The sequence below is a fragment of the Lemur catta genome, chromosome 3, assembly GCF_020740605.2.
Source record: "Lemur catta isolate mLemCat1 chromosome 3, mLemCat1.pri, whole genome shotgun sequence".
Taxonomy (NCBI): domain Eukaryota; kingdom Metazoa; phylum Chordata; class Mammalia; order Primates; family Lemuridae; genus Lemur; species Lemur catta.
Window position 1 is genome coordinate 80,915,947 of NC_059130.1, and position 121,896 is coordinate 81,037,842.

General features: G+C 38.3%; 1 protein-coding gene across 1 annotated transcript; it reads left to right on the forward strand.

The window, feature by feature from the left end:
• The first annotated feature begins 46,786 nt into the window (after window positions 1–46,786).
• C3H1orf87 (chromosome 3 C1orf87 homolog) lies at window positions 46,787–119,502 on the forward strand. The gene is made up of 12 exons (XM_045546429.1): window positions 46,787–46,942; window positions 47,934–48,066; window positions 62,903–63,122; window positions 76,269–76,403; window positions 77,077–77,340; window positions 79,609–79,730; window positions 84,039–84,204; window positions 90,986–91,083; window positions 104,074–104,138; window positions 110,952–111,031; window positions 114,394–114,601; window positions 119,062–119,502. The coding sequence occupies exons 2-12, from the start codon at window positions 47,960–47,962 to the stop codon at window positions 119,220–119,222; spliced, it is 1,626 nt and encodes a 541-aa protein (XP_045402385.1). The 5' UTR covers window positions 46,787–46,942; window positions 47,934–47,959; the 3' UTR covers window positions 119,223–119,502.
• The last annotated feature ends 2,394 nt before the right edge of the window (window positions 119,503–121,896 follow it).

Here is a 121,896-nt window from a genome sequence, read left to right on the forward strand (position 1 = left end):
AAAGAAATAAAAGGCACCCAAATTACAAAGGAAGAAGTTAAACTGTTCCTGTTTACAGATGACATGATCTTATATAGAGAAAACCCTAAAGACTCCTCCAAAAAAGTGTTAGAATAAACACATTCAGTAAAGTTGTATGATATAAAATCAACATATAAAACTCAGTAGCATTTCTATACTAATAACAAACTATGTGAAAAATATGTCAAGAAAATAATCCTATTTACAATAGCTACAAAAAAACTAGTAATAAATTTAACCAAGGAGATGAAAGATCTCTACACTATATAAAACACTGATGAAAGAAATTGAAGATGACACAAATAAATGAAAAGACATCCCATGTTCAGGGATTGGAAAAACCGATATTGTTAAAATGTCCATACTATCCAAAGTGAGCTACAGATTCAGTGCAATCCCTATCAAAATACCAATGTCATTCTTCATGGAAATAGAAAGAACAATCTTAAAATTTGTATGGAACCACAAAAGACCCTGAATAGCCAAAGTGATCTTGAGCAAAGAGAACAAAGTTGGTGGCATCACACTTCCTCATTTCAAAATATACTACAAAGATATAGTAACCAAAGGAGCATGGTACTGGAATAAAAATAGACACACAGACCAATGGAACAGAGTAAACAGCCCGAAAATAAATTCACACATTTACAGCCAACTGATTTTTGACAAAAGTGCCAAGAACACACAATGGAAAAAAGTCTCTTCAAAAAATTCTGTTGGGAAAACATGGATATCCACATGGAGAAGAATGAAATTAGACCCTTATCTCACACGATACATAAAAATCAACTCAAATCTATTAAAGACTTAAATATAAGACCTGAAACTATGAAACTCCAGAAGAAAACATAGGGGGAAAGCTCCATGACATGGTTCTGGGTAATGATTTTCTTAGATACGACCTCAAAGGCATAGGCAACAAAAGCAAAAATAGACAAATGGGATTACATAAAACTAAAAGCCTTTTGCACAGCAAAGGAAATAAGCAACAGAGCGAAGAGAAAACCTACAGAATGGGAGAAAATATTTGCAAACTATCCATCTGATAAGGAGTTAATATCTAAAATATATAATGAATTCAACTCAATAGCAAGAAAATAAATAACTCAAGTGTCACACAGGCACAAAAAGACAAATACCACATGATCTCATCCAAATGTGGAATCTAAAAAAGTTGAACTCATAGAAATAGAGAGTAGAATAGAATTACCAGAGGCTGAGGCAGTTGGGTTGAGTGTTGGGGAGATGCTGGTCAAAGGATTTATAATTAGTTAGATAGGAGGAATAAGTTCATGAGATCTATTCTATAGCATAGTGACTATAGCTAATGATGATATATTGTATTCTTGAAAAATGCTAAGAGAGGGATGTTAAGTGTTCTCATCACAAAAATGATAACTATGTGAGGTTATACATATGTTAACGGCTGAGATTTAACCATTCTACAATGTATACATACTTTACAACATCATGTTGTATACAATAAATACATATACAAGTTTAAAAAAAAAAAAAAAGAAAGAAAGCAAGGAAATATAAGAAGCGATGCAATGCATTAGATCCCACCTGCCACCTTTCCCCATGCATTTTATATTCCCTGGTGGCATTAAATGTGAGACATAGAGGAAGCTAGGAAGACACATATTAGCTTGTTGTCAGATGTGTCTGATTAGCCTTTGGGACTTCTTTGAAAGATTTACGATGAAAATTTTCACCTCATAGGAATCCACAAAAAGATAAATAACATGGAATTATCTATCTCCCTTCAGTCTTCCAGTTGTCATTGCTGTTGGTTTGCCCTGTTGCACTAGATCCACAGTAAATACAAGCTACAACATCCTCTTTGCAAAACTATTTAACCTTGAGAATGCCCAAATGTTTGGAAGCCATCTAAAACAGTAAGAGAGCATGATATAAAATAGACAGGCATGGCAACTGACCCTTACCTCCAATATTGTAGGTGATATTCTATGGAAAACATTTGGGAAGAAATAACCAATGGGACCAGAAGCAATAGAGTACTCTTGGGAATTTTTTTCTGATTATCTTGAAAATATGTTTAGATATCCATGATTATTTTCAAAATCAAGAAAGAAAAATCACAGCATATTTTAGAGCATTCTACCCTAAAAACAAATGAATGGCAATGACATGAAAATCAACACAAAAGTCAAAAAATATTATTTACTTAAATAGTTTTCTTTCTTCATTTTACCTTTAAAACAAAACAAGCACTTGATGGAAGGCACAGGCAAAGGGACAATGTAGGGAGTAAGCACTCTTGACTGGCTTCTGGGCCTATATTGAGATTGTTACATTTTTACCTAAAAGATGACCCAAAAAGCATACAGTTCCCTCATGGATATGTACTTCTATACTTTTGCTGCAATATTACCTAAAGCCACTGGATTGTGTATTCTTAAGAGCATGGACTGTACGTTTTAGTCACCAATGAATATACTGTATCAAACTTGGTAAGCTTTCAATTACTATTTATTGAATGATACAATTAGTCAATCAATCAATCTACAAAAAGCCTCAGATACTTTTCCATGTCTCCTTTCTAATTTCTCATTTCACCTCATTTGAAGTCTTGATTCTACATCAAACACAGATTATATTTATTAAACCATATTTGAAGGGGTCTTCCCAATCTTTCTCATGGCTCTTCTTTATTGCAGTAAATATAAACATTGAAAATTATCTAAATCTGTGGCTAAAAGATGAGACTTCTAAATGCTAAGAGTTTAGGGCACAGGTTGATCATAGCTGAATTTTATTCAGACTACCTTTAAAACATCCATAATGTTGTATCATGTCACTGTTTATAGAGTACCAAGGGAAATTTGTTTTGCTTGTAAATGAATAAAAGGACAAACACCACATTGCTTTTTTGTAGGCTTATTTGACAAATTATTCACATTGGATTCATATTTTACATACTGTAGGGCAAATTTCCCTATAGATAGCATTTTTTTCTTGCCACCATCCTATTTAATATGCTTCAGTCTATAGTTAATATCCATAAAAAAGTAAGCTTAAACTTTGAATTCCACCATGGTCTGCAGTCCATTGGATTGATTCTGTATATCCTGGCATAGAACTGGAAATGAACAGATAACTGGTATGGGCTTAAAATAATGAAAGTATACTAAGAATCCTATACCAAGATTCAACATGTTTAATATAAGTTGATTTGTCTACCCCAACCAATTGAACATAGATTGTTAGAGTTGATTGTTGGAAGAGTGAGTGGTCAGGAACATTCTCAGAGAACTCCCTGGGAATGAAAAATGGCAATAAAGATATGAAAAGAAACAATATGTTACTATCAATGAAAGAAATTAAGTGCCTCTCATCTCTGGTGACATAAGACAAAAAGTCATAATATTTGTGCCTCAGGTAGGAAGTGATGCTAAACAAACAACAGCTAGTGGGGCTGTGGGTAAGGTTTTTGGTAAACAAGGTGTGACAGGGTCACAACTTGAGTAACCTCAGTGGGACCAGGTCTGGTTAAGTGGAAACATGGTAGTTAAAGTGAAACACAGCTGAATTTTCTTGCTTTAGGCAAAGCTAAATGTATGTAGGGGAGTCTTGGGAAAGCTAGGAGTCTGGACACAGAATTCTCTTAAGTTTTCCATGTCTGCTCAAGAAAAGAAATAAGTAATCCCTTGTTTGAGTTGGTTGAATGGCTCTTAAAGACTGGAGTTGTCCAACAATTATCAGAGCCAGATTCCATTTATGTATTTCTCATTGAATCTAGTATGCTAAAGTTATGATCTGCTGATTAAAATTCTTAACGTATCTTTTAAGTAAGAACATTTGCCCATATAGTAGATAGTCTCAGAGGTAAATATTGCTTCTTCCCACACTCCACGAAGCTAACCACCTAGGGATGTCACAGAAGATTGCATAGGCTCAACTCCCTCTTTTGTAGTGTAGACAGGCAAGAATGTTTTAGCAGCATTTCTTTCTCCCCCACTTTTCCTCCAACTGAATTTTTAACACTGTATTTTCCCTCATATTATTAGATAAGTGATCAATATTCTTTCTCCCATGGAATGAGTAATATTCAGGGCCCCTCAGACTGCTGGTCTCCTTGTCTATGCCTCTGAGAGCTAGCACGATGTAACTATAAGGATCATAGGATCACCAAGTAGTACTAATCACCACTAACCCATGGTGTGACCTGGAACAAATCACTTTCCTTTTCTAGGTCACAGTTTTCTTATCTGTCAAATGAGGAGCTTCAATGAAGAATTTGTAAGCTCAATTTATAGCATAAAGGCCCTGTTCAAATTTAAAGAGTAATTTGGAGTCTAGATTTCCCTGATACATTTAGGCACTTCATTTACTTCAACAAAGATTGGGCTTTCTGGATATACAAATATGGTTAATGCCATGGTGAAGAAAGTAATTGTTAACTTTGTTGGAATTTGTGAACTCTTCCAAGTTTACTTTGGGTGACTTTGAGGAACTCTGAAAGAACTCATTTGCATATCCAATCTGATATTGGCCTGAGCGATTGGAAACGTGTCTCTCAGGTGGACAGATCACTTCATTCTCATAAATGGGTCAGTCCCTGTTGCTCCTCTTTGGGAATAGCCTTTCTGCTTAAGAATATTTTAAGAAGGAAATAGGAACTATTCAATGCCTTGTATCTTTCATACTCTGTCTCCCAGGTCCAATGGACCTTTAGCAATTGCCCAATCTGAGAGAGAATCAGGGGGTTACTCAGGCATTTTGCAAATGAGTATACATTTTGATTCAGAAATTAATGCTTCTCAATCTTTTATTATCCTCACTGTGACTGGTTGAATGTGAATTCTTCATATGTACAGTTACCCAATGGTTTTTCTCCTTTTTTTTTCGTAGACTCTAATGTATAAAACATAGAAAGATATGAAAGGGTCCCTCAGGCAGTTTAATTCTTCATATATTGGCAAAAAATGCTTCAAAGTTGGCAAAAGGTCAACTTCTAGAGCCCTTTAGAATATTACTTAAAGGGGAGAGTTTATTTGATAGCATAAGCTGCAAACTCTTAGCTCACATCAAGAGAGTATGTTTTCAATAAACGTTTTCTCTTGCTGTTATTATTATTTTTTTCAGGAGCAATATGAATACCAGGATTGGCATTCTACTTTATGCAACTCTTTTCCCCAGACCACATCTTCACTGGAGTTCTAAGGGTTGAACTTAACACACATGATATGATGGATGCTGTTTCTCCTCCACAATCACTCTCCACCCTTCTGCATCATGTGATCCAGGAGGCTGGCCTGCATGAACTCTGTCTCCAGTTTTGGTGTGGCATGCCTTTCCTGCCAGGACTCTGCCAAAACATATTGTCTCTGGGTATTAACTCCACGAGGACAGAGCTCTCTGTTCTGCATTATTAGTTGCTGTATCCCCAGCACCTAGAACAAGGCCTCGCCTATATTAGGTGCTTAAGAAATATTTGTTGAATGAAAGACCATTTTCTAAATATGGCTTTAGCAAAGGTTTTACGTGGCCCACAGCATTTACAATTTTAGAGGCTGTCTTTAAGAAGAAGAATATACAAATATCTTACTGTTACAAAGTTCACAAAATATAGGACATTTTTTCTAAGGCCCCACGCAAATGAATCTCATGCAAATGAAGAGCTCTGAAAAGAACCGCCTCTTCTGAATCTCAGCTCAGGGTTTCAAGGAATTTGTCAGTTGCACTCATAGAAGTGTCATGCAAAAAGTGTAGAATTGAGAGTCTGATACACATGGGTAGGAATTCCCCTCCTCTGCCTATTAGCCACGAACTTGAATAAGAAAGTGAACCTCCAAGAGCCTCGGTCTATTTCCTCTATAATAGAGGACTAGGAAGTCTTTCCTCAGAGCACTGTTGTGAGGATTACCCTAGATAACTATAGAAAAGGCCTGGCATTCAATAGGTGCGTGGTGATTGTTCAGTCTTGCCATGGTGAATGACAGGCCTGCCTCCTTCGTGTTAGGATCTATGACTTTCCTGGTGAGTCCTCTGAGAACCAGTCTAAGTAGCTGTTACATCAGGATCCGACTGTGGCCTTGTTCACACCAAGTCCTGCAGTCAATATTTGAACAGCGGACAGTCCAGCATCTAGTACAGTTTGCCTGCTGCCAAACACCCAGCCCTGTTTGCCGGGGATTCCTTTATGTCATCACCCATAACTCAGCCACATCTCTCAGGTGCCATTTAGATGCTCCAAGTGAAGCTTTTCATTGCTTTCTCAGAGGAAAATTTTTCCCCATATTTCATTTTCTACATGATCCTCAAAGACATGTCAGTGGCCTTCTACATAAACATTTTATCATGAGGTTGAGCAAGCCACATTTTAAAGCCTGGGTTATTTTTTTGTGTGCTCTGTTATTAATGTTCCCTCTTCCAGTTACTCAAATATGAATTACACCCAAATTTTTGCTTAAACAATGCAAACTCCATGAGGATAGGAATATTTGCTTTATTCATCATTACACTCTCAGAGCATAGTGCCTGGCGTGTAAGAGGCATAAACATTTTTGAGATAATAAATGAATAACTGAGTACCACATGCAGAATGAAATATCAGGGAATGATCTGGAGGAGATGAATTACAAGGATAAACTAAGAAATCAAATAGAGGAAATGTTTTATAACACATATCTACAAGGGTTAAACATCTTGTGAGTGAGTGAGTTCTTCATGATTAGAGGTATTATACTAAAGTAGAAACTGGTGAGCACTTATCAGGAGTTTTACAGAGAAGAATCTTGCATTGAATCAAATGTAGAAGTCAGTTACCTTTTATTTCAATTCCAACCTGAGAATATATGATTTCATAAATTCATCCTGCCTGTTAAGCAGTGGCTTGTGGCAGCGCGGGCACCTAATTGACCTTGGAGCTGACGTCAGTTCCACTATGCTAGCTTTGGTACCTTTACCACATTAACTTCTCTGAGCTGCAGTTTCTGCATCTATGCAGTGAGCATAATCCTGATTTTACAGCATTATTGTAGATTAAATGAGACAATAAATTTAGGAGCCTTCAAGCACCACTCTAAGTATTTATTAACTGTTCAACAAATATTAAATTTCTTCTCTAGCCCCACACCTCAAATTCACGCTCCTACTGATAAAGCCAGAATATTTGAGAAATTCTCAAGAGTGGAATGTAAGAAAGAGGCTGGGACTACAATTTGGAAGACCTGGCCTCTCAGTCTGTCGCTGGCCCTAAGCCCCTTTGTGACGTGCAGCAAGTCGGATGCCATCTTTAGCCTCCTATGATTCAGCTATAATACAAAGGCCCTAGATTAAATAGTTCTTTAGATTTTCCCAGGTCTTGAAGATTTGATATTTCTTCAGAAAGCTCAATTCACCCACATTTTGGCACTCCTTAAATACTCCGAGTAACATTAGACAGGAAAACCTGCATTTCCCTGTTGGGTTTTCTGACCACTGTAGGCAGGATCCTAGCATGTGGCTGAATCTGACGTGGTCTCGTGAGTGCATTATTGTGTGCCTTGTGCCCTGTGAAATGCAATAAGCCACATGTAATTCATTAGCCATAATCAAGCTATCTTTGCAGATATCCTCTCAGAGGGAGACCTCTTCCACAATAACTTCATTTTTTCCTTGAATGAGACTAAAAGAATTAACGCATTGCAGCTATTAGGATGATATTCAAATTTTTCAAAAGGAAATATTCTTACCATGGGCCTGGTATCCCTCCTGTGGCTACACAATGGGGCCCTCCACCTCCTTTTCTGAGCCCTCCCTCAAAAGCCCAGAAAACTCTTTCTCTGCTAAACATGTATTTCCTTAGCCATAGGGGGGAACAGGTCATTTTAGCCTCCTGCCCAGAAACCCTCCAGTGCATTGGTGTGTCTTCCTAAAATCCGATTCGTTCTTCAAATAAAGAGCCTAATACCTTATCATTATATTTCCTCCCCCTGGGAATAATTTTCAGTACTAATACTAATATGAATAATAAAGCATAACATTAAAATGGGGGTGAGCTATTCAGTGGAGATAAAGAGCAAGGGTCAAGAAAAGACTCTTTTGCCTCTAACTGGGAAATTAAACTGCCCTCTCAGTTTTGGTTATGAAGGGAAGAAAAAGATTTCACTCAACTGTGAAGGCAAAAGATTTGATTGATAGAGCTGTTATCCTTGGTTAGCTTTATAATGACTTCATTTGGATGGGTCGATGTTAAGAAAAATTGATTTCAAAAATATGCCTCTGCCTCCATGTCTGTATTTAAGCTACAACTTCCCTCCCTTCACCCCCATAGCACTTTTGCACAGCACTTTCATCACTAACGAGTCGTGTTTGGGTTCCGGATGATTTCAGGCCTCAATCCATAGATACACTGACAGATCCTGGTTGCATTAAAATGTTCTTACCCAGAGGTTTCAATGAGAAACACATGTTTCTGCCACTTGCTTTAACTCCAGTGACTCACAGGGTCTGCTATGCTGGCACTTTCCAGGAACTCTCTACACACCCAAGTGACCCCAGCCCAAAGGATCCATTTGGATGCCACTGGAGCTTCAATCCAAAAGGCACAGGGATACTGTGGACTAAAAGAAAGGACAGAGAGAGGACCATAATAGCGACACTATCCTTCAAAATGAGCTTCTGAAAAACAACCCCACACCAGAAATCAGAGTGCTTGAGTTTTGGAATCAACAAATGCTGACTAAGCACCCACTGTAAGCCGGAACTGTTTCATATTATTTCAACATCAAATCTATATTTTAAGGCAGTCATTATTAATTCCATTTTATAATGAGGGGACTGACTCTTAGAAAGGTTACATGACTTTCTTAAGGTCCCAAAACTGTTTCAGAGTTGAAATTTGAATTTATATCACCTGACTCAGTTTTCTGTCCTATTTACCATATTATTGCATTTCCCCAATGAGGCCAGAATCCTGGGTCTCTACTCAGCAGCTGTGTGTTCCTGGTAAAGTCATTTACTCTTTCTCAGTCTTTTTCATAAAACAGTGAGGGTAGACCAGAGAACTGTTCTAGTCTCATGATGCACCTAACAGGAAGAATCCCCTGCCCATCTGGAATGAAAAGAATTGTTACTAACCGCCTCTCAGATGTAAAGAAACAGCATTAAAACTGCTCTTTGATCAAGATCAAAACCACTAATCACTACGTGAAAAGTGCCTTGCGATCACTAAGATCCAATTTTTCCAAAGATCATGGCTACCCATAGCTTTCAGTATAAAATTCAAACTTCTTACTTTAGCCCACAAGGTCCTTCATCACTTACTTTCTTCCTACTTCTCTGCCCTCCCTTCTCCTTAATCCCCAAGAGTGTGTCTCTAAGGCACTGGCCCCCATCCCAGCCAATAATTGCGATTTCTGAGTACACATGCCGCTCCCCTGCCTAAAGGGCTATCTCCCCTTTGTTCAGTCAGTTAATTCAAACGTGTCTGTAAAACTCAGCTCCATGGTCTCCTCTTCTGGGAAGCCTACCTTGACTCCAGGTTAATCCAGATGCCTCTCTTTGTGTCCCCGCAAGCACCCTGGAGACCTTGCTCACAGCAATGTTTCATAATGGCTAATTGACTGATTTTGCCCTTTCACCAGATCCAGAACTCCCTAAGGACAGAACTATTCTGAATTTATTTTGTATCTTCAGCATCTATCATAGTAACTGTTACCACACCAACGGAGGGTTTTGTTAGCTTTGCAGACATCAAGTCAAGGGACACAGTCAAGTCCGTTACAGTAAGGAGCTTTTTATTACTTGGCACAAGTAAGGAACACATTGGGGATAGTTTCCAAAGGAACATGTCTTTAAGCAAACAAAAATAGTGTGTCCCTGAACAAGGCAGTCGGGCTGGTTTTACAGTCATTTTCTGATAGGATCTTGCAGTGGGGTCATGCCAGGAAATGTACGCTGACTGGATGCTGCCATGGGGTGACAGGTGCCAGGGCTCAATCTGATTGGATACTGGATCTTGCCATGGGACATCCGCTTCTTAATTCAGTCCCTGCTCCTCTATCAGAGCACTTAGGTTCTGCCCATGGTTGCACACTTGGTTCACCTGGGCGTGATCATGTGATGTGACCTTCAACCTGGGGGTCCATGGCAACCGAAAAACAACTCACAACTTTGTTACACAAAAGTTGAGCCAGAGTCAGACTGGGAACAGTGGCTGACTGCTGTAATCCCAGCACTTTGGGAGGCCGAGGGAGAGGGATCACTTGAGGCCATGAGTTTAAGACCAACCTGGGTAAGATAGTGAGACCCCCCCCCATCTCTACTAAAAATAAAAAATACAAAAATTAGCTGTGCATGGTGGCATGTTCCTGTAGTTCCAGCTACTTGGAAGTTTGAAGCAGGATTGAGCCTAGGTATTAGAGGTTACAGTGAGCTATGATGATGCCACTGCACCTCAGCCTGGGAGACAGAGCAAGTCCCTGTCTCAAAAAAAAAGAGAAAAAAGAAAGTTGAACCAGATTGGTCTGGTGCAGTTACATAACGGAAGCATCAATGATTCTGAGTGAGTAAATGATTAAGACAAGATCAAAAAGGAAATGATCAGAACAAATGGGAAACAATTTCTATTTCTGAGAAGCAAAATTTTTTCAGCCACAGTAGGATTTTACCTACCTGTACAATCTTGAATATTGCTCCCTGTTGCCCTTTCTCCCACCTCGCATCTTATAATAGAAGGAATATTATCTAAATGCACTTCATGATTACTTTTGATATGTTAAAGTTTAGCATTATGTTCTTAACTTTCACTGACAAATGCTACGAAAAATTACCCTAAAAACTCACTACTGCTTCTTATGAATTCCCACACTAGGAATTTCTTATAAAATTTAGCCCTAGGAAAGCTTTATTCCCTCCTAATAAATTGGTATCCTTTCTCCTCTTTGACAATGTAAGCTACGTAACTGAGTATAATTCCATTTTCACTTTAGCTTCTAGGAACTCCAGAGTCAAATTTCTTGTCTAATCATACAATTATATAAGTGCTCTGATTTGCATATTTTAATTTTTGTTTTTCCAGCCTGCCCAATTCAGCCAACATTTATTGAGACCTTCTTTTGTGCACAGAACTCTTCTAGAGACTCGGTATACATCAACTAACAAAACAGAATAAAATTCTACTCTCCTGGAACATAGTTTGTAGGTATAATTTTTATGTACATCATACAAATCAATTCCAGAATTAATGCAGTACATATGATCTAAACTGGATGCTTATAGTCATTAAATACCTGGTTTCTTCTTTTATAATGCATTCATTACAAATATATCTCTCCTATAAATTTTATAAATGCTGACTTTCACAGATTTGAAACTGATAAGAAAAACATAAAATGTTCATGGAGTTAGAATCAACTCATTTCTGACTTTCTTAAATAATGGTAATAGAAAGTTTATAGGCAGCTTCAGTAATCCCTAATCAGCATTTTGTAACACATTAGCAGTTGGTGTCTGGAGTTTGACATTCACTGTGAATGAGTGCCTGACAGCTTTTGTTGTAAGTTTGGGCTGCTTTTGCTTAGTAATCTGTTCCCTGCTGTCTGGGGGGAGGGAACTTTACTTTCTAAGATGCCCTACACAGAGTCGATGTCACTCTCCCAACCTGTCCCAGAGCCCACCTCTCAGTAATTACCCTGAAAGTTTCCTAGTTTTCCTAGCTATAGGTCAGATATGACATGCTGTGATTGTGATGGTGCACTTTTCATTCTTCAGAAAGTTCTAGATTCTTTTTTTTTTTTTTTTCTTAGTCAGGATCTTATAAAGATAACAAAAGTATAAGTTGGCAGCTGAACCTATGTCATGGACCAAGAAAATACAGTTTGTGATATGGCTAACAAAAGCATAATATATTTTCAATTGTATGTACTATACAATGGGAACCTGATATTCATGTTCTTGTCAACTTCCCCAAAGCGTTAGCAGAAACCTTGAGAGTGAAATGGCTAAGTGAATGAGATCAGTTCTGTCTATTCTCTTCTCTGTCATGGTATAAGCTCTTCTCTGTTCATCCAGGCCTCACACTGCTCTTATCCCACACGGCCTCTTCTGTCAGAGGATCTGATCAACGGGAGCCTGAGCCAAAAACTATCCCTCATTATGGAGAAAAGTAGAAATCCATTCATTAAATCCGACCCCGCCTACCCCATCTCTGTTTAGCTGTCTCACTCTCATTACCTTATAGGCTACACATACAACAATACTATCTGATCCAGCCTAATTTACTGAGCAAGAATTTAATGAATTATTCCTGGATGTGGAAAATAGGTACAAAGCGAAGATACAATATGGGCAGAAATAATGGCAAAGAGTTGGATCTGGTACTAGGTCACCCCTGATTGTTTGATTGAAGGTCACATTTTAAACCACAAGAGTTCAGTTTGTTTTTGTTTTGTTCTTTACATAGTGATGGAAAAAGTGTGGTTTTTATACTACAGCAAAGTAAGTAGTAGCCTTCCCACTTCATCACTTATGTCTGGTTCCATTTTCTTTTGATAAATACACCACATTCCCAACAGCTTATTTTCTTTTCCTTTCAGGCAGCTGGTGGGAAAATGTGCTCCCAAGCTATTGATAAAAGATACAGCATCAACAAATCGCAAATACATTTACAAGGTGAAAAGAAGCCAGTTTCAAAAGACTGTATACTGTGTGAATACATATTTAGAATATTTAGGAAAAGGCAAAACTATAAGGATGGAGAACAAATCAATGGTTGCCAGGGTTGGAGGAGGAGGAGCAGACTTGCCTACAAAGAAACAGTATAAGGGAATTTTGAAAGGGGGAGGGATCATCATTCAGTATCATCATTTTAGGAGTGTTTGCATAGGCCCATGTATTAATATTTATAAAAACTCACTGAATTATATACAACCAAGAATTATGTAAAACAATAAAAAAATAAATGTTAAAGTCCATGTGATTTGTTTGCATGGTGTTATGAGAAAAACTTTGGTTAGGTATCTAATAATTATGAATTTGCTACACTACTTAAGATACCATTTTTAGTTATTAGCCTTTGGATTTGCAGTGTTAAAGGCAATACTAGAATTTTGCTAAGATAGGGTCAAGTATTTAAATAACATACAATCATAGAATCTATGAGTTAAAAGAGATCTTGAGAGTAATTTATCATATGAACATTAAGAAAAATCATCTCAATAGATTCAGAAAAATTTTATATTTGAATTATCTAATATCCAACTCTGATTTTTAAAAAACTAGGTATAAAAGGGAATATCCTCAATTTGGTGAAAGGCATCTACAAAAATCCTAAAGCTAATATCACATGTAATGGTAAAAGATTAAATGCTTTCCTTTAAAATGCAGAACAAGGATGTCTATTCTCACTACTTCTATTCAACTTCCTGCTGGAGGTTCTAGCCAGAGACACAAGGAAATTTTTAGGAGTGACAGATATTTCATTATCTGGATTCTGATGACTTTTTTCATGGCTGTATACATACATCTGGACATATCAGATTATACACTTCAATATGTATAGTTTACTTATGTTAGTTATGCACCAATAAAGCTTAAAAAATATGCCATTTAAGCCCCTCCACCTGCTAGTAAGCAAAGCCTAACCAAGTTCTTGGGCTCTCCAGAGTCTGATAATTTTTTTTCTTGGAAATAGCCAGGAAGTCATTGGGTAGAGATAGGCCTGGTGTTGGAGAGGCAGCTACACATTCCCTTCTGACAAATAGAGCAAAACAAATCAGACTTCCAGAAAGCCTGTTTACCAGGAGCAGAGACAAACTACGGGTTCCAATTTCACTGAAAAGTAGGAAAGTATAACACAAAAGACAAAGGTTTTAAAATCATACAAATTTGAAATCAAATTCTAAATTCACTAATTCTTGTTTACATAACTTAAATATATATATTACACTTTCTGAGCTTCTGTTCCTGTCTGCCAAATGAGGGCAATAATACTTTTTTTTCTAAAGGATGCTATGAGGGACAAATAATCTACTTATGTGCCATATACATATATATATATATACATATATATATGTGTGTGTGTGTGTGTATATATATATGTGTGTATATATAGCATCGAATAAATATTGGGCAGGTTCCCCTTCCCTTCTCCTAAGTCTTTTATGATTTCATTTTTTGTCTCTTAAAAGCCTTGCAAATAATTGTTTACCCAATTACTTATCAAGTGTGTTGTCTGTATCAACCCCAGGGCCAGGCAGTGGGTATTATGTTAATAGAAGAATCAGGCATGCCTCTTATCTAGGAATAGCTTATCTAGTAGTGAAGAGCAAAACATAAACAAAAGCTATATGGCCATTCTACTGTCAAAGTCTGTGCTAGAGAAAGTAGTAGAACCACACAGGTAGAGTGACTAATTTTGCTTAGCTGGTTCAGGCAAGACTTTTCAGAGAAGCAAAAAGCAGGTCTTGAAAGATGGTTGAGAGTTAACCGTGTTTCTGTGGCTTTGATTATGGGGAGGGACATTCCAAACTGAAAAAACTAAAGCTATACATTGTATTCATAGTTATAACTAAAAAAGTACTTCTTATAGCTCATACTTCATGATGTAATTCTGAATCCACATGCATTGACACCAACTTCAGGGACTCCTAGAGCAATTGTTTAACTGCATAGCAATATGCCCAAGAATTTCCTGGCCCATTCAAAGAGGCCTGATCATTCTAAATGGCATTTACAGCACTTGATCTTGCCTAGGCTTTTGGAAAGGATGTAGAAGAGGCCCAGTCCCTCAATGATCTAATTCTAGAAAGGGATCATCCCCTGTAGAAATAAGTTCCATACTGAGTTTGTGTTTATCACATCATTTAAAGGCATCATTAGAGAAGTTGCAGGATCTTCAAACATGTCAGATATGGAGATAAAGTTTGAACGTTCCTTTTTCTAAACAATTTTCAGAGTGAATGAAACAAATTATCTGCCTCTAAGGAAATGCTGAGCACCTTAGAGAAAGGTACCACATAATTATACCACAACCAGAAAATCTGAAACATCTGGAGTCAGATATTTTTGGAATACACATCAGAAGCTATATATTGAATTGATCAAGGGAATATCCTTCTCCTAAGCTAAACAAGTTAATGTGATTTAAAGCCATAGACAGAAAACTGTTTCATTTCCATTCCCATCTCATGCATCTTTTTCTTGAAGAATGTTGTATTATAATATGCTGGTCTGATTTGAAGTTGCCTGGATGTGAGATGCATCTATGAAAACCTATAAGTATCAGATTCTTCATTTCAAGATTGTGCTTGTTTCATTGCAACATGCTGCTTCTGAGAGGATGAGGATGCCATTTTCCCCAACCCCATCATATCTTTTAGCAGGAGCCAGAGTACACAGAACCCAGGATTTCTAAATTTTGGTGGGAGAAGGGGAAAGTTTAGAGATTAGGAACATGAGTCCAATAATCAAACTTTCTACAAAGAAGAAGTCTAATAACTCAGAGCTAAAAAAGCAAAAGAAAAAGGGGATCTAATTACATGTTTGGTACTGTGCTAATTACTTAATCAAAGCTAGTGACAGCTATTAATATCTCCATTATAAAGATAAACAAACTGAAGCTTAGAGTAGTAAAGGGTCTAGTCAAAGGATATTATCAATATTAATAAGGGGCAGAGTAGAAATTGGAATTAAAATCAATCTGACTCCAAAGAAAATGGTCTTAACCACTCTTCTGTTCGGAATAAAAGCAGGAAACCAAATTGATCAGTATACAGTATACTTCATAGTATGAAATATACTCTATATATTATACAGCGACCAACCAGCCCACAGCTAAGAACAAGCTCCTCGACAGAGACCACCTTCCCTTCAAAGTCATAAAGTCACTCAAACCTGCTCCTCCAACCACCTGGACAAACTGTTAAGTGTGAAGTGAAGGAGGCATTTTGAACATCTTGGCATTTAAACCAGTTGTGGTTGTGTAATGCACAAGACTCCATGCTGGCAGCAACTGATACGTTATAATGAGCCAGATTAAAGTGGAGTTTTCCTGCTAAGCCATCAGGGTGGTTCCTACTTGGTACAATCAGATCCATTACTGAAAATGTAGTAACTACATTTTGTTTTACATCTGACTGTAGTGTGAGGACACAACTCACTGAGCATGACTGGCACTGGGATAGATACAGCGAAGTTAACACACAGGGACCACACAGTGTCTTACGGAGAAACCCTAGCTAATTTGTGGGCTCAGGTAAGGCTGAGGAGGTGATGTATGAGTTAAAATCAGAAGAAGGAGTAAAAGATAACTCAGGAACTGAGTTAGGGGAGCACTCAGGCACCAGGCAAAATAGCAGCCCATACACAACAGCCAGCAGAGGTAGGAAGAAGCAACGGGAAAGGCCTGAGCAAGACCTTGTCACCATTTACAGCTACCCATCACAGCCAAAAGTGCTCTAAAGAAATTGACTGAATAAAACTAAAATAAAATTGTCTCTGGACCTTTAATCAGCCAATTGGCTAAAAGCTCTCTGTTCAATTTTGTCTATATTCAGTCCTACAGAGTGACCTGACTTCATGTCCCAACACTAATTCATTGTCCAGCAAAATCTGCTTAGCCGAATTTCCATCTAACCTTCATTCTGATTATTTTTATGTTCCAACATAGCTGGAAGTTGCAAAGTTTCATTTGAGTTCTGTCTGTATGTCCTCCATTACTGTAGACATAAAAAGGCCACTTGGTAGGGAGACTGCATACTAAAAAGGCCATTGTGATACAGGAGCATAAGGCCATGGTGCTATAGGAGCATATTACTAAGACATGACAAATTACTATTAATATCTTTAATCTGTTCACTCTTCCTTTTTGAGTTGCAGTCTTGTATCCCCTTTAAAAGAAGGGCTTAAAGTCAGGTATGGTGGTGCATGCCTGTAGTCCCAGCTACAAGGGAGGCTGTGGCAGGAACATTGCTTGAGCTCATGAGTTTGAGCCCAGCCTGGGCAACATACACCCCATCTCTTAAAAAAGAAGAAAAAAATAAGAAGAAGGCTTAAAGACTATCATGAAGCCATCAGCCTTTTTCAGTTACAATTAACCTTGTCTGGATAGCTCTTGGTAATATACAATATGTTGTTAAATTCATTCTTTTGTTTGCTCCTCCCACTTTTAACTATGTGAAAAGAATAGGACATATACTATTCTAATTCTATTTTATACATGCTCATACTGGGGCTCAGAGTTTTAAGTATTTCATTTAATTTATTGCTAAAAATACTATCTCAAAACTTAGTTGCTTTAAACAAAACCCGTTTTATTTTATCTCATGACTTTTCAGTTAAGTATTTGAGCAGGGCTCAGCTGAATGATTCTTCTGTTCCATTTGTAGAATTATGATCTCTCAGTAGTATTCACCTGGCAGATGGGCTGGTTTGGAAGATTGAGGACAGCTTCACTGATACGTCTGGTACCTTGGATGGGATGGTTGGAAGCCTGGACTCAGCTGGGACTTTTGACCAGAGCACCATCAGATGGCCTCTCCAGAATGGTGGTGCCAGGTTAGTTCCAAAAGTTAGTGTTCCAGCACACTGGACAGTGTTCCAGTTCATTCCAAAAGATAGTGTCCCAGCATGGCATTTATGATCTAACCTTGAAAATCACATAGTAATTCTCCCATATTCTATTAGTCAAAGCAGTCACAAGCTCACACAGATTCAAGGGGAGAAATCAAAAACTCCATCTTTAGATAGGAGGAAATGACAAAGAAACTGTGATTATGTTTTAAGGCTGTCATAGGTACATAGGAAATGTTGATACTGTGATTTAAAGCCAGGACTTGGACCCCAAATTGCATTCCCTTAATCCACTGTCTGAGGAAGTCACCAATAATCCACATACCTACAGGGCCACACAGGGACATGAAGAAAGAGGCTGACAGGGAACTGTGGCAAACCAGAAAGCAAAGACTCAAGGATTGACCAAGAATCTGTGGTCAGTTGTGTCAATTTACCATGAAAATCTAGAAATCCAGATCACTGTGTCAAATCCCTCAATTTTTAATTATTTATTATAATTATTTAATTAAATAATTAATATTAAATATTTTAAGTATTTAATTGGTGAATAATTTAAAATTTTAATTCATAGTTTACAATCTCTACCTTATGTCACACAATTTGAACTTTTCTGTTTTGTTTTTGTGTCTGGAGGAAAATGAGAATTATTTGTTCACTTTAAAGCACGAAGCATAGATTATAAGTTCACACTGAGAGTCAGGCGGCCTCAGATTCCAATCCTGGTTTTGTCACTTGCTAACTCTGTGCCTGATGCTAAGTCACTTATGCTCTCTGAATCTGCATACTCATCTGTAAAGTGGAGATAATAATAATAATAATAACCTTATAGGACTGCTGTGAAAACGAAATGAGGCAATGCATGCAAGAAACCTGGCATAGTTCATGGCACACAGTAGGTGCTCAGTCAGGTATACTTATTATTATGGAGAGAAAAATATCCTACCATGCCATGACATAAAACAGTGTGAAGAATTTTTACCAGGAATCAAAAGAACTGAGTTTTATTCTGGGCCTCATCTCTGGCTGACATTCTGATTTTGTCATTTCAGAAGTTTAATTACCTCATCTATACAATTGGCATGGTAATATCAGCCCTACCTACCCCAACATGCTGGGGGATCAACAAACTATATGTGTGGAAGAGCATCATAAATTGCTACCAATATTTAAGTCACAACTGAAATACCACCATAGGTCATTAGACATTCTGACCCCTAATCAGATGTCAGAATCGGAAAAGAGCACATGGTCAGGAATGAGTCTAGACTATGAATCAGCAATCAGGAAGGCTAGAAGTTGGCTTACAGTTCTGGAGGCTGAGAAGTCCAAGTTTAAGACACTGGCATCTGCTGAGGACTTTCATTATATGACAGAAGGTGGAAGGGCAAATAGAGGGTGAGAGGGGACCAAACTCACCCCTTTATAAAAGCACCAATCCCACCCATGAGGGTGGAGTCCTCATAGCCTAATCACCTCTTAAAGGTCCCACCTCTTAATACTATTAAAATGGCAATTAAATTTCAACATGAGTGTTGGAGGGGACAAACATTCAAACTATAGCAATAATGTACCTGAAAACAGAAGTCATGGTCTATACAGAGGCTAAAGGACCAGGTGAACAGCATGGTAAATACTCGATTTGGAGTCAGGCCATTACCTGAATGACCTTGGGAATGTAATTTAATTTCTCTGAAGCTTGCTTAATTCCTCATGGATAATATTAATAATGTAATCTCATCTTGAAAGGGTTAATGCGCAGATCAACTGTTCAAGCTCATGTGAATTAGCAGACAATGTCTCTACATTCTCTAAATGAATATTTATTGAATCTGACTCTGAGCCATTCTGAAGTCAAGCAGAAGACTGAATATTTTTCCCCTTTGAAACTCAAGAGGACACACACATATACATATACAAATCAATGAATCAAAACTAATAAAACTTGAATAAGCTTTGTGGATTATACCAATGGGAAAACTAGATGAAAGGTCTACAAGGGTCCTCTCTGTACTTGTGTGTGTGTGTGTGTGTGTGTGTGTGTGTGTGTGTGTGTGTGTGTGTGACTTCCTATGAATCCGTAATTCTTTCAAAATAAAAAGTTTTAAAAAGTCAGGGAAACAGTGGAATGTAAACCAGAGAAAGAGAGAAATCAGCAAGACATTAAAATCAGAGAACAATGCAAAGAAGAGAATCAAAAAATCAGGAAGGTGGTGGGGGAAGAGGAAATGCACAGATATCAAAAAAAGAGAAAAAAAAAAAAAACCTGTAGGGAAAGGAATAGCTATGGAGGACTTCCTTTACAGCCTAAAAACTTCATGTCTGGTTACTGCTCTGTTACTAAAAAAAAAAAAAAAAAAAAAAAAAAAACAATCTAAGGTCCAATCAGACCAATGGCTGTAGACAGAAATAGAGAAATGGGAACACATGACTAGAAAGAGAGGGTATACTATTGAATGGGGGAGGAGAATAGGAGAGAATAGAGGTGGCCAGGAAAAATACAAAAAGTGGATCATTCTTCACACTGTGTGTGGTTTTTATGTGAGTCCTGGAGCTTGCTTGGAGGCATAGTCTTGAATGGTACATTTGGCTTTCTTGCAGATTGGTGACCAGATCATTTTCTTGTTTATTCAATCCACAGAAAGGTTAATTATGCTAGTGACTGTGGATGGGAAACAATTCTTGGAAAATGCTTTGGTAACAACAGGTTGACAGTGTATGGAAACCATCTGCTTCCTACAAATGTTAAGGTAAACTTTCAAACTTGTGGGGTTAGCAATTACAGATTGTATAATAGTTTAGTAGAGTGAAAATACATTCTGTGTTGATGTAGACTTTCTGGATCTTCTTGACACCCAGCCTAAAAGGAACACCATGATGTAAGAAAGATGGTCTTTGGGCATATCAAAACTTTGAGTAAGTCATCTTTGTTTGCATGTATTAAGGCTCACAGAGCAAGAACATCACACAAGGGAATATAGTATTTATACTGAATGTCTCCTAAGTAAATTAAGCCTCTCTGGTTTGCTCTTGCCTTGACCCACTAATAGGAACAGGATCATAGATGGAAGATTTGTTTCTTGTAAAAATATTCAGTTTATTCTACAAAGGAACATAAAATGCTGCTCCTCTGACCCTGTGGTGTGAGCTGCTCTCAAGGGCTGTGATTGTTGTGGTTCCAGCTGCTTTGTCATAGAGCTGTCCATTCCCTGCTTCTCCGGACTGCAAAGCTCTTTGGCTCCCCTCCTCCACTCTGGAGGAGAGAAATGGAAATGGCTAATATGCTCCCAGCTTAGCACACGCTGTCAGGACTGCTAATCCATCACTCTAAGGGTACCTCTCAAAGAAACAGATTCTTGTTAAAATCATTCAGCTGAAGTGAGAGGGAACATTTTAAGTAGAGTGGAATTCAAAATTATGAATGGCAGCAGGGAGTGGACACAAATCATATTTGCTAATGGAAGTGAAAAATCTAATTGGTCCTGTGTGGTTTCAGCTTGCACAGCAACACCTTATAATGCCTAGGCCCTAGGTGGCTTCTGTCCATTACTTATTGAGGAATGGCCATAAAGATATATGAATTGAAATTGTAGGCAATGTTAAATCTATAGGTGAATAATGTTCTCTGCACAGCATTCTCACCCTGAATGACCATTCATGTTGCCTCTGTTAAAGTCTGTAAAGGCAGGGGAAAGAATGAGTTGTCTACTTCAATTGTATGTGTGAGCATCTTATAGGTTAGAAAAAAGGAAACTTACATCCCAGTCAGAAGACTATAGGGAATAAGTAAGAGCTCAAAATTTGGAATCAGAGAATATTTGTTTGAATATAAACTCTACCATTACATACTTAACCTTGTGCTGAGTATTCAAACTCTCCATATCATAGAATCTTCATAATTAAAACTAGATGGATAACCATAATATGTCTCACAAAGGATTGCTGTATATGACAGACAGCTATCTCCCTTTGTGACAGATAGCTATTATTCCTTCCCTCTTTGTTAAGCAAGACCCAATTTTGCTTAGGTATTTGTATTTTCCCTGGCTATGTGCTCAGAGAAACAGCCCCTCCCCAGGCCAAAGTGGATTGTTTTGACCGGTCTAAGCCAAGCATAGTCATTCCATTTCCCAGAATCTGGTTTAGGCATTGGTATGTGACAAAATCCTAGACAAAGAGACATAGGAGAGGAAGGCTTTGGGGGAAGGAAGCCACTAGAATAGATTATTCACTCTTCCATGATGCCCCTATAAAGATAAACTTTACTTTCCTATCTCAGGATACTGTCAGATACATGTGACACCTGAAACTGCAGCAGCCATATAAGGACCATGAGAATGAAGCCAGGAAAATTTCAGAGAAGTTAAGCTAGATCAGTGACTCAGTGATAGGATGAGTCTATGAATTAACAGCCAAAGAACCACCCTATCTCTGGATGATAAATGTATTATGTTTAATCTTCATTTTTTTAACTTGCAACAAAGGAATTCTATCTGATATACTTTAAGATTCAAATAAATAATGCCCCTGGAGAGCTATACTCTATGGATACAGAAGGAACCAGAAGCAAACAGAATTTTATAACAGTTGCAACTCAGATTCAAGTCACCTCAGTCCTTGACTGTATTAAAGTGATCTGTACTCTACTTATCATACTGAGGATATAGTAAAGTCACTCTGGAAGAAAATTGCATCACTTAGAGATTCTATAGATTCCCAGGCACAATGTCTGGCATTCATTTAAACATATCAGGCATATGAACAAGAAAGACTAAGATAATAATAATAAAAAAAAAACAGACAATAGAAAAAGAACCAGAGATGACCTGGGTTTTAGAGTCATCAGACATGATTTTAAAATAACTGTGAGTAATATATTTTAAATAAATAAATGATAATATGGAGAATATAATCAGAGAACAGGAATTATAAAAATTAAATAAAAAATTTAACAACTAAGAGATATAATAAAATGAATTAAGAATTCAATATGAACATAACAGTGATCCAGGAATTAGGTTAATAGAAGCTATTCAAGCTAAAGAAAGGAAAACAAAAAAGATGGAAAATTTAGAAAATATCATGAGAGACAGAGAAATGATTAAATGATCTTATACACACACACACACACACACACACACACACACACACATATAATTGGAGTCACATAAAGGGAGAAGAGAGAGAAAGGGCCAAAGGCAATATTTGAAAGTTAACAGCTGAAAATTGTTAAAAAATGACAAAATATTTCAAGTCAAAGATTATAGCGGGACATACACACCTAGGCATATGGTAGTAAAACTACTAAAATCCCAAACCAAAACATTTTAAAAGCAGCTAGAGGAAAAAACACATTTACCATTAAAGGATTTATAAGACTGATGGTGGATTTGCAACAGAAACTATAAAAGCTATAGAACTATAGAAAAGCTATCTTGAAAGTACTGAAAGGATATAACTACCAATCCCCAAATCTAAAAAATATTCGGGAACGATGAAAACTATCCCTGGTACCCAAAAGAAATTACTACTTATATTCTATCAAAAAACATACAAGGCTGTTCATTGCAGATTTAATTTTAATAGCCAAAAATTGGAAAAACAACCAGGATCTATCAATAATGCAATGAATACATAAATTATGGTATATTCATACAATGGGATACCTCATGGCAATAAAGAAAAATAAACTACCACTACTCATAAAATATGGGTAAATACAACAGACCTAATGTTGACTAAAAGAAGTCAGAAACAGAAGTACATATATTGTATGGTTCCATTTATATGAATTTCAAGAACAGATAAAAGGGACCCATGGTTGGAAACCACAGAATACTAGCTTCTTCTGTGGGAATGATGTTGTCTGGTAGGAAGTATAGAGGAGATTTTTGGGGTACCGTATATGTTCAAAACCTTGACCCAGGTAGTATACATGTAAAAATTCATCAAGCTGAATACTTAAAATTTGTGTTCTTGAACACAGTTATTTCCTCAATATTATCTACATAAAGAAGAAGAAAAAAAGCAAAAAGGAGAGTAAATAAAAATATTTTATACAAACTCTTAGAAAATATGTTGTCAACAGAACCACATTAAGAAATGCTAAAGGTAGTTAGTTCTTCAGATAGCAGGAAAATCATCCCAGACAATGAAATGAAAATGTAGGAAATAATTAACAACAATGGAAAAAGGCACATAAATAGATAAGCCTAAGTGAATATTGTCTGTACAAAATAAATTTCTGTGTAATAATGTTCTATGAAATCTATAATATATACATTATATTGTTTAACATTGATTAAAAGCATAAAGAAGAGAGCAAACAGGATATAAATGTTCTAAATTCTAACAATGTTTGGGAAATGGTAAAAGAGCTAATTTATCTTAGATTGTAATTAGTTAAAGATGCTGTTGTCATTTCTAGGATATCCACTAAAAATATGGTAAAATAATGTACAACTAATTAGTTAATAGAGGCAAAATGATAGACATAGTAGAGAAAACAGAATGCACAAAATATACCAGTAAATACATTAAATATAAGTGGACTAAATATTTTAATTAAAAACGAAGATTATCAGACTGGATAAAACAAAACACAACAACATGCTCCTTGTAAGAGATACTCTTTGAGTATAAAGACAGAGACAGACAACAAGTCAAAGAATGGCTTAGGCTGGATTTCCAGGGAAACAGACAATAACACAAAATTTGGACTGCAAATAATAAAGTATTAGGTGATGCTAGGATCATATGGAGGGAAGTGGGAAAATATTAGTAAGACAGGGAAAAGAAGGAATACAGGATGCATTAATGAATAGTTTAATTCTTGGGGCAACTGTAACTGAATCTTGCTATGGACCTCTGAGAGGTGGTATAAAATATATATCACAGTTATCTCAACTGAGGGGTGAGAAAGCTGGGGTATTTATCCCTAAACTCCCATACATCAGTGGTAGAAGACTGCACCTGGAGGACTACTAACTCCTCCACACTTCCTGCCTGGTCCACAAGTCAATTAAAATAAAACTATGAAAGATGCCTTCATAGGAACTCAGTAGGATGCTTTGGTATCTCCTGAAAGAGTGTGGAGTAGCTTCTGCCACAATTAAAAATGTATATACCATGCAAACACTAATTAAAAAAATAAAAAATATATATAAACATGCTAATATCAGACAATGTAGGCTTTAAGACAAGACAGACACATTGATAGAAATTTAAAAAAGAATGTTTCATAGGATAAAAGAAATATTTTGCACTTACCAATATGAATGCAATTACATAGCTTCAAAATATATATAAATTGACATAAGAAAAAGGAGAAATAAATCTAAAATCATAGTTGGAAATACTAACATGTCTTTCTCAATAATTAATATGTTGCCTGACAAAAATATCAAGAAGAAAAGAGAAGATTTGAATAATGCAAATCACATACCAGAACAGAGTGACAAATATAGAACACCACAAGTGAAAGCAATAGTAACAGAACATACATTTTCTTCAAGTGTACATGGGACATTTATCAAAATTGGCCATAAAACAAGTGTCAGCAACTCACAAATGTTGAAATTCATACAGAATATGCACTCTGACATCACTGGTTTACAGCTAGAAATCAAAAACAAAAAGATGATATAGAAAAATCTCTACAACTAGAGAGTATGCAAAATATTTCTAAATGGCTCTTGATTCCAAGAATAAATCACAATTGAAATTAGAAAATATTTTGTATTAAATTATAATAAAAACATAACATGCAAAACTTGGAGACTACTGCTGAAGTAGGCTTAGAGGAAAATGTGTAGCCTTAAATGCACATATTAGAAAAGAAATTTTAAAAGGCCCAAACTCAATATTCTAAGTAATAAACTCAAAAAATAGAAGAAAGATAAAAAATAGAGCAGAAAATAATGAAATAGAAAAAAATACAATAGACAAAATAAAGCAAAAGTGATTATTAGACAACAAAATGAATAAACTCCTGGCAAGATTGATTGGGAAGGATAATCAAGTATGAAAAAAAGCATACCACAACATAGCCTACAGATTTTTTTTAAAAGAAAGATAATGAGAAGATGTTAGGAATAACTTTAAGCCAATAAATTAAAAAAATTAAATTAAATTGCCAAATGTCTAAAAATATTTCTAAACTGACAAAAGAGTAAGTAGAAAATCTGAATGATCTATATTTATTTAAAAAGTTAAATTTCTAATTTAAAACATTCCACCAAAGCAATCTCCAGGCTCAGGCAGCCTCACTGGTTAATTCTTTTACATATGTAAGGAGGAAATGTCATCAATCTTCCACAGATTTTTCCAGATATGGAAAAGAGGAGCTAACATGATGAGGCCAAGTAGAGTTTATTCCAGTTCAATCCACCTGATTCAGCATATCAACAAAATAAAGAATAAAATCATATGCTAATCTCAATAGATGAAAGCATTTGACAAAATTCAACACCTTTTATTCTAAAAATTCCCAGAAAACTTGGACTAAAGCAAACTTTCTTAATTCAATAAATAATATTTAAAAAAAACATATTAGATATCATATTTAAGAATAAAATATTGAGACTTCCTCTCTGAAATTGGGAATGAAACACAAATGCTTGATACTACCATTTCTGTTCAACATTGTACAGAGGGCTTGGCTAATACAATAATGCAAGATAAAAATTAAAAGGATAAGAATGGCTGTGGAAGAAATTAAAATGTCCTTATTCACAGATAACATGATTATATGCAATGGGCAATCTAGTAGAATATACAATTAGAACTAATTAGTAAGATTAATATTAAAAATTAATTGTATTTTTATGTAGCAATAGCAAATAGAAAATAAAATTTAAAAAATATATATTATTTGCAATACCATTGATGACATAAAATACTTAGGAAAAAATTTAATGAAAGATGCACATGACCTCTACACTCAAAACTATGAAACATCACTGAAAGAAATTGAAGAAAATAAAAATAAGTGGAGGGATATACCATGCTCATAGATTTAAAAACTCATGCTATAAAAATATCAGTTCCCTCCAGAATTGTTCTGTTGATTCAGTGCTATCTCATTCAACATCCCCACCAGAATTAACTTGTTTGTTTTTTTGTGAAAAATTACCAGCTGATTCTAAAATTTGTGTGGAAATGTAAAAGGCTAAAAATAACCAAGACAATCATGAATAAGGCAATACTGGGAGATCTATCTATGAAATATCAAGACCTGTTTAAACCTACATTAATTAAGACATTGTAGTGTTGGTGCACTAATAGACAAATATATCATTAGAAGAGAAGGGAGAGTTCAAAAACATACCTATACGTATATGGTCACTTGATTTTAACAGTTATTTCTTTGTAGTGCAGTTGAGAAATAATGGCCTTTGCAAGAAATGATACTGAGTCAATTGGAAGTTATTATGGAAAAAAGTGAGTCTTGATCATTTCCTAACAACAAACAACAAAAACTAATTCTCAGTGAAATGAAGATCTAAATGAAATGCAGAATGTTAAAGATTTGAGGAGAAACAGAAGAAAATATCTTTATGATTGTAAAGAAGCAACATAGACTTATTAAACAGAACACAAAATCAATAACATAAAATTATAAATTATATTATAAAGATAACTCATATACGATAAAACAACATTTAAAGAGTGAAAAGTCAAAGCACAGAGTAGGAAATATATTTTCCATACATACATGCACTAAAGAATCCATATCAAAAAAATTTTTTAATAAAAAAGAAGGCTACAATCAAGAAGAAAAAGACAGAAAACCTAGATAGGCATTTCACAAAAGAAGATATCCAAATGGCCAATAGCATATAAAAAGGTACTCAACTTTGCATTATAGAAATGCAAATTAAAATTAAGAAAACAATATCACTACACACCCAGCAGAATGAATATAAATATAAATTCTGACAATACTAATCTTTGGTGAGTACGTGGAGCTACCAGAACTTCCATTCTCTGCTAGTGAAAAGTAAATTCTTTGAATTACTCTGGAAAACCTTTAGACAGTATCTAATAAGGCTAAAGATACACGGACTCGATTACCCAGCAATTCGGCTCCTAGGTATATAGCCAACAGAAACGTGTTTCTGTTTTTACCTGTATATCAAAAGACAAACACAATAATTCATAGATCCCCCAACTGTAAACAACCCAAACACCTTTGAATGTTAGAATGTATCAAAAAAATTACTATACAACAACAATAAAGAACAAATTGTTGCTATATGCAACAACATGGATGAATCTCACAAACCTGAGTAAAATAAACCTTACATAAAAGAATATAAAATATATGATTCCATTTAATAAAATTCAAAAACAGACAAAACTAATCCAAGCCAGGACTCAGAATAGCAGTTACCTTTGACTAGGAAGAGGCACTAAGGGATGCAGGAAATAGTCTTTTTTATTGATCTTGCTGCTGGTTACGTAGGTGCTTTTCAAAAATTCATTGATCACTTGTGATTTTCTTTTCTGTGTATATGTCACATGTAAATAAAATATATTAAAATAAAACAAAATAAATATATAGCAATATACTTTATAAAATGAAAAATATGTAAAAAAATGAATGTGAAAGTACTTTGTAAGCAAGTTTTGATTGCTCAGCTGTAGGAACATGGTAGATGCTCAAAATATGTTTTGTAAAGACAAAAAGAAATACGTGAGGTGGACTGAAAAATAGGTGGGAAAGAAAGAAGAGAAGGAAATAGAGGCAGATACTGCCAATACAACCAGGGATGTATACATCGTGAGCAAGCTCTACCATGCTAGCTGTTTCATTCACTGACATTGACCTGCACTTGCACACAAAATATACAACTGCAGCAGTCCAGTGATTCTTAAGTAGCAGGCTCTGGGCTTTTCTTCAATCCTACCAGGTATGTTTTTTAATACCCATTACATAGATGAGTATAACAAGTCTAAGAGAGGTTAGATAACTGCAAAATCACAGCACTAGGGAAGACTGAAGCAAGGATTTCAGTTATACCTCTATGACTTCCAGACCATATTCTCAACTTTCACCCTCTACTGCTAACAGAATAGTCAGTAGTTACCTATTTAGATACATGTCATGAAAGACCAAATAAACAACAAGACCTTAGGCTCTCCCACTTCCAAGATCTTTCCCTAATATTTGTCTTCCTTTATTTTCAATAAACAGTGAATATGTCACTCAGGAAAGGAAAAGGGATAAGACATAGCACTTGATTTCCTACAGGGCACTCTGCAAATTGGGTCACTGGAAGTGTTTGCAGGGTTTGCACTTGCAGGTGAAGACAGCAGGGCTCTAAAAGGGTGTTTGCACATGTGCCGAGAGCTACTCACCAAAGAAAAATATCCCTTTGCTCTCAGAGCAAATCTTATTTCTTTCTGTCATTCAGAAAGACCTCCTTATTCTCAACCTGGCATTGGCCTCAGCTGATCTGACACCTGTGGTATCCAGAGCACACTGAAAACCTTCTCTGTGACATCTTCATTCCCCATGCACTTCTTTCACGGAGGCAGCGTTCAAGATTTCACTACTTTTTAACACTTTTTTATTCAATTTTCTGCTCTTTTTTTGTTGTTCACCTACTGGATGATTTTTATGGCCTTATTTCAATTATCCTCATCACACACCTACGGGGTAGCTTATTGGATTCTCATTTTGCAAAAGAGAAAGAGTAGGTCGAGAGATGTGAAAGGGTGTTAAAAGTCACACAAATGTTAAGAGACAGAGCCAGAATCCGTTGGATACCAGAGACCTGTCTTTCCTGTCTACGCACTGCCTAAGTCAGGCCCACATTGTAAGCTGGTATGAACACCAGGAATCTGGAAAAAGAAAGAGAAATATGAGAAACTCTAAAAAGCAGACCAAAACACAAAGTGCTTAGCACTCTGGGGCTAAATGAAGGGGCAATTTTTCATACTTCAGTAGCCTCTGAAACATTAGTAATTGAATCACATTATAATTATTCAGGCTTATATTTATAATTATTCAGGCCCACTTATACATGCATTTATTAAACAGACCTTTAGTTAACATCTATTGGATGCTATGTACTGGAATAAGAATTGGGAATTCAAAAGAGATGATGATCATGATGGGTTTTTTGACAGCATGCTAAGCTATCTACTCTCATGGACTTTACAATCTAGAGGGAAAGGTAACGAATTAAATTACCAACATGATAAAGTGTATTGTCTGTTATTACAGGGGAAATTATAAGCCAGGTCATCAAATAGAAAGTACAATCACTATCAGAGTTCTGTTGTTAAGAAGGCATGAAAGTGTAAAATATATTTTAGATTTACAAGATAATATTAAAATAAGCATGGAAGTCTTATATGAATGTACCTTGGTAACTAGAAAAATATTTGGTAAGAGATTATTCCAAATGATTGATTACTTTTGTTTTACAGTAAAATCAAAGCTCATTAGCATGAGCTTTTAGGACTGATTCCACCTTCTGTATCTAGCAGTGTATTTTGTAAAAAAACAAGGTCTTTGGAGGCACAAACACTGAGTATGAATAAATATATCAAGCGTGGCCCTAGATTTTCTAGTTATTTTATTTCTATTGGAAAAAGCAATGACAAGAATATCGGGCACAAAATTGTTGTAAGAACTGAGGAACATCACATATATAAACGTCCTTTGTCATGTATTATGTCAATCAGAAACTTTTTGTTTGCAAGTGCCAAAAACCTAACTAAAATTAGCTTTAAGAATGCTATTTACTGACTCCGATAACTGGGAAGGGTGGGGCAGATCCCACTGCACAAGTTGCTGGGGCTTACAGGAGGCAGTCTGAATGCTCTCCAGCTCTTGCCTTTGGTACTGTGCGAGCTTGTTTCTTTCCTACTCTGAACAGTCTTCTTGAAGCTTTTAACTAATTCTGGCTACCAGTCCTATAGCAGAGAGCAAGTCTCTCTTCTGTGTATATATATCCCACAGATTCTGATTGGACAGGCTTCGATTCCTATACCCACCCCTGAATCAATTAATGGGACTAGAATGAGAGAATTAACGAGACTGGCTAGGCCTGGCCATGTGCCTACCCTGTGGTCAGGTAAAAGGTATGTGGAATTAGCAGCCCTATCAGAATACCGTGGCACATGCGCTGGCAGAGGGGTGATTTTCCAAAGAAGAGGGGATAGAGGAGAGTCAAAGTCATGACTACATAATCCTCTATACTCAGTGTACCTAAAGTTAAGAATTATGGCTTTTGACAGATACCTCCCTAAACTCTAGCTGTGTGATTTGGCCTGAATATTTCACTGCTCTGAGCTTCATTTTCCTCATCTATAAAATAAAGCATTTCATAGAGTCATTGTAAGCATTAAATGACATAATAAACCAAAGATACTTTGTACCTTGGATGTAGATTTGCTCTGTAAGTAGCCATTATTAATAATATCAATCTGCGTCTCAAAGACGTGGGAACAAAGGCCCAGAGAGGTTGTAACTTGCTCTTGGCCACATCCACGGAGCTCCCCAATGGAGAGCTCATAACAAGTGAAAGAGCCTGGAGCCCTGCAGTCATCCTTCACACTCTGGGAATTGCACAAATGATTTATCGATGATGACTTCGGGTCCTGAGAGAGATAGAGGCTCACATTTAGCTGTGCTTAAGGACAATCGTATAATAATCATAATATCTTGTGCTGCATGGTGCTTTTATTTTTCTAAGTGTTTCCCATCAATTACATCATTTTACTCTTAAATACCCCTATGAGTCAGGGGAAGACATTATCGCCATTAGTTGTTGTTCTTATTATTGATTTTTTTTAATGCTCTGCTTGTTACAGAGCAAATACAGCCATTCCCTTTTTTAAAACTGTTTCTAATATATTTTTTCAACGTATTCTGGGGCTTGCCTTATTCTGACTTGAGTTGTTGTCTCCAAATCGAAAATGGCAAATTTCCTTGACAAATACACTGCAAAACGGCTTAGGAAGAGAATCACGGAGGTGCGTGAGAGCAGGAAAATGCATTTGTATATACAAACAAATGGATTACAAAACCTGTATTTCCCAGTCCTGTACTTCTGCAGCAGCTCAAGTCAGGAGCACCCACGGTTCTGTGAACTAGCTGACACCACAAGTTAGCAGCTGTTCACATGGATCCCAGGCAGTTGCCGAATACATGCGTCTCTCAGTGTAAACAGAACCAATGGAAAGTCTGGGTCTCACAAAACCTTGAAATCTGTCAAGTTACTCCAACTGCATGAAAATGAGTTCTTACCTTCTTTTCTCATTAGATAGAGTAGAAGGTATGATACAGAAAGGGAACTCTCATGTACGTAAAAGCCAGAATTCTCAGGCTCAACCTCTCAGCTCTGCCACTGCCCCACCCGAGACTCATTCACTTCCTGAGAGCAGAAACACCATGAACTCCTGAGGAAGACGGGTCTGGGTGTGAATCCAGCTTTTGTACATTCTCGTTGTATGACAAGCTATTTAGTTTCCTGAACTCTAATTACATCATTTGAATTGCTTATATTTGTAGATTAAATAACACCAATCTTTAAAAGTACCTAATACAGTGCTTGACATATAGCAGGGGATCAAGAATTATTAGTAGAGCAAAATAAGCAATAGAGTCTACATATACCTGATAGGTACATATATTATATATATAATTATAATACATAGGTATATATAATTGCAGTGATATTTCTTAAAGATAAAAGCTTTTAGTTATTTTAAATGGTTATAAATATGATATATAATGTACAATATTCATTAAACATGTTATACTCTGTATTATTTAGAATTCTTGAATAAATATTCCCTCTTCAAAAAGAGGGACCATCGTGTAAAAGGAAGAGGTAGAATCACTCTTTCATACAATAATTATTTAAGGATCTCCTATGTGCCAGGCGCTTTTGTGCACACACTACTAACAAAGCAGATGCGGTCTCTGCCTTGTACATAAAGGACATTCAGCCAATTATAACAAAAGACTGCTCCTCCCTGGGGGAAGTACCTGGGGAGAGTATTTGGGGAATACATAAAGGGGCCACCAAACTCAGCCTCAACAGAATTTGGCCAGGTGAACACAGAAGGCGGAGGATTTTAGGTAGAGCACGAGACACAAATGTACCATCTTCGAGAAAGAAGATGAAGGAGATTTCCTCAGAAAGAAAAAATCCATGGGACCTGATCAGCAAGAGGTAAGATCCTTATCTAATAATATAAGAAGCCACCTCATGATGAAGTCCAATCTTTCCAAGGAGGTTTTATCTAAAAGGATCAGTGTGCACATTTACATAGACAAAGCAGAGAGGAGCTTAGCTGCTCAACATGCTTCGGTAGCCAAACATTCTTGAATGGGTCCCTAAAGGTAACCAATTCCACAGCCCACCCTGTGCCTTATGGGAAATCTGGGTACACAGTCGGGCTAGGCCTCTCACCAGTCACATGCTTTTGGGCAAGTCACTTAACACCTAGGCCTCAGTTTCCCCATTGTTAAATATTGATGATCATAAACCATTGCAGTCTTCTTTTCAACCAACTACATGAAACCAACATTTTGATAAAAGGCATGTTTTGACGTCACCTCCTGCCCTCAGATTTTATGCATTTATCATAAAGTCTGATTTTATCATTAGCTTATAAAAAATGGAAACTCTTGTGGGAATAGTAAGGGAATTGGAACCCACAAAAATCAAGTAGCAAAATGATTTCGCTGTTGGTTAACTCCAGCCTGAGCTGTGCTTTGCCTGGGAAATGAGCTCAGCCTTGCATGCGGCAACTTCTGCTTGTTTGGGTCGTACTTCTAATCGAGGCATATACGTATATTTTCCCTCAATCACAGGAAAACAAATTGGCAGTGGCATATTGCTTTGATATTTCAACCATTTGCTGGATTTCCATTCCTCCAAAATGTCTTAAACAGAAGCATGAAGCATGAATAGGCCAAACGAGAGAAACCAGTATTTATGAGCCTATTCGAACCTTGTAAAGATTTGATCAGCAAATATGCCAATTGATATACCATTATGTTTTACAACTGCAGTTGTCTTGGTCTATAAAACTTATTATAATTCTGAAGGGATTTCTGCTTTCTTTGCAGACATTTCTGTTTTACTGCCACCGAGTGGTCTAGATTAAAATTGGCAGTTTTGTTACTGGAGTTTCAATAGGCAGAAGAAAGAAGGGTGTTTTCATTTGTAAGTACAAGATGCAAATAAATGATCCTGATAAAGGCCTGTTCCTCTCTTGCCTAATTCATGCTACTTTCTCCGTCCAAAGACCTTCTCCAGTACATGCATGCACACACAGATACACAGGCACAAACACACATATATACACACAATATTCCAGCCAACATCTGTAAGACCCTAGTATGGATTATAGCCTATAATATCAATGGGCCATTCTACCTGTGAGATCGTGAATAATTCATTCTTCCTTTGTGGGCTTCAGTTCTCTTTGGTGAAACACTGTAAGGTTCCTTTTAATACTGAGGATTCCTCCCCATCAACTCCCTAGGTGGTATTTCTGATGTTTTAACATCATATCATTTGCTATGGGCTGAATTGTGCCCTACAAAAATTTATATATTGAAACCTTAATCCCTAGTACCTTAAAATGTGACTATATTTGGAGAAATGGCCTTAAAAAAGATGATGAGGTTAACATGAAGCCATTAGGATGGGCCTAAATCCAATCTGGCGCGTGTCCCTACAGGAAGAGAAAAGTTGGACACACAAACACACCAAAGATGCAAGCACACAAGGGAGATGGTGTAAGGTTGCAGCAAGAAGGCAGCCATCTGCACGACAAAGAGGGCTCAGAAGAAACCAACCCTGCTGACACCTTGATCTTCGACTTCCAGCCTCCAGAACTGTGAGAAACTAAATTTCTGCTGTTTAAACCACCCAGTGTGTAGTAAGTTGTTATGGCAGCCCTAGAAAACTAATACACCATCTGAAGCAAAGTTATCAAATAATACATAATGTATGTACTCTGAAGCAAGCACCTGGTGTCTTATTAAAGAGTCTACTGCATGAAACCGCCTGAATCCCAAATCTTAAGAGGCCTCAACTGCAGATGACTGAAAGCTAGAAGTTCCATATGTGTAACTATATATACATACATAGACATGTATATTCATATATGTAAATATATTTACATATATAGATATATATTTATATATGTGTATATATGTACATACACATGTATATAAGCTATATATACACACACAGCTTTGAGAGTGGGGCAAACTTAGGTTCAAAGCAAGGCTCTGTCTATCACTTATTAGCTGAGTAACCTAGACAAGATACTTATATTAATAGTCTATGACTGTTTTATATTGATAAAATGGGAAGATGATAAGGTGTAATGGTATAATGAAGTAATACCTAAAGTATTAAAGGGAATTATTCTTTTTCTCTTTAATCCATACTTATACCTCAGACCACGGGAAAAAGAATTTCCACTCCTCTCTACCCCTTACTCAGGGCCCCCCAGGGGAGGTGCAGTTAATGCTAATCATGAAACCTGACATGTATCCAACAAGCCCCTGGCTGAGTATCTGTACTCAGAGTCTGCTCTGCAGATTCAGCTGCATCCACAGGCAGCACCTAATGTTAATTTGGGGGAACCATGATCTTTAATATCTACGGGGCTATAAATAAAAATGACATTTCGACTCCCAATTTGTCTTCTTGTCCTAAAATTTCTACTAGTTGGAATCCAATGAATAGAATCTCCCAGTTTTCTGACAATAGGGACCAAGAAGTTGGTGGTATTGAGGCACAAAGATTGGTTCCTCAGGAGAATACTGAGTTGACCTTGGCAGAGACTCAATGCCCTGGACAAGTACACTGGGATGCCAAGGACAGCTTCTTTCTAGGAGATTCCAAGAGCACTAAGCAAAGGAAGCAAGAGGAAACTCCAGTCATGTTGTACTGAGCATATAGAGGAGGAAGAGTCCCATCTACAGAGGCTCCATTGGTTCCTATAGAAATACTACTGGTTCTAAGGCAAACAGCAATGTTGAATCCCATTAGATCAATGATTTTCAACCCAAGAGAGTAGTATCCTTGCAATGAATATTTGAAATGAGGGGATGTGTCTTGATTGCCACAATGAATGGAGTGCACTCCTAGCATATAGCTCACAGGGGCTAGGATTGCTAAATGTCCTGCAGTAACCTGGACAGTCCTGCAAAATGGAGAATGCCCCATTCAGTATCGCAATACTGCCTCCAGTATTGGAGAAACACAACCTTAACTTGAGGATTGGCACAATTATCCATTCTTTCTCTCATACCTTAACATAGAATTTTCTGAGCTCCTTCATACTAGAGCCTGAGTTAGAATCGATAGATCTGATATTGACAACACAGCCTCCCATAAATTTCAAAGCAACCCAGTGGATAGCTCATGCATTCTCACCAACACACCAATGCTGTACATTTGTGGATTTTGTTCCTCCCTTGAGAATATCAAGGAAGCCACTTGAGCATAGCGCTGTGAGGGCTTCTCCAGGAGGATATCAATTACTTGCCAAGGATGCTGTGGCCCAGAGTGCTCAAAGCATCAAACCCTCAAGACACTGCAGCAGAATTGCATTCCTTATGATCTCGTAATGTTGAGGCCTCACTGGGCTTCATGCCAAAGAATGGGAAATACACTCACTTTCCCTTTTGTGTAACTCTTTGTCACCTAGTCACCAAACAAGTGCTTCTTATGTGCCTGTGTCTCTGAGTCTCCCCACATCACCTCCTTTATCATCTACTGCTAGCTATGTATAGATGGGTACATAAGCAGAATACCTGTATTTATATAAACACTCTAATGCTCATCCTATTTCAGGCTCTTCCCTGTATACCCACATAAAACCAGTTTATTCTTGTCCTTCAGCAACCCTTTCCTACCCCTGAAAAGAGCCTTTACAGAAATCCACTCTCTAAGGCCTTACCCACCAATTCAGTTTATTGGATACATCTCAATCCTAGTTTTGACTCAAACTGAAATACCTCCTTCCGCTACATACAAACTAAATCAGCTATACTTTCTTATACATGATGATTGATATAAATTATAGATAGATAAGAGAAGAAAGGAAGGAAGGAAAGATGGATGCTTGGCACACACTAGGCTCTCAATTAATTTTAATTATTATCATTAATACATTTTACAACAACTCTGTTGTCACCTATGTTATTTTAAAAATGAAGAAACTGAGGCTCAAAGTCACCAGGCAATTCTATGGCATTAGGGTTGTAACTCATCTCATTCTGACTCCAAAGCTTAGGCACTTTTGATTAAACTGTACTAGCTCTACATTCTACCCTATGTAAAAGTGAGACATTTTAAAGTCATTAACAACATATCACATATAGAAGACTGTGCGTATACCCATATGTTTATGTGCTTCATTCTCTAAGCATGGGTTTCTCTCTCATCACAAACCTAACAAGGAGGTTAGACTATCATGGCTAGACTGCAGCTTGCAGCTGAAGCCAAATGCAGTGTCAGCTGTGTGCCGGCAAAGCCTACATCACAAGCAATGTCCACCAATTTGTGCAATGCTAGAGATAATAACAGGCAGATTACACAAATAAGTAGGTATCTTTCTTTCATTGTGTGCTGTGGGCGGATATACCATAAACAACATTTCCTTCATTTGAAAGTGGGAAATGCAACAGATGGGAAAATTTCTGTTAATAACATATTAGCGATCTTACATATCTACATTTTGTTTATAAATACAAACTTGTTCTGAATCATAGTGGATTTTCTGCAAGTGTGGGTGTGGAAGACATTACTAGGGCTCATTATCCACTTCTGTCTTTCCAGGGACATGGAGACTGTACTTCCCAACCCCCTGTTTTATTTGGTAGGGCTGAATCACTCATTCAGGCCAGTGGTCTGTAAGCAGCAACAGTGTGTGTGTCGCTTCTAGGACAAAACACTTTGTTCCAGGTGGGTAATTTTCCAGCATTTTCTTCTCTTGCCACAGACATCATGAAAGCATGTGTTGAGAGGGAGGTGCTGTAGGGTCCACATACACCAGACTGTTGAGCCAACACATGGAGGATAATTGTCCTGGAGAATTGCCCAAATCCACAGCGGGATTTGTGTGAACGAAAGCTAGACTTTTGTTTTCTTGCACCACTAAGATTTAGGTGTTGTCTGTTAGCCCAACATAATCTGGCCTTTCCTGACTAACACTGTGGGTGAAGTAATTTCATTCATATTGTAAAATATTAATAACATACACATCTCTCTGTCTTATTCAAAAATAATGTATGCATTTCAATCTGATACTCAAGGTCTTCTACAATCTGGCCCAAACATACCTTCCCAATTTCATTTCCCACCATTCTCCAAAGGAAACTTGACCACATCCCACAATACCTTTATTTCTGTGTCTTTACTTATGTTGTTCCCCTGCTTAGCATGATATCTCCCCTTTCCCCATGTCAACTACGACCTGTCCTCTAAATGACCAGTGTGCATATCGACTCCTCGGTGAAATATTCCCTAATTCCACTATTCTGAAGTAATTTCTCTTTCCTTCGAATCTTCTTATTTATTTTTTGTTACTCCTCCTTACTTTATATCCTGTAAAGGGATTATTTATGAGCATGTTTTATCTCTCCTGTGGGTAATCTTGAGAGGGGCATTTAAATCTGATTCATCATCGTATCCTCAACAACCCACCAAGCTGCCTTAAAATTATGCTCAATAAACATTTGACAGGTATAGATAGACCCATGATATGAATTTAGTACATTTATCATAAAATCCATTTAGGCCACTTGGATGCTATCAAGAAGCATTCCTTTTCTCAATCACTATTTTACTTCCCCTAAAAAGGGGGGGGGTTTATCCAATCAGGCTACGTTTATTAGTGGGTGGGGATGTTAACCATTGAAAAGTCCTGCATATACACAATACTCATCCTTTAGGCCATGAAGCACTATCAGGAAATAGAGCAGCCTTTTCTCTTGTCCCACAAGTATTCAGGAACCGGGGAGTTTATGGCTCTCGGGCTTGGGGGCTGGTAGTAAGAAAATTGGAACCAAGAGGAGAGTAGCAGGAGAAGCATCAATAGTTACTGGGAATGTAGGATGTGCCAACACCTGTGCTCTATATATGTTATATCACTTGCTCTTCCCAAGAACAGCAGGGAGATGGCATCACGTGGTGGGTAACACATAAGCTCTGTAGCCAGACCGCTGTGTTTAAATCCCAACCCCGTCACTAACTGCAGTCCCAGACAAGGTACTTAATTTCTCTCTGCCTCAGTTTCCTTAAGTGAAAATAATACTTCCTATTATTATGATGATGTTCAAAAATACAGAACATTTAGAAGAGTGCCTTTGCATGATAAGTGAATAATAAATATTTCTTTTTTTAAAAAAAAAAAAAGAATGATACAAATGTTATTATTCTCCCTTTACAGATTAAGATACTATTGCATAAATGCTAAGCCCATTGCCCAAGGACATGAATGTAATAAACGGCAGAGTTGAGATTTGAATCCAAACCTTCTGGCCTCAGAATTAGTGCTCTTAATTCCTCTACCATACAGCCCCTTTCAGGCTTTCAGAATCACTGGGCTAGAATGTTACGAAGAATATCTATGTTCTACCTGCCTGGGAGGAGGAATGGTCAGACCAGATAACTTGTGAGGTTCCTTTTGGGCTTGAGGTTCTGTATGTCTTAGTCCATTCAGGCTACTATAACAAAAATATCATAGTCTGGGTGGCTTATAAACAACAGAAATTTATTGCTCACAGTCCAAGAGACTGGGAATTCCAAGATTAAGGTACTAGCAGATTCAGTGTCTGGTGAGGGCCTGTTTGCTGGTTCATAGACATCTGGTTGGGTTTTCACATGGTGGAAGTGGAGACAGAGCCTCCTGGAGTATCTTTTACAAGGACACTAATCCCATGTGTGAGGAATCTGCTCTCGTGACTTAACATCCTTCCAAAGGCCCTGCCTCCCAATACCATCACCTTGGGGGTTAGGATTTCAACATTTGAATTTGGAGGGGGGCACATTCAGTGTACAGTGCTGTGATTCTATTTATAGATGTTAAAACTTAAAAGCAGGTAAGGTTCTTAACAGTCCAGGGCACCGTAAGCTAGTGGCAGAGGTGGCCACCTGGTCCTTCTGCTCTGCAGTCGTTCTCTAGAACTTTTTATTACAACCACATTTTTCCAGGCCTCTATTATTGTGCTATAGAGTTTAAAAACATAATACTCCAAGGAGAAAATACAATGCTTTAGAGTCATACAAATGTAAATTTGAATCATTGCTCTACCACTTCTTTGTTGCAAGACTTGGGCAAGCTGTTCAACGTCCTATCAGGTTAACCTCTATCAGGTTCCTGCACCTTATGACCTCCTGGGGGCTGTCTCTTCCCCACAGCTAAGGGCTCCTACTAACAACTTTGTGTATGACTCTGCCACCACACCACTACCCCAGTGCCACTTCCCCCATTGCAACAACTGATTGGTTCAGATGTCTCCTGACCCAAGCTGAGCCAACCGTGATTTCTTCCCTGGCAAATGCGACTAAGAAATTCTAGATTTTGCTGGTTCCTTGAGTGGAAATGAAGCTCATGAATTGTGATTGGTGACCTGTCTCATGATCTGGGGGATCAGAAAATACCACTGTGTACCAGAGAGAAGAAGAAATCAGGCTGAGGCACAGAGGAGCAGAGATCAGAATCAGAAAAAGAAAGTTCCCCTCATAGTCTCCGACTATTCCAGAAGCCTAAGTTCACGTTTGTACTTGGGTTTCATGAGAAACTCCCCTTTTGCTAGAGTTGATGCTAGCGGAGTTTCTGCTATTTACAACCAAGGTCTAGGACAATCCAAAGAAAGTAATACTATATCCCTTATAGGATCATACTGAACTGAAATGAGGTACCACACATAAAGTGCCTCACCCAGTGACTAGCACATAGTAATCACCCTTAAATAAATAGTAGCTGCTATCCTTCATTACACTGTGATTACTTATCATAACCAGTATCATACTACCTCAAATCATCCATCATATGTATATTTTCTTTCATGCATGTAATATACATTTATGATCACATACTATGGGCCAGCACTGTGCTTAGAAGCAGCAATGTGGTGAATAAGACATAGTATTTACCACCAACCAGAGCAATTGAGAAGGGGAGAAAGATATTCAACCAGTAATTACAATCAAAATAGCAAATTCAGTAAAACAGCTGGTTTACTGAAGAGAGTGGACCATCAGACTGGGAACATTGAGAACACACAGCTTCAGGTAACATCAACCTGGTCTTAAAAGTTAGAAACTGAGCTACAAGGGAAACTTTCCAGTCAAGAAACAACAACCAAAAGACAGTGCAGAGGCATGTCGGGATGAAATTCCCAGGAAGGTCTGAGGAACTGCAGGTGATGGCGGGTAACTGCAGTTGCAGTTAATTAGGTGGGGGTAGAAAGAGGGGCAGTGAGATTGGAGAAGTGAGCAAGAGCCAGACCAGAGAGGTCATAATAGAATGTGTATTCTAGTGTCCTTAGCACTGCAGGCTGACTATAGTTAATACTTTATTCTATATTTTCAAATAACTGGAAGAGAGGATTTTGGATGTTCCTAACACAAAGAAACAATAAATGTTTGAGGTGATGGATATGCTAATTACCCTTATTTGATCATTATGCATTGTAAATAAATATTGAAATATCACACCATATCCCATAAATATGTACAATTATGTGCCAATTAAAAATAAAGAATTTTAAAAGAACATGTATATAATTCTAAGGAGGTAATGCTTACAGCAGTAAACTCTTCCATGTACGAAACACTATTCTAAACATCTGGTAAGTCATTTTATCTTTGCATAACAGAACATAGTGGTCGTAACCCACGAAGAAATAAGTCACAGGAAGGCTTGCCTGAAATAACATCATACTAAGTGCAAGCCAGGCTTTGGATCCTGAAATTGAATTGTGTGCCCCTCAAATTCATATGTTGACATCCTAACCCTAACCGCCAGTATCTCACAATGTGACTTTATACATAAATAGGGTGGTTGCAGAGGTAATTCATTAAGATGAGTTCACACTGGAGTAGGGTGGGTCCCTAATCCAATATCACTTGTGTCCATAGAAAAAGAAGACATTTGAACACAGACACACACAGGGAGAACACCAAGTGAACACAAAGACAGAGATCTATGAGCCAAGCAATGCCAAAGGTCACCAGCAGACCCTGAAGCTAGGGGAAAGACATGGAACAGACTCTCACTCACCATCTCTGAAGGAACCAGCCCTGACAATACCTTGACCTCAGACTTCTAGCCTGCAGAACTATGAGACAATAAATTTCTATTATTTAATGCACCCATTTTGTGGTACTTTGTTATGGCAGCCCTAGAAAACTACCACAGAGCCCAAAGTCGGTCCATCTAATCAGTATGCTACACAGTCTTGTTTTTCCAGAGCCAGGAGAGCATTTTAAGGAGGAAAGAAACTTGATCACATTTGCATTCTGGTCTATAATAAAATCAGCCTGCTCTTGCCTGTCTGTTCACCGAAACGCCCCCATTAGTCATGAAGATTGGTGGCTTGGGTCTTATCTGTTTCTTGGAGAAAAAAACAAGTATAATACCCCCATATTCTTTGTAATACAACTCCGTTTGACATCAGTATTTGCTTCTTATCTATTGGGACAGGAACTTCCCCGCAAAATGCCTCATTTTTATAGATCTATGATTAAACTGTTCGAAAGAGCAGTTCTTTATTGCTTCCTGTTTATAAACTCATTCTACTTTGACTTATATAGGCAAAACCAAAACATTGGTGACCATTTTCTTTCTCCTCCTTACTCTGCTTGACATTAAATGTAAAATCATGAAGTTTTAGGAGGGGGCATTCTTTGGTCCCCTTATTACAGTTATTCATCTTTCTTTGGAAGAAAAGAGAGAGCACTGACTCTATTGGCTGGAGATGTTTCTGTGGAATCTTTCTCCGGTGACTCGTAATCTAAAGCTGTTGAATCCAAGGCAGGCAGTTTTAACCACAGCATTTAATCTTATAGAGGCATTTATTGCATAGCTTTTTGTTTTGCCTTGTTTAATATAAACCACTGGGGAGATGTTTCCTGGTTATGTCATTTCATAAAGCAGAGTGTGAAGTAAAAAATCCCAGATAAGAAAAGGCCACACCTCCTTAAGAATTCTGTCACAGAATCTGCATTGTGTAAGGGACCTAGAACCTCCAAACAACAGCAATAAAAACATTAACTTTAATGATAATTATAATAACCATGGCTAGCAGCCACAGAGGAAGTATGGAGTATGGGCTATAAAGGCTACTTCTGGAGTCAGACACACCTGGATTTTTTTATTGCAGTTCTGACTCTTCCTAGCTACATTCCCTTGAGCAAGTTATTTATCTTCTATAAGCCTCAAGTTCCTCATCTCTAATATGGGGATATTAATAGTCCTTATTTCATAAAGTTGTTATGAAGATTAAATGGGATGGCGAATGAAAAGCTCTTAGCTCAGCATCTGGCACATAATAAATATTCACTAAATGTTAGCTGCTATTGTTATAAATAAGAATATAATTTATTGTATGCCTATTACATATCAGGGGCCTCCAGGTACATTATCTCTAATCCTGATAACAATCTTACAGGGTAATTATTGCTGTCTCCACCTTACAAATAAAAGAGATAAATTACTTGTTCAAGGTCACTTGCCTAGGAAGTAGCAAAGCAGAGGTTCCCTTGAGTATGAAAAAATATATCAAATTTCATCTGAATATCATCAAATTCATGGAAGAGCTGCCCAATAGAAAGCCTCCCTGCAATGCCATTATATTTCAAGGTGGCATTTGTAAAACCTATAAAGTCATGATAAGGTCAAAGGATAGTCTTTAGTAGAATAACTGATTTAATCAAAATCCACTTACTCCTTCAAGCTTTACCTCAAAATTTACAGGGAAACTCAAAATGCCATCTAATCAATTAACTGTTCCCCATAAATAAACTTTAACATCCTTAAGTTTAAGAGTCTCTGTATTAGTCAGGATTCCTTGAGTAAAGATTAATGAAGCCCATCTCAAAACATCTTAAGCAAGAGGGAAATTTATTACTCCTGTGTTTGAGAATTCTAAAATCTAATTTCAGGCATAGCTGCATCCAGGTTCTTTGCTTTCCTCTCCTTCCCCACACTGGCTCTATTTTCAGCTCTGCTTTCCTCTCTTGGCTGGCTTCCCCCCTTCTCTGAAAAATTGCAGTATATGTTGATATAGATATTTGCCAAAAGTCTCAACGCTTTATCCTCATAGTCTAGTAACCCCAGTAGAAAGAAGAACTTTTATTCCTCCAACATCTGTATACAGTAGATCCTTGAACAACATGGGTTTGAAATGTGTGGGGCCACTTACATGTAGATTTTCTTCTGTATCTTCTACCCCTGAGACAGCAAGACCAACCCCTGCTCCTCCATTTCTTCCTCCTCAGCCTACTCAACATGAGAATGGACACCTTCATGACGATCCACTTCCACTTAACGAATACTAAATGTATTTTCTTTACCTTGTGACTTTCTTAGTAACATTTTGTTTTCTCTAGCTTCCTTTATTGTAAGAACACTGTGTATAATAAATCTAACATACAAAATATATGTTAATCAACTGTTTATGTTATCAGTAAGGCTTTTGCTCAACAGTAGGCTAATAGTAGTTAAGTGTTGGGTGAGCGAAAAATTACGCCTGGATTTTTGACTCTGTAGGGGGTCATCATCCCTAACCCCTCCAAGGTCAACTGTATTGGTCATTGATAAGAACTCTGGCCTATTTATGCCATAGAGTATGATCAATTCTATGAAGAAGTGAGATGGAAGCAGCACTTTGAGAGCCCCCACAGGGACTCCTTGGAATGAGAAAAGAGGTTCCCAAAGAAAGAATTCTATTCACAGAAAGGAAGGGAAAGTTTAATAAGTATATAAAACTCCAATAAGTAACATGTTCACTAGAGTCTTTTGCAGAAAGAAATTTTAATGCTCAATTTTTGTTCTATTCTCCTCCATTCATTTAGTCAAAAAAAATGTACAACACTTACTATAGACATTGTTCTGGGTATTTAGAAAATACAGAGAACAAAAAGGAGAGTCCTTCAATAGCATTGCATTATTTTTTCCTATGGCTGCTGTAATAAATTACCACATATTTGATGGTTTATAACAAACACAAAGTTATTATCTTATAGGTTTAAAACCAAGATGACCAAAATCAGTCTCATTGAGCTAAAACCAAGGGGTCATTAGGACCAGTTCTTTCGGAGGCTGGAGAGAAGAATCACTTTCCTTGTCTTTTCTAGCTTCTTTCTGGGGTCATGGCCCCTTTCTCAAATCACTGAACACTCTTTGTCACATCTGCTTCCTCTTCTGCAGTCAAGTCTCCCTCTGCTTCCCTCTTTTAAGGACACTTACGATTACATGTAGGGCCCACCTGAATAATCCAGATAATCTCCCCCTCTCAAGATCTCAAGATCCGTAATCACACCCACAAAGTTCTTTTTGCTGTGGAAGGTGGCATGTACAGGTTGTGGGGATTAGAACACAGACCTCTTGGTGGGGCATTATTCAGCCTTCCACAAGCCTAGTCCAGGAAGGTATGACAGACGATCAAAGCAAACAAATAGCCATACTCTCAGGCAAAGAAAGTATATTTTCTAAAAGATAAATCGCAAATTATGCATAGAATGAAGAAGTCACTTTCAGCTTCTGAGATCTAGTTTGGCTTCTTGACAAATAATAGCAAACATTTATATTGCTTATCATATATCAGATATTGTTCTAAGTACTTTTCTTCTATGACTCATTTATCTTCACAAAAAAGTCATCCTCATTGGATAGAAGAAGAAACTAAGGCACAAAGATATTAAATGACTTGCCCAAGATCACATTAAACTAGCAGGGCTAGGGTTTGCACTGAAGATGTCTTGGTTCTTGACCATTTGGGATGGAACTTCAAGAATGGATAAGCAGGCAAACCCAGTGAGAAATGGAAGGGTATTACAGACAGAGGAACAGAATGAACAAAGGCACAGAGGCAAATAAATGAAAGGCCAGTGAGAAGACTGGGTTGGGTAGCAAGCCTAGGAGAAGTAATGGGAGATCAACCTAGATATCTAGCTCAAGGTCAAAGCAAGGAAGACCTTGAAACTATGGATATCTCCCATAATTGATGAGATCTTTCAGCAGTTGAGTACAGGGAGCTTGTAAAAGCTGGGCCTCAAGAAGACCGATCTGGCAGCAATGTGAAGGCCAGGCTGGAAGAGTGAGAAGGGAGCTGCCCCCTCTCCTCAGCTCCCTGGGCACTTTGTACATCATAGAATTTGTCTCACCCACTAGAGAGAGGGCAGCTGAGCGTGTGAGCCATCTCTTGCTGCAGGTGCCAGTAGATGCTACATTTAACTACAAAACACTACAGCGGGAGGGCAGGAGGAGGGTAGGTGTGGATGCTGTTACTGCTGATGCAAATAATACCATCTTGGAGTCAACTTAAAAATGCCTTTACCCACATTTGCTGAAGGTTTTTAGCATAATAAAGTGTCTGGAAATTCAGGATATGCAGATCTATAGTCTCATCTTAGCTCTGCCACTTGCCTTTGTGAGATTTGGGGCAATTTCTCAACACCCCAAGCCTTGTTTTCTTGCTCTTTAATAGAAATAAAATTATTTCATTGGTCGTTGTTAACTTGTAAGGTAATAGTTATTCAGTTCAAATAAGGGCTCTAACATATGGATGGCACTCAAAATTATTGTTATGATTATATTATATTCATACTCAATTTCGTCACCAACTCAGCATTAGGTCCGTGTAACTATTTTGGCCCATTTTACAGACAAGAAAACAGAGTCTCAGGGAGAAGAAGGGATCTATCCAAAGCCATACAGTAGAGAAGTCTGGATTTGAACCTATGGTGGTGGAATCCCAACTACGTGCACATCTCACAAAGGGAAATGAAGCCTAAGGGAAGGGGAAGGACAAGTGTGACCACACAGGTGAGCGAGATGGGCTTCTAGAAAGACGGAGCCCGCAGACGTTGGAGGAAGCGGGAGGGCAGAGATTTGGAAACGGCCAGTCTCCGCACCTGTCCTCAGCCACACTCTGGGCCCGGGAGGAGGGCGCGCCGCCTCCGGAGCTGCTTGAAAACTTGGTCCCGCCCATACAACAGCGTCCTTAGCGACCAGGGCGCGGGCAGCCTCCGCCCAAGAGCGGGGCCCTGAGACGGCCGATTCCTGGGCCCCGGTCCCCACGCCCCACCCGCACCCCGGTCTCCGCGCCGCGGCTTCCCGGGAGACAAGCACGGAGCGCGCCCCTCTGGGCCGCCAGGGTGGGAACACCGCCCCCGCGGTAAGGCCGTCCCCTCTGTTCTCTCCTGGGGGAGGTCTCAGGGCTGAGGTGCAGCTGCTGGGCAGGGAGGAGACTGGACAATCACAAATTCTGGGCCTGGAACTTTCCAGACAGGTTCAAAGAAGTGGCAGGTCCCCTTGGATGGGTGGCTGCCCACTTTAGCGCCGTCCACCCACTAAGAGAAACTGGGGTCTTGGGAAGAATCTTGGTCTCGATATCAGACTGGCGGACTGGAAACAGCTCTGCCCTCATTCTCTCTGTGACCACGGTCAAATAACACACCCTCCCCGGGGCCCGGGTTTTCCAATCTGGAAAGGAGCATTTTTACCTGTGGCCAGGTTTACTGAATTTCTGAGCTTCCTTTGGTGCGAGACCTGTTTAAACACCCAGTGCTTATCTCATGCAAGATCTCAATTTCAGATACATTGTATTGTTGCAGAGACAGATCAGTCAGTGACAGCAAAAAGCCCTCTGTCCTGTGTATGGTCTTTCTTCAGCCGCATTATCTCATGGAATCCACCGCAAGTCCCTGAGAGCAGAACTGGAATTATGCCGATTTCATAAATGGGGAAACTGAGCATGAGAGCTGAATATGGATTCTTCAAATATCCCACTAAAGCCCTCGTTTCCTCTCTGACCTCACAAGAATCCCATCTGACGTCTGGTAGTATAGGAAGGTAGAGTCACCTAATATCTCAGTAGGTCTGCTTTGCAGATCTCTTTAAGTGACATTCCCAACTCTGCTCATTACTGGCTATGTGATGTTGAGTGAGTTGTCTAGCTACATGACGTCCGTTCCCTCCACTGTAAAACAAGAATGATAATAGTAATTAAAAGTATCTCACTCATGCCTTTGTTAGGAGTATTAAGTAAGATAATACAGGTAAAGCATCTCTTCTTGGTATTATTATTGCTATTGTTATTGACAAGGATGCTGCAGTTCCCTAGAGGAAAATCAAGAGGAATTGATTTATCTATTTTCGCCCCCAAGGATTTGAAGGGATTTTAAGAAGGATCATGTCTGCAGTTTGGAAGACTCCCCGTGGGTCAGCTGCAATGCCTGAGATCATGGTGAAAATCGTTGGAAGTAAACACTTTCGATACCTTGTGGAAAAGCCAAAGACGTAAGACTACTTTTTGAAAAATATCTATGTTGCTTGGATAATAATGAAGTTTCATTGTTTTTTTTTTTTTTTTGAACTCAGAAATTTAAATTTAAAAATGCCATCCATGGCAAATTAAGTCATTAAGATGTAACAGTGGAAGTACAATAGTGTTGATAACTTCCATGCACACTGTTTTCCTGATATTTTTCATCTTTATAATTCCCCATAATCCTTAATTACTCAGGCTGATTTTCCGTGTAGATGGGAAATGTGAGCATTGCGACATTTATAAACATTAATGGAGTATTGCTGCTTTTTCTCATCGGGTTTGTAATCTACCACATATAGTAATTTTTTTTTCGGTGGGTTGTGGAGAGGTTTGTTAGTCAATTGATTGTGAATTAAAGGAGTGGGATTAATAATGAATCATAAATTATAAGGTTTTCACTTACTTTTGTTTGCATTTGATACTCTTCTAATCAGGGGCTTCTCAGAGCATAGCTAAGATGTCTTTCTTGCCTTTCAAACCCATCATAGTCACATTTGAGAGAGGACACTCATATATCTCGAAAATTCACTAGATGTTGGGTACAGAAGGGTATGACTAGCTCTTTCTTACAGAGCAAGTGGCTCACAAAATAAAAGAAGGTACTAGACCTGCCTTTCTTATAGTAGGCATTCCATAAATAGTATCCTTTCTCTTCTAAGATTATTTTCTTAGCTCGCTCTTCTATTTCAGAAACTCACAGACTGAACAAATAAGCAAACAAAAAAGACATGGCATCATTGAATATAGGTACCAAAAGTGATGGTTACTAAACCTAGCATCATCAGAATCACCTGGAGAGTCCTTAAAAATAAAGATTCAGGAACCACCTGAGGACCTACTGAGTCAGAATCTCTGAATGCAGGTCACCAGTACCACTCTTAAGAAGTATAGGCTTTATAAATGCTTTAGAAAGGCAAATTGATTTTTTCTTCCCACCTTCATTATTGTTAGCCCGGAGAAATTCCAAAGTGAGTGCTATAATCAGCAATGTCTGCCGTGGTACAGGAAGTAAGCTTCGCAGCACACAATGAATACATTTGAGATCCCTACAGAGCTGAGATATGTGAGTTTGAAGCCTACCTCTGTTTCTTCCTTTCCTTTTAACATTGGGGAAGTGAATTAGCATCTCTGGCCTCAGAATCTACATCTATAAAGTAGAAATAAAACAACACCTGTTTAGTAGTAGAGTTGTGAGGATTAAATGAGAATAAGTATGAAAAGCACCTTTCCAGTGTCTACCAACATTAACATGTTTAATAAATGGTTCTGCTACTTCTTTTGAAGCAGGTCTTTCCATGGATAGAAAACATTTAATGGAAAATCAAATTCCTTTCTGTGAAATGCTTGCCATCTCTTTTATATGCTATGCCTAGGAGGCGGGTCATCTCTATTTTGTAGATGAGGAAACTAAGACACTGTGATAAGATAAGTGATTATTTTAAGATCTGTTAAATCCCTGTCACTGTCAAATAAAGTTAATAGAATTAGTTTGGACACCTAACTCAGATCTCCATTTACCTGGAAGACTACGTTACTACTAATTCCATTCCTTTCTTTGGTTGTTTGGTTAGTCTCATTCTCTCCCAGGCCCCTTGCTTTTTCTGGGGGTATGAAGTTTAATATGTTTAAAAGGAAAGTGAAAGAGGAGTCCTTGTCCTTTTAAAATAGGAAACAATTCCTTCATCTTATAAAAAGATGCCTTTCCCTCTCCTTCTTTCAAAAAAACTTGAGAAACCAGGAAATAAAAGAGTACATTAAATCAGTTACATTAATAAAACCCACAGTTCTTTCTTTCCTATGACACTATAAAAATCAGCATTTTTAGTATTAAGACAGGTAGCTTGTGTTTCTGACAGACTTCATGCTATTGCTGGGATGAGAGAGGACAATTAACATGCTTTACTAAAATACTGTTGTATGGCTCAAAAATAAATAATTCTCAAAAGGCTTCTTGTTACTCAGGTAAGAAAAGCCCTACCACTCTCATGTCATGCGTAACCTAGAATCTGTGTCCCCTACAGTGTTTATACCCATAAGCCAGGGCCTCAAGAGGGTGTTTCCTTTGAGTTGAATCAGCTGAACCCATTAGTGAGGATCCATATAAGAAGTACAAATAAATGCCAAAAATAAAACTCATCTCCAAAAGGAAAATCTGAATTAAAAGAATCTCATGAATTAATAATGGATGGAAAAACAGAAATCTTCCATTATATCCCCATTTAGTTCAGATTTCCTATAGGACGTGTGTTGAAAATGTCTTAGTATGTCAAACCTGAAAGTGACTTTTAGTATACAGACTTGCTAGGGCTGCTGTAATAATCTACCACAACCTGGGTGGCTTAGAACAAAAGTTTATTGTCTCACAGTTCTGGAGGCTAGAGGTTCAAGGTCAAGGTATCCACAGAGCCTTGATCCCTCTGAAGGTGCTAGGAAAAAATCTGTCTGTCTCAGGTAGTTCCTTGGTTTGTGGACAATTGTTCACAGATGAAAGGAAAATACTCAATACCTATTTAGTATCATATTTTTCATAAAGAAGATCAAAGAATGAAACAAGTGTCACCTAGTTTGTGCTATCATCATTTTCCTCCTAGATCACGATGACAGCCTTCTAATCCAGCTGTCTGATTCTAATCTTCTAGTTCTCTTATCTGCTTTCTAAAGTCTCATTCCTCAATGTGTAGTCCACGGACCAATGTGTAGTCCACAGACCAGCATCAACCTCACCTGGGCCTTTGTTAGAAACAGAACCTCAGGCCCCTCTCCTGATGTGCTGAGTCAGAGTCTGACTTTAAGGCAGATTCCCAGATGATTCTTATGCACGTTCCAGTTTGAGAAGCCCCATCCTCAAATATGGCCAGCATGATCTTTCTAAAGTGTAGATCTGATCCTATGCTGCCACCACCAGCCCCATATTTGCCTGCCTCACTTGGGGGCTCCTGTAACACACTTAGGAAGTATTGCACACTGACAACTTCCTATGCATTTCTGTCTTCCCCATTTATGTATAAAGTGTATGTGTACAACTCTATCTTCAGCACAGAGGATAAAGTCTTGTACGTGGTGAAAGCCTATTAAATATATTAGAGCAACATGGTTGCCAAGAAAAGTAAATATCTAGAAAGACAATACTTAGTTGCTTCAAATAAATCCAAGTCTAAAGGCCCATGCTGTTAAAATAGCATGCAAATATTACTATAGAACCCTGAGGAGTGATGTGCCAGGTGACAGGAGACAAATATTCTCATTTTGAAAAAGGAGATGAGAGTGGGCAATAAAAACAGAGCCTGAGACCTGTGGACAATCCCTGGCAAAACTGTTGTCCAAATAACTAAGTATATTAGTTGTGAAAACAAAACACAAAAGTAATGATCACCAAGGGTTGGTATGTGTCAACTAAAAACAGATTATGCCAAACTGTCCCATTCCCTTTATCAACAATATTACTGCAGCCCAAATGAAGGCAATGATAAAGAAATAGTATTTGTTGATTTCAGTGTGTCATTAGGTGCATCTTTCTCACCAAGTCCTGAAACAAGGCAGAGAATTTTAGACTTAAATTCTAGGCAATGTACCTAGGCGAAGATAGGTGATATGCCACCGTGGTAGTGACTGAACAATTAATATGAATGCAACCTGCTGGAGGTGTAGAGGATTTGTGTGTGACCTTGTTCTTATGCAACATTTTCTAATCCACAATCAAAGGAAGATAGACAAATCATTTCAGTAAACACATAGGTTGCAGAATGCTGGAAAGGCTTGGCAGGGAAATGAGCTAAAACCAACAAGATCAAATAAGCAGAAAAATATGCAAAGACTTTCTTTAGATAAGTGTACATATAAATGGTTGTGTGGAATAAATGTTTGGGTTTTGTCTGTGCTCTAGCTTAGCAGGAGGCAAGGGTATTGAGACAGAGGGATGTGGAGGCCCACTGGACTCAGTACCCAGTGCAGTACTGTACTTCATTCTAGATGACACATTTTAGGAGGGGCCTGAACACTAAAGGTGGGGCAGCAAAGGGCATTAAGGGAGAGCCAGGGCATGAAATGTGTCCTAGGGGAACATTTAGAGAATCTGGGGATTGAATTATTAAATAGAAGAGGCATTGGGTCCATTTCAAGAAATTCCTGTGAGTAGAAAGGCTTCCCATGAATAAAGTTGACCATGATAGTTTATTCCAACGTCAAGACTCAGTGACCCAAAGCACTTCCTCATCCCACAGACACATCACTGTGGGTATAGCATTGTTAGGCACAGGGGAAGCTGACTGCAAGTTTCTGTGGGGAAGGGTAGGAAATATTTGTAATACAGGCATGCCTTGTTTTATTGTGCTTTACTTTGTTGCTCTTCCCAGATAGCGCATTTTTTTACAAATCGAAGGGTTGTGGCAACCTTGCAACAAGCAAGTCCATGTGCACATTTTTTCAACAGCACGTGCTCACTTCATATCTCTATGTCACATTTTGGTAATTCTCACAACATTTCAAACTTTTTCCTTATTACTGTACCTGTTATGGTCATCTGTGATCAGTGATCTTTGATGTTACTATTCTAATTATTTCAAGGTGCCACAAATGGTGCCCATGTAAGATGCTGAACTTAATCAATAAATGTTATGTGTGACGTGACTGCTCCACCAACCATCCATTTCCCCATTTCTTTCCTTCTCTTTGGTCCTCCCTATTCCCTGGGATAAAATATTGAACTTAAGCCAGTTAATAACCCTACAATGACGTCTAAGTGTTCGAGTGAAAGGAAGAGTTGTGTATCTCTCACTTTAACTCAAACGCTAGAAATGATTAAGCTTAGTGAGGAAGGCATGTCGAAAGCTAAGATGGGCAAAAAGGTAAGCTTCTTGTTCCAGATAGTTAAACAAGTTGCTAATGCAAAGGAAAAGTTCTTGAAGGAAATTAAAAGTGCTACTCCAATGAACACATAAATGATAAAAAAGCTAAATAGCCTTATTGCAGATATGGAGAAAGTTTTATTGGTCTGGATAAAAGATCAAACTGGTCACAACATTCCTTTAAGCCAAAGATGAATTCAGAGCAAGACCCTATCTTTTTTAATTCTGTGAAGACTAAGAGAGGTGAGGAAGCTGCCAAAGAAAAATTTGAAGCTAGCAGAGGTTGGTTCATAAGGTTTAAGGAAAGAAGCCAATTCAATGACATAAACATGCAAGGTGAAGCAGCAAGTGCTGACGTAGAAGCTGCAGCAAGTTATCCAGAAAATCTAGCTAAAACAGTGCTGAAGGTGGCTACACTAAACGACAGATTTTCTATGTAGATGAAACAGTCTTCTATTGGAAGAAGATGCCATGTGGGACTTTCATAGCTAGAGAGGAGAAGTCAATGCCTGGCTTTAAAGCTTCAAAGGATAGTCTGCCTCTCATGTTAGAGGCTAATGCAGCTCTTGACTTTAAGTTGAAACCAATCCTGATTTACCATTCCAAAAGTCCTGGGGCCCTTAAGAATTATGCTAAATCTACTCTGCCTGTGCTTTAGAAATGGAATAACAAAGCCTGGATGACAGCATATGTGTTTACAGCATGGTTTACAGAATACTTTAAGCATACTGTTGAGACCAAATGCTCAAAAAAATTCCTTTCAAAATATTACTGGTTATTGACAATGTACCTATGCAGTCCATGGACCAAGGAGTAATTTAGACTTTCAAGTCTTATTATTTAAGAAATTATTTCATAAGGCTATAGCTGCCATACCTAGTGATTCCTCTGATGGATCTAGGCGAAGTAAATTGAAAACCTGGAAAGGATTCACCATTCTAGATGCCATTAAGAATTTTCATGATTCATGGGAGGAGGTCAAAACAACAACATTAACAGGAGTTTGGAAGAAGTTGATTGCAACCCTCATGCTTGACTGTAAAGGATTCAAGAATTCAGTGGAGTAAGGAGCTGCAGATGTGGTGGAAATAGCAAGAGAATTAGAATTAGAAGTGAAGTCTGAAGATGGGACTGAATTGCTGCAATCTCATGATAAAACTTGAATGGATGAGGAGTTGCTTCTTATGGATGAGCAAAGAAAGTGGTTTCTTGAGATGTAATCTATTTCTGATGAAGATACTGTAAACATTGTTGCAATTATAACAAATTGATTTAGACTATTACATAAACTAAGTTGATAAAGCAATGACAGAGTCTGAGAGGATTGGCTCCATTTTTGAAAGTTCTACTGTGGGCAAAATGCTATCAAACAGAATCACATGCTACAGAGAACTTTTTCATGAAAGGAACAGTCAATTGATGCAGCAAACTTCACTGTTGTCTTATTTTAAGAAATTGCCACAGCTACTTCAACCTCAAGCAACCACGACTCTGATCAGTCAGCAGCCATCAATATCAAGGCGAGAACCTCCACCAGCAAAAGATTACTTCTCACTGAAGGTACAGAGATGATCAGTAGCACTTTTTAGCAATGAAGTGTTTTTAATCAACATTGTTTTCTTAGACATATTGCTATTGCACACTTAATAGACCACAGTGTAGTATAAACATAACTTGTATATGCACTGGGAAACCAAAAAAAATGATGTGAGCTGCTTTATTATGATATTCACTTTATTGTGGTGGTCTGGAAGCAAACCCACAATATCTCTAAGGAATGCCTATAATTTACATTGATATTGATAGCCAAGAAATGCAAAGCTCTGGTATTTTCCCATGTGACTCTCTTGGAGCCCATATTCTGTCATTTCTGAATCCTCCAAAGCCCTTCATAATAATACATTCTTCATGACTTGTCTTAATTTTTTTAAGCGTTAATATTAACAGTTTTAGAAATTAATGCATGTGTGGAATTCCAGCAACACCCTTTTCACAAATATTAATTGACCACCTGGTAGGTACCAAACCTTGGGTATATGGCAGTGTACCTGAAGTTCTAGTGACAGAATGTACACAACAGACAGATAAACAATGATCATTCAAGAGGGGACAGTGCAAATGAAGAAAATAGAAGGTCACAAGGGTATATCAAGTCATAAAGGGTGTTTCCAGAAGTTCCCTCTGAGCAAGTGACATTTGAACTGAGACTGTGTGGAGTGAGCAGACAGGCAGCCAGAATCATCCAAAGAGATTGGCCCAGCCTTCATCCCAGTAGGCATGACTCTACCAGATTCCAACTATCCATAAACCTAATCATTTCTTCTTCCCTCCCCTGCCCCAGAAAAAGAGTATGCAACTTTCCACAGGTCCCAAGTTCTCCGGACATTGGATATCTGGCTTTCCCAGAAACTGTTACAAACAGATGGCACCTAGGTTGAATGCCTGGAGCCCAAGCACACTTTTTTGATACGTGGTTGCCTTACGCTTGCCTTATAGAAAGTAGAACAGCATCCCTTACTGGGAGTACAGTGTACAGGATCAGGAAACCCATGTAGCTGCCACTTTCCTGCCCCTGAAGTCCAGCATGACCCAAGGGACACTGCAGGTGTCCACCTCCATCCTCATGACTCCACAGACATATAGAGAAAGCAAATCATGCAAATATCTGAATGAAGAGCATTCTGGGCAGACAGAACCCCCCAAATAAGGCCTCTTATTGTGTTGAAGGGGGAGCAGGAAAGCCAATGTTTGTGCAGCACAGTGTGGAAAGGAGAGAGGGACAGGAATGAGGTCAGAGAGGCCAGCAGGGCTCAGATCATAACTTGTGTGGGCCATGGTAGAACTCTAGATTTTATTCTATGCAGCATGGGAAACCATTGGAAAATTGAAAGCAGTGGAGCACATATTGTATTTATGTTTTCCAAAGGATGGTTCTGGCTGCTGAGTGGTAGATAAACTGGAAGAGACACAAGTGAAAAGAGAGAGACCATTTAGGGTGTCATTATGGTAATCCAGGCAAGAGATGATAGCAGTGCCCAATTATAGTTCCTACATAAACCCTGGATAAATTGTATGATTTGAAAATCCAAGTACTCTACGTATTTTTTTAGAAACAACTGATAAGAAAAAAAAAAACCTTATCTTTGTTTATTGTTTTTCCCACCATATAATCTATGTAAATAACTTAATAGCCATGAATTCACTCTCTCCTTAAAACTGACCAATAATATCACAGAGGACACTATTATCTCCATTTTCACAAGTTCAAGATGAAGTAATATGTTAAAAGCATACTTCTTTTAAGCCCTTTCCACTGAATGAAATTGCTTCTTTATTAATCTCTTACAATGATTTTTGTTTGCTTGCTTTCTGTTTGTTTTTTATTTTTGTTTTTATGTGTTTATTCTAGGCACCGTTAGAAGTATAAAGAAGCATGATGTACTGTTTTTCTGGACATATTCCTGTAGCATAAGACATAGGCATGTCTCTTTAAGTAAGAGTACATGGCATTATGTGACTGAATGTCAAATAAATGCTTTGGAAAATAGGTGCCCATTGATCCCAAATATTGAAACTTTGATGTAATGGTTGTTATTTTACCACTTGAAATTCTATATTTCAAAAAATAAAATAAAAAGTCAAAACCAAAACACTATTTATAACAAATATGACGGCAAAAAAATTAACCCTCTTACTGCATAAAGAGCTCTTAAAATCAACAGGAAAAAGATGAGCAGTCCAATCTCAATCAATAATTGGCCATAAACCTAGACAAGCAATTCACAAAAGAAGAAATTAAAATGAACAATACATATGTGGGGAAAAAATTCAACCCACATGATAATGATAATAAAAGAAATTTAAACAGCAATGAGATATTATTTACAAAGCAGATTAACGATGTTTTTATAATTGTAATCCCCAGGGTTGACAAGAGTTTAGAGAAAAACAATACTGATGTGCTACTGGTTTATTTACAGTATAGTCATCAAAAGTCTTAAAAATGTATGTACTTTGGCATAAAATCTGTATCCATGTATCAAGCCTGTGAAAACAATTATGGACGGGCGTAATGGTTTAGTTTCAAGATTTACATAAGAAAGTATAAATCTGGGTCCCAGTAGGAAACAGATTACACACTCAAATTAGGATGATTCAAGAAAGATTTAGCTACAAAGGGACTAATTACAAAGACGCAGGCTGAGATGAAGAGAACTGCATGGTACAGAGCAGGCCTCCTGGGTTGGCAGCTGCAAGGTTGGTACAAGCACCAGAGCTGATGGGATGAGAAGAGAATATTACTGAAACATAATGCAGGAAGCATCTAGCTTCTTGTAGCTCAGTCCATCTTGAGAAAAGTACCAGCCTTTGGTCAAGAGACGCAAGTAGCCTAAGTCAACCTTGCAGGAAAGAAACCACCTCCTGCTGAAGCTGCACATTGGCCAGAACCAACCAGAACTGGAGGACATGGGAGCCATTGATAGAGTCCACCCAGGTCAGCTTCCTGGGGTGGAGAAGGATAGTGAGAATCGAGGCGCAAAAAGAACATCTCCAGCATAGCAGCAATATTTAGATGGATAAAAAGTTGGAAACCAAGTTAACATTCAACAATATAGGACAAGTTAAATTAACTCTTGTATATCCGTATAAGAAATACTATTCAGACATGTAAAATGTTGTTGCAGAGTCACAAGTGTTGACCAGTAAATATATCCACATTATATTGTCAACTGGAAAAATTTTTTTAAAGATTACAAAGCTGTATAATCTACCTTCGGTTTAAAAGAAAAAACAAAAGTTCATGTGTATATATATATATATATATATATGGAAACTTTATGTAAGGAGATAATATACTACCTGGCCACGTTTAGTTTCACCAGTTAAAATTTTGAGATAGCACAGATTTATATTTGTAGAGTACACTTTCTAAAATCTGTGATCTCTTTAGATTTCCCTGATTGAGCTCAACCCAATTAAACAACATAACATAGCAATAATTATTGCCCCCCCATTCTCATAGACTGTGGGGATGCATCCAGGGGGATGATAAAGAGAGAGAACTGTTTATGCTGCAGCCTCTCAGAGTACAGATAGAAGACCTGGCTCAGAAACTGTGCCCTACAGCACAGAGATAATTGGTGAAGAGGCCAGACCATTATACAATCATTTTGCTTAGACTTGCAAAAGCAAAACAGGAGAGAATGCAAGTGCAAAAGACATTAAATTTCATGCCGATAAAGGTTGGCTCCAAGATTTAGAAGCTGCACAGTCTGTAAAGCCCCTGGGAATAATCTACCTGAGGACATGATGATGCAACAGTGTTTCAGGTTTTTCTTACCCCTGAAACGAGGGAATGTGATTCAGAAGAATCCTGCTTTATCAGAACAGATTTTTAATGCTAATTAATATTTGTTTTTTTAAAGTAGGTGATTTCTTGAACTTGTATTTACTATGACTGGTAAATAGATGATATTATCTCTTTTTATCTATTTAAATAGATTTCCCTGAGTTGCTACATATTACAAAAACTTGACCTTATGAACTCTAGTTTTGTCTATCAATAAAGAAAATTTTGGAGTCCAGAGGAAAGAGCATCCCTTTGCACCTGGGTGATGAGGGAGTTTATAAAGGAGCTAACACTTTAACTTATGACTAACATAAAATTATCATTTGTTAAGGACTGATTGAGCACCAGGCTAGGTGCTCAATATTTTACGCATCTTATCTGGATCAGGATTATTTTTCTCATCTTACAAATGAGAACTTGAAAATCAGAGATGTGAAGTAACTTGCCCAAAGTCACACAACATGGAAGAACGTATATGAATATATGTGTGATGGCTGATGCATGAAAGCATTTAGAACATATTAGCTAATATCATTACAATGATGAAGAAATGATTTAGGCATAGGTTTGGGAGTTGAATGAAAATACTTTTAAGATCTTTTTGAAGAAGAAATTTCTATGATAATAATACATGTTATGGCTCCATGGCATAAAAAAAAAGAGAAAAACGAAAAAAAAAAAAGCCTTCACACTTCAACACAATAACATTTGCTACATTAGCACAGGCTTCACATTTCAGCTTCCCTGTGGAGTTTGGTGAGATTTTCAGCTGTACTCCCCTCCGCTTTACTATTTTATTTTTTATTGTCTTTTTAAAAAGAGAAAAGTCTGGTTGTGTTGATTATCTCTTATTACTCCCAAATAAGAACACGCTTTCATTTACTGAAATTAGATCCCCATTCACTGTGTTGGCACACTCTAGGCTGTCTTCTCCAGAGGGTTTAGGGCCTGTTCGATGGTGCACAGTTGGAAATTGGTGGCATTGAGTCGCTGCCAAGGCTGGCAGACCTTTAAGATGGCATCTGGTGACCTTTTGCTGAGCCCCCTGGGTCCTCCATTTGAGATTTTATGTTCTCAGCAGGGGTGTAATCCAAATCAAATGTGAGATCTGGTGAGCCGGAGCTACACGGAGGTGGGGCCGATGGGGATCCCTACATTGCTTTGGGCGGAGGATGCTACCAGACACCCTTGCAGTGTTTCTTTATAACCCTGAGATGCTGAGCTCTAGAGGAGGCTGTTTCTAAAGGGCTGGTTTGCAGGAAGAGCCCACTGCGAGAGAGGGAACAATTGGACAGTTTTCTCCTCATTTATTTATCATCCAGCAACACAGTAATCCTCCTTAATTGCTCTCCTTCCTGGATGACACTAAACTCTTCGTGGCACCCTGGGAGCAGCAGCTGAGGTCAGAAGTACATAGGCAGAAGCTGGCTGTGTCTCACTTCCAAGACAGTATTGATGGCATTTTTTTTTCTTCCTTTGAAATGGCAAATTTCTATTTTCAGTAATGTAGGTAGATAGCAGACAAGCCCAGAAGAAAGAACTGTGAGTTTGTGAACAACATAACGACCAACGTGTGTTGACGAGTAATTGTTTGTGCTAACCATAGACACATATCGTTTCTCAGCTGGAGAGTCATTTTCATGATAATTTTTAAAGTGCTATGTATTTTTTTTGGAAAAAAAAAACAGCTTTTACTTGAAACAGATTTAACAGTTATTTTTGGTTTTATATCTACTGTGGCTGTTTTACAAGACAGGCAGATACATGTCACATTTCTTGAGCAATTCTGTCCTGAGACTGGCTGCGAAAGGATTTTGAAGATGATTAAAGCAAAGATAATATATCACCCACGCCTTCATCCAGAAGAGTTATCTCTGACCCGTGACCATTTTTGCCTTCACAACCTGCATTTCCTACTTTGGTTGCCTGCTCCTCTACTTTCTGTCCCTCACATAATCCCAAACTTCCATGGATCCTCCCTTAACTCTACTGGCAATAGGTTTAAATCCTGGCTCCAATAATGAAAAACTATGTAGAATTGGGCAAATCACATAAACTTTCCAAACTTTATTTTCTTCATCCTAAACTGAGAATAAGATGAGCACCTGCTTATAGGGTTGATTTGAGGAATAAATAAACTAACATACGTAAATAAATACTGTGTGGCTGTCATGTAGTTAAATGTTCAGCAATACTATTATTTTTGTAATCATCGCAGACCATAGTTACTTCTCTTTCTTATGAACTCCAAATAGTACTGATTCTTTGTGACATTCATTTGGTATTTATTTATATATGGATTAGGTATGTTTCCTAGTATTTATGTAAATTTTATACCAATTTAACACTTTATAGAAATATATTTACATTTACATAAAAGTGCACATGTCATAAGTCTACCACTCACTGAATTTTCACAAACATGATATACCCACGCGCCAAACACCTAGATCAAGAAACAGAAGGGCCCAGTATCCTAGAAGTCTCTTCATGCTTCCTTCTGGACTATATAGCTCCCTGCAAAGGTAAGAACTATCCTGACTTCTAGAATCAAGTTTTACCAGTTGTTAACTTTATTGTTTATGTTATTTTTGGACAACCAAATGAAATAAGTTTCTTAAAGTCAGGGAAGAGATAGTATATCTCTTCTCTCATTGCAAAAACTATTTGTCAAACATAAAATCTCCTTCTAGTATGTCCATCTTGCACTATTATCACTTGACTACATTCGTCTGGCAAAGCCCCAGTCCTGGTATACCCCCCTGTCTGCCTTCTTTGCATCTGCATGAGGATTACTGGGTGCAGTGCCATCCACCCCCTCAGACTTACGCCACACAAATCCATCGTCTCCAACCCTAGGTGGCCACTCAATGGGCCCAGCCAACCCGTCTTGTTTTTCTGATCAACTCCCTCTAAATGTAGGTTTCCATCAGAGTTCTTTCCTAGGCCTTCTTTTCTTCTTGTGCTACCACTACTACCAAGAGGATGACTATAAAATTAAGGTTTGGCCTATTCAAATCAACAAGTATTGGAGTAATTGTTTTATGTTCGGATAACATGACATGCTTTAAAATAGATCTTTTCCCCTGTATCAATAATAATAGTTAGAATTTATATAATAGATGTCTTCTAGGTGCAAGGCATAGCTACTTTGAAATTTATTTTTTATTATAAAGTAACATTTTCTCATGTAGAAAATTTAGAACAATAATATTATAAGATAGAATATGATATAATGTATTGGAGTGTAATGTAATACCCTGAGTTCTACCACCCAGAGATATTTACTGTGAACTTCTAGCATATTTTTTTCTAGATTTAATATACACACACATTATACGTATGCATTTTACATATTTGAGATAGTCATGCTTTCCACTTATTTTTATAACTGGACATTTATGTGTGCCATTAAAATTATTCACAGCTATCTTAATGGCTTCATACATTCCATCATATGAACACAGAATGAAATATTAAATATATCTACCTATCATTAATTATTTATAGATTCCAAATTTTTTCTTTTGCATTTTTTCAAATACACAGTCTTAAAAATTGATCTATGTCAAAATGTTTTTTTTTTTTTTTTTTTTTTTTTTTTTTGAGACAGAGTCTCACTTTGTTGCCCGGGCTAGAGTGAGTGCCGTGGCATCAGCCTAGCTCACAGCAACCTCAGACTCCTGGGCTTAAGCGATCCTACTGCCTCAGCCTCCCGAGTAGCTGGGACTACAGGCATGAGCCACCATGCCCGGCTAATTTTTTTGTATATATATTTTTAGTTGGCCAGATAATTTCTTTCTATTTTTAGTAGAGACGGGGTCTCACTCTTGCTCAGGCTGGTCTCGAACTCCTGACCTCGAGCGATCCACCCGCCTCGGCCTCCCAGAGCTAGGATTACAGGCGTGAGCCACCGCGCCCGGCCGATCTATGTCAAAATGTTTCAACTTCCTGGCTTATAATATGTTTTCTCAGGTATCCCACTATGAGAATTATATCTGTTTTCTATGTTTAAAAATGGTGCCTTGTTAGTGTTTGATTAGTAAGTCTTTAGTTATAAACAAGATTGAACAATTTTTAAATTTTGTTTTTTATTTGCACTTCTTTGAATTATTCCTACAGTTTTTTTTCTTTCGTTTCTCTGCTTGCTATTAAACTTAACTGGAAGACTACTAAGAGAAAAAGAAGTCTCAAGGTGGGGCAACAGAGGAGAAACATGGAGCAGAATTGGAGCTGGAAAACTGTTTTGACTTTCTTCCATTTCTGATGCTGAAAGTACCTGTTAGATTTATAAGTAAGAAATGTGATAACCTCTAGGGTTCATTTTTCACACTGCTCATTACTTACAATAAGGGTTTTGGAGCAGATGGATAGATTATCTTTACGAGTATGAGGAAGAGGGCAAGGGAAAAGACAAAGCCTGAAAAGACAAAAACATGGCCTTTCTATGGTAAATGATCCACAAACAAATAACCAGTGTTTTCTTCTACGTTCCACCGTATTGAGTTACCACTGTTCACACCACCAAACTAACACCTTCCATTCTTATACCAGCCTAGCACATGAAGAGGCTGCCTGTGAGTAACAAAGTGCAAAACTGTTTCTTCACAGCAAGGAGAATGAGAACATGAAAACAGAAACTCAAACAGTGCTCCAGAAACCCACAACTGGTAATGCAAGCCTCCCAGCTCCTACTAACCTCACGGATGAGCAAACCAATTATAACCCAGATGGTGGGGAAGAGAGCAAGCACCCAGAGAACATTCAGAAACCAGAGAACAACCAGAAACTTCTAAAAGGAGCAAACAATAGCAGATTCCTGGATGGCAAAGTGAGTAACAAGAAAGACCCAAGTTTTCCTGGTAGTTTATTAGGAAAACACAGATAAAAACACAGGTTCATACAAACATATACTTGTACAAATGGTAATTAATATATTTTGCATGAGATAGAAAATAGAACCAGTTTTTTTTCAATATGAAAATGAATTTCAAGGTTATTTTGTACACTGCATCTTTGTTCACGATCAGTTGAGTTGGTCATCCTACTCTGCCTGTGGCTAACTCAGTGATACTCAGCGACACAGTGATAAGTATCATTATATATGCAAAGCTGGGGCACGTTGGAGGGGAAGGGTCTGTCTGCTTTCATATTACTGGAAGAGATAATTTACTTTTAAAATCCAGTGCAACCATGTCTAGATATCAAAAAATTACAGGCCCCAAACTGTCTTGATAGAAATATATATCACTGCATTCTGTTCACAATCAACCAAACAATCCATAACAAACTAACTTGATAATGATGAATCTGAATGATTAGTAATTTGTAATTAAAAAGCAAGTATAGCAGCAATTGAAAACTGGATCTAAACCAAGACAAAACTAATGATTCATTGATAACAAAGTACTATTTCCAAAATTGCTGAAATTGCAATTAAATGGATACACAGAGTAGGAGTTTTACAATGCAGCCAAGCATTAAGCCACAGCCAGATATTTTAATAGAATACTGAATTAGAGTCTGCAGTAAACTCTAACATAACTATTTTTAGTTTGTGATTTTAATAGCCTTTTCTAAATCGCTGAGATGCTAGCTCATCTGTAGCAGAGGGGGAAAATGAATGCCTATGGATTTGTGATCTTTTGCTAAGAACCATACAAAGGATTACAATTTTGGAGTGGTTAGCAGACCATCTATGGACCTCAGACTGCACTCTGCAAGGTCTAATTGGACACTGAAGTCCAGAAACAAAAATGATTTGCCCAAAATATTAGTGGCACAATCTGAGCTGGAACTCAGGCCTCCCAGTCCTCGGTTGATGTGTTCTTTTGCCTTTCCCATGGTGAATCCTTGAATTTAGGGCCTTGTTAGAGCAGGAGATATTGCATGTGGAGGTGAAATAATCTATTATGAATTTAAAGACCTCTGAGTTTTTACCCTAATTTTGACTCTGTCATTAATATATTTGTTGTTGTTTTTGCTCCCCAAGAATGACCTTGGTAATAATATTATAGTTATAAAACACTTTATTGCTGACTGGCTGCTTTCAGGTAAATTTTATTATTTACTCTTTGGAATTAATGCTGTGAGGTAGATGCCACTGTTATTTCTGTCACGGTAGCATAGATGATAAAACTGAGACCCAGAAAGTTAAAGTGACTCAAGTGTGCTGATAGGATGTTTGCCCAGGTTTTCTTTCTTTTTTCCCCTTTACTTACATTTTTATTGGTATTTCTAATTATAAAATATTACATAATCAGGTAGATATTTTGGAAAAACAGGAGAATATAAATAAGAAGAAAATAAAACTCAACCAAAGAAAACTAGTGGTTTTCTTTCCCTTTCGTCCCCTTCTTTCCTCCATGCACAGATATATAATGAGAATCATTATGTCCATACTCTCTGTTATTCCACTTGATTCACTTCACATCAAGAATTCTCCCCTTGGCATGAAAAAAAATTTATCCTACACATGATCTTTAATGGCTGCATGTGAGCTACACTCAGAACTAACACTTAGATAGCATTTACTATGTGCCAGGCACTATTCTGAGCTCGTTGCTTATATTAACTAATTTACTATTCCCAAGCACCCTATAAGGTAGGAACTTTTATTATTTTCAGTGCGTGGATGAGGAAACTGAGAAACAGAGAGGTCAAGTGCCCTTCTGAAGTCATAAAGCCAAGAAGTTGCAGAGCCACAATTCAAGCCTAGGTTCTAGGTCCTTAATCACCAAACTCTATCCATTTCTTTATACAGACATAACATGGTTCATTTAACAAATCCTTTAAGGGCATTTAAGCCATTTCTAGTTTTTCTCTTATACATGGAAGTCTGTTTCTTGACACTCCTCCTAACACATCAAGCTGCCCATTCCTGCCATGGACTTTGCATTTGCCATTAGAAATGGTAGAATGTTCATTGGGTAAACTGTTCTGGAACTTCCATGATCTGGATTATTTGCCAGCTCTGTGGTCCCAGAGGGAGATGATTTTCCCCTCCCCTCCCAGGACTCCACAGGGTTTCTCGGGGGAGGCTCAGCGGGGCTAACACACAGCCACCAAACATAGGCAGGCCTTGTGGGAGGTGCGGGGACCGGCTAATTGGTTCTGTCTGCTGGGCGGGCATGTGGTGCTGGCCCGCCAGATGGCAGACACAGTTTCCTGGTACAGAGACCCTCATTACCACCTTGACTAAGTGGTAAGTGGAATCCTGCCGCAATTACAGAAGCGCACCAATCAGAACTCCTTCTAGATCCTTATCACTCACACATAGATGAAAATAAGCTTTCCTGCCTGGGATGTAACAAGCAATCTGGACTGGCTGAATTGGCTCCAAAAGAGAAGTTGCTGATACAGGCTGAGCTAACATGGGTGAGGATGGGCAAGTATGAAACTCTTTCCCAAATTACGGAGTAAGTTTGAAAAGTATTATTGGTAGGAGGGAAGGGAAGCTGAAAATGTTAAGAGAATCCATGATTATATATATATATATATATATATATATATATATATATATATATATATATATATATATGTATATATGAATAGTAAGATACCTTAGAAATCAACAAATACAAAGCTTCCTTTCATAAAGAGAGACCCAGAGAACTGAAATGGTTTGTCCAAGGTCTTACAAGAAAAGAGCCTGGCTCTTCGACAGCTAGCCCAAGGATCTTTTTGCCTCCAAATTCCACTCCTTATGGGTAAGTTTTTGAAAAAAATACATATTGTTTATATTGTTTCTCAGAAGCATTAGTTCTGCCTTCTCTCAGAAGAATAAAAAAGAATGTGTGACTAGCAACAAACTCAGTAGTGCAGTTTCAAAAATAAAATTAGAGTGGTTTTCTTTCTTTCTTTCTTTTTTGCATCTGGCACCATGAAAATGAAAGTGTTAGTGCTTTTATTTTAATAATCATCACAGTTGATTTGGAGGGTATGCTTTTCAAAGCTCTTTCACAGGTTTTGTCTTGTTCTTTCTTCACAATAGCCCTGTGAGGTAGGTAGAGGCACATTATGTTATCCTCATAATTTTATGGATGAATAGACAGATATCAAGGATGTTTCCACTTGGTTGTGCATTTGTAGCTCTGATTCAGCATGTCCAAGGCAGAACCTTTGCTCCCGCTCTTCTTCCTGTGTTCTGTGCCTCACAGAATGGTCCCACTATTCTCCCAGTCACACCAGCAAGAAACCTAGGCATACTTTCCTCCTCTCCCTCCCTGACACTCTGATATCCAACCAATCACTGAGTCCTTTAATTCTACCTCCTTCATGTCTCTCCAAATGTCCTCTTCCTTTTGTTTCCTCTGTCATCACTCTAGTCAGACCACCATTCTGTCTCACCAGGGAGATTTTAATTATCTTCCAACTGACTTTCCTGTCTTTCAACTTCCTTTTTTGTATTGGTCGGCTATTGCAATAAATACTTCCGTGTAATCAATCACCCCACTCCTCAGTGGTTTATAACAATAATCATTTATGGGTACATCTACAGATGTGAGCTAAGGCAGCTTTTATTTTTCTCAGTTGGGCTTGTCTGGGCTTGGCTCCAAACTGTGGATTTGGTTCAGGTATGCTCTGTGCTTTTCTTATTATTCTGAATCCACTGAGCTCCTCAAAGCATGTTCTTCTCATGGTGATGGAAACTATTCAAGAGGACAAAGTCAACCACAAAAGCACATTTTAAGTCTGCGCTCATGTCATATCCACTAACATCCCATTAGTCAAAGCAAACTACGTAGCAAAGCGTAACACCACTAAAAGAGCAGAGATATATGTGCTACACCTCTGTTAGGAGAAATTTCAAAATCACTGAACAAGTGTTGCCTCTGCTTAAAGCACGTAAAAATTATTGTTAAATCCCCATTGCCCTAGCATAAAATGCAAACTCTTTGACTTACCATTCTACCTCAACTCTGTCTGTTCTCTATTTCTCTCTCATCCCCACCTTTCACTAAACTGAAATTATCTTCCACAAATAGAGTTCTGTTCCCTTTGACCTCCCATCCTTTGCCCATGCTATTCCTTTTGGGTAAATTCTCTTCCCTCCATCTTCATTTGATTAATTTCTAATCACATGAAGATCTCAACTAAGATATAAGCTCCACTAAGAAGCATTATTGTCTGATTTTCAAGACTGTGGTAAATGCCTTTCCTAATGTATTTCTAAGTGAATCTGTGCATACTCCTAAGTGGATGTTCTCATACTATTAAAATAGGCTGTTTCCTTATCTGTCTCCTTCCACAAGTCTGTAAGTCCCCTGATAATAAGAATTGTGGCTTGTTCATTTTTGTTTTCAAAATACCTCTCTCTGTATACTAGCCCAAAGCCAACATCTAATTTAATGGGCAAACACTAGAGGTTTTCTCATTATAGTCTGGAAGAAGTCAAGAGTACCCACTATCTCCATTGGTTTTTAACATTATGCTGAAGGTATGTGCCAATGTAATTAAATAGAAGAAAGAAATTATAGGCATAATAATTAGAAAAGAAGAAGTGAAACTGTTTTCAGATGACAAGATTATATATTTTAAATCTCTAAACAGCTAATGAGAAAACTATGAAAACAATAAAGAGAATTTGGCAAACCAGAAAGTTATAATATCAATAACACAAATCAATGGCCTTCATATATATATTAAAAAAACTAGATAGAAGATAAAATGGAGGAAAATGCACAACTAAATTAACTGAATAAATAAATCAAATGCCAGGGCATAAACTTAACAAAAAATGTCCAAACCTTTATGAGAAAAAATATAAAGCACTCCTGAAAGACACAAGGATGTATTTGGAAAAATGGAAAGGTATGCTGTGTTCTTGTACAGAAAAAGATAATATCATCAAGATGTCAATCCTCCCTGAGGTAATTTATAAATCTGATGGGATTCCAACAAAAATAGTATTATAGTTTTGTTTCCTTTTGTTTTGCAATGAGCCAATTTGATTATAAAGTTAATTTGCAATAACAAACAAGCATGAATAATCAGAAAAACTCTGAAAAGAAGAGCAACATGGGTAATGGGTAAGATACCATTACCAGATGTTAAAACATAAAAGTTTCCATATTTAAAATAGTGTGGTTTTGGCACATGAATAGATGAAAGACCAATGGAATTGAAAAGAAAAATCCGAAAATAGACACAATGGCATATTGTAATTTTGTGTATGAAAAAGGTGATGTCGCAAATTAGTAAAGAAAAGATGGACTTTTTAATCAGTGATACTGGGATTATTGGATAGCCACAGGGAGTTTTAAATTGTGCCTATTCCTCATATACCATACATATATAGGATACATCACAAATAGATTAGAGATTTAAGTGTAAAAAAAAAAAACTATATAAGTTGTACAAATAAAACTTGATGATTTCCTCTGTTATCTGTGATAAGAGGAAACTTTCTTAACTATAACTCAAACAGCAGATACAATAAGAAACAGAGTGATAATTTTCACATACATACATGGCCAGAATCACTGTAAACAAAGTATATTAACATTTGATAAACTGGAGAAAAAATCTGCAACTTGTATCACAAATATATTCCTCTTCTATAAAAGCTTCTATCTGAAAATGGAGAAAAAGGACAGTAAATTATCAGAAAAATGGGCAAAATATACTAATAGATAGTTCATAGAAAAATAAATATAAATGGGCCTTAAACATATCAAAAGATGTAGCCTTGCTCTTAGTAAAAAGAATGTAAATTCATTCTGCACTGAGATACAATTTCTCATTGGCAAAATCCAGGAAATTGACAACATACCTTATTGGAAAGCTATGGGGAAACAGATATTCTGCTACACTGATAGAAGAAGTTTAAAATGGAACAACAGCTTTGAAAGGAAATTTCACAAAACTTAGCAGAGCTACATATGCATTTACCTTTTGACATGAAAATCTCACTTTCAGAAATCTTTCCCAAAGACATACTCAAAAAATATTAAAATATTGATACAAAAAGTATCCATTACAACGTTACTTGTTATACCAAAAAACTATAAACAACCTAAATGCCCATCAATAAGGGACTGGTTGAATAAACTAGGGTGTATGTACATCCATACATGCAGTACGGTGAAACTATAAAATGAAGAATATGTATCGTTGTATGGAGTAATCTAACTAGATATATTATTAATTTAATAAAAGCGAGGTAGAGAAAAGTATGTAGTTTATGCTACCAGGTCTCTATCTCTTTATCACTCTATCATCATCTGCCTATCCCTTTTTTTTTAAATGGTGGAATTAATTAAGAACTTAAAAAAATGGTTATCTATTGGCGATAGATAAAACATGATGGAGGAATCAAAAATAGAAACTTCTCTGAATAAATCTTATTTTGTAGATTTGGTTTTGCGACTGCATAAATATTTTACATAATTATAAAACAAAATTAAATGTTAAGAAAACCAATTCCTAAAAATCAAAAACAAAATAAAATACATCTGGTTTAGTTAACTATTGCCGAATAACAAATTGCCCCAAAACTTAGCAGCTTAAATCAATAAATATGTATTATCTCACAATGTTTCTGAGGGACAAGAATCCAGGAGTGGCTTAGATGAGTTGCTTTCATCTAAGCCACTCCTCAAGGTCTCTCGTGAGATTTCACTCCAGACATCATCCAGGGAGGCTTGACGGCTAGAGGATCCACTTCCAAACTCAAACTCACTCACATGGCTATTGCCAAAGGTCTCAGTTACTTGCTGCCTGTTGGCAAAGGTCTCAGTTTTTGTCCATTTAGGCCCCTCTCTAGGGCTGCTCATGGCATGGTAGCTGGATTCCCAAAAAGTTGAGTTATCAAAGAGAGAAAGAGAGAGCATGCACACCAAATAGGAAGCCACAATATATTTTATAGTCTAATCTCAGAAGTGACATACCATCACTTCTGCAGTATGCTGTTGGTCACATAGACTCATCCTAATTAAATGTTGGGGGATAGGGGACATAAACTGGGAAGAAGGGATCGCTGGAGCCACCTTGGAGACTGGCTACCACATGAACCTAACTATACATTAATCAGCAATAAAACCAAACGGAGTGGAACTATTGTAAATTACTTTAAAACATAATGACTTGTATGTCCCTGGTGAGATATTTACTGTATGGAAAATATTTTGTGAAAATGTATCTTTAAATATTTTCAATAACTTTTATGTTGATATTGTTATTCTGTAGTGGGATACAGCATGTGAATAATCACCTTGGTGGTTTTTACACTTGCGATTTTTGGTATAGGAGAAATGAAATACAGATATAACATTGATAAAATTACATAAAACCCCTATAGTCCTACATTTGAATTGGAAATAGCAGTACAAACTCTTTTTCACAAATATATTTCCTAGCTTTGACCACTGAAAAAACTTAGAAACAGAGACTGATTCCATAGCAATGAGCACCCTAGCACCTGCCTTGTATTCAGATAAATTCCAATGGCTGATTCCAGCTTTGAGCCTGGAACATCTACTTGTACCAAAAGCAATAAAAATATAAAGACCCCCCAAGACTTGTCCACAAAAGACTCAGAATCTAACTTAAAGAGGTTCCCGCTATTTAAAAATGAGATAATTTGGGCATCAATAAAAATAATAATTGCAGTAGATTGAAACACATTAAATATGTTTAAATCCATACATTCATAATGCTCTTTTAAAAAACAGAACAAAGCTCATTGGTCATTCAGAAGAATGCTAGGGAACAAACTATTTTAATAACCAATAAATAAAATAATAGAGCATTTTATTCAATAGTCTACATTTTTCTTTTCTTTCGTATTTTTTTTCTTTTCTTTTTTTTTTTTTTTTTTTTTGAGATGGGGTCTCACTCTGTCACCCAGGCCACAGTACAGTGATACAATCATAATTCACTGCAGCCTTGAATACCTAGACTCAAACAGTCCTCTCACCTCAGCTTCCTAGGTAGCTGGGATACAGGCATGCACCAAAATGCCTCCTGGTGAATTTTTTTTTTTTTTTTTTTTTTTTGGAGCCTTCCAACCTGGAAAATTTTACTGAATTATTTTCATCATGGGGGTACATAAGTTCAGGTCATATACATTGTCCATGTCCCGCCCATCCCCCCGAGTCAGAGTCCCAAGCGCGTCCATTCTCATCCTGGTGAATTTTTTTTTTTAATTTTTATAGAAACAGGGTCTTGCTATGTTGCCTAGGCTGGTCTCAAGTTCCTGGCCTCAAGCTATCTTCCCACTTGCTGGGCCTCCCAAAGTGCTGGGACCAGTCTGCCTTTTTCTATGCAAATTGTATTTTAAGTTATTGTTGAAGAACAGAAGTTTCTCATTAGAGAAGTATTCCTGTTAACTAATGAAGAAGTAATGATAGGATGAGCATATCACCAATTTTCAAAGCCCTAATTAAAAAAAATACACTTAAGCAATGAGTGCTGGTGCCTGTGAATATGACAAAAAGAAAGACAACCAGACAGCATTTGCTTTTACGGGAAAATATACCATCTATGAAAAAAATCCTGCCAGAAAAGTTGAACTTGAATATGAGCAAGACTCTAGATCTAACTACTATTTGACTAGAAATATACGGTACAATTTCTTAAATAACACAGGGATGCAGGCAACAAAATCCAGACTGTATAAAACTCTATAGGGCAGACAGCACAGCTTCTTCAACAAGTAAACTGATAAAAAAAAAAAGTTACAAAAAGAAAGGGGGGTGAGAAGAACTAGAAATTTAAAAATACATGAGAGATATTAACCAATCACAACATATGAATCCCATTTGGTTCTTGTTTTGAATAAACAAACTATAAAAAGATTTATTAGATAATTGGGCGATTTTAAACACTGACTAGATATTTAATGATAATGAAGAATTATTGTTAATAATAAGGAAGTTTTTAAGAATGATAATATTATTATGGTTGTATTTAAAAAGAGTCCTCATGCTTAGGGCAGTGGTTCTCAAACTTCAGTTACTGGAAGGCTTAATGAAAACACAAATTTATGGTCTTCTCCCCTAGAAATTTTTATTTAGTGGGTCTGGGATAGGTCTCAAGAATTTGCATTTCTCACAAGTTCCCGAGTGATGTTGAAGCTTCTAGCCCGAGGTCCACACTTTAAGAACTGTATAGATACATGCTGAAATAATGTGGACGAAATCACACACTGTCTGGGGCTCACTTCCTCTCTGATGGGGGTGGTGGGTAATGTGGGTGTAAATGAAACAAGATTGTGAATTGACGATAAAAGCTTGGTGATGAGTATATGCAGTTTCATTATACTATTCTTTCTACATGTGCCTGTGTTTGAAGTTTCCATCACTAAAAGTTAAAATGCAAATAAAATATACATTTTTACAAATATAAATAAAATAGTCAAATGATTAACATTCATCATATTCATTTGTTCAAAGCATATATTAAAATCACATATTACATACAATATCAATTTGAAAATATTACTTTTTTCAATTCTACATTTCTTTTTTTTTTTTTTTTTTTGAGACAGAGTCTCACTCTGTTGCCCAGGCTAGAGTGAATGCCGTGGCGTCAGCCTAGCTCACAGCAACCTCAAACTCCTGGGCTTAAGCGATCCTACTGCCTCAGCCTCCCAAGTAGCTGGGACTACAGGCATGCGCCACCATGCCCGGCTAATTTTTTTTTTCTATATATATTTTTAGCTGGCCAGATAGTTTCTTTCTATTTTTAGTAGAGACAGGGTCTCGCTCTTGCTCAGGCTGGTCTCGAACTCCTGAGCTCAAACGATCCACCCACCTCGGCCTCCCAGAGGGCTAGGATTACAGGCATGAGCCACCGCGCCGGCCCAATTCTACATTTCTTAAAAAAAAATATTATCAGACCTTTTATTTGCACCTTTCTCATGGTTGTTCTTATCACTAACGCCCTGTTTTGAGCCATTTAACAGGTTTCTAGAACACATCAAGACCTTGGACCAAGTTGTTTAAGAAATAGAACTTTTCAAATCTGCATGTGATGCTATCTCTGGAAATTTTCCCTCAAGCCCCAGCTACCCATTGCACAATATTGAGACAATTTGTCACATTCACTTGTTCTGGAGGAGAGTGTTCATGACTTCCACAACGCAACCACTTACAATTAGTTTTACTTATAAGCATCTTAAAAACTTGTTATACTTCCAACTCTTGCAAGTTCCCATACCCTAAGAGAAGGTACTAAATCTGTGTTAGGTTTCCATGCTTCATTTGTACCAATTCTTTTAAGCAATTATCACAAAAATAGCATTGAGCAGAGTTACTTTAGGCTGTTGTGTCATTCCCCAAGCAGTATTCTGTGACCCAATGGAAACCAAATGAAAGAAATCTGTACGTAGTATTTGAGATTTTGCAGGTGCTCTGGCAAATCCTAAGGTCAGAAACACTGTGAATCTTGATCAAAATTCCCCATTTTATCTTTTTTAGCACATGGAGACAGTCTTTACTTTTGAGAAACCTACAGCCCAGGGTGATTGACGTCTGAAACCCAGCATGCAACTGGCCTGAACCAATGCACCAAGAGCTCCTTACCATTCTCCAACACAGTTCCTCTAGTCATTCAACAGATTCAGCACTGTTTTTGATGCTAGGCATCAGCAGAGTACGAGACAGAGTCCTGGTCCACATGGAGATCAGATTATAGGAGAGAAATACACAAACAATAACAAAAACATAGTTTTAGGATTTATAAAATATTGTAAATACATGACATCCATTCTTCACAGCATTTCTAGGAGTATGATATATTTTCCTCTTTCCATAGGTGAGGCCATAAAATTTTGTCTGTAATGTCTAGGCCACAAGACCTGTGAGGGCAGGGATCATACCTGTCTTTTTTCCCCTGTATCTGTAGTGCCGATGATAAGGGCACTCAATACATTTCAGTGTTTAAGTGAGAGCAAAGGAGAGTAAAGGACACCTTGACACCATGGCAATGATGAAGGGTTGATAATGTTTCTGTAGAACACCATCACATAGAAGCATATCAATTCTCAGAGGCAAAGAAACATGTGGCTGAAAATGGAAATATTTTATGTTGCAAATAAATATAATGTCCTGAAATCAATATGTCTGAAAAGCTTAACCAAATATTTTGAAGAGTGAAATTGCTCTGTGGACTAAATGTTGCATCTCTCTTGTCATAGGGTAGTAATGCAAAGCAGGGTTCAAATCTTGTCTGTACATTTTACTAGGGAATGAGTTTTGGACAAGTCTGGTCTAATCATTGCTATATTAAAAACATTTCAATGGCTCCCTATTGCCCTCAGAATAAAGCATAGATGCTAACAAGACTGAAAGTTATTCACTGTCTTTCTCCTCCTTCTCTGCCCAGATTTATCTTTTGCCTTTCCCAAAAGTTAAACTATGCTCTGAAAGCATCCATCTCTCTCCCTTCACAGGCAGGCATGCTCCTTTGAAGTTTTCTATATCCAGTTCTCTTTTCCTGTAACCTTTTTTCTTCTCTTCTTCTCCTCCTCTCCACTTATTAGCCTATCCAAATCCAAATCTGATTTACCTTGCAAGCCTAAACTTGTATGTCGTTGCCATCAGACCTGGACCACCAAGTCCTGGTCAGGTGGACCATGGATTGTTCTAAGAGTGGCGCTCACCACCCCTTATTGTACTGCCACGGTGGTTAGCCATGCCTCCCCCTATCTGCACGTTCTGTGAAAGCAGGGGCCCAATCTGTCTTGTTCACTTGTACGACCTATCACAGTTCCTAGCCCTGACTAGGTAAGCCATAAATATTTCCTAAATGAAACAATAAAGTTATTACTTCCTACCTCATAGTAAGAGTTAAATTGAATGACTTAAGCAAGGCACCCATGTGGAGCCCTGTAAAGAGTATGTGCCAAATAAATAACTTTTGTGATTTTTATGCCTATTCTAGAACTCTCTGTCATTCCTTCCTACTCTTCCCACTCTAAAGACCCTCTTGGTCTGTCCTTAAAATGCTCATGACCACAAAGCATCTGTAGGTTGCTATCCATACTGATAGGTTATTCAAGGTGACCATTAATTGAGTACAGACACTCAGATTTCAGAGAGTCCTTCCGATCGTGTCTTCTTTCAATTACTTGATATTAAAAATAGCCATATGTCTCGATTTGTGGCCAGGAGTTTGTTTTAATCAGATATGGTAAGGTGACAGACATGGAGAGAAGAGTTGATTATACATGTTTTCCAATAGAAGAGGCCATGTCACCCCATGCAGGGCCACATGGGCAAGCACAAAGTCTGGTCTGAAGGCAGAAGAGGATTGGGAAGGAAAAAGCACAGGCCATGAACTTATTGTGGGGTTTCCATGGGAAAACCAAGGCAGGGTAGGGTAAGCAGCTTGGGATGGCTAGTTTGAATAATTCCACCAGGCTTTGGGGAATAGAGGCTGTCCCTAGTTTTCTGGAACCTGGTCCTGGGTTGATTTAGGGCAAGGGAGAATTCACTTGGTTTGTGTGTTATATAAAGAAGGTGGGGTCACTGCCATTCCTGAACCTACTAATTAAAACAGCCTAAGAATACCTTTATCTCTATTAAGAACTCCACATTTGCCTACAAATACCTTATGTTTTACCTATTCTTTTGTCTTCTTGCCCACACAAGACAGCATCTAACTGCAAATATATTTTTCAAATGTGTTAAATGCATAATGCTGAAATTGGTGCTGAGGCAAGCTTTCTTCATTGACTACATGGGCTGAAGTTCATTTAGAACTGGAATGTCTTTACAGGAATTGGTTGGCTCACTCCTATTCTCCCTTCTTTCCTCTTTTTCTTCCCTTTCCCCTCTTCTGCTCCATGCTTCCATTTGTCTTTTGTTTCTTTTTTAATATTTTAATTTTAAATATTATGTGTACATAGTAGTTGTATATCTTTGTAGGTTACATGTGATGTTTTGACACAGGCATATAATGTGAATAAATCAAATCAGGGTAATTGGGGTATCCATCAACTCAGGCATTTATCATTTCAATTCCCGTTCAGGCAAATGGCTATTGCAGCTCTGTACCAACTGGTGACCAGTCCCTATCCTATGTGCATGGCCTCCCCAGGAGAAAGCTTAGAGACTGGTCCTTGGAACAGATGGTAAGCAGTGCCAGTGGCTCCAACCAACCTGAGGTGTGTATACTAAGTTGTTGAGTTGTTTTCTATTGTGGATGAATGGAAATTATTTGTTGGCTGTATATTTTGATGTGGTGCAAATGATAATACAGTCCAAGGATGGACTGATGGATACCAGACTCTGTATGTCCAGTCAGTGTTCCAGAAAGCTTCCCTGGGGAGCTCACAGGCAAACCCAAAACATCTCAACTGAACTGCTAATCTCCCCACACCCACCTTCTTCCTCTTCTAGGGCTCCTAAGCTCAGGAGGGACCCTTGTGCCGCCAGTTAACTCAGTTAGAACCTGGGCATCGACTTCCATCAGCACCACTAGCACTTAAACTCCCAGAGCCATTGGGCCTCCAAGATTCATTTTCCAAATTCCCATACCATCCCAAAAAAGTTATGATGTAAAAGACAGATGTTGTACATTGAAGCACCTTGACCAGAGTATGTACTCTGAAAAAATGTGCTTTCTTTCTTCTTCTGGAGGAACAAATCTGCGACATTGTAAGCTCATGAATGCACCACCAGACTAAATCCTCACCTTCAGTGCCGCCAACTTACCCTGTTCTAGGCCAGCCTGAGAGCGATGCTCTGACACCAGCCCCAATACACTTCTGCTTCCCTGCTTGGTCTTTAGCCATCTCATTGTAGTGCTCTGTTCTTTGTTTTTCCTTGTTGTGTTAGGATGTTGGCCTGAGGTCAAACGGGACAAGAAAAGAAGACACTTTTCTTCTTGCCTTGGTCAGAAGAGAGCTCAAGTCACATCCTTTGAGTTCCAGCTTATTAGACAAGCTTCTGAAAGAGCTGAAGATCCTGGACCCCATCTCTTCAGGATGTCTTCTCCAATCTCAGCTGAGCCGCCTCTTCTTGAGGCATGGAGTCCCTCTCCAGTTACCAACAGTCAAGATCCTTTGCCAGAGATTTTCTAGGAGGGGCTCTCCTGAAATGGTATAGCCATCTTGCCATTTTAAGTGTGGGTTCTTTTTGTTTCTATTACTTGTACCTGCCAGGGTAATAGAATTAAGAGGTTGCTTCTTTCTTGGAAATGACCTTTACTATTGACCCCTAGGATAAAAATTTTATTCATATTCACATGTGGAAATTACCAATTAGAATAGGCTAGAACAGACAATAGATTCATTTAGGTCTGCCACAGCACTCACCCAGGCAACAGAGTGAGAGTCTATCTCAAAAAACAAACAAACAAACATAAATAAAACCAAAAAAAAGGAGATTTATTAGGTATCTGAGCTCTGTTGAATTTCTCTTTAAAGGACTTTCATTGTCTTCTCTTAACACATATTAGGTAGTTACAGAATTAAAATAATGGGCCCACTGGGTCTATCCTGGAGCTGTGGTTCAGTCTACGGGCCCCAAGGTAAGAATGAAAAACTGGACTAAGATCTCTTATGTGTCATCACAGTTTCCTAGAGAGTGAGAGGTGGGAGGTGTCTCTCAAATGCAATTCACCACCACCATTTTCCTGATAAAGAAACTGAGGCCCAGAGATTGTCAAGGAACTTGCTCAGGGCACCCAGGGAATTAATGGCAGATCTGAGGCTGAGACACAAGTTCCACAATGACAGGGCTGGGGTTCTTTCGGCACTGCACCTCCCAACCTCAAACCTGTGGCTAAATACAAAGTGTGGTCCAAGTATAACCAAATTTAGGGAGCCAGAGGAAAATACCCTAAAACAAGAAGAAGTGATAGCAAAGGGCAAATCATTAGTGAGCGGGTATCAATAGTAAGACAATAGACAGAGTGCATAAACCTCAAAAAAGAAGGCCTGGGCTTAATTCTAATTCTACCAGCGTTAGCTCTGTGATGTGGGCCATACTCCACTTAATTTCTCTGATGCCTCAGCGATCTTGGAAAACCAGGCCAAAACAAAACTCATAGACATAGTCTCAGGATTTAGTAATCTGATAAATGCAAAGTAATAGAATTAGTTGTATATTTATTAGAAGTATTTAGCAATACAATGTCAACTTATTAGTACAACCTGTATGAATCTTCAGTTTGACCAAACTTTCTGGCCTGAGACCTAGTTTCTACCAAGGACCCTATGTAGCCTCCATCCCCCACTTCTCCCCCTCCACTACCCTGTACCTGTCTGCCCACCAGAGACCCTATGATTTCATCCAGCCCAGCCATGGAAATGGATGACATTCCTTCAGTCCTTTCCAAGGTAGAAAAAGGGTCTTGGAATTTTTCACCTAGCCAAATAAATTCTTGTCTTCATATTTTCTGAATATAGCTGCTGAATACATCTACATATATCTGAATATATGTCTGCTCAATATACCTAATGTATAATAAATATATAAGCAATGTGAGAAAGAATAAGAAAGAGAGAAAGGGAGAGAGAGATGGGCTAGAGGTTGAGTTATGCTGCAGTTAGCAACCCCAAAATTTTAGTGACTTAAAACAACAAATGTTTATTTTTCATTTATATTGCATTTCCATAGTCAGCCACAGGCCCTTCTCAGCACTGTAGTTATCTTAGTTCCAGGACTCAGGCTGATGAAACTGCCACTCTAGGATATTTTTGGACATGATGGCAGAGAGGAAAAGAGAGAGCTCCAAAGGGTCTCATGTCGGCAGTTTATCCTCCACCCAGAAGTGGCGCACATCACTTCTACTCACAAATCATTAGCCAGAACTGGTCACATGACCATACCCAACAGGGCAACCAGGAAGTCCAATTTTACCCTCTGTCTACAAGGGAAAATAATAGGAATATTTGGTAGAAAGCACTAGTGATTGTGATACTGTATTTTTAAAGTGGATTTTTTTTTTTTTTTTTTTTTTTTTTTTGAGACAGAGTCTTACTTTCTTGCCTGGGCTAGAGTGCCGTGGCATCAGCCTAGCTCACAGCAACCTCAAACTCCTGGGCTCAAGCAATCCTCCTGCCTCAGCCTCCTGAGTAGCTGGGACTACAGGCATGTGCCACCATGCCCGGCTAATTTTTTCTATTTTTAGTAGAGACAGGGTCTCACTCTTGCTCAGGCTGGTCTCGAACTCCAGAGCTCAAGCAATCCTACCACCTCGGCCTCGCAGAGTGCTAGGATTACAGGCATGAGCCACCGCACTCGGCCTAAAGTGGTTTTTAAAAGTTTCAATGGTAAAAATTTTCCAAATACTTTTATTTCAGTGGGCCTCTTTCCCTTACATGTAAATTAATGAGGATATTTTATTTTCTATTTAATTTTCAGGTGCATTATGGAAAGCTACTCTTGTTTTTAAAAGGTGCAGCTTCAGATAATCCACAGCACAGCAAAACAGTTGTGGACAGCAATCTGAAGAAAACTGAGAGTCGCAGCAATCACAGCCAAAGGTATTTTTCTCCCTTTTGTGGGCAGATTGTTTCTAGATGTCCTAGTCAGTTTGGACTGCTATAAAAAAGTACCATAGACAGGGTAGCTTATAAAGAACAGAAATTTATATTTCACAGTTCTGGAGGCTGAAAGTCCAAGATCAGAGTGCCAGCATGCTGGTGAGGGCTCTCTTCTGAGTTGCAGACTGCTGACTTCTTGCTATGTCTGCATGTTGCAGAAAGAGAGCAAGCTAGTTCTCTGGCCTCTCCTTATCAGGGTACTGCTGTGGTTTGAATGTGTCCCCCAAAGTCCATGTGTTGGAAACTTAATCCCCAATGCAACAGTGTTGGGAGATGGAACCTAATAAAAGGTGCTTAGCTCATAGGGCACTACCTTTATGAACAGATTAATGTCATTACCAAGAGAGTGGGTTTATTATAAAAACAGGTTCAGTTCTTGCTCTTGCCCTCTCTTGCTCTTCCTCTCTCTACCATGGGATGAAGCAGAAAAGGCCCTCACCAGATGTGGGCCCCTCACCTTGGACTTCCCATCCTCCAGAACCATAAGAAATAAATCTCTATTCTTTATAAATTATCCATTCTTGGGTATTCTGTTATAGCAGCACAAAATAGACTGACAGAGGCATTAATCTCACTCATGAAGGCTCTACCCTTATGATTAATCACCTCCCAAACCGCTGTGCTGCTTCTAATACCATCACATTAGGATTAGGTTTTCAACATATGAACTTCGGTGGAAAGGGAGACAAACATTTAGTCTATAGCACTAGATTTCTAGAGTTGGCAGGGATCTGGGAGGCATTCACTTTAAAACCTCACCCAATGCAGAATCATTTTCCTCTTCACCAACACTTGGCTTATGCTTAGAGTTTTCGCTCTCTCTCTCTCTCTTACACAGGCCAGCATAGAAAGTTATTTGCAGCAATTGCATATGTTTCTTAACATCAAGCATGTGTCTTTTTATGAAGTTGCTATGTGAAAATGAAAAAGCCTCATTACGAAATAAGAAATGATTATATACGGATGTAGAGCTCATCTATAAAGTGTGATTTCAGAAATATGTTCACTCAGTGAACTCCTAGGTTACAGGCACTAAGAAAGAAAGGTTTGAGGTACAAGAATCAATAATTCCTTCATATAATCACAAGGGAAAGAAATGACTCAGAATAAAAATCGGATGTAAGGAATATCATTAGAGATGAAGCACAGAGATGTATGATATTCTTCATGTTCACCAAGAAAAGTGACAAATTGCAGTGGTTAGGAGCATACTCTTTATAGCAGAACCCTGGGCTTAACTCTTATCTCTGCCACTTAGTGGCTAAGTGACCTTGGCATTTCACTTAACCTCTCTGTGCTTCCATTCTCCAACTAAAAAATGGAGATAATGGGCTTTACTTCAATTCATTGATTTATAAGAGTAACTGAGTTACTAAATGCAAAGTTCTTAAAAACAGTGCCTGGTACATAGTAAGTGCTATATGAGTGTTGTTATTATTTTTTATTTTAGCATATTATGGGGGTACAAAAGTTTGTTATTATTTTTAAACTATCCTTCAAAAAAACCCTCTTTTCAGTTACAAATAATGTGACATAGTGGTTAAGAGCTATGGCATTAGAGTTATGTGCCTCACTCTAGGAAAAAGGTAGAATTTCTTGGAAAAATATCCCTGGGCCAAGTGCTTGACTTGATTCCCTTCTACAGTGGTGCCCCTTTTGACTTTGATATTTCATTCAACAAACATTTATTGAATATAAGCTGCTTGCCAGGCCCACTTTCCTGGACACGGTGAATTCCACGGTTGGCAAAGCCCAGACTCTCTTTCTAGAGCTCATAGTCCAAAGAAAATGATACCACTCCAGTGAAATGTCACTCTGGGAGGAACTGTCCTACTGAGAGCCATAAATCCCTAGAAATTTTTACTAATCAGCCACCATCCCTCACATAATACAGATCATGAAATGTTGGCCCTGAGAGGTGAACACAGAGCCACTCACTGGCAGGTATGGTCTTATGAGTCCTAGACAGGGAAGCCTTTGCTGATCCCTAGACTAGGTAAGAGGTCTTCGTTTTCTGGGCCCATAGTCATTCCCCTCCACAACAGTCCTTGTATTTGTAATTATTCATTTAATATGTGAGGTTGGGAATGGTGTCTGTCCTGGCCGGCTCTGGGTCTAACATAGTTCCTGGCGTATGAGGGATGCTCAATAAATATTTTGAAATGGAATTGGCACCCCAATTATCTAAAGAGCTCACATCACTTCACTTGCAGGGACACCTGCATATCTGCTCTATAAAAAACAGTGCATAAAGACATCATTTTGACTCATCAGAGAATGTGCTGCTTTATACAAACCAGACAGTGTATTTGTAGAAATGCAGGACCGATGGCCTATAATAAAGCCAGGCTCTTTGTTAGTTAATGTGCTGCTCAGGAAAATCCCCTCCCCATGTTCTGTCAGGTAGAGCCTGACAGGGTAGCTCTGTGATGTTTTAAAAGGTTCCAACATTGCCAGTGGCAGCAAGGGTGGCAACAGCTCTCATCTAAGTTAGACCAGATGAAATGAATTTCTGCAACAGACTTTCTAAGAAACCCCACCAGCTGCAGTAAATGGGTTCCATACAATACCTGCCCATATAGTACTCAGTATACTGAACCAGAGGCCAGAGCCTCATGAGTGTCTGCCCCCCAGGAACTGGCACTGCAAGAAAAGAGGAAGGAAAACTTCTGATTCAAATCTGAGACAGAGACATCTGATTGGCAGAGTCTGGGTCATGTGCCCTAGCAGCAAAGAGAGGCTGGTAAAGAAAATAGCTGGCATTCTGCTACCGTGACAGGTGGACTCTGTCTCATGAACTGGAGAACTCTTCAGAAATGGGAAGGGAAAGCAGAAGCTGGAGACCAAAGTAAAGACACATATCCATTATCCCTTCCCTCTACCTAACTTTTGGAAAATATTATATATTATTAAGTAGTTCAGAAAAGTATAATTTGGGGCCAAAGCCTGTGTAAGAGTCACAGAGCCCAAAACAAGAAGAAGAAAGAAAGAGAAGAATGTGACCTTAAAAAAAGTTATACGGATCTGAAACTAATCAGTTCCAGGTACTGTACAAGATCTCTAGGGAATAGTAAGGGACAAAACAGACTTGGCCTCATAGAGCAGTCTACTAGGGAAGTCACACTTTAAACAATAACTAAGTAGATAGAGATGTGATTGCAATCATAGGGGGACCTATTAAGGAAGAGAACAGGGTGCTATGAAAGAGTATGTCAAGCAGGGGTGTGTTAGAAACAGACCCGAGGGCCAATTATGCACACCTCTTCCCAACTCCTTACAGAGGTGTCTCATTTGAAATCAGCCATGGTGGGAGTATTTACACCATGAAAATTGGCAATGCAACAAGTTAGGGATTTATCTTGGAGAGCTGGTTGTTAAAGATTTACCAGCACACCACTGAAAGGAAACCAGTTTAGATGAGTAGAGGTTGGGGGAAATCATAGACTGGACCTCTGGGGAATTTGGCATTTAGGTTGAGGCAGTGGAAAATAAAAAAAAAGCTTCACAGAGGAAACAGTAGTTCAGCTGGATGTGGAGGGACAATAAATTTGACTGTTAAATGAGTAAACATCTCAAATTAGTTTCATAAAATAAATGATTATGACCTTTTTTCACTCTGCTGTTTTTTGTCTATTATTTAAAGTAACAAGCCAGTTAGATAAACCATTTTAATAATTATATACATTTGCATGCCAGACTGTAAGTAAATAATTACTCCCAAACATTGCTGGGTTTTCAGATATGAAAAGCAGAGTCAAGGTTAATGCAGGAAATTCACCTGATTTAGGATTTCTTCCTACATAAGTTCCCTGGTTACAGGGTTCTGGCAAAATCTGCTTTGTTTGCTTTGCTTTGCTTTTCTTGCGGCAATGGACAGTTTGAAAATTTGATTCTCCATCGGTAATTGTTGAGTTAAATAAAAGTAAGATCAAGCAGGTAAAAGTAAACTACTCTATTTTTTTTTTCTCTCAACCTGGAAAAAAAGAGCTAGAAAGATAAAGACTTTTGGTCTATGTTGTAGTCCTATTGGTTGTTGCCTCCTGGGGAAGAAACTGTAGAGCTCACTCAGATGGAACGGATTTGAGTTAATCTGTGAAAGTTCCACGTGCAGGCCCATGGCCAGGTTACCAAGACTGAGAAGGCCTTAGTGGTGGGTTCTCTGGTTCCACAGTGTATAGCAGAGTTGAGAGACATAGCTGCTATGAGTGGATCATCTTCTCATAGCCTCTCCCCTGCCCCTGCAATCAGTACTCCATCTCAAGACTCCAGCTCACAGTCAGAAGTGAACAAGAGCCTCTTGGAGATTTTGAAGATGGCACTAAAGACAACCAATGGCAAACTCAACACAGAAAACCTCAATCTGAGTTTTCGAAAAGAAGACCGCTCATTCTCTGGCTGCCTCCCTCCACCCAAGGTAACAATAATTAGATTTCAGATTTGTTCCTCTCTAAAAGGCTACTTGAGGTCACTGGGTCTACAGTAATAAGGCACAGTGATGATCTGTATCCTGCCTGTGCATTGCATTACACAATTGTTTGTGTTCTATGCCTAAGAGGAGAAAAACAAAATAAAAAAGGAATTGTGAAATGTGCAGGAATTGTGAAACTGGTCCAGGAATTACTTATATTGGGCTATGTTTTATGTTAAAAACAAATATTATGGCAATAACCAAATAATATTTTGCAATGGAAAACAAGTATTTTTCCAAGGCCAAATGTTCATTTCCAGCACACTCTCCCAGGTTCCAGTGAGATCAGCATGTGGTATCCCATTCCTTAGGAACACCAAATTCTAACGACTGATATAATTTATTGCTGATAGAGATTGGCATGCTGTTTTGAAGCATTCATTAACAATGTAGATGTGTTCCATGGAAGAGGATCGAGAACCATATTAATTCATGGATTTTCTGTAGCCAAACAAACCCAATGATAAGGCTACCTTGGATACAAGTGAAATAACAATTACTACTATTACTATAATGCCATTAATAATACCTCATTGCCACCACAATTTATTGAGTTCTTATTAAGTGCCAAGCACTGTGCTAATTTTGTACAATCAGCTGTACAAAGGCAAGACTTATGTGTGTATGTGCATGTGTGTGTGTGAGTATTGTACGTGCAAGCATGTTTCACAAGAAAGACAGAAAGAACACTGAAGGAGAGTCTACATGTCACAAGTGGTCTTTACTATGTTCATGAGAAGATCTACGGAAATAGACTAAGAAGCAGCAATTCTCTGTTAGATTACAAACCACATAACAAAATGGTGAAACTTGAATGTTCTCAGATGATACTCATAGAATGGAATATACACAACTTGAAAATAAAACATATTTACTAAACCTCCTTGCATCTTAGGTTTTCAACCGGAAGAACTTAGTTCTCAATATCTACCTCCTGCATCTATTGTGAGGATTAAGTGAGATAAATATGTGAAGGCACTTAGCATACTATCTGAATTATAAGGCCTCACTAAATATTAGTTTCCTATCATTCTTACAAAAAAAAAAAAATCAGTGCTGGTGAAGTTCTCACTTCAGAACAGCCTGAGGGAGGAGAATCTTTCCCATGGTCTAGTGATGGCCACATACAGCACTGGCTATCAGGGCAGACCTTAATGTTCTTCCCCCCACAGATGGTCCTAAAAGCTTAACTTTGTGGTTCAGATCCAAGTATATGGGGCACATTTTCCTTGAAGCTGGTCTGCCTTTTGTGAGCCATCTGGCATCTCTTAAGACATCTGGAACTCACTCAAAGTATATTACAGTTCTGGGAGGCGTGTAAAATAGAATTTTGTTTCCACAGAACATGAGGCAAATTGAGGCCCAAGGGATATTGGATACAGGAAGCAGGAATAGTCATACCCCACCTACCTTGCTTCTGAACACAGGACTCTCTCAGAGTGAACTGGGAAAGGCCATGTATGAGTTAGAACGGTGTTTTTAATTGTTGTTTTTATATTTTGGGGTATTTTTTTTTACCAAGAGCTCTGAATCTCCTTGGGGTGCAGGAAAGAGAATCACAGAACTTACTGAGTTTCTCATGAAAGCTATGCACTGTCTCTCCATAAAAACAAAAAATAAAAAAATAAAGCACATGTACACAGCCACCAATTCAGAGGGTTTATAGATAGATTATCTATAGCTTCCAAGTTAAATAAATCCAGTCTTAAAGATAATCTATGGGTCTTGTCACTCAAATCAATGGAATTTTGACCATTCACAAAGAACAACAGAGAAACATATCAAATATCTGTCATCTTCATTTTGTGGACTCAGTCATTCTGTTCCTCTAGCATGTCTTTGATGCAATGACGGCCTCTGACATAAATTTATTTATTCGCTACCCTGACCATTACCCAAGTCGGGTATAGACTCAATAGGGCTGTAGAACCTAAGAAATTCCCATGCATGCAGGCTCAATTTAACCCCTTTATACATAATCTATGTTCTTCGCCTCTTGAACTCATCCTTTTTCTGCTTCATTTCACAAACCCCTCCCAAACTGCTCCTAGACCTGCCTTCCAAAAAGAGCTAGCTAGGACGCATGTTGCTCTACCTCTCATTACTCTTGTTTATTTTCGTGCAGCGTCCTAATTATCACTTGGAGGGAGTTCCATTGCTGAGATAACTGGAGTTTGTGAATGTGAAGTTCATTCTTGCAGCAAGACTTTAGCTATAACACTAGTTTAGCGCACCAGTACTGTAAAAGCTCTGTAAGACCGTCTTATGCAGTTTGCCAGGCTTCTTTTTCATATTTATTTGTTTCTGTAGCTGTCCACTCTGCCCTAAAACTATAAAAAAAGATTTTTGCTAACTTTGAATCATTCCCCTCCTCCAGTGCAATAGCCATCTATCGGATCAATATGACACGTTTAATCTATTCTTGCATTTGACATAATAATGACTCAACGTGTTCTGGGCATACGATAGGCACTGAGAACAACAGACTTTTATGATTTCAGTTCCTGATTTCTCCAGGAGCTCAGGGGAAAGGCATCATTTTAAACATGTCATCACAATTCTGGGTGCCAATGCTGTGATGACAGTAACTTTGAACACAGAGAAGGAACACCAAGGTAGCTTATCTTGAAAGCTCTCCAGAGAAGATGAAGCAAACACTGAATCTTAAAGGACAGGCAAATTTGGCAAAGAAGGGGAGCAAAGGGGCACAGGAACAGGGAAAGAGTCAGAAAAGGCGTTCTAGGTAAAAGGAACAAGGTGAAACTTCATTGACATGAGCAAGAGTGTGGCTAATTCAGGAAACTGTAAGTACCTGTTCAAGTTGACTTTAGAATGAAAAGTAGGAGCCAGTTTATAAAAGATCTTTCTAAGGAGTATAAATTTTATCCTGAGGGTCCAAAGTCATCACTGAAGGATATTAAACAAGTGAATGATACGCTCAAATTAAAAAATTGAGAAAAAAAGAGCATTCTAATAGAATTTGGAGAACTGGTTAGAGGTAGGCAAAACTAGGGGCAGATAGACCCTTTAGAAGGCTGTTTCAATAATCCAGGCAAGAAATTATGAGGGTTTAAACCAAGGCAGTAATAGGAGGGATGGAGGCATTCAGGGTGTAGAAAAGAAGATCTTGATAACTAATTGGATATGGGCCCTGAATTAGGAGAAATCAAGAATAGCTCCCAAGTTTCCAGCTCTGGCAACTTGGTGGATGGTGGTGCCATTCTCCAAGACCGGAAACAGAAAAGGAGTAATGGGAGTGGAAGGTAGAGGAATGGATGATGAGTGCAATTTTGAAAATATTGATCTGGGTAGAGACGTTAAAGCTGAATAATGATTTAAGGCTCCTCAAATACAGAGTAGAAGTCATGGGAGTAGTGAAGATTACCCAAGGACATAATGGAAAGTGAGAAGGGAAGAAGCTGAGGGAGAGCACTCATTGTTAAAGACAAAGTGGATGAAGAGAACTCAACAAAGGAGACTTGAAATAACCAAAGGAGACATGGGAGGGGTCAAGAAAGCCAAAAGGAAAGAGAGTTTGGAGAAGGGTGGCATGATCAGCTACATCCCATGCTGCAAAAATCAGTCCTATAACTAGGACTGAAGAATATTCATTAAATTTAAAACCATGGAGGTTTCTAGTAACTCAGTAAAGAGAGTTTAAGCAAAGAGATGGGGTAAAATGCAAATGGAGCTATACCTGGGGAAAGAGGGTGGTGAGATACTGTGCACCAGTCTTTCAAGGAGCATTTTAGGGAAAGGAATATTTCATATGTCATTTTGAATAACATAGATATTTTATTTACTTCTTATTAAAAATATTTCCTTATTAAACAGAAGAAATTGCACATAAATATTTCTTCCTAAGGGTCATCATTATGAATATTCATGCTTTAAAGGATTTTAGTAATAATCCTGAATAAGATGAAATGGCTGTGATTTTCTGGTAGGTGTTTCTGTTGCTCCTCTACAAGTGTCAGCAGTCAGTTCTCAGCAGCTATCAATCAGTCAGCCTCTAGGAACCCTGATGTACTATTCCTAATCTGCTGTTCATTTTAGCCTAGAGCAAAACTCAATGTTGCCAGAAGTGAGTGATCTGTTTTTAGACTAACCTCTTGATATTGATGTTTAAAAATACATCAATATGCTCTAATCACGAGGATAATTCAGTTCTCATTTATGGAGTGAAATGGTATGATGTGACCAATTTCTACCTCTCTAACTTTGTTTTTTACTAACCTCTACTCATACACACTCCACTCTGCAGTGACTTCAACTCATTCATTCACTCCCTCATTCATCCATGCATTCATTTATTCAACAATTATTGGCCATCCTAGGCAATGGTAATAAGAAAATGAATGTAGCTCAATTCCAACCCTGAGTAAGCCACTGCCTTGTAGAGACGCTCACCAAGTAACAGACAATTACTGCCCAGCGTGAAAAGGGGTATAAAAGGATAGCAAAGTGGATACTGTCAGAAGACATGCCATTTCTAAAAAGCAACATGGTCTTTCTCACCCCTTATTTACACACACTTTTCCTCTGCCTGGAATTCTCCCCAACTCCTTATTCTTCTGGAAAACTCTATTCATTTTTTTTTTCATGTTTCAAATCAATTTTTTTCCTCCTTTTAAGCTTCCCTGACAATACACCTCTATACCTAGGAATATGCAGGTTTCAAAGCCAGATTTGTTGTCTTTCCTTCCACAAAGACAAATGAAGATGAGTCTTTTCTTGCCATTTTAAAATGTAGGTTTTATGAGTATTCAGGTGTGATGAGACAAGCCCATCAGGAGACAATTGCCACTGAAAAGGTAGTTCGTTTCTCACAGTTGCTGAGAGGAAGGGGCAAGCCACACCACACTGGGCTACAGAGGGAAGGACCAGGGCAGCCAGGAGGCAGAGCAGAGTGAGGGGCAATGTGGGCATGAGCCTTTATTGTGGGTTTCTCAGGAAGAAATGGACAAAGCAGGGTAAGCAGGTTTAGGATTGGCTAGTTGGAATAACTTCAGCACCTCTGTACCTGGCCCTGGGGTTATTAGGGCAAGGGAATAGTGGCTTTATCAGAGCCCCAATAAAGGAGATGGTTGTTGTAATGGCTTTGCGTAAGTTGGTTTGCATATGAAAGGCACACTTTCAGGAAGAGTGGTCTATCCTGGGTCAACAAAGCCCTAGGATGTTAAAGCATCAGTACTGAAAGCTATGCTTAATACAGTCACTATACTGAACTTCCTCTCAAAATAGTAACAGTAGCTACTAACACAGTTTGAATATCCCTTATCTGAAATGATTAGAACCAGAAGTGTTCTGGATTTTAAATTTTGTCAGATTTTGGAATGTTTACATATACATAATGAGATATCTTAGAGGTAGGACTCAAGTCTAAACACGAAATTCACTTATGTTTCATATACACTTTATACACATAGCCTGAAGGTATTTTTATATGCTATTTTTAATAATTCAGTGCATGGAACAAAGTTTGTGTTAAGTACTTATGTGCAGAATTTTCCACTTGTAGTTTCGTGTCGTTGATCAAAAAGTTTTGGATTTTGGATTTTCAAATTAGGGATGTTCAACCTGTAGTTAGATTTGGACTAAATAGCTATTTAGTAGCTACTATTTTATTATTTATTTAAGTAGCTATTATTAGAAATGTCTAATTTAGTGTATAGACTAAATTAGATATTTCTTTTTTCCTTCCTGCTTACCTTCCTCTGTCCCTCCATTCCCTCTTCCTTCCTCTATACCTCTCTTTCTTTCTCTGTCTCCCACTCCTTTGTTTCTTCTCCTCTCCTCTCCTCTTTCATCTATTTCCCTTCTTCCCTCCTCTCCTCTCCTCTCTCCCTTCTCTCCCTCTTTTTCCTCTCCCCTCCCTTCCTTCTTTTCTTCATTGCAACAAATATTGACCATATGCCTACTAGGGGCCAAGCACTATTCTAAGTGCTTATTTTATCACGTAATCTTCACAGAATCCTGGGAAATAGGAAATACTGGTCTCCTTTAATAGATGAAGTAACTGGGCATAGAAAGGTTCAGTAACTGCCCAAGGTCACACGGATCACAGGCAGCAGGTCTGGTGCTCTAAATGTCTATTTGAGTCCAAAACTTACATGCCTAACCATTATTCTAAATACACAATACAAGCTATCACATCTCTAAAAGTTTAAACTATTTGAATCTAAGTACCATCCACCCACCAACCTGAGAAATGAACTGGTTTGTAAGTACTTGGGAAACTGCAATGATACGTCATCCATTCATGTAACAGATATGTATCTGAGCATCTGGTTTCTAGATAAGTTCCATTATTTGACATTAAGGAAAACTTAATCTCTCTAAGTCTTGGTTTCCTCATATTTAAAATGTAAATGTTAATATTAACCCTGCTAATACAACAAACTTCTTTTGTAAATCAAAGTAGATGATCCAAAAATATTATGCAATCTACCTATATAATGAAGCATATATAATTCCTAGGCCTTGACCCATGGCTGACAAAAATATAAGGTCAGCATTTCAAAGCCCAGTGGTTTCTGAGTAACAAACTAAAAATTTGCTGTTGGTAAGCATAAACATTCAGTTAGACATTCTTGTCCTAAATGATATGCCAATGGCACTCCTAGGTGTTAATTCTTTGTCAAAATCATATAAGTTCTAATTATTGGAAAGAAATTCAAATATTAATTTTATTCTAGTAAAACTTCAAATCTTTTTTAATTTGCAGGTCAGGGCTATATGTGGGAAGCATGGATTACATCTGACTTTGAGTCTGCTGGAAACATTGCTTAACCATCAAGATTTGGGTTACCAAGATGAAATAAAGTAAGTTGAGTTTTGTTATGGACTAAATGTTTGTAACTGCCTCCAAACTGATATGGTAAAGCATAACTCCCAGTGTGATGGTATTAGGGGGTGGGGCCTTTGGGAGGTAACTAGGTTTAGATGAGGTCATGAGGGTAGAACACCTGTGATGGCATTAATGCCTTTATAAGAAGAGGAAGAGACCACAGAGTTTCGTCTCTCTGCCATGTGAGGATATAAAAGAATGTAGTCATCTGCAAGTCAGGAAGAGGTTCCTCACCAAGAACTGAATCTGCTAGCACCTTAATCTTGGACTTCCCAGACTCCAGAACTGTGAGAAATAAATGTCTGTTGTTTAAGCCACTCAATCTATAATATTTGTGATAGCAGCCCAAACTGACTAAGATAAAATTTTTATTCATATGTTCTTCTGTTAGGATACCAAACACACAGATCTGTCTGTAGACTAGAAGTTTTATGTGTAAAGCAATCAATGTCATCGCTTGATTAAGTTAAGAAATATTTGCTTTTATTAAGACCAAAGGGTCTTCTTGGCCATAAAAAGACAAAGCAGGAAACTTCCACTTTCAGTTATTACAGACTGCCAAGGACTAGATTTACCATTCCACCTTAAACATCTGAAAACTAGAACAAACTATATGAAGCAATGGTTTTTAAGACATTGGTCATCAAGCAGCATAGAACAGTGATTCCTGAGAGAAGAAAAATAGATGAGGTGAGCACACATTATTGCACGGGAAGGAAGGATTCAAACAGAACCCAGAATTCTCCCTGAGTTGAACAAATAGACTTAGAGTACAGGAAGGTGAAAGAAATTGGAATACACAGTACAAAGAAGCAGAGTGGAGAGAAATACCCAGGAGTTCTCTCTGGGGATTTCTAGGAGTCACCCCTGAGTCTTCATGTGAGTACTGGCTAACATACCTATTTGAGGAAAACACCCAAGCCCAGGGAAACACCAAAAAGAAAGAGGTAGAAATATTCTGAGATCTCACATAGGGTTGGGAATAGTCCATGTTTCTACCAGACAGTAAGGATCATTTCCCTAACAGATGTGGCATTGAGTGGCGACCTTAGAAAGCTATTGTATTGTAGTGGGGACAAATTACCCTGGACAAACTCAATAAATCTTAAAAGCTCTAACAAAACTTAAAAATGATCTAAATGTTTCTGAGCAACTTAACTACCTCTAAGAAAAAAAGCCCCTCAATTTCTAAATTATAAAAATCCTTGAAGAATCAACAATATAAAATTCATAATTTCCGAAATTTTTACAAAACTTGCCAAGCAATAAAAGAAGTAGGATAAGTATGGTTTATTATTAGAAGAAAACCAGTCAATAAAAGCAGATTTGTAAACAGCACAGTTAATATATATAATAAACGAAGATGTTAAAGGAGTAATTATAAGTACACTTCACATGTTCAGGAAGGTATAGGAAAGCATGAACAGAATGAGAGATATGGAAGATGTAAAAAAGGCCCATATAAAACTTTTAAAGATGAGAAATATAATATCTTTTCCTCTAAAACAAATAACCCCACTCTAATAATGAGAAAAATAATTAGACAAATCACAATGAGGGATATTCTATAAAATACCTGACCAGTGACCCTCAAAACTGTAAAATCTATCAATATATTAATATCAATATTGGTCCATTAACTGTAGCAACTGTACCATACTAATGTAAGATGCCAATAAAAAGGGAGATGGGATGTGAGGTATAAAGAAATTCTCTGTATTATCTTTAAATTTTTTATGTAAATCTAAAACTATGCTAAAAAATAAAGTTTATTTTTAAAATACAGTGTCTAAAAGAGAAATATTCATGATGGTAGCAACAGAAGATTAAACATAGAGTAAAAAAATAACTAAACTTGAAGACATAGACACTATCAGGGCCCAGCACAGTGGCTCACACCTATAATCCCAGTGCTTTGGGAGGCCAAGGAGTGAGGATCACTTGAGCCCAGGAGTTTGAGGCTTCAGTGAGCTATAACACCTCTGCACTCCAGCCTGGGTGACAGAGTGAGACCCTGTCTGTAGAAAACAAAAGGAAAAACATACACCCCACCATCTAAAGTAAAATTCAGTGTGGAAAAAAATGAAGCAAAAATTAACAGAGCATCATTGAGTTTTGAAACATCAGCAGCAGCCTAATTCATGGGAAGTTGAAGTCTCAGAAGGGGAAGAGATGGGGGAAAAAAGAATGTTGAACAAATAATAGCTGCAATTTTTCCAAATTTGTAGAAAATTATAAAGACATGTACTCAAGAAGCTCAATGAACTTTGAACACAAGAAATTTGAAATAAACCATACAAAGCTTCATTATAATCTAATTGCTTAAACCAGTGGTAAAGTAAAAACCTTAAAAACACAGAGATAAGGACAAATTACAATAGCCCCCCCTTATCCAAGATTTTTCTTTCCACAATTTGTTACCCACAGTCTAAAAATATTACATGGAAAATTCTGGAAATAAGCAGTTCATAAATTTTAAACTGTATATTGTTCTGAGTAGCATGATGAAATCTCACATAGCCCTGCTTGGTCCAGCCTGGGACATGAATTATCCCTTTGTCCAGCACATGTATTCTGTACATGCTACCCACTCCTTAGCCACTCAGTAGCTGTCTTGGTAATCAGATTGATTGTGCTATCATAGCCTGCTATCAATTAATCCTTAATTTACTTAATAATGGCCTCAAAGCTCAAGAATAGTATTGCCGTGAATTTGAATATGCCAAAGAGAAGCCATAAAGTGTTTTCTTTAGGTAAAAAGTTGAAAGTTCTTAACAAGGAAAGAAAGAAAATCATATACTGAGGTTGCTAAGATCTACAGTAAGAATATTCTTCTATCCATAAAATTGTGAAAAAGGAAAAAGAAATTATTGCATAGTATCTATAGGATTTGGTACTACTTGTGGCTTCAGGCATCCACTGGGGGTCTTGGAATATATGCCCCAGAATAAATGGGGATGACTGTAATTTCTTTCTTAAATTTTTGGTAAAATTCACCAGTGAATACTTCTGGGCCACGTGCTTCTTGTTTTGAAATGTTATTAATTATTGATTCAATTTCTCTAATTAGTAAATTAACTCTGTCTTCAGAATATACCCAGAATCTGGTCACTCTCACTCCCTCTATTGTTACTTAACCACACTCCATCCAAGCAAGCATGATCTTTCTCCTGGGTTTCTATAACAGCTTCCTAACTAAACTCTGCTTCTACTCTTATACTTACTTTATGCTGCATTCAGCAGCTGTAGTGATCTATTTAAAAACCTAAAACAGTTCCTATCATTTCTCTGTTCAAATCACTATGAGAATACCTTATTTCACTCAGAGGGAAAAAAAATCAAAGTCCTTCCACAGCGTTCTACATGATCTGTTCCCCATCCTTTGTCTGGCTCCACCTAAAACTGTTCCAGTTACACCATGCTCCTGTCCTCCTCAAACACACCATGCAGCCACCCTGCTTAGCACCTATCCTTTGAATGCTTCCTCCACCCAGAATGCTCTTCCCCCAGGTATCCTCACGCTAACTCCCTCACCTTCTTTATTTTTGCTCATATGTGTCCTTGTCAATGAAGCCTACACTAACCACCCTTTTTAAAATTGTAGTCCCCATCTTTTCTCCTCCTTAACCTACTCTTCTTTTGTTTTCTTCTATATGCTTTTCAACTTCTAATGAATTAGGTAAGTTGCTGATTCATCATGATTATAGTTATTACCTTTCTCTCCCTGTTAGACAATAGACTATGGGGCCTTGAGGCAGGCAGGATCTTTGTTTTATTCACTGCTACATTCCAAGTGTCTAGAGCAGTGCCTGGCACAGAGTGGGTACTCAATAAATATTTTTGGACTTAAACTGAATTAGGGGAGGAATAGAGTCTCAAAATACTCTCAGGGATGCTGATACATGAATTCTGCCCAGTCCCTAGCTCATGAGCAAATTGAAGGAGATCTTTCCCAACCACCTTATTAAAATCAGATTCCTTGTGCTGTACTCTATCATAGCTCCCAGTCATTTTATTTTCTAACATTTATCACTACTTGTATATACTTGTCCACTTAATGTCTACATAGTGATCTCCATGCTAGCAAGGAGCATGACTGCCTCACACCATATCCCCAACATCTAGCTAAGTACTTGGCACATGGTAGGTATACAGTAAATATTTGATGAATTCATTTTTTCATTCATTTAGCAAACATTTATTAAGGCCTAAATTTATTAAGGCAAGCACTACTACTCTAGACACTAGGAATATAGATATAAATAAAAACAAAGCCCCTTCTCTCATGAAGCTTATATTCTAATGAAGAAGAGAAACAATAAATAAGTTAGAATATGTGGCATATCATATGGTGATAAGAGCAATACAGAAAAACAAGGAAGGATAAAGGTTGGAGAGTATCAGTGCATGAATAAATGAATGATGGGGTCAGGACATTGAGCTTAGCCAGTGAATTTCCACTGTGTCAGCTCTGGACACGGAAGTCTCCCTTCTCTAAAACTTTGGGGATGGCTGAGTGAGGATGAGGGGGATAGTTAAGCTGGAAAAGCAGAAAAGTAAGCTAAGAGCTGAGTAGAAAACCAAAAAGTTGAAATTGAGAGTCCCAAAAGGCACCAACATAAAGGGGACAAAAGCAAGTAGCAAAGTTCATATTATAGCTGGTACATAATAGAGAATCAATAGATATTTGTTGATTAAAAATCGAGGTCCAGAACCAAGATTTCAAGAATTGGGATCGTGAGACCAAGAGAAAACGGGGAGTAAATGAGGTTAGGCTACTTATTATTCTATCAATATTCTCAATTCCTCACTGTTTTTGTGTAGATCACAGAAGCACACAGACTTCTTTATTCACCTGTCTTTGACCTTTAAATGTTCAAGGACATCAAAACCATGAGAACCAAAGAAGAATTGCATTTACAAGAGATAAACCTGTTTCATCCTTAAGCAGTCATTGGCTAAAGCTTCTTCTGTTGAATTAAATCCATTCCGTTAAGGGCTTTGTATGCAAACCTATATCTTTAAGAGATTAAAGATGCAATTTAGACACACATTTTAAGAGCTGAATGCACGAATCATTATTTTAGTACATATTGTCCATTAATCTGCTGTTCAATTGGGAACCCATTTGGAATGTGGCTGCTTGCTAATTAGCAGGATTCTAGTGCTGAGCTGCTTCCTGATTAAATGTCCTTTAGAATCAATAAAACATCAGGAGGGATTATGGTGATGTGGGATTAGCACCATCTAACCAAATAAAATGAGTTGTGTTCCCTTCTTAAACTGTCATGTTGTGAGAGCTGACGAGAGGAGCAATTTTGCAAACCCTGTTACAAAGTTGTTGTTGTTTTTTTAACATTGAGATTTGTTTTTTGCCATTTGCCTAGCAATTAGCAGAGACATTAGTGAATGACTGCCAGGGTAAGGCGATTTTGAGAAAGACTTGATTATGATTTCAAATCTCTACTCTGAATCACCCTTTTGTAAAATGAGTTCAGGTTGTGTTGGATGGAAATTATTATCCGTGTTCTTGGCCAGGAACATGTAAGTCAGAATTAGCATTTAATGTTTCTGTGACTTTGCAATAAATGGTAATTAAGGAGGGCAGAGAGAGAACAGGAGGCAAACTAATACTCCAAAATTGTATTGGCAAAATTAAATGCTTCAAACCAGTTTAAAACACATGCACACATGCCAAATTGTGCTGGGGGAGGGGATAAGTAATGAAGCCGCTGTGGAAGCTTCATGAATAGGGTAGAGCAATTGACATAGCCACAAGTAGGACTTATCATACACATCTGGCCCATTATTGAGAGTGCAATTAAGTTAAAAAGGACTGGTTTGCTAATCCCAGGAACAAGCAGAGGATTTTAGGAGATAAAGGAAACATGAGGTGTCTGATTCAACAATTACTTTTTAAAGGAAATAGGAAAGTGTTAGGTATAAGCTATTAGAGACGTGGTTATGGATCTTCCCACTGGCTGAACCTTAGAAATTGGTTCTAGAAATTGGACCTGCTTTTTGTCTTCCAAAGAATAATAATAATATAGATATTATTAAGGGCCAACATTTATATTGTACTTACTACATTCTAAGTAATGTTCTAAGTGCTTTATAAATATTAACTCTCTTAATCCTTGAAACTGTCCCATGAAGTAGGTACTATTATTTTTCAAAAGAAGAAATGGAGGCACAGAGGCACAGAGATGCTAAACTAACAAATAACTGATAAATGGATTCATCAATAAGTCAAATGCAGGCTCTCTAGCTTCAGAGTCTTGGCTTTTAATCACTACTCTATACCAACTCTCATACAAGTCCTACAAAACTCGGAAGCGTGTAAGATAGTGTCTAGGCACAGGGGCTTTGGGCAAACGGCCTGACTTCCAGAGCTGGCTTCACCCTTGAGCTTGGTGCTAAACACAGTTCTGGATTTCAGTTTAGTATCACTCGCCCTCTCCTCCAGGAGCCAGGAGAAGTATACAAAAGGGGGAGGCTTTAAGCTCCAGGGGCAGGTATGATCCAAAGAAGTCCAGGTCCTAGAAGCAACTTCTCACCAGGTTAGCCATCCCACCACCCCTCAGCCCCCATCCATGGCAAAAGGCAGCATGAACTCTGGAATCATATAGTCCTAGATGGAAATCCTGGCTCTGAAATACACCAGCTTTGGGAATTTGGGCAAGTAAGGAGTTTCTCTTAACCTTAATTTTCTCATCTGTCAAATGGAACAATCCTTTTGTCTACATTTGAGAGTTTATTGCCTCTATATCAGGGAAGGGTTGCATTTCTCCCAGTTTACTGGAAAGTTGGAGGAATTCAACTTAGACTACATGAACAAGAAGGTGAGAGCACAGTAAGACAGTGCAGTGGAATGAGCATCCCAGCAGCAGGGATAAATAATGTGGCCAAAATAACCTCCTGACTGGAGAGGGTAAGGGACTGATGCATGTGCACCTAATATCTTTGAGGTATGGTGCTAGATGCTCTACATGGCTACATGGCATACTCCCAACAGCTCCATGAGTTTGTTTTTCTTTTAGATCCTCTTCACAGATGAGTTAACTGAGGTTTAGAGACCTTAAGTAAATTACTTCTAAAAGTTAGCCTGCTTTGTATTGTCTTTGTCCCCATTAAGGGCTGAAATGTGTCACCCCAAAATTCATATGTTGAAGCTCTAACCCTTAGTACTTCAGAATATGACTGTATTTGGAGGTAGGGCCTTTAAAAAAGTGATAATTAAGTTAAGATGAGGCCATTAAGGTGGGCCTTAATGCAATATGACTCATGTCCTTATAGAAAGAGGAAATTTGTACACACAAAGAGACACCAGGGACACAGGTGCACGGAGGAAAGACCGTGCACAGAGGACATAGCAAGAAGGTGACCATCTGCAAGCCAAGGAGAGAGGCCTCAGAAGAAACCAACCTGCCAACACCTTTATCTTGAACTTCTAGCTTCCAGAACTCTGAGAAAATAAATTTCTGTTGTTTAAGCCACAGTCTGTGGTATTGTTATGGCAGCCTTTCTTAGTCCACTTGGCTTATAAACAACAGAAATTTATTTCTTACAGTTCTGGAGGCTGAGAAGTCCAGGGTCAAGGCACAGGCAGATTTATTGTCTGGTGAGAGTCTGTCTTCTCATGGATAGCCATCATCTCACTGTGACCTCCCACGGTGGAAAGGGCAAAGGGTCTTTCTTAGTCCTCTTATAAGGACACTAGTCCCATTCCTGAGGGCTCTGCCCTCACGATCAAAGCACTTCCCAAAGACCCTATCTCCTAATACCATGGCAGTGAGGATTTCAATATATGAATTTTGGGGAGACACAAATATCCAAACCATAACACAGTCCCAGCCAACTAAGATAGTTTCTAAAGGCTAAAACCTCACTGGTAGTCTCCTTCCTATCTGTCTCCTCCTTCTAGCATATTCTATTCCCCTTGGCTAGAGTAGAGGATTACAGGATTCTGAAGGGAATGGCTATAATGATTAAATTATTTGAGTGATGGGACTTAATTTTTGATTCTCGCAATCTTAGCAGAGCTGACTCTTCAGCACTGTTGTATACTTCATCTCAGCTGAGCTTGGTGGTATTTGTAGGAACTAACCAGGTGAGAGATGGGGAAGAGTATTTTAGAAAGAAAGAGCAGTAGGTACCAAGACAGAAAGGCAAGTGAAAGCATAGCAAGTTTGGAGAACCGCAAACTGTTCGTTATGGCTGGAACATACATTTCAGGAGGCAAAGAAAAGTGATGGACTTGGGAGGTGAGCACCCGCACACATTTTGACTGAAGCCCGTATGAACCTCATAGAGGAGCATGCCATCTGTAACTACCTTCATTGAGATTATAAGGGTGTTTCAATAAAATAGCCCACATTTTGTGTGTTTAGTATGTTTAAGTTTGTTTTGTTTTTATGTATAAGGCTTTTTGTATAAAATGGCATCTGCTTAACAGCCCCTAATAAAATTCCTATGAACAAAGAAAGAGGCAAAAAACATGTAAGTAGCAAAAACTAATAGGCACTCTAGTGTCAGAATGTAGAGGGAAGGTTGGGTGTGGTGGCTCATGCCTGTAATCCTAGTTCTCTGGGAGGCTGAGGTGGAAGGATTGCTTGAGCTTAGGAGTTCCAGACCAGTCTGAGGAAGAACAAGGCCCCTTCTCTACTAAAAATAGAAAAATTAGCCAGGTGTCATGGTGTGTGCCTGTAGTCCCAGCTACTCAGGAGGCTGAGACAGGAGGATCACTTGAGACCAGGAGTTTGAGGTCGCAGTGTGCTACGACGATGCCACTACACTCTACCCCAGCAACAGAGTGAGACCCAGTCTCAAGAAAAAAAAAAGAAAAAGAAAAAGGAATCTCCACTACTTATAAATAAATGGAATATGGGAAAAATCAAGGGATTGCCTGCCCCATGTTCTGCCCTGCCCACCTATAGGCGTGGAAGACAGAACATGCTTCATCCTTTCACCACAGCCTTCCCCTTGATTTGGAGACTCCAAGTTGTAACCAACCAGAAAACCACACAGGTGCTGCTTCCTTGTGCAACCTAAGCACTGCTGCTTTATGCCTCTCCTTTCCCTCCCTCCCCAACCCAAGGATACACATATGTGTACTTCCCCACACACAACACTTTCCTGTACCTATTTAGAAAGCCCCACTTCCAGGAATGGCAGAGCAGAAAGTTGGGGTGAATGAGGTGGAAAGGGAAAAATATGACTATGGTGAAGTGTAATTCCCGAATATAAAGTCATGGGGGTTAGAACAGAGAAAGGAAGAACCCTGGTAGTTGTATATGCTATGGAGCATATAGATTGTGACGTACTATACCAATTTGGGGTGCCTAATATCTAACAGGTATGGTGAGAAGATCCTACTAAAGTGCACCAGGCAAATGCCTGAGAGGCACCAGGAATGGGTGACAGTTGTCATCCGCCCTTGATTGCAGGTCTAAGAGAGCAGTGAGCAAGGCCAAAGGCAATTAATGCAATTCATCTGCTGGGTTGAACCAAACGTGAACAGACCTTCATTTGATGCTGAAGAAAGAGAAAACTGCGATGTGCAATGCCTAATGTGTTTTTAAAAAATACTGTAGAACATGGAAAGGGAATCACAATCCTGCAGATTCCAGATCTCAACAGATCTTTGAAAATGATCTATAGAAACCAGGAGAATTTCAGAAAACCATTGTGGTTCTCTATAGGATATAAGAAGCCATGTCCCCCATTGAAATGAATTGGAAGGTAATAAACATAATTAGATAAAAATGCTGTAAAAATGAAATTTAAAAAGCACAAAAAGTGAACAGAAGAAAGTAGAAAGAACTTGGGGAAATATGGATGGTTTCAAGGAAGCTGACACTTTTATAGCAGAAGTAAGAGGTAACCAGGAATCAATACAAAAGCAAAGTTAACACTAGAGAAAATCTAATACCTAATGTCAAACTTAAGAGGCTTCCACAAAGTCTAGAGAAAAAGAACAAAGAAGAAAATGAGGATAATAGATATAGAAGAATAAGAATAGAGATTCAACCTAAGAGGCCTTGGTATTGTGGAAAAGGAAACTAGAAAAATTGGGAGAAGAAATAAAAACAGGAGTTCAGCTAAAGAAGCTTCTCAGAGCTGGAGAAAAAGAAAGAGCCCTCTGGGCACAGATTGAAAGGACTCTCTATGATCTAAGCTAAATTAAGCAAAAATGTATACACGTCTATCCCAACAAAACTTTTGTATTATGAAGACAAAATTATTCAAGGATCCAGGCCAAAAACAAAATAAAACTAAACCAAAGCAAATAAAGGGGAAAATTAATTATAAATGAATAAAAATCAGATTGACATCAGACTTCTATAATAATAAATGCCAGAAGACACTGGAGCTGTGTCCATGGAATTTCAAAGGACAAAACAATGCAACCTAAGCCAAATTATATTACATTCATGTAGATTTGGAGTCAGACAGCCAGGATTTACACCCTGGCTGTCCCACTGATCCATGTGCCCTTGGGCAAGTCATTTACATGCCTCAGAATGAGTGACTGACTCAATTCAATGAGATAGTGCACAAAAAGTACTCGGAATGTTCACTGAATGCCATTTTAACTTGGTAAATCCAGTTAAATTTGTAATTTGAACTCAGTTCTGCCTATCTAGAATCAGGCTCACAGAATTTGTCCTCCAGTCCTGACCTTTCTGGCTTGACACTGGAGGTTTGGTATCTACTTTTGTTATTAGAATTATAGTGCCTGTTACGGCATCTAGAACCCATTCCCACATTTAAGTTGTGAATGGTACTTTGAAGGTCTTAGGGTAATGTAAAGAATATGGGAGAAAGGAAATATTTTACTAGGAGAATCTTAAGAATTTTACTGGTCATAGTAGGCCTATACACCATTCAAATCAGGTAATATCCAAGTTCAGTGCTTAGAAAATTTTCCCAATATCTCCTTCCCCTACTACCAGCATATAATCAAGAAGAGGCAAGAGAGTTTCTGGTGCCATTTCATTCAGAGGCCTTATCTCATATTTGATATCTAAAAAAAATTACCTGATAACTCCTAACAGCTATGAAAAACAAATGTTGTACAATATGTAAATATTAATGCATCTTGTTTTGGTTTTCTAAAATATAAGTAGAGAATTTTTTTGGACCAAATTTAAGGGCTACAACCTGGGAGACATAGACGCAAGTTACCCTGACTATATGCTCCCTGATCTAGGGCTTTTGCTTTTGTGTTGTGTTTTGTATTGTTTTGTTTAATCAAAGGGTCAGAAAATGCTGTAGGCATAAGCCTGGACTTCCTACGAGGGTCTGGAAAGAAAGTGCAGGAAGTGATGAAGACAAGAAATGATTCTATTGCAGTTTATTTCCAGATCTGTGCTCATATCAGATCTTTGTGTAATTATTAATATTTCTCAAGAGTGCTACTTCTTCTCCAAATTTCTCTTACCTTCCTGGGTCTGCAGCATGTGATAGTCATCAGCTTATCTGACTTTTAGTCCTGCATATCCATACCTCATCATTCACATGCCCAAAATGGCATGAAGCCCCAGAGGCCTCATTTTCAAAACCCAATATCAGGAAACATACCCTGACCAAAGAACTTTTCTAATTTGTGTTATCATGTATAGGAAAAGTTTTATGAGGTATAAGCAAAAGAAACTATTACATATTTAACCCATCATTTTTATTTAAAGAGAATAAAATCATATGATATTAGAACTCTTCTAGAAAACCCAGGACATATATTTCACAACTTGCTCTTTTTCGTGTGTGACTTCTTCTGATAGGCAAGACCAAGATAAAAAATATCTATTAGGTGCAATTTGGTTGCTAGCAACAGAAACTGCCCTTTGCTAACACAAGCAAAAAGGAATATTTTGAAAGAATATGTTAGTAAGTCATGAAATTTGTAGAAAATAAAACTTCAAAAAGTACCAGAACCAAAAATTAAGACAGAGCTAGAGACAGAGAGTAGAAGAAGAAAGGGAAGAAGGGAGGGGAAGAAGGAGGGAGAGACAGATGGATTGGGCTTAATTAGACAAGGTGGGCCACAACATTGGCTAGGGCAGCACATGGGACTTTTAGGAACAGTATGAATGTACCTTTTAGGTACAGCCTCACTCACACTGTATCCGCAAGGAAACAGGCAGCTATTATCCCAGAGAAGATCATATTTATGTATAAATGGAGGATGGACGCTGGGCAAGCAAATATAAATGATTTTCACCACCAAAGCTTTGCTAAAGTACTTTTAAGCTTTAAATGACTATATGCTTGTCACTTGCAGACATATTGCTCAAGACAATTTCTGCCTGGGCAATTCACTAAACTCACTAGCACTCAGCACCCATACCTATTGCCTTCTATGTTCTTTTTTGTGTTGCAATACTTTCCATACTTGTGAAGGCTAAAAACATTTCTGAAACTCCCTTGACACTATGTTCTAGAACTGATGTAAGCCCTATCAGTGAGATGCTATTGCATGAGATTTGACAGGCAGAAGCAGGGGTGGGAGGCCACTGGCACAGAGACAGTTTATGTATTTATTTATTTTCCTAAAGCAATAGCAACTTCAGAAACTGGTAAGCATTAGTTTTTCCTATGGCCAGAAAGCACCTTGTCCTGCCTTGCCACAACTTCATGACTCAGGGGCAACTGAGACATCAGCCGATTTTCCTATAGTTCCCTGATCTCTGGACCACATATATTGAACCCTGACCCTGAGCATAGCAGCACCCACCTCCATTCCAATAGCCTTGCAATAATTTTGTGCGTACCTAATTCCCTGTATCAAAGCCCTTTCTAATAAAGATATATAAAGTAGTTTTTGTTTTCTGCATTGAACCCTGAATGATATAGGTATCAAAAAGCTTCTTTAATATCACTACCAATAAACTTACAGCTTCACTGCACATTCTTTCAGGGCAATAATATTGATCACTAATATTATGTTTCCTTTTCTTGCGTAGATGGCAGAATTTTGTTGAGATGCTGAGCAGAGCTTCTTCTGATTTGTTGGCTGATTTGCCTACAGGTAAGTTCCATTATTTTGTTGCTCCTGAGAGACCTCCCATTTCCCAGAGCTATTGTTGACTGTGCTGCTTAGCTTGAGTGGTTTGCTTGTTGAGTTTCATCTCATTCCTCCCAGAAATGTAAATGGCTCCCCAGTGAAGGGAAAACAGGAGTGAGGATTGCCTTAATGGCTATTCTTTCAGGCCAGGAGGATCAAAGAAGGCATAATTCCCCAAGTTTTCTTTTATCATGAGGCATTCTCTAATGGCAGCCCTTTAAGATGAATGCAATACACTTACAGAATAAATTGATATTACTTATTAGAATTTCAGTTGCACAGTCCCTTAGATCTAGGAACCCCACAGCTAGGTATTTATTCTACTGACATTTCAACAACAACAAAAAAACCTCCAAGAGGTATGTGTGTGTATATATATGTGTGTGTGTTGTGTGTGTGTATATATATATATATATATATATATATATACGTGTATATATATGTTTAGCATAGCATTTTGGGGAAAATATTTTTTTAAATGGAAATAACAAAAAGATCTTTCATGGTCCATTTAATTAAGTTAGAGTACAACCAATTGATTAGACTATGCAGCTATAAAATAACATGGCTGGGCCACGACAGGAAGATTTCTAAAACATATTATTAAGTGAAATTTCACTTAATAAAGATGAATTGGGCAAAATGTTTGGCAATTAACAAGTTTTAAATATGACAGGTGAAAAGTATGCATTGATGTTAATCTGCTGTTATAGTTTTCTATTTACTATATCCATCAACCATTTACTGATAACTCTTTGGTTCAAAATACAAGGTACTGAGTGTGTGTGTGTGTTGGGGAATTGATATATCAGTCTATATTCAAGTAGAAAAACAGAAACCTTACTCGGTATTTCAAACAGAAGGAATTTACTACAGGGGATTGGTTATACAAGTATCAGAAGGCTGAAAGATCAAAGAGGGGATGGTAAGTGTTTTCATTTCCCAGGGCTGCCATAACAAATTACCACAATCTCAGAGGCTTAAAACAACAGAAATTTATTCTCTCACAGTTCTGCAGGCTAGAAATATGAAACCAAGGTGTCAACAGGGCTATTCTCCCTCTGAGTCTCTAGAAAAGCATCCTGCCTTGCTTTTTTCAACTTCAGTAGCCCCAGGTCTCCCTTGGCCCAGTATTGTATAACTCCAATCTCTGCCTCCATCGTCACAAAGCCTTCTTCCTTCTGTGTCTCCTTTGTGTCTCTGTATCCAAATATCCCTCCTCTTTCTCTTATAAAGATACCCATCATTGGATTTAGGGCTCACACTAATCTAGAATGACCTCATCTTAACTGGATTACATATTAAAACACCTTGTTTTCAAATAATGTCAGATTCACAGGTTACGGTGATTAAGAGCATATGCTTTGGGGGGACACTATCCAATCCACTACAGTGAAGTAATCCAGACATTAGTGACTGTAGGAAGCAGTTGCCGTCCTTAAGGCTGAGGGAACATAGAGAAAGGGGTCCTATCATAGAATCTAGTCAGAGTTAGAGCTACTACACTGCTGATTCTAGGATCTCCAAGAAAATGCCAAGCAACTGGAGAAAGGATTTCGGAGGGAACACCACACAGCTGGTTCTTGGAGCACACTATGGTTTGGGGCTCAGACCTCTAAGAAGGTGACTGTGCTTGAACCTCTTCTGGAGCACTGTGTGGCCAATGCTGAGACCACTGAAGGAATGTCATGTAGCTGTTCATCTGACCTTTGACATTTCACATGTGGCTAGTGCTGAGAATGTTGAGAGACATTATACCAGTAGCTCTTTTCTGATTCTGGACAGATACTTCTGTATCCTTACATGGTCTTTCCTCTGTGTGTGCATCCCTGGTGCTCTATGGGTTCAAACTTCTTCTTCTTATAAAGACACTAGTTAGGTTGGAGTAGAGCCTACCCTAACAGCCTCATTTTAACTTAATCACTTCTTTAAAGGCCCCATCTCCAAATATAGTCACATTTTGAGTCCTAGGGGTTAGAGCTTCCACATATAAATTTGAGGGGAACAGAATTCAGCACATAACACATGGCATAGCAGAAAAATATGTAAAAATAGAGGTTGAAGTCTCCCTTTTGCAACTATATAACCACTAGATAGCAATTAAGTGGTTATTTATAATGGTTATATTCAGATACTTATTTTACTTCTGATTCATTTTTCTCATCTCTAAAATGGGCAAAAAAAAAAAAAAGAAAGAAAAACCTGCCCTATTGATCTCATAGGGTGATTGTGAGTCTGACAAACAAAATAGGCAACATTTCACTAAGTTTTTCCACACAATATGTTACTCTCCAGAATGACAGAGTTTTGTGGTGGTATTGCTGTTGTTGCATTGTTGTCGTGACAGCCTCCTGCTTACTGAGAAAGCTAATGTCTTGGTCTCTTCCCATTTCTGCACTTCCGGATCTATGGAGATAAAAATGCCCCTATGCACTGAGTGAGCCATTTTATTTGCCTGCTCTTTAGCTCCACAGGTAAACGTTATAAAAGGGAAGGGGGAACATTATACAGAAACTAAAGAAAGCTACTCTGTATCAGTGTGTAGAATTGTGAATTTTCACCTTTCTGGGACCCCTTTTCACTCAAGGATACTACGACAGCCTAATGAAAATGATTCATTTCATATATACTCCTTCATAATAAACTTTATTTCTTTTTAAATTATAAAAATCTTGTGAACTTGTTTTTTAATGTACATGTGATTTTCACATAAACACTTAGTATCTGTGACTTATACTAATGACAAGAATAGACTAGGTTCCAGCTGACCAAACCTCCTGGCAAGAACAACTAGAAGACTTAAAGAAACAGACTTAAAAATACAAAAACTAAATTTTAAAAACTCAATAGATAGGCTTAACAGAAGATTGGACCTAGCTGAAGAGGGGACTAGTGAACTGTAATATAGCTCAGTAGAAAACATCTAGATTGAAGCATGAATGAGAACTCAAGATGTAATATAGTAAAAGTATATAAGAGACATATGGGGAAAGGTGACAACGTCGAAGGTACATGTAACTAAAGTCACAGAAGAATAAGAGAAAGAGAATATTATTTGAAGCAATTATGACTGAGAAATTTCAAAAAGTAATGAAAGAAATCTAGCCACAGATCCAAGAAATAATGTGAACTCCCACTAAGATAAACACAAAAGAGCTTAGGCCCCTCCAAACATAAGGTCTAAAGTAGTATTTCATAAAAAGGAAGCATGACCCCAAATTTGAATTTCTTCACTTGTGGAGCCTGTGAATGAGGGAGAGGAAGAAGAAGCAGCAGAAAGTAAAGCTCGATCATGACGGAGAGACTCATCAGAGAAGGAATGAATGCTGGGAAGCAAAAAAAAGAAAAACAAAACAACTTCAGTTACATGACATGGTTCATGAGGCCTTTTGGCTCTGTGAACATTCAACCCACTTCCTTTTCCTTTCCATTTTGCCTCAGCGAGGCTCTCCTCTTAGCCGGAATGCACCAGACACTCCTACCTCATGGCCTTTGCCTTTGCTGTAACATTTTTCTTGAATGCCCTTTCCCCGTATATTTTCATGACTTGCTCCCTTTTTTCTCCTCCACACTTGGTTCTATTTTAATGTCACTTCTTCAAAGAGACCCTTGGTGAATTTCCTATCCATAATGGGTTTTAGTTGTGTTTAAGCTTATCAACACCTGACATTATTTTACGCACCTCTTTGTTTGCTCTCGCCACTAGAACACACATTCCATGAGAAGAAAGATTCTGTCTTGCTCACTGTTGTGTCATACTGCCTAGGACAGTGCCTAGCATATAGTATGCACCTCACAGATATGTGTTAAATGAATGAAAGAGTTAGAATCACAGACCTAACCCTACCTCTATTATCTTAAGCACATAACTGAAACTTCCATTGCCTCAGTTTCCTCATCTGTCAAATGAGGAAAACTTCTGCCTCACAGGGTTATTCTTTAGATTATGTGTAAACATCTTCCATTTATAGATATTTGACATATGTTATTAATAATTTCCTTCTCACAAAAGCTTCATTTGGTAGGTCCAGTCAGGCCAGAAGCTTTTATTTAAATCAGTTGTTCTCTATCCAGTTTCCCTTTAGAATCACCTAGGTAATTTTTTTAAGTACTGAGCTGGGTTCTCTCCCCCTGAGATTCTGATTTAATTGGTCTAGCGTGACACCTGAGCGTTGGTAATTTTTAAAGCTGCACAGGTGGGTCTAATGTGCAGCCAGTGATTTCAAGACCACTGATTTCAAGTCATTAGTGGGAGCAGACAGGAGGGCTGGCTGTGTAACTCTCAGAATCCACTGGAAGCCCTGTAAAACCTGGCCCTTCCCACACCTGGAAATCTCTAGAAGCCAGCTTGGCTTATTTCCTCCAGTACAAATCTTCAACTGGCAGACTAGACAGATGGTTATTATTCATCCTTCTTGCTGTGTTAGAAAGAAAAAAAAATGAGCTCTGCCTCAGGTTTTTCAAACAATTTTTACATGTGCAAACCATTACCTTTTTATATGCTATTAGGTATTAGGAAGGAGAAAGGGAAGCTTAAAAGAGACCTATCGGACTAGCAGATATTTTCTCCTAATGTAACTTTTAGAAGTGCAGACAGTAGAAAGTAACTGGATGAGGACAAAGTCTAGGTTCTAGATCTTATTCTTAAAAGGATAATACATTGAACAGTGCCCTGAAAAAAATGCCTGGCACATCCTAATTAACATTAGGTCCTCTTCTCTAGGGAAACTAGATTTGTTTAAGGTAATATAATAACACAACAACAAATAATATCTTGTATTGAACATCTTCCATATGTTAAGTATTTCATGTAGGTAATTTTTTTATCTCCACAATATTATAGCAAACTGCTATAATTTGACAAATGAAAGAATTTGGATCCAAAAGCTTATAGCTGGTAAAGGGAAGCAGCAGGGTTAGCCTTCAGGGTTGATACCAAAGTTCATCTTCCTCCCTTTATTCTATATACTTCTAGAATCCCTTCGACTGGAGAATTCTATTATTGAGTATAATTTGAACCTTTTCCCCCTGCAATAAACAGAAAGCTTTTCTTTGAAAACTGAGTGAAATAAGCCAGGGCCAATGCTACTAGGTGATGATGAGTTATCAAGACAGCTTAAACGTTCAGCTGATCAAATAAGATCTGCCCTAAAGAGGCTGCCCTTACTGGCTGCCATCATGATCCTCATTAAGCATCTATTAAGGTTTATATATAAAGCATCTGGGGTAAGTTTGAGAGGATAAAGAAATGCATAGAAAAATCTCTCCTCTCCAAGGATTGGAAAAGGAATTGGAGAAATGGAACTGTGTATTCAGTGACTTTATTTTCCAAACTCCAAATTAGGGCATATCATCATTCATTCATTCAATAAGCATGCTTTGAGCACTCATCCTGAAGCTGAGTTCCAGCGCTTCAGAAAAGATTAGGAAATCACATTGTCTTCTCCATCAGGAAACTGAGGGAGAAGATGCATAATAATTCGCAGGTGCAATGTTAAAAAGTCTGTCCAATAAAAGTTGTTTAAATCTGATATGTGATTTTATTTATGAAAAATCCTTACCTAAATAACGCTGTTAGTTAACATTTATTGAGCACTTTCTATGTTCCAGGTACTTGCTTTACACTTTCTAATCCATTTAATTCTCATAATGGCCTATGGGTTTTATTATCCCCATTTTACAGAAGAGCAAACTGATACACAGAGAGGACAAGCAAATTGCCCAAGGTCATACAACTAATAAAGGAGTCAGGATTCAAATCCAAGGCATCTGGTTTCAGAGCCTATATTCTCAATCACTCTGTTATCCTGGCTTCCTTTACCTTTTAAAAAAAAACTTATTGATTGAATACTTTTTATTAAAAATAGACCCAACTTAGAAATAATGTACATTTGTTAATGGCATATTTGAATTATGCACCGAATATTGAAGCTGAGGCTCCCAGAAAGCTGGGCTATGTGGTTGTCACACGGACTTGCAAAATAAGTAAATAAGTCACCAAGTCATAAGGAGGGTGCTAAGGATGATACCAACCTTAGAGGACTTCAGCAGGTTTTCATGTCTTTTTGCTGCATCCTAAGGAAATCTCTTCTATTCATGATGGCAGCAGCCTGCGGCAAGTAGTACCTGGACAGTAGAATCCCCTGGCTTCAGGATGATGCTGTTCAAACCTCTTTCCACACTGGAAAGGAGCAAGGAAGGAGGAAGAGAGAGGTTGCACCTGATCCTTCAGGCACACACCTGCATGGAGGGAGGGGCAGAAGTTCTTAAGAAGCAGGGCCACGGGAAGAGGCCTCTTCCCACTCTTAGCCATAAAAGGCTTTCTGATTCAGGGCCTTCCTGCAGGCTGTTGTCTCTGCTTATCTACAATTCTCTGCTCCATGAGCATCACCAACATCATCTTTCCTGAATAAATCCTATTCATTCTTCAGGTGCCAATTTGTGTCACTTTCTCCAAGAAGCTGTTCCTACATCCCACCACTCCCACCACTGCCTGGAAATAAGTTTAAATACTTTCCTATCTCCGTGTTTTTCTTTTGTAGTATTTATAGTAGCTTGTAATTAAATACTAGTTTTGAGTAATTAGCATCATCTATCTCCCCAATCTAAGGTCTACCGGGGTGGGAACCAGGTGTTTCTTATTTATCAGTGTGTCCCCATTACTGAACACAGCACCAGCCACACAGCAGAGCCTCAATGTTTTTTTCATATGGTGTATATATGTGGGTTAAACAAAGAAACCAAACTAAACCCTTCCATTTTTTCTTTCTCATTCAGGGAAGAATGAAAAAGAAGCCCCTGCCACTCTAGTGGAGCCTAAAGTCCCTGAGACGTCTCAAAGCAACACTGAACATATGGTATGCACCTGAGGTATACAGAGTTTGGGGAAGGTTTTCACAGATCCTTGGCCTTCTCTTCCCTGATGCTGGGTGGGGCCCTCCCCTGTGGGTTTTTGATTTCCACCCAACCCCTTGATGTCAGACTGTCTTTAACTTTGAGATGCTCCTCAGGCAGAGAAGGAAGGCCAAAGAACTCCTAGAGTGTGGGCTGGTTCTTGTCCTACCTGGTATGCAAAACCTCTTGCCATCGCTTGGTGGTGGGCTTGCCAACTGCCCCAAGAAATTGGACTTGTAGCATGTGTGTGGGTGTCCTTCCAAAGCTTGTGACCTATCCACCAACTGCCATCAAAATAAAGGGTGGTTAGGAGACCTATTTTAACATCTTAATTCCAGCTTCCAGAAACTGAGAATGACCTTTTCCCCAGACATCACATTTTAAAATGTAATAGGCTCTCTGAGTAAAAAAAAAAAAGAAAAGAAAAGGAAAAAAAAAAAAAGGAAAATCTGGCAAGCAGTTAAAATCCGTTTTAATATTCCCAGCATTTAGCCAGGAAAAGTTATAGACAGAATTGAAAAACAGCCTGAGTTTTTCTGTTGTTGTTGTTTTTTAAATGCCCAGATTAGAACATAATTCATCTTAAAATGATGGGAGGCCTCTTCATGCACTTCACACGTTGAAATATTTTAGAAAATAGTATCCATTTTGGCAAGCCTCTTGCCATGCAAGAAACAACAGCAAATGCTTTTCTCCGTGAGTGTTAAGTCTGTTGTGAATAAGATTATAAAAAATATACTTGCTCTTTTATTTTGCCTCTTGTTTAAGGATTTTATTGCATCTCTGAGATAAGTGATTCTTCTCACATTCCTGTATAAACAGAATTCATTGTCCCACTTTTTAGAAGGAGAAATTGAAGCAGAAGGTTGGGAAAGCAATTTTCCTATTGTCTCAGAGAAAATCATTTATTCACTCATTCACTTATTCAACCACTAAGCATGTCTTGGGAACCTACTGTGTGCCAGCCACTAACCACACTCCAAATATACAGAAATAACTATCTCACAGGCTCAGCCTCCGAGGAGATACTCAGACAAATCCAATATCCAGTGATAAATGCTGTGATGGGTAAAGAGGCTACAAAGAATCACTTCTTACCCAGTTCAGGGCTTTCAGGAAAGGCTTCCCACAAGAAGGAGACTATGAACTGGGTCTTGAAGAATGAGTAGGAGGCTAAACAATCAAGGCATAGGTGGCAAGAAGGGCTTTTATAACAGAGGTAACAGCGTTATAAAGGCATAAAGCAGCTTCACTTTTTCAGGTTTTATGTGCATGGAGAAAAAGATGTAGGATTAAAAGAAGATAGTCTGGAGAGAAGCAAGAGCAGGCACATAAATGTTTTTGTGTGCCAAGCAAGGAATTTGAACTTCATCCTGACACAGTGGGACCGAAACACCATAGGGTGTGTTTTACTTTGTTAGAAACTTAGCCTAATTCAGGTCCATACAAATATCCCCTTTCCCTTATCTTTAATAGTCAAAGAGAGTGTTGAACTAACTATCTGAAGATATATACATTTATTAATAAAATTAATTTCTCAGATCCAAGGGCAATTTTGATCTCTCTAAAATTATCCACCAAAATGTACACAATGTGCATTAGCCTGGGCAGATTTTCTAAAGCTTTAATCAGACTTCTAACGTGGCTCAAAGCTCTAAAAAATATATATAAGAATCACTATTCTAATCTACTATTTGGAAACTTTCTACTTTTCCCCAAATTGATTTTATCACAATAGAATTCCTTTTATCTGAATCCCTTAAAACTCACTGGTTATTTGTCATCCATGTGGCTACAATTGCATATAGCATTCTATTATTTCAAACAAAAGAATTCTTTAAATTCCCCAGAAGCAGCTTAATCCATTTGTTAACCAACTCAGAACTTGGCTTCTTATTGCACTTACTATTCTTTAGGGCTCTGGGATTTTCACAGCTTATATGTGAGAAGTTTGAGACAAAGGTACAAAATTGGAAAAATTCAGACATTTGAAAGTTGGAGGAGCACAGATGGTATACAAAAGTTAGAGGCATAATTTGATGGTGAATTAGTTAGGAATATTTAGATTGCAATGAACAGAACCAACTCTCCTAGCTTAATTTACAGGAAGAATAGAGAAGCATAGTATGCTACCTAAGGACAGACGTGGAACAATGAACTAAAACCGGAGACTCTAACACCATCAAGACTTCCCAAATCTTTTCTCTCTGTTGTCAACTGCATTCTCTCTCTCTCTCTCTCTCTCTCTCTCTCTCTCTCTCTCTCTCTCTCTCTCTCTCTCTCTCTCTTTCTCTCTCTCTCTCTCCCTTTCTCTCTCCAGACTAGCTTTTCCTCATTTCCAATATGTAGAATGGAAAGCTTGCTGGAGTTCCAACTTCTCACACAGAATCATCTCCATTTCTCTCTCACAAGCAGTTCCAAAATTCCTGGACAATGGGTTTATTGGCCCATTTGCATTAGATGCCCAGTCCTGAACTATGCAAATAGAACATGGCGGTTCTCTCTATAACCATGTATTTGGGCAGGAGGGGCAATCCCTGGAAAATCAGGGCTGGGCAGATCGAACAGCAGACGCTCACTCTCTCCACATGGTACATGGCAGGATGCCTTACATGGCACTGCTGGGACTCACTTGTCTATTTTATTCTAAAAATATCTCTATTTTATACTGGCCATGAGGTTAGCATACCAAGATGAGCTAGATATAACCTCTATGTCCTACTCCTAGTCTTGGGTGTAGACCATAAGTTCTGTGTGATCTTAGTGAATCACTCACATTGTGGGGGGGGGGGGGTCAGCTTCCTCTGTTAAATGCACAGGAAAGGCAGACTAGAAGTGCTTTAACAGCCTTTAAGATGGGCCCACAGGACTAAAATAACATCACTATTGTTTCAATCACTCTTGCCAAAAACCTTACACTCATGATCCAGAGGTTTTCCTATCAAGAAGTGACAAGCATTGGAGGAAGCCCATTCCCCACAGATCACACTAGTATTAACACAAAACAGAGTAGAACATCATGAAAAGTCCCATGCAATTACAAAATCTTTTGCTTTGTGCAAGTCAGAAATGAAAACTGAATAAAAGTCATGATGTCACCCTTCTCTTAATAACAACAAAAAAAATCTTAACATGTTTCTATCCAGCAAGATTTGGCAGATACGGTCCTACGGCACTGAGGATTTGAAACTCATCCTCCTAGCTTTCCAAAGCCATACCTTGCAATAAATCTTGCTAGTTGTGTGGCCTCATCTTTGGCCAAGAGATTGGAGAAGCTCTGGGTGGTGAATGTGTTGCCAGTGAAATGTTTCTGTTGTTTTGGTAGAAAACTCCAGAAGAGGAGCTGCAGCCAGAAAACCCTCCTGCTGAAACTTTAGCCCCAAAAGATCCTCCGAGCTCCTTGAAAATCAGGCCTGCCTCCCAGCCTTCCATGAGTCCAGCCATGAAGAATGAGTCTGAAGACAGTGAGACTTGGATAGACAGGTTCAGAAAGCTGGAAAATGCCCTCTACCTGTGTGATCTGAGTAACACAGGTGAGGTATGAAGTTTAAAGCTGACATACCTTTCTATTTGTGTTCAAGTCTAAAAGTAGGTACCTCATTTTCTTTTACTTCTTGAATAAATAATACAATTTGTATATAAGCCTGGCACTGTGCTAAGCACAATCAGGAAATACAAGGACAAATCACACACACATTCCCTACCAGGTTGCTTACAATCTCCTTGGGTCCCCAATTCTTCCTCCACTCCATTACCAAAGTCTAACCCACAATCCAATCTTATAATTCCCCTGATTAAAACACTTGGGGGGCTCCTGACTGCTAACAGGATGAAGTCCAAACTCCTTAGCAAGGTAAAAGTCTTGTCCCTTCCACCTGACAAATATCTTTTCCTACCATTGCTGTTCTCTCTGCATGTCCTACCCACTGATAACGAATAACTTGCCTTTCCTCGAACACGCCTTGCTTTTTAGTTTGCCTGTGCCTTTTCTAACCCCAAGCTTTCCGTCTGAGCTGTTTTCCTCTCCTCTTCCTACCCCACTTCCTGCCAGTTCCCCATCTTGTTTACCTGGTTAATTAATGCCTAACCGTCCTTTACATTAGAATTCAAACACCACTCTGAGTCTCTCCAAACAGATCTAGGTCAACTTTCTTCTGGCCTCTCTGATTCTTTAACATTCATTATCATATTTAATATATTGTATATTTTTATTTGGGGGCTTATTATTATCTCACCAGTAGACTGTATTCCTTTTTTATCCCTGGTACCTTGCATAATTCTGTTCAATATTTTTTGAGGGAACAAATAAATGAACCAATGTACGTAAATAACTACATCCAAGACAGAAGCCGATAAATGCAGTTAGAGTGTGCTGCTATGTAGGCATGCAGAGAAAGGAGAATTTCTTCCTGGCGAGGTGACCAGGGAAGGCTATGTTAATGTTAAATTGATCACTAAACATCAAGTGCAGTTTGGACACAAAAGAGTGAGATAGCGTTTTTTGGCAAAGGTGCAAACACTATGTGTGAAGCTCAATGCAAGGAGTTCGGTCTGGATAAGATATAGAGACTATCCAAAAGAATATGAAATGATAAAGATAGAAATATAGAATGAGGACAGATATTGAAAGGTTTTAAATGCCAGTCCAAGGAATTTGGACTTAATTCAACGATAGTGAGTGGCACTAAGAGTTTCTAAGCAGAGGAGTGGTGTGATAAAGTTGCACTTCGGAAAGATCTTTGGTGACTATGCGCGGAATGAAGGAGAAAGTGAAAAAAGAGAAAGCAGAAAGGAGAGAGAATGACGTCTACAACCAGATCAGAGACATGGAGAAAGGAAAAGAGGGAGCAGGTACAAAAAGTGAAGAGGACTGAAACTGTCCTAACTCACACAGTGTGTCTCGTGAAGAGTTAGTGCACACATTGGTACTCACTAGAAGTAATCGTGTAACAGTAGCAATGTCTGTCGTTTCATTCTCTTTGTGTACTTTTGTTATTCTTTTTTTTTCTTTTGTTTGGAATTTCCAGAGGAACTTAATTCTAGACCACATGAAGTATAACTACCATGCAAAATCCAAGATAATTATACCAAAGAGAGAGGGGGAGAAAAACCTGAAAACATTAAGTGAATGATTCATCTGGATGAATTATAAAGTTATTTAAATTTAAAATCTGTTATGAGCCTAGCACTGTGTTAGAGGCTGGACCAGTAGAAAAACCAGAAAGGATGAAACATGGTCTCTCTGGCCTCAAAGAACTTACTTTTAAGTAAGACACAGAGATTGGTGAGAATTCAATGCCAGTTAAAAAAAAAAAAAATTAAAAGACAGTGGGTAGTAAAGTACTATCACTGAAGGCACAAATGAGAGTTAAAGAGTCAAAAGGAAAGAGAGAAGAGATGAACAGAAGCTCATCTTCTGATGTGAGCTGCGGTACCCAGGGTGGGCTCCATGGGAGAGAGAGAGCTTAAACTGAGACTTGAGGCCAGGTAGACTTTGGATAGTGTGAAACCATCTTCGGCAAGGGTTAAAAGGTGAGAATGAGTATGATGCAGAAGAGAGACAGCAAGACAGGCCTGGAGGTCCTAAGTTGGGTGTGTGATAAAGTTGGACCCTGCTGTGAATCCTGGGGGCTAGAATGAGGCTTCATTCTCTGCCCAGTATTCACCAAAGTTTCATCCAGAAGACAACATAGCAAAAGCTATGGATTATTTAGGGAGGACACTGGGGAAAGGGAAATTAACAGGTTATTGAAATAACCCTGAGTCTAGGTGTTTATACCAGGACTGTGAGAGTGATGGTGGGGTGACAAACAACAACAAAGCAAAATTAAAAAAACCAAAAAACCAAGAAAAGACATTTTTAAAGAAAATACTGAGTTTCGATAATAGATGGATGGATCATAAACTTAGTTGCTAAGAGATTCCCCAAAGACTGGGAGCTTTCTCATACTTCTGAACTGTTCTGAGTCAAAACAGTTTGTTGACTTTGGAGGCAGATTCTGACAGATCTGAAATGCCTTTCTCATGGCCTCTTCACTATTTATGTCTGTTTTCTCTGTTTCTATGAAATTCATTCGTTCCTCAACAGCCAAGGAATGTGTCAGCCAGATCTGAAAACATCTACAACTGTCTTTAATGAGGAAATAGGACTAACTGAGGTCACTTGGTTGGTTTATTAACCACGGTATTTAGCAGACCACCACGGCCCCATTCTAGATGCTGAGCAGATGATACCTACTTTGCCCACGGATGAATCACTGTTCTTTATGATGTGCGAGGAAATATGTAGGCCAGGGCGTTCTTCATCCAGGATGAGGGCAGACCATCCATCATCAAATCAGCATTTCTGGGAACCCAGTGTGCTTATTCTCTAATGGGAGTTGTCAAGAAAATAGCCTTGAGGAGAAAGGAGAAGGAATGACCATGAATAACTGGTCATGTTTTCTAAAGACAAAAGTGTGGTTGAGATAAATGTCTGGGCAAATGATGCATTTGGAATTTTCCCAGTGAACTACAAGCTAAATAGAAAATATTTTAGAGTTCAAGGAGGCAGACTGCAATGAGAGCCTTAAAGGACACTCTCTGTACAGGCCTAGACTCTATGGACACTGCATAGCTAAATTGTCACGTCAACCACATGTGGAAGGGACTGGTATCCTTATTTACAGAAAGGAAAGCCAAGCTCAAAGTGATGAAATAATAGCCAGTAGGAAGTTAAGCCATAATTCAAACCCAGCTCTATCTGACTTCCCACCACACCAAGTCTAATGACGTACTAGAAAGAGCACAGGTTTTCCTTGTTTTGTTTTGTTTTTGAATCAGAAGATATCGATTCAAGTCCAGACTTCACCAATTACTGATACCTAAAAGCCAGTCACTCACATTCTCTGAGCCTATTGCCTCATTTATAAAACAAGACTGATAGTAATAAAACATACCGCCCAGATGTGAAAAAGGATCACATGAGGTAAGAGATTTGAAAGTTCTTTGTAACCCTGTAAAATGACGTGGTTGTTAAGCAGGTTCTTATTATTTCATTCATTTTGGTTCTGGTTGGAGAAGACAGGCTTTCCAATGCTAAGATGGATTGTACCGCCTATTTTATGCAGCTGTTCTGGGCACCCCCTAATGACAGAGTAAATCGGATAGATACAAATTTCAGTCAGTAGACTTCTGTTTGACTCTAGGAATCCTCTATCAATGGCAAAGCTTAAAAGATAGAAAATACCACTGTGATTCTTAGATGCATTGTTTAACGTTACTTTTATTTTTTAATTATACACTAAATGGTATATATTTCAATAATTTCTAATTTATTAGACCACCCCCCCTCTTGTCCGTAGAAAAATTGTCTTCCATGAAACTGGTCCCTGGTGCCAAAAAGATTGGAGACTGCTGATTTAAAGTATATGGGAGGATATGCATAGATTATATGCAAATACTATGCCATTTTATATTAGAGACTTGAGCACTTGTACATTTTGGTATCCATGGGGGTCCTGGACCCAATCCCATGGATACTAAGGAAGGTCTATAAATACAGTTCCAAAAATGCATGAAAAAATCAGCTGTTTAAATGCTGCATGTTCAAGAACTTGTTTGGATATTTCAACAAGATAAAAAGAAACTAGAACAATTAGGAATTACTTTTAGCAGGCACCCTAGCTGTTTCAAAAATTGGCCTTAAAAGTTTTATAGCTACAAAGAACAAGCTTAAATTGCTTTAGAGTGTATCTATGGATTTGATTGCACTCCATCTCCCCATCTCATTCTCTCTCCCTCTAATCAACTTCAAATTACTCCTGAAATCTATGACCCATATCCATGACTGTAAATATTTTTTAAGGTGTCACCCGATTTTTAAAAAAGTTGAAGTTGCAAAATATTATCATAGCATTTAGTTTTTACCTGGAAGGCTTTCAAGCTAACATAGTTTTCTGTTTTCCCCTTCCTCTTTAAAAAAAAACCCTCCACCCACCCCATCCAATCACAGGAGTCCTGGAGAAGGAACGAGCTAGACGCCTCATTCACAACTACAATCTCATTTACAACCTGTCCCTGAGCCCTCGGAAAATCGACCAGGCCTTGCGGAGATTTCGTTCAGGAGAAAATACGCTCTTGGAGCCAGCACTGCAGTACTTAAAGGAGCTATGATAACAAGCCCATATTGTGAGAACAGATGTTTCCCTTATCTCCCTTTTTACCTAGACACGTGTTTCTCCCCAGCCCGAGTGTAGTGGTGGAAGCATTGTCAGAGTTGAGGCCGCTGCAGCTATTGTAGATGCGTTTGATTTGGACTTGGTTTCTGGCTATAATGCTTGCTCATAAGTAGCGCAAAATGATCAGAGAAAACTAGGTTTTCTCTTCTGTTGTGGCAAAAACCCAGTTACTTAAAAATCTCTCTTTATTCTAACAAAGCTTATTATTAATGTTACATGTTTTATTTTTTTTCTACTTTTTTAATCAAACTATGTTTTTGCAAACCCCACAATTCCATATAGTAAAAAACATGCTAAATGTTGTCAACTCCCCAAAGTGCCTGTACCAGAGTAGACCTAAATACATCATCTTTGGATGATTTCATCCCTTCCCCTAGTCATTATTCTAGGAAGGATTTCCACATTATAAGAAAAATAAAGGTAGTAACAATATATTATATCAATATTAAGCAGTAGGAGGACAATTTCAAGTGAGGTTTTCTGAGTAAGTCCAATATTTTCTGCAGTACAAAACTAGACAATGTTACACCGTCTCTAGGGATATTTTCTAAGAGTTCTGAATAGAAGTTTTAAGAAAGGACTCCTAGCGCTGCGGATTTGGGGAATGGGTAACATCCTCTGCTCTCTGTGGGCAGGAAAACCAGGAGAAACTTTTCACCAGTTCGCATGGCTCTTCTGTCCTTAACGTCTCCCTGACTGTGCACCTCCCACACGACACACAGTTACACACACATCACAGCACACAGCTAGCCTGAGCTCACTGAAGGAGCTCTAGCCTGGGGCCTCAGAGACAAGATGTCCCCAGTACCATCACTAAGCAGGAGACTGGCTGGTGACCAGGACATTAACTGTCAAATCAGCGCAGGAGACAGGATGAGCCAGCTAGGTCAAAGGGAAAATCAAACGGAAAGGCTGTGGAAGAACCCCTTTTTACCCATTTTATATAGTGGGGTATCTCATGAAGTCGGAGGAACAAAACCTCTAGAACAAAACCATTCGGATCCACTAAAATAAATGCTCTCTGAGAGTCTTCTAGTCTGACATGATTCAGCATTTACAATTCCTGAGTTGCCCAGTAAAAAATGACTTGAGGCAAAATGACCACCTCTGTATCTTTCTAGAACCCTGCTAGCTGCCTTTTTAAGTCAGAGGAGTAAGCAAGCAGACAAGGTTTTCTCATTCTACCAAAATGCCAAGTAAGGAAAATTAGAATATTAGGTCAGACAATTTAATATGCACGGGGCAACTACTGTGTTCCAGGAAGTTGACATATTTTGTTTCATGCAACTCTGACATTTCAGTAAGACACATTTTACAGCTCCATTTGACAGATAAGGAAACAGAGGCTCCGAGAAGAGAAGGGTAAGAAACTATTAACTGGTTGTGCCAGTTAATAATTTGCCAGAGCGATAGTACTTCCTGGGAGGCGCTGGTCAAATGACACTTAGAAGGTCCCACTATACCCTTCATCTCTGTGGGAAGTGGGCTGGAGGGGCAGTTCAGGTAAAGCAAGGCCCTAAGCCTGAAGCAGGGTTATTAGATTAAATCAGAAGATTCTGAATAGCCATGATTTAACTTGCCCAATTCTTAATATCTGACACCTAGTTCCTGACACATAGCTTCAGTACCACCAAGTTAACAAATGGAGGGGACTCCATTTACATAGAATGCAGCATGCAAGGTGCCCTGAAGTTGTGTGACTACAGGTCAAGCGGAACCTGCACTCCTATAGTGTCGGCTGAATGAATAATTCTGTAAGTGGGGAAACCTTGGCCAGATCTGGATCCACAGTCATCCCACCACCATCCCACCCATATTTCCACAAAGAATGGAAAGAGAATAAGCCTTAACAACAGCCCAAATCCAGCTTTTGCACTTAGTAGGTGGTAGCTTTGGCAAATTGCTTAATCTCCCTGGGCTTCAGTGTCTTCATCTATAAAATGGAAGTTATTGTACCTGTTTGCAGGAGTGTTATAAACACTGGAAGCAATGCCATTTGGACAGTTCCTTCAATGTAGTAGAGATGTGCCTTGTCTATGGCCCTTCCCTTAGCTGATGAACATTCAAGAACTCTAAAAAAGACTTTGAACAATGGTCTGTGTGAAACGGCATAGGGAGGTCAGGCTACTACTACAGCAAGAACAAATTTTAAGATATATCTTCCTTCCTGAATCAAGAGACAATTGCTCTTGAATAATCTGCTGTCAGGAATTCTCCACTGCTTTACCCTAAGATGTGTGTGTGTGTGTGTGTGTGTGTGTGTGTGTGTGTGTGTTTTAAAGAAAAAATTATCCTAATTCTTGTTAAAATGGTAAGGCAGATTTTATTCAGAACTATCACAATAGGTACAGTGGCTACTACAATGCAGTTTTGCAGTAGGAGAGAGGGATTGGATATGGGGCTCAACTCTAAATACAATGAAGAAAAGTGAGAATTTATAGTCAAGGAGCAGTGGGGAGGGGTGCTGGTGGATGGAAAATTACTAAGAAGAAGCATCAGAGATTAGGGGATATTCTGGCTAAATTGACCTAATAAGATTCCTGCTGAAGGCAGTGAGGTGCTCAGACATCACCTGGGGATGAAGGGATTTGATCAGATATCAAGGGTGG

Coding starts and splice junctions, on each gene's coding strand:
- C3H1orf87 (XM_045546429.1), top strand. CDS start 47,960: ATGTCTGCAGTTTGGAAGACTCCCCGTGGGTCAGCTGCAATGCCTGAG. Junction 76,404..77,076: donor GTGGCTCCAACCAACCTGAG/GTGTGTATACTA, acceptor TTGTTGTGTTAG/GATGTTGGCCTGAGGTCAAA. Junction 111,032..114,393: donor AAAGCAACACTGAACATATG/GTATGCACCTGA, acceptor TTGTTTTGGTAG/AAAACTCCAGAAGAGGAGCT.